Below are 144,179 nucleotides of genomic sequence, written 5' to 3' on the forward strand. Positions count from 1 at the left end.
TCCGCCGATGGCACTATTCGGCGGGGCGTTATTGCTTTTTTATCCGTTGCATTGTTTCCCGCTCTTAACGAGTGCCGCGGAGGCCCAATTACCAAGCGGGGCCATCGGGCCGTCCCTCCCCAACACATTGGAAAGCGCAGAGTGTTGTTATTGTTCATTAGGTTAGGGACACAACCACCGCCGCGGCTAATGAGAAACTGCAGCCGCCAAGAAGCCCTTGTGTACCAACAAGACCACAATTCAATTAATCACCGCGTATTCCCTAATAATGTCTTCAGAACGGAGGCTAATCACCCGACGCTCCCTCCGCTCCCACATCCCCCAAGTCCTCCTTTAAGGAAGCGTCGAGTCGGAGCGCTTTGTTGGTTGAGTGTTTATTTTTTACAACCTCGCTCCGATAAGGAAATGGTTTTGACTGTTGAAAAGTGTGTGTGTGTTTGTGTGAGTGTGTGTGTGTGTGTGTCTGTGTCTGTGTTTGTCTGTGTGTGTGTGTGTGTGTGTGTGTGTGTGTGTGTGTCTGTGTCTATGTTTGTCTGTGTGTGTGTGTGTGTGTGTGTGTCTGTGTCTGTGTTTGTCTGTGTGTGTGTGTGTGTGTGTGTGTGTGTGTGTGTGTGTGTGTGTGTGTGTGTGTGTGTGTGTGTGTGTGTGTGTGTGTGTGTGTGTGTGTTTGTCTGTGTGTGTGTGTGTGTGTGTGTGTGTGTGTGTGTGTGTGTGTGTGTGTGTGTGTGTGTGTGTGTGTGTGTGTGTGTGTGTGTGTGTGTGTGTGTGTGTGTGTGTGTGTGTGTGTGCTCGCTTGTGAGTGTGTGTGTGTGTGTGTGTGTGTTGGCCGTGGAAGGGAACTGGGAGAAGAGGGTTCTTGCCAACACTGCTGTTCAGGTCCACAGCCTTCTGGGTTGGATTCTCCCCCGGGGGCTGAATTCAGACACGGGGGGGCCGGGAGAAGCACATAGAGGGGTGCACCGTGTAGGACGGAGGGCCCATGCGGTGGTACTTATCCTTTATTCATTTCTATCTATTTTTTTATGGCTTTTGTTGTGGCCGTCGTTGTTTTCCGTGCCTCTGTAGGGTGGTGATTCTGTGAGAGAGAGAGAGAGAGAGAGAGCGAGAGAGAGAGAGAGAGAGAGAGAGAGAGAGAGAGTGAGAGAGAGAGAGCGAGAGAGAGAGTGAGAGAGAGAGAGAGAGAGAGAGAGAGAGAGAGAGTGAGAGTGCTGCGCGGAGATAGAGAGAGAGAGAGAGAGAGAGAGAGAGAGAGAGAGAGAGAGAGAGAGAGAGAGAGAGAGAGAGAGAATAACAGTTCTGCCATTTTCTCCACTACGTTGACACCGAGGAGCCATTTCCAGTTTACAGTCAGTGGAATAAACATCCCCCCCACCACCCTGAGTGTCCATGCTCTCCCCGCCTGTGCATGGAGCATTTCAGGTGGAAAACAGACTCCATATACCCCACCCCCCTTCTTCTTCCCCCAGTGGCACACTCTCTCACATCTTCCAGGCTAGTGGGCAGAAGCTCTACCCATCTCTAATTAGCGTACGGCTACCGAACGCAGCCGGGAGTAATCTCGCCGAGTGTGGAAACTTAGCGTCGCACATAGCATAGCAACGGGTGCTAGTGTACACACGAGACACACGCTCAAATGGTGCGGTGTTGTGGAGGGCGTGCGACACAGTCTCCCCGCTCCAGAGTAATTTATTCACTTACTCATTCGTCAAGGCACTTACTACCCCATCTGCTCAGTGTTGTCTTTCTCCGTTGCTTCATCCGAATTACCAGCTTGTTGTTTCAGTGTCAGTGTCCCCCTCTCTCTCTCTCTCACTCTCTCTCTATCTCTCTCTCTCTCTCTCTCTCTCTCTCTCTCTCTCTCTCTCTCTCTCTCTTTCTCTCTCTCTCTCTCTCTCTCTCTCTCTCTCTCTTTCTCTCTCTCTCTCTCTCTCTCTCTCTCTCTCTCTCTCTCTCTCTCTCTCTCTCTCTCTCTCGTCTCTACTTATCTTTCCCTCTCCTTCTGCTTTTTATTTTTGCCTCCCTCTTACTTCTTCCTCTCCTTTTCTCTCTATCCGTCTCTCTCTCTACTCCTCTCTCTTTCTCACACTCATTTCTTTCCCTCTTTCTCTCTCTGTCTCCTTCAATCTCCTTGTTATTTGTAGCATCTGCCTTTTAGTTTTGAAGTTGTCAATCATTTTTGTTTTCTTCCTCCTGGCACTCTGTGGACTATTTATTTCCTCTTCTTCTGTGTGCGAGTATATAAGAATATAATAAATACTTTTATTGGTTGGCTTTGTGGTCCGACCGGTTTTGGGACTGTTAAACCCATACAGCCACACACAAAGCCACTTTTGTGTGAACTTCAGTAGATAGCATAGATAAACAGGATTAAGATTATCTACCTCTTGATACATGAAGTAACATGTGTTCCCACACCCACACACACGCCCACACACACACACGCACGCATGCACGCACGCGTGCACAAATACACGCACACTTCAAAACACCCACACAGACACACACACACACACACAGACACACACAAACAAACGCACATGAACTCAGACCGTGACAGACTAACACACACACCGAACAAACACATGTGCTAAACACACATCAAAACACGCACGCGCACACACACACACACACACACACACACACACACACACACACACACACACACACACACACACACACACACACACACACACACACACACACACACACACACACACAAATACTTGAGGGCCTGATTGAATGAAACAGGGCTGGGGCAGGTATCATTTGAGGAATAAATGGAGAGACCATTAGCTCCATCCAGACAGCAGTGGTTTAGCACTGTCACCCAGCGGCCTGACAGAGCCACCGGGGGGGGGAAATGGACTAGCTCACCTTCACCATCCCTCATCCTGATGGCCGGTTTTTAGAGGAGAGGGTTGTGGTGGGGGGGGGGGGGGGGGGGGACAGAGAGAGAAAGCAGGGATGAAGGAGAGTGAAGGAGGGGGTTTGAGTTCGGGAGAGGGGGTTTGGCTGAAGCCAAGGCTACACCTGCATTCTCGCCTTCGTCCTTCTCTTCCTGTGTGATGGATGGAGCGTGTTTAAAGGGAGAGGGGAGGCGCTGAGGCGGCTAGTGTAGCGCCGGTGCGACTAAAAGGGAAAATGACCGAATGAAATGATCCATCACTAGGGAAAAGGAATTAGTCTGATTGAGAGAGGGAGAGAGAGGGGGGGGGGAGAGAGAGAGACAGAGAGAGAGAGTGAGAGTTAGAGGAACCAGGGATGGTTGGAGAGAGAGAGGGGTGGAGAGAGAGAGAGAGAGAGAGAGAGAGAGAGAGAGAGAGAGAGAGAGAGAGAGAGAGAGAGAGTGAGAGTTAGAGGAACCAGGGATGGTTTGAGAGAGAGAGAGAGAGGGGTGGAGAGAGAGAGAGAGAGAGAGAGAGAGAGAGTGAGAAAGAGAGAGAGAAGGGGGAGAGAGAGAGAGAGAGGGGGAACCAGGGAGGGGGGGGGATGGAGAGGGAGGGGCACAAAGAGAGACATAGGGAGCAACATAAGCTCGTCTGAGTAAAGGTGAGGATTTGTTTAAAAAGAAAAAAGAGAAGAAAGGGAATTAATGGCTGGATAACAGATGGAGAGTTTATCTTTTGTTTTTCTCTTAAAGAAAATGACAAATAACTAGGCCAAGCCCTGATAGGGCGAGGAGGTCCTCTGGCTTTGTTTTGCTTTCAGAACGCTCCCTCAAAGTGCCGTTTCTCTCCCCCTGCTGTCTGGGGGTGCTAAAGGGGGATTATACAGTGTGCCATGCAGACCAGGGGTTAAGATGAATGGGTGTCCTTTTGGATCCAAGATGGTCGTTATCCTTCCCACATGGTGCCTGCAGATAAAGCTGTTAAAACCGCTTTTTGATTCTCCCCCCGTCTGCAGTCTGTCTCATCGTTCTTTCTTTCCCCCCCCCCCCCCCCTCCCCCCCGCTCTGTTTATCCACGTCAACATGGGACTGCTTTAAAAGCCTGCCACTAGAACCCTCCATGAAACCTGTCAGACAGCACAGTGGGCTTGCCCCACGCGTGGCGTAACCCATCAATGGGGACAGTAGGAATCGAACGAAAACCCCCCCCTCTCACGCAGGAAGTGGATCTTCGTCGGATTGGCAAAGCGTGCGGCTTGCCAGAAATTTGAAATTATCCGTCGATAAAAAAATGTAATCCAAGAAAGACTGCGGTTCCCGGGTATTACCTCATCTAGTGGGGGGCGCAATCCGTCGCCACACAGTCACGTCAACGGACAAATACCCCGCTATTATTGTCCCCCTGGAGGAGCGAAACACAGCGATAAATGGGATTCCATCTGTTGCCTAGGCAGCAAATAACAGGGTCGCCAGCCCTTTCTCTCACATGGGTTCCTTAAATGGCCATCTCTGTCTCGCTCCCGCCTGCCCACCCTCCCCACCAATCCAAAGGATGGCGTGATCAACCCTGTCTGTCGTCGGTGATGGCCCACCGTGCACGGGGGGGCTGTGGGGGGGGGGGATGTGGGGGTCCCCTGGCCACGCCCGTACGTGGTACCCACTTCCTCCTCGGTAGCGGTTGCTTGTACGCCGCAGGAGAGAGAAACGTGTTGACGCTCCACTTCGCTGGGTTACTGTTACGTCGGCCCGTCTGCTGTCTGGCTGTGTGTTATTCACAGCAGATAATGGCGGTAATCGCCATTGTAATGTGGCCCTGGCTGGGTGTGTGTGTGTATCTCTGGTCAGTGGACAGGGGGGGGGGATATATGACTGACAGGCAGATCAAATGTCAAACTGCGAGGTCCACTTACTGGCACAGGAAAGCTGTTTTGTCCACTGTGCTAGTTTATGAGATTATTTTATCTATTCTGTAAGTGTGTGTGTGTGTGTGGGTGTGGGTGTGGGTGTGGATGTGTGTAGGTGTGTGCGTGTGTGTGTTTATGAGTATGTGGGTGTGTTTGTCTCTGTGTGGTTGTGGATGTGTATAGGTGTGTGAGTGTGTGTGTTTATGAGTAGGTGGGTGTGTTTGTGTCTGTGTGGATTTGTGTAGGATTGTGCGTGTGTTTGTTTATCAGTGTGTTTGGGCATGTGGGTGTGTATGTTTGTGCGTGTATGTGTGTGTGTGTGCGTTTTTATGAGTGGGTGTATGCTGTGTGTGCGTACACACGTGCGCGTCACTGCGCCCGTGTGTTCAAAGCGTGTACAGTGCTCTTTTAGAGAGCGCCTGGCGTGTCCTTGTGCGTGTCTGGGCGTGTGTTTACAATACGTGCGCGCACGAGGCTCATGCATCATTCAGTCTGCGCAGCCTCGCCTCTTGTACTCGACAACGGAGACAAGAGGCGGTCCACTCTGTAGTGTACTCGGCCTAAACCCTCGCCCCGTGCCCTACCCTGTCCTTTCTTCTCCCTCGCTCTTTGTTCCGCCCCTGTTTGCTTTAGCGCCGGATGGGAAACTGCTCTCGCCGGCTTCATCGATCGGAGCTCACACAGAGGCCGCGATGGTAGGCAGAGAGGGAGGGCATGTCGTCCGAACCCAGACGCCTATTAGCGGCCAGCTAGAGCTGTGTAATATTCACCCACGCTTAACCAGAAGCCGGGCCTTCACCTTCATCGATACCCTTGGATTATCACAGGGAAGAAATCAGAGGGAGAAATACTGTAATGCGTTGTGTTCAAAGGGGACGCGCCGCTGGGTCAATGCAGACTTATCCGGGCTGTTGTTGTTGTTGTTGTTGTTGTTGTTGTTGTTTACACCATTGACATGCCATCAATAGGCTGCGCTCTCCTGTGTATCGACGCCATGTCCCGGTAGTCTCTGCGTGTCCCTCTGTTTCCGATTGTCCCATTGTACAGGTTGCCTGGATACACAGATGCCTCAAAGATACCCCCCCCCCCCCCCCATCCCCCCTCCCCCATCGCTCCTCCCCACTCCCTTCATCCTTCAATCCCCCCCCCCCCCTCCTCCTGATCGCCTCACCTTTGACCTCCCCCCCAGCTCAGGATAGATTGACAACCATGCCACTCAGTTTCCAGAGACCCCCTCCGACCCCACCTCCTCCCCCAACAGCTAACCTCTCAGGTCACCAATTAGTCTGAACGCCAGTCATCCGTTCAACCGACAGATTCCCCCCCCTACCCGCCCCTCCCTACTTGTAGATGATACCTCACCGCAGGGTGGCCATATTGGGGCCGTCCATTCGTCTTCATCAGAGTGCTCTAGGGTCCCCAGAGGTGACCACACTTACCCCCCCCCCCATAACACAACCTCCATACACGGACGCCATCTTGTATCGTGTCTCGGGTCCTCCCATTCATACCGTCGCCTGGAGGTCGGCTGCCGGGGAAGCACCTGAGTAGACAGGTGGACAGGTAGAATGGCAGGCCCATTACGCCGCAACGCCATTGTTTTTCGTCAGCGCCGTAATGACGGCGGAGGCGTGGGGGGGGGGGGGGGGGGGGGGGGCAGGAAATGGAAGGGTTAGAATGCGGGGGGGAGAGGCTGCACTCGGTGGAGCGTACTGTACGAGCCCTGGCAGGGCTCCACTGACGCGGAACGGTGTGAAGCTAGCGTCTGAGCAAAAAGGCAGACAGGGGCTCATCTAATAGGCCTGTCAGTGCTTCTAGCCTCATTTTACTGTGTGTTTGTGGGTGTGAGTCGGGCAGTGTGTACAGTGTTTATGTGTCCACGCTTGTGTGCGCTTGAATATGATTTCTTTGCAAGTACATGTACGTGTGTGTGTGTTTGTGTGTGCGTTTGTGCGCGCGCATGTGTGTGCATACTTCAATCTAAGAGGGCCTGTTCTCTCATCACTCAAGTTGAATGGACGTCAGCCAGCAGTGAAATTACACCGTCTCCACCCTTAGTGGTGGACTGTCAGTGGAGAGACGGAGGCTGGGAGACCCCGAGAGTGGTGGGAGAGTGGGGTGGTCCCAGGGTACTTTCAGTGAACCCCCCCTCACATACACGCACATACACACACACACACACCGCAATGACACACCATTTTCAGGCAGTTATGGTTTGACACACACACTGACAATCTGTCAAAAGCACAATGACCTACACGTACACAGCACGTCTCTCTCTCTCTCTCTCTCTCTCTCTCTCTCTCTCTCTCTCTCTCTCTCTCTCTCTCTCTCTCTCTCTCTCTCTCTCTCTCTCTCTCTCTCTCTCTCTCTCTCTCTCTCTCTCTCTCTCTCTCTCTCTCTCTCTCTCTCTCTCTCTCTCTCTCTCTCTAGACCGAGCCAAACCATAGGAACGTACACTCAAATCCATACACAGACACTCGTTGAATCAGACCAGCCATATGGCTCAACCTACACATGGCTGTGTTTGGCAGACATTCAGAAGCAGGACTGCTTTGGATTCCAGTAAGTAAGCCTATCCATTTGATTGCCCGATGCAGAGGGGACAATGCCTCTTTATGGTTCAAGCCCAACCTGATTGTATTGCATTGTCAGTTCAAGGCGGGGCGCGTCCGCTGGGACCTGTGCTGCGATGTGTTGCCAGTTTGAATGTTCCTGTTGCTGTACATATTCCAGCAAACTGCTCCGAGTTCTGGGTAAGCGCTGCGGACCGCAGTCCGTGTGTGTATTTATGCTCTGGACCACGTACGATGAGAGCCATTGATCGAGGAGATGTGATTGCTCTATTGTGTGTATCAGTGCGTGTGTGTGTTTTCATTTAAGGCGGCCATAGGCTATATGAATCATCACAATTTGATCTTCAGATGATTATTATTGTGTGGTATTATAAAAGCACACCCATTCAGAACCCTTCTAGTCTGGTATGTCCGTGACCCCGATGTGAAATGCACACATATATAAATCTCTGAAAGGCTTTTAAAGAGAAAATCCAGCCTGAAGCTGACTTTGAGTGCTGTGTGCAGACATATTTGCAGAGAGACCGACAGGGATGCAGAAAGACAGACATAGGGGCATGCAGACGGACAAAAAGGTGTACACGCAGACTGACAGACTAACAGACAGGATCGCATGCAGACGGACAGACAGGGGTAGAGACAGAGGTGCATGCAGACGGACATCGAGACAGACAGGGGCTCAGGGAGACAGGCAGAGGGCTTTGGAGCAGCTGCTCTGTGTGTCTGGCTGCTCCTGCCGCTCCCCAAAGCATCTCTTTGTCTGACAGCTAAGTGGAGGGAGGTAACTCTCTCCCTATTTTATCGTGCTTTTTACCTCCCTGCACTCCTCCGTTTCCAGTTCTGTCCCCTTTCTCCACACACAAACAAGCACGCACACATACACACGTACAGAAAAACACACACACAGACAGAAACATACAAACATACAGAAACGCACACATACACACACACCCACACACACACATACACATACATGCAGAAACGCACACACACACACACACACACACACACACACACACACAAACACACACACACACACACACACACACACACGCACACATACACAAACACACCCATACACACACACACACACACACACACACACAGAGAAACACACACACACACACACACGTACAGAAACACACACAGACAAACACACATTAGAGGTCGCCAGCCAGCATCTCCCTGCGCTACACTTAAATGTTTAAAAGCCTTTTCTCCCGATGCCAGCTTTACTGTTTTGTTTACCTATTTATTATTCTAGCAGGGCCTGTGATTTATGTGGCCTGTTATAATATCACTCTTCCGTCTCTTCCTACCTTTCTTCATTCCCTCCCTTTCTGTCTGTCCTGCTCCTGTCTCTCTGTCTGTGTGTGTGTGTGTGTGTGTGTGTGTGTGTGTGTGTGTGTGTGTGTGTGTGTGTGTGTGTGTGTGTGTGTGTGTGTGTGTGTGTGTGTGTGTGTGTGTGTGTGTGTGTGTGTGTGTCGTTTTGCCTGCGGCCTTCTCCCCTTGATGAGTGCAAGTGCCCGGCCAGGCGTTTGCTAAAACGGTTTATATGAGGCAATAACAAACAGTGTAGCATTGATCTAGACAGTGAACGCAACACACACACACACACACACACACACACACACACACACACACACACACACACGCGCGCGGCAACACACTCACATCACGCACACCTAATAAAAGAGTGATTCCAAAACTTCCCCTCGTCTACGGTCGTGTTTATATGTGTTTATTTGCCCATCCCATAATTGGATTCCATAGGTTCAGATGTTAAGCCGCCCTGCGTGTATCCAGTGATGCCAACTCCTCCGGTGTGGATATGACCAGCTTCCTGCTCCTAGTGCTGGTCTGCTGTAGACGCCCTCTTGATTCAGGGCTGGTCATTTACCTCAGGGCCAGTAGGGTATAGAGGTGGTGGTGGAGGTGGTGGAGGGGGTGGAGGTGGTGGACAGGCTGTAGGTTGTGCTCATTAATAGCAGGGGTATGTGACAGAGAGAGAGAGAGAGAGAGGCCAGTCCTTTGGGCTCATCGATTGGCTGTCGTCAGGCTGCATACTGATGCGTGCGGACGGGCCTTAACGTGCCGCTGGTCCGGACAGGCAGAGGTGGAGGGTTGAGGAAGACTCTGTGCATACTCTCAGTGTAAGAGGCTCTGGATGAATGAGAAAATGACGACATGCAGATGGGGGGCTGGAGCAACGCACAGCAGCGGTCCCTACTGAGGGTGGTGGGTGGTGGGTGGTGGGTGGTGGGTGGTGGGTGGTGGGTGGTGGTGGTGGGAGAGGGTTAGTGGTTGTTCCTCCACCCTGGCTCTCCTCTTTCACCGCGTTCTCCAGAGTGGGGCCTGCAGGGAGCAAGAGCTCCATGTTGTGGCGTCTTCAGGTTTCATGAAGCCTTTGTGTCACTTTCCCTCCCGCGGGCCCCTGTGTGTGTGTGTGTGTGTGTGTGTGTGTGTGTGTGTGTGTGTGTGTGTGTGTGTGTGTGTGTGTGTGTGTGTGTGTGTGTGTGTGTGTGTGTGTGTGTGTGTGTGTGTGTGTGTGCGTGCGTGTATGTCAGTGCTGTTTGTCTTTAGCAAGTGTCTTTCTACCATGTACTGTTTCATTACACAGAGAGGTGTGTGTGTGTGTGTGTGTGTGTGTGTGTGTGTGTATGCATGTGTGTGTGAGTGTGGAAGGTCAGGCCTGATGAAGACTAATGGTTCATTTGGTTCCACTGAATCATTGTTGATGCTCAATGAGAACCGTCTTGACCCCGGAGACACGCGGCCGGGGGGCCCCCCTAACCCACGGGGGGTTAAAGGTCACCTTAAACAGTTTACAGAGCGAGGTCCAGCGTCTGACACGACCCCACCATGACCCGAGGGTCTGAGATAGGGTGTCGAGCCCAGAATGTACCCCCATCGGTCATTTGGAGGCGCTATCTTGACATCCCCGCACCCACTCGCATTTCAACATTACACATGCACTTACACACACACAAACACACACACACACACACCAATTTGACGACACACAAACACACACACACTCCTCAAGCCACACTCCCATGCTCACACATCTAAGCCCTTTGTTAGTGTCGAGAGTCTCGTTCTGCTAACTGATCCCTCCGTGAAACCCAACCGCGCCTCATTATTTAGTTTGAGTGTGTGTTGCTTTCTTGGGTGAAAACAATAGTGTTGGAGTGAAAGTGAACACCAAATCCTAACAAGAGAACTCTCACCTGGACAAGTGTTCACGGTTCACCATCCAGGTCAAAGTGCTCATGGTGCATAACAGCCAGACAATCAGTTTCCAGTATCGTGGTGGTGTGTGTGTTTGTGTGTGTGTGATGTGTTGGTGATGGTGGTGTGTGTGTTTGTATGTGTATGTGTGTGTGGTGTTGGGATGGTGGTCTGGTGTGTGTGTGGGTGTGCGTGTTTGATGCTGTATGTGTGTGTGGTGTATGTGTGTGGTGGTGTGTGTGTGTGTGTGTGGTCTACAGGTTATAGCTACCGTCTACATCCTCCCTCCCCCCCCCCCCCCCCCCCATGCCGCACAGCGGGCCCCTGGGTGCCCGTCCAGAGCCTCTCCTGCCAGGCCTCTCTCTGTCTCATCTCCGCTCTGCCAGCGACACTAATTACACCTCACATGGTAATGGATGAGCCCTCGTTAGTGGCTCTCGCTCGCCCCTTAAAGAGATGCACAAACATACATCAGACGGACCCTCGCCCCTCTGAGTCTGGGGCCGCGACGCCTTCAAAGGGCCCTGACTTCACAGAGGGTGAGGCTGGGGGCCTGATTAACTAATTACTCCGGCTGTTCCGCATGGTCAACCCCCCCAAACCCTCTCTCTCTCTCTCTCTCTCTCTCTCTCTCTCTCTCTCTCTCTCTCTCTCTCTCTCTCTCTCTCTCTCTCTCTCTCTCTCTCTCTCTCTCTCTCTCTCTCTTTGTCTGTCTCTGTCTCTCTGTCTCTCTCTTTTCCTCCATTACCCCTCCCCTCGCTCTGTCTCTCTGTCTGTCAGTCTCTCTCTCTCTCTCTCTCTCTCTCTCTCTCTCTCTCTCTCTCTCTCTCTCTCTCTCTCTCTCTCTCTCTCTCTCTCTCTCTCTCTCTCACCCTCTCTCTCTCCCTCTCCCCCTAAGCTGAAGAGCACAGGCTTGTCTTGACCCCCCCGGCAACAGGAACCAGCTTTAGTCTCGTTCGGAGGATCTTGTAGCCCCTGGGGCAGAGCAGCGTGGGCGTGTTGAATCTATAATTCAATAATCAAATGAGCTGCCCTTCCAGTTCGGTCTCTCCGTAAGCTGGCCGGCCAGTCCGATGATGAGGCAGAAAAGGGAGGCATGAGGGGGTCTGTGCTGGTGAGAAGGCGGCTTGTCTTCCACTCGGTACCGGGGATGAACGGAGACGGGTGCTCAGAGCGGTGTGAAGGAGAGAGACACACAAAGAACATACAGTCTCATTATAGTTCCTCAAAAATCACTCTTCACACCCCGGCATTAGACATGTCGTTAGAGCTTCTTCCGACCAAATAGGCCTAATTATGGCGGGGCTTCATTATTGAATTATCCCATCGTGAAGCATGTCATCGTTCTGTGCACCGCATTAGAAAAAGAAATGGATTTTTTCTTCTTCCATTAAACGGGATCAGAACAGAATCTCGAATTCAGCCGTGTTCACTCGGGTGTGTCATCACTTTCTCTGATGTAGGTTGCAATATGTTGGCGTGGGTGTGTGTGTGTGTGTGTGTGTGTGTTTGTGCGAGCATGCGTCTGTGCATTTGTCTGTGCAAGAACACAGGGATGTTTGAACGTTTGCGTGTATCTCAGAATGTGTGCGTGCATGTGTAGAGGCTCGTGTTCGTGTGTCTGTACGCGCGCGTTTGCCACAAAACACATGTGTCCCGACGGCGGAATCCAGCCACACCACCACCAAGATGGCTCTGCGTTGATTCTTTGTGACGACGACCTCGTCCTTCCAATAATAACGAGCTCGTTATGAGTTCAACACACTGTTTTCCTCCCCACCTGTTGAAAGCCCCTGGGCTGCCTGACGCGCACACACACACGCATTGCATCATTCTCTCCTCCGTCTTGCAAAGCCTCGGACACGAGAACAACATATTGACGGATGGCGCGCACACCTCGTTTGGCCTGTACGTGGCCACAGCCATCTCCATTGTCCCAGTGATTTAATTCAGCGGAATCCAATTAGATTTCATTATCATCAGCGTGAGTGGGGTGTGGTGGGGGGGTGTGGTGGGGGGGGGGGGGGGGGGGGGTATTTTAATGCGCCGGGGCTGGTACGTGGCGGGGGAGGTCGGAGTCGGCTCTTAACGGGGTGGTGTGCTTTACAGCGTACCTGTTTGCCCGCATCGATCGGGGGCCGCGAGGAATAATAATAAAATGGTAGCGGAGCAATGCCGGGGGGAAGGAAGGGGGCGGTGCCGGGGGGCTCGGTGGCTCGTTACTGAAGGAATGACGTATTGATCGCCGCTGACAGGGCGCTGCGATGCCGATCGATCCTGATGGGTGAGAGAGGAGCGCGTTAGGGGGGGGGGGGGGGGGGGGGCTCTCCCCTCCCTGTCGGCCCGGTCGCCACGACGCACGGGCCGCTGGGGTGGGGTGGGGGGAGGTGTGGACGCATGCATAATAAGACGAGGAAGAAGAGGAAGATGAAGGGGATTATTATTCACGCTAAGGTCAGATGGGAAACCAGCCTGTAAGAAAGCAGCAGGCCGGCGTGATGTGTCGTCAGGGAACAAAGCGGCCGGTCGAAGGCACAGGAACTCGTGATTATCCCGCGCCAACGGCTTTACCTCTGTTATTTTCCATCATGACCGCACGGTAGACGCACTTAGCGTCAAAACACAGAGTGCCCCTTCATCTCCGACCTGCTCCTTCCAGGCGTTTAACGCGGGTTCAAGCGAGGGGGGAAATGGTGCTCGTTGCTGCATAAAGAATAGGCCCGCAATTTCGGGCCGGAATTGACGTATTTTTAACACAGCCATGCTGGTGAACTACCGGTAATTACCTGAACGAGGGGGCAAAGGTGAACATAGTTGGATGAGCACACATTGGCAGGGTGGAGATGTTGATCGTTCGTTGTCGAGGGAGGGATGTGTTTCTGCAGGGGGAGCGTCCTGTCTCCTGTCCCAGAACCAGACACCGTGCCACTGTCCAGCTCGTCTTGACTCAAACGTCTCTACCCCCTCGAGTGCGCCCCGGGTCCAGCCTCTTGGCTGGGGATAATTGATAGCCGCTGTGTTAATTGAAGCCAGGGCCGTGAGTGGTGGCTATTAATGAAGGTACGTTGACAGTGAGGAAAGGACCCATGGGAGAGGGAGATAGAGAGAGAGATAGTGGGAGGGAGAGAGAGGGAGAGAGAGAGACCTGCGGCAGGAGGGCGAGGTTGGAGAGCCCCTGGCTGGAGTGGTGTGGAGTAGCAGCCATTACCATTGAAGGAGCCTTGTCACTTGAAATCCCCGTGTGTCAAGTCATTTTATACCACTCTCCTCTTTCTTCTCCGTTCACCTCCTTCTGTGGATCAGGTGTATGATGGCCATTTCTAGAGTGTGTGTGTGTGTGTGTGTGTGTGTACAGAAGGGAAAGTTTAACCACTTCAACTGCTCGGACATGAATGAGGGGAATAGTAATGAGCAGGGGGGTCAGGGGTGCGATGGCAAACAGGAGATTGGACCTGTGTGGCGGCGTGGCTCTGGAAGATGGATTGATCGCGGCACAGCGGCCACCTCCATTTGCATTTAGCCCATGTAATTGCCTGCATTATTAGCACGCGCGTTTACCATGTGTCGCCAGCCGTGAACTGATTATGGTAATCATCACGTGACATCTGAGAAAAGGGGAGAAAATAAAGAAATGAAAAAATCCTTTCAAGCTAAATGTTTGTGTTTATATCGTATTTTTAATGGACGCTGCGGAACCTGAGACCAGAGCTTCTGTTCCACCGTGTGGGAGAGCACGGTTCACCACTTCCTCCTCTTCCAATCGTCGTATTAATGGCTGTGGCAACGCAGGGTCATATTGATGTGAAACACACAATAATTACCTGTAGTGATCACTCCCCCCTGCACCTAATGTTAACTACTGGCTGCCCCACAGCTGCAGAACGGGGGGGAGTTGCATCTGTGGCATGACAGTCTCAAACTGACCTCTTTACCTCTTGTTTGCATATATATTCCCTCTCTCTCTCTCTCTCTCTCTCTCTCTCTCTCTCTCTCTCTCTCTCTCTCTCTCTCTCTCTCTCTCTCTCTCCCCCTGCCTGCCTATCTCGTCCACGCCTGTTGATTCATGGGGGAGGACAAGAGATTGATTGCCTCAAGCCCCTCGATCCAGGCCTGTAATGACAACAAGACTAACTCGAGTCTTCTCCCATCCTTCCTGTTTCGTCAAGCAGTCCAACGCCAAACAAAGTGCAGATCAGGGCGGGTTCAGAACGGGCCTTTTAGAGCCATGTGTGTTCTTCCAGGAGTGGGGACCAAGGGGGATTGGCCCCTCTGTTGAGAGGAACGCGGTACCCCGTAGCGCTCTGTGCGGCGGTCCCATGTGTGCCCATGGTCGGGTTATCTCTGTTCATCTGAAAACCTCTTGCAGTCCTCCACGCTGTATTGCACAAACACACATTCCAGTATGTTTTCTATTACTGCAGAGCTTCTTCTGTGGTTTTCACTCCATTCATTATTTGAGTCAAAAACATATGGAGGAGATAGACTCCCTCGTCCCTTTCTCTGGGTTTGTCCCCCTCTCTCTCTCTCTTTCTCTCTCGCTATCCCATGCTCTGCCCCCCTGCCCTTCCCTCTCCACCTCTTGTCTTGATGGCTCTTTAGTTTTTGACGGTTGCTGAGTGTGGTCATCTCCACAGCAGCACAGGAGTCAATAAAAAGCCAATGAGAAAGTCACTCTAAATGACGTTCGTTCTTCAATAATGCTAAATGCAAATGCAAATTGATTAGTGAACTCAATACCCATCAAATAATTGTCTCAAATCAATACACACACACACACACACACACACACACACACACACACACACACACACACACACACACACACACACACACACACACACACACACACACACACACACACACACACACAGACAAGGTACACACATGCACACTCCCATCACGTCTTCCGCCTCCTCATGCACACCGAACGCAGAGCACCATCTTCCAACCCAGTCAAATGTTGACAGCACCTTCAAGGCCTCATGGATGCATGAGGAAACGCTGCTCCTGACAGCCACAGAGAGGGGGGCTGGGTAGGGGGTTGGTGGGGGGGTCGGGGGTTGGTGGGAGGGGCAGAAGCAGTTTGCTGCCATGAACGCAGGTATCTGCCACTGCCACCACTTTCTCTCTTTCTGTCTCTCCATGTGTCTCTCTCTCTCTCTCTGTCTGTAAATATCTCTCTCTCTCTCTATCTCAACCTCTCTTTGTCTGTATCTCTCTCTCTCTTTCCCTCCATTTCTTTCTCGATGTGTCCTCTGGGAAGATGGAGGTGTTTGAAGATGTGGATGACACCCGTGTGGTGACACCGCCTGCCAGCACGTCTTGCCGCTCCCAGGCGTTTGAAGCAGACAGAGTGAGACAAAAAAAGCTATCTCTAGACTATACAAGCCACAAAGGTTGTGCCGGGAAACAGCCCATAATACAGGATTTTATTGGGTGACACATGGGCTCCGGCCATCCTAACTGGCCCCACTGAATGGCGATGGCTGCTAGCACGTATTCCCTAACGATATGGGATTCTAATGACGGGGTGAGGCCGTGATTGTAATGTGGCTGGGGCTTTGACGCACCGAATTGAGTTGTTTACCATTTTGAATTGGTTTCTGCCAGTGGAGCCGCAGAGTTGTGTTCATTTAGTTTGACTTGACCTCCGGTGGGGAGCGCATTAACCCTGCGCACACACGGCTGTGATGGCTTTCTGCATCCCTAAACAGTCTGGCTTGCTCGCGCAGCTGCCTGCAGAACTATGTGTAGCCAGTAGGGGGCAACCCTATTGGTGTGTGTGTGTGTGTGTGTGTGTGTGTGTGTGTGTGTGTGTGTGTGTGTGTGTGTGTGTGTGTGTGTGTGTGTGTGTGTGTGTGTGTGTGTGTGTGTGTGTGTGTGTGTGTGTGTGTGTGAGTGAGTGAGTGATTGGAGGCTGATCTGAAACTGATAATAAACCCCCATGGACTAATAAGGTTTTGCAGCAAGCGCAGGGACTCAATGCTGTTCCATTACCTGGGGGACATCATGTCTGGCTCGGTCTGCATTCAGACCGTTGATGTGAGGTGTGTGTAGGATCTACACTGCATTCGTGGGCATGTTTGCATTGTGTGTTTGCATTTAAATTCATATATGTTGGTGGATGAATATGTGCACATGCGGAGGTTGGTGATTGTGCTCATGTTGCTGTGTGTGTGTGTGTGTGCCCGTGTGTGCCTGAGTACCGGGGGATTCCGGGGGACCAGGCCGGGTGAAAAGGACAGGTGTCTCTGAGGTACGGCTAAATGTCCCCACTAGTACTGAGGTTCTCATAATAGCTCCCCGACGGCCGTCCTTGTCGTGAGGGGGCACCGCTCCAAATGTCAGTGCCTCAGAATGACCTTTCAGGGACCTGGAAGGAATCAAAGAAAGAAATTGTACCGTCTACCTTAAATGGCAAACAACACTCCACCTTTGATCCGATAACTGATGGCTAAGGCCATGTCAGCGGTTGTTATTATCGCCGTGATTTATTATTCGATTACTTTTATTAATCCCCTTTATTTGCTCATTGTTAGTCAGGTTTTTCGTTTTTGTGGCGGTCGCAGTAACTGCGGTTATCTCATGCTAAGCATGCCGTGCCGTCGGTATCTGAGTGCATTAAAAGGCCCTCGTGTCTACGACCACAGTGTGTGGACCAGTCATTATCCATTATCGGAGCGCTGGCTCTAATGGCCGCTGTGGCCGAGGTGCAGTTGTGGTAAACACTTCACTTTATCTTGTCCTCCGCGCCGACCACACAACACATGTAAAGCCAATCAACGTCACGAATACATCACTGAAACGATACACGCAAAGCTGATCACAGCCAAACACACACACACACACACACACACACACGTCTCTCTCCGCTATCTGCCTGACCCAGGGCTTGTGTGCGCGTCCCAGCTCATTGAATTATTAGCTAATTGTTATCAGAGCGGGTATTGATCGGGTGTGGCGCGGCGGTCGCGGGCGGGTCTATGTGTGGAGGGGTCTCGCTAACCAGATTGCAGCGCGGGGCTGATATGAAGTGACTGAGGAGAGATAAACAGGCCCCCTGCATGGGAGGATGAGATAGAGTATTTCTACATGCACGTGCGCTCCTCACACGCGCACACCCACACAAACACACACACACATGAAGATTCATACAGACACACGCACATGCGCACACATCAAAGCACATGCATGCACAAGGGCACACACACACAAACACATAAACTCCCATACAAACACATGCACTCCCACACGTACACACACACACACACACACACACACACACACACACACACACACACACACACACACACACACACACACACACACACACACACACACACATCCGTACTCACACATACACTGACGCACAAACAAACACACAAATCCACTCCCACACAAACACACACACACACATCCACACACATCCACACACATGCACTCCCAGACAAACACACACACACACATACACACACTTGCACCCACACACACCGGTGCCGTCTCTCCGCTGCAGACTCCCGTGCCCTGGAGAGGCTCTGGGCTCTGGGATCCGTGTGCCGCTGGACCGTGTGCTGCCTCCTCTTCCTCGTCCTTGCCCCGGCTATGTAGGTCACGGGTGCCCCGCAACCATATCTCCTGCACCCCAGATACAGAGTGCAGTCGATACCGCTGACAGAAGTCCAACTAGCCCTGGATTACAAGTTGCCTCATTAACTTTGTTCCTATGCCGAGACGGTTCACCTCACCGAGGAGGGAACATGTCCCCTGCCTCATGCAGGGATGGGCACATATAGGGGATACATTTGGGGTACGATTCAGTGTATGGTGCAGTGGAGCGCTGCTGTTCTCTCTGGGGTAGGGTGGATGGATTATGGTGCTGGTGTGTTGTGTGGTTCTGGAGTCTGGACCCCAAAACGTCTGCAGTCGTGGTGTAGAAACGAGTGTAACAACGAGGTATCAGCTAACCCCTAGCTGCTCCTTAATGACAAAAAATCCCCTGGAATCCCTGTGAGTCATTTGATAAAGGCTGCAGGTCGAGATGGTAGTAAACAGTAATGGCTCCCAGTGTGGACGAGAGGCGAGAGACACAGCCATTGTGAGGAATAAAAAAAAGAGCAGTAGAAGGGAGAGACAGCGTGGAGGCGAGAGGAGGAGGCAGGGGTGAGGGTGAGGATGGGGAGGGAGAGGGGGGAGGTAGACATAGCGCACGGATCCTGCACACAGCAGCCAGCAGTGTGTTTCAGATTGTTTCCCATTTGCATGATAATATGAACACAGTGTACGGCTGTGTGTTCAACACTCGACACGTAAACACACACACACACACGCACACACACACACACACACACACACACACACACACACACACACACACACACACACACACACACACACACACACACACACACACACACACACACACACACACACACACACACACACACACACAAGGCACACACAAAATGTACACAAAACATACCCACACACACGCAAAACATACACACACAAAAAACGTACACAAAACATTCCCACAAAAATCACTAACACAAAGATAAACACACGCACACACACACACTATGCAAACACATACCGACCACTGATCAGCACACCAGCATGCTAACACATTTTCAGCTCCAATGCAAACAACACCAATACACATACAGGCTCACAGAGACAACAAAACAAACAAGCACACACACACACACACACACACACACACGCACACACACACACACACACACACACACAAACACACACACACACACACACACACACACACACACACACACACACACACAGCACGGCTCCCTGAGGGGTTTCTACATATGGATCCAGAGGACCTGATTAGCAGGCTGGGGTGTCCAGGGGCTTGAGTCCCTGTCCTGTCAGGAGATGGTGCTCATTAAAGCAGACAGCGTTACATCATGTTTGCGTGCAGGTCGGTTTTCCGCTGTGCCTGCCCTGCCAGCCAGTGCATTACCGCAGAGGAACCAACGCGATTACCCGTGCTTTGATTCGATGAACATGAAATTGCAATCGGGGAACTGGCAGGCGTGTTTTTCCGGTGGATTCCATGGCCGTCGCGGAGCCCTCCCCTTTCATGGAGGACTGATGGCAGGAGTAACTGTGACGGCCGTCAAACGCTTTAGTCACGACAAAGTGAGGAAACGAAACGCTAAACAACGTGAAGTCACATGCAGTTGTCCTGACGACTATCTGCTTCAACCTTATGGAGGGAGATATCTGCTTGACAACAGCAAGCGCGTGTGCGTGTGTTTGTGTGTGTGTGTGTGTGTGTGTGCGTGTGTGTGCGTGCGTGCATGCGTGCGTGCGTGCGTGAGGGAGAACTACCTCTACAGACCTGAGCAGGAGAGTGAGAGAGTGAAGTAATCAGTTTATTACTGATGCTGTCTCTGCAATCCTCGGGCTGATGCTGTTCCATCAATTTCTGTTAAAGTGCACCTTTGAGCCCTCACTGAGTAGGTTGCGTGTTTATCTTTGTGTATATGTAAGTGAGTGTCTATATGTGTGCGTGTGTTTGTGAGTGTCTGTATTTGTGCTTGCGTCTGTCTGTGTGTGTGTGTGTGTGTGTTTGTGTGTGTGTGTGTGTGTGTGTGTGTGTGTGTGTGTGTGTGTGCGTGTGTGCGTCTGCATATGTGTGTGTGTCTGTTTGTGTGTCTGTGTGTACTCTTGTGTGCCTGTACGTGTGTTCTTGAGTATGTGATACATGAGGGCAGAGTGTTTGGTACTTAGATCTACCTAATGTAGCAGTGATTTGCTGAGCAGGCACTAGCAAATGCTTCAATTTATTCCCGAGCATTTAGGTGTTTTGTGCAGCATTCAAACACGCTCCGACACACATACATAACGTGTATTGCTCCCCCGTAAAAAGGATGTGGGGGGGGGGGCATTTTACTAGGTAGCATTTTATTTTTATACATGCATAATACTAAACATCCATTCCAGGGCTGGGCATGTCTCCATCTCTACGTTATATAATATGCACGCAAACGCTCTCAGAAGAATGAAAGGAGGAGAGAGAGAGGTCGGGAGAAAGACACGGGCCCACCCAGAGGCTGTAAAGGTCGTCTCTGCATCCAGTTTAATTTCTTTTCCCTCTCCGGCGACGGCTCAGATCTATAAAGTGATCCATAAATCCTTTTTTAATGTCCCAGCATATCGGCTGCCTGGGATTCAACACCCCTGCCTCCTCTCCTCCTCTCCTTCTTCTCCTCCTCTTCTACTCCTCTTCTCCTCTCCTCAGCCTTCTCCTCCTCTCCTCTTCCTCTGCTTCTTCCCTCCCTCCTCGTCCCCGTGCCACTGCTCAGCCACCATTCAGAACGGCATAGCATACCCTGACCCTCCATTCCCTCACAACAACATACCCTGACCCTCCATACCACCCACACCAGCACACCATGACCCTCCATTCAACCCACACCACCATACCCCGAGACACGATTCCTTCCACAGGTCAGACAAACCTCATAGTCCTCCCTGCAACCGATCACCGCGTTGCCAAAGACTGTGTAGTGGCTTTTAGTGTAGTGGCTTTTAACACCTAATCATAATGCCACACACAAACCTGTCGAAAGCATCCGCCACATGTAGTAAAATACACATGAATGTGTTTTAGTGACATCAAAAGTGGGAGTGTCCACCTCGATGTATAATGGATAGATAAGCAACATTGGCTACAGTTCACTGGGTAGGCTGGTCGACTGATCCGTCATGCATCTAGGTAGGACACGCCCACTTTTGATGGCACTAAAACACAGGAAAAGGCAGATTTTCAAACAGCTTGTAATGGCTAATCACACTCACACCTGGTGGCATGATATCAACCCTTCAAAGCTGGGTCACAGCACTGACCCCCCCCCCCCCACACACACACACACACACACACACACACACTTACAATTTTACACTCTTCTCACACGCACACACACACACACACACACACACACACACACACACACACACACACACACACACACACACACACACACACACACACACACACACACACACACACACACGGGCACAGTCTTCTGTGGTTATCCCTTTGTCTTCCGTCCATCCGTCCTTCTGTCCATCCGTCCTTCTGTCCATCCATCCTTCCATCCGTCCGTCCGTCCGTCCGTCCTTCCATCCGTCCGTCCATCCTTATGTCCGTCCGTCCATCCATCCATCCCCACCCTCCGTCGTCACGCCGACAGGCCCGCGCTGTGCAGCGCGAGGCGCGGCTACACACGCAGCTCATCAACCCCCGGCAGATAAAAGCTGCTCATCTCCAGCCGAGAGCTTAATTAAAACGGGGGGCCTCGCCGCAGACTGACACCTTTTACACGCTGCAAACGGCTGCCTGCCCGCCGTTACTGCCAATCCAATTATTCCCCCCCCCCCCCCCCCCCCATCCCATCCCAACCCATAAAGCAAGCCGAGGAGCAGCCCCTTCAAATAGGCTGGTGTTGAGGGAGGGGAGAGGGTTGGGGGGGGGGGGGGGGGGGGGGAAGCTATTAAAGATTATACAAAGATTTGGTGGAGACTCGACTTCCCAGAACAAGGACTGGGGAGATGGGGAGTTGGGGGTGGGAGGGGCGGCTGCTTCAATGCAAGACGGCCAAATAAACTGGTGAGAAACAAAATTTGAATTTATTTATTAGTGTCTTCCATTTTTGGTAGTTCACAGGGTATGTGTGAGTGTGTGTGTGTGTGTGTATGTGTGTGTGTGTGTGTGTGTGTGTGTGTGTGTGTGTGTGTGGGTGTGTGTGTGTGTGTGTGTGAGCAATGTGCTTTTTTGTTGACTTGTGGGGAGCTAGTCTTTGTGTGCATAAATACACCTGTGTGTGTGTGTCCTTGTGTGTGTGTGTGTATGCGTGTGTGCGCGCGCACGTGTGTGTCGGTCTCTCAGGGATGGCAATATGCTCTCAGGCTGGCCACAGTTCAGCTGCAGCATCCTGGGGATTATCTTCCCCAGCGGAAGGTCACATCCTCAATGTCATTAGGGCCGGGCGCGAACACACACACGCCACCACCGCACGAAACACTAGACCTGCTAGCTCTGTAGCTAGGCTAGGAATAGTGCAGTCAGAGACAGTTGGGCCACGCTTTAATACTGAATGTTATATGTTAACATATTTAAAACAGTGATACAAAAGAAATGTGTTCAGAATGGGAAGTGCACTGAACATATAACGTATTCAGTTAAATAACCTCATGTTTACACCAAGAGGAAACTAAAGTCGTTTTAATAGAGCATTTTCAACAATGCTTTTTAACTGATTAGCTTTCAGTCCACCGAACTATGGGGTCGAGTGCCGCATCAGTAACCAGTACTTTGTTTGGGAGTCCTGGAGGATCCCAGACTTTACGAGGGCCCGGCCTATTTAAGCCCACTTCCAAAGCAGAGGCCGCTGCTAATTCAAAGTGGCAAGCGTGCCTAAGCCTTCCCCAGCCAGGAGGCTCACAGTGACCGCTGCGCTCTAAATTTACATCCTGGCCCGGCAGGAAAGTTTTAAAACCCACGGGCAGCAGCAGCAGAAGCAGTGTAGTGTGGCCAACTTGTTTCTCCAGAGCTATTCCTGATAAGAATCAATACTCCCAGCGGTAGACAGGCAGGGCAAGAGCCGTCCTCTCAGCTGTGTCCTAACTGAAACCATGCGATACACTTCTCAACATGCCCACTCAGCCGTTCAGCTCTGGCCTTGGCAGCCATGCAGCCCATAATAATATAACTCACACACCGCCGCTCCAATGTCCCTTATCCCAGCCTGGATAGGATGGAGATGGTATCACAGAGAACAGTGTCTCAGGGGGGGGGGAAGACACTGCCTTCATGCTGTGCCTTCTCCTCTCCTCCTCTTCCTCCTGCTCCTCTTCCTCTCCTGTACTGTCCTCTCCTTCCCTTTTCTTTACTGTCCTCACTCCTCTCCCCTCCTGTTGTCTCCTCTCCTGTACTGTCCTCTCCTTCCCTTTTCTTTACTGTCCTCACTCCTCTCTCCTCTCTCCTCTCCTTTCTTCTTCTCCTCTCCATTCCCCTTTCCTCTCCTTCCCTCTCTTCCTTTCCCTTCCACTCTTCTCCTCTACCCTCCCCTCTCCTCTCCCCTCTTCTCCCTTCCTCCTCCTCCTCCTCCCCCCCCCCCCCCCCCCCCCCCCCCCCCTGCCTCTCCTCTCCACTGTCTATTTGTTACCCATCGGGCTGAGCGGATTCACCTGCTCAAATTGGACGCCTGGCTGCCTCTGTCTGGCTGGTGCAATTGGCAGGAAATCAATCCCACTCCAGTGGACATCACCCACCCACCAGCGCACCTTCCCTCCCCTCTCCCCTCTCCCCTCGCCCCTCTCCCCTCTCCACTCCTGCCCGGCTGTATGTGGAGGCTTGACTCAGGGCCGTGGTCCAACAGCAGTGGGCCGCTCTGTCTTATCGAGGCAGCCGCAGAGACCCGGGGACCCATTGTTCGCCAGTATCAGCGCCGCTGCAGTCTCAGCGGCAGCACGCCCCGCCCTACACCGCACTTCTGCCAAGTCACATGTACAGCACGCGCATGCTCACACACGGACAGTCCCATAAACACCTACAGTCACACCCGCACACAGTCACACACACGCATAGAGCCACACCCGCATAGCCACTCTTCGTTAACAGGCACACACACAAACACAGACATGTCCATAGTCTCCCACACGCATGTGTTCACACACACACACACGCACACACGTCCGCACATACAGTCACACACACTCTTCGTCAACACACACACACACACACACACACACACACACACACACACACAGACATGCATCCATACTCTCACACTTGCATGAACACACACACACACACACACACACACACACACACACACACACACACACACACACACACACACACACACACACACACACACACACACACACAAACTAGACATAAGAGTGAGAACTAGAGTGAGCCTAGGACCCCTTTGAAGCGGGAATGCGTGCGTACTTGTGGCGGTGGCTAATTGCTGCGCGGCGCGTAACAGGAGAGGATGAGGCCGAGGGCGCGCCGCGTCATTATTTATTATGCTAATGTCTTCGTTTTGAGACACAATTAAGTGATTAGAAAGCTGTCGCTCGCCCTGCTCCCTCTCTCACCCCCCTCCCCCCGCCTCGCCCTTCCTTGTCTTTCCTTTGCTTTGCACCGTATTACAGTAATGAAGCCATTACTTCTCCGAGTGAATTTTAATGAGTTTTTAACTAACATTTTAATGAGCTGTACATTAACATAAAGCATGGATTAGGCTAAATGAATCTTTGTGCGCCTACTTGTGTGTGTTTGTGCGTGTGTGTGTGTGTGTGTGTGTTTGCATGTGCGTGTGTGTCTATTACGCATGCCCGTGTTTGGGTGGGTGCGGAAGCATGTGTGTAATGACGAGTGGTTCATTAAGAGTTAATTATATTGTTTTACGGTGGCGACACCAACACGTTTCTCTTCCTGGCTCTTGGCCGGCATGAATCCCCTGCCATCCACTTCCTGTCATTACCTTGTGACCGGAAGGGGGGGGGGGGGACTCGTTAGGACCAATTAAGGTTTCGCTGTGTGAAATATGAAGGGGTCACGTGGTTTCAATCAGCGTATTTCTTTAAGAAGTAGAAGAATCGAGGTCATAACCACCAACCCCACACCACCACCACCACCCCCACCCCTAACCACCACCACCAACACCACCGCCTGTGTGATGGAATGTGGAGCATATGGCCCCAGTAGCTCTGCTCCGCCTAAGCCCCGCCCACCCCTGCTGCTCTGGCTAAGCCCCGCCCACCCCTGCTTCCCCTTAATCAACACCCTGCTGTTCTTCATCACCTCGAAAAGTTTGACCTTCAGCACACGCATCCCTCGCTCGGTACATACACCCCCTGCTCTCTCCAACCCCGCACACACACACACACACACACATAACCCACAAACATGCACACACGCAGATAATGTCTCCTTTATTTGAACTGGAGCGGATCCATTAAAGATGCACATATCATGATCTCACCAGCTGTGTCTTCTCCCCCCCCCCCGCTCACCGGCGCTATCGCCTAGCTCAGCACCGCCGCCCGGACCTCGTCTCCCCTTCCCTACCCCCACCTCACCCGCCCACCACTCTATACCCCACTTCCAGGTGTCTTATCGGCGGAGGTGACAGCGTCATTTGCAATCCCATGGCTCTGGATGTAGGGGGGAGATAGAGGGGGGGGAGGGAGGGGTGGAGGAGATGCTATCGTCACGGCTAGCATGGCCACGCTGTGCCGGTTTGCCGCGCATGATAGGACGTGCGTGTGCGCGACTTCCCTTTGCAGGAGCCGCCGGCCGAGCGAGCATCAGCATGTTGTAGAGAGAGAGAGAGAGAGAGAGAGGGAGAGAGAGAGAGAGAGAGAGGGAGAGAGGGAGAGAGGGAGAGAGAGAGAGCACTGATAAGGGGGCCTTGGGAGAGAGTGGGAGTTGCCTTGTGTTGGGACGGCACTGGATATCATGTGGGAAGTAGAGGTCATCAACCCGCAGGAGAGAGAGGTAGATCAAGATAGACCGAGAGAGAGAGATAGAAGAGAAAGAGAGGTAGATCAAGATAGACCGAGAGAGAAGAGAGAGAGAGGTAGAAGAGAGAGAGAGGTAGATCAAGATAGACAGAGAGGGGGAGAGACCGAGAGAGAAGAGAGAGAGATAGAAGAGAGTGAGGGAGTCTCTTATGACAGCAGGGGGGATGGAGAGAGAGAGACAGAGTCAGATAGGAGGGAGGGAGGGAGGGAGGGGGGAGGGAGGGAGGGAGGGAGGGAGAGAAAGAGGATGTCGGGAGGATATGGATGAGTTGTGCTAATGGTGCCGGCCTCTCCCTGGTCCTCAGTGGGCCCACAGCCCTGGGCACTGCCAGGCTGCCATATTGATACAGCTGTTCCCTCCGTCTGACCTTCGACCCTGGGCTGGGGGTTGGGGGAGTTGGGGAGGGAGGAGGTTATGGGGGGAACAGCGTGAACCTGTTGGCTGTCTGCATGGTCAGGTTGAAGGGCTAATTTCTGCATCTGGTTGGCAGACAGAGGTTATCCCGCTGTAGTGCCGGGAGAGGTTTATATCATTATTAATAATAATATTATCATAATATTGTGGATGTCTGCCGTCACAACGAGGGATTCAGCTCCAACCAGTCATTTGGACACTCAGTAATGCAATGGTGCGGGTGTATTTTTGGGGCTTAGTGCCTGCCTGACTGGCCTTGTGAGCTCAACCCTGATTGTTATTTACCTCAGAGTTTCGCAGTGAATATCACTCTGGCCTTGGCCGGCCAGAAAAGGATTTCCAAATATGACTCTATCCTTTCGGTGTTAAGAAAAAAGCCCGCGAATCAGAGGCATGATCATGTTCTCTTCACTCTGGCTGAATCCGGTTGGAAGTAAAGCAAAAAACGAGAAAAGTATCACTTTTTAACATCGTTATTCAGTCAGTGTCGGTCTTGGATGCCATACTTTCCTCGGAAGAAGCCATGCTTCCTTAAAGCCTTTTTCGTCGTGAACTGAAACTCCGCCAATCTACAGATGGAATCAGAAAATGAACTTGCGAGTTCTCAAGAGTCTTCCGCCAGCCTGACAGCCCAGAAGGTCATGGGTTTGGGGCCTGGGTCTGGTGGCACTTCCCCCCCGGAGACCAGCTCCCATCCGTTGTTTGCTAGCATTTGATATCCAGCGAGCCTAAACCGGGCTAAATAACGGCTCCATAAATACACGGAGGGGTGGATGGCTGGCTAATGCTCCTTCTGCCTGCAGCTACGGCAGTAATACAAGCCACCAATGGGAACAGCGCGGAGGTACTCGAGTCTTTCTTTTCTCATCCGCTGAAGGCGGGATTGGAAATGGTTACAATGTAATAATATCACGCTGTCAAATGAAGCAGGGAAAGCACTTGAAAGAATCACGAGCTCTTGGAAATCCGTGACTCTCCTGTAGAGAGAGTGGCTGTGTGTGTGTGTGTGTGTGTGTGCGTGTGTGTGTGTGTGTGTGTGTGTGTTTTTGTGCATGGTTTATTTTTTAATCAGAATGTGGATGGGAGGCAGTGGGGTCGCGTGGTGGGGTATGGCCGGGGGCTTTTAGCTGCTGTAATCTCTCTGGGACTGTCTGAGCTCGGGACCGCCACCATATATATATATATATATGTATGCTCAGGAAGGGGTCGTTTCACTGCAATAAAAATGCGAGGCAAAATGTAATAGCTACCAAACAAAGATGCGCACACACACATACACGCACACACAAACGCAAATACACATTTCCATCCATAAAGTTCCACATTTCCGGAATTACAAAAAGATACCCTGCAGCTTTGTATATCGCAAGAGCATTTAGTTCGGATATTCTCTGCTTGTGTTTGTGTGTGTGTGTGTTTGTGTTAGTGAATGCATGTGTGTGTCTGCAAGAACACTGCGAGTGTGTGTGCCACTGTGCCAGGAGTGTACAGAGTTATTGCTGTGTGTGTGTATTTTTCAAAATCCCACCCTGAAAAACAACTTGTTGTTTCAGCAGCCGGTAGTGATGGCGGTGTGAGAGGCGCCACCTTTTGCGCTCCTCAAAGCAAAAAACGCACTTATCTCGGCACGCAGCGAGCCACACGCCTCGGCCATCGAGGACCCCACTAATCTCGGCGACAGGCCGTGGCAGCCCCCCCTTACGGTGAATAATATCCTGGCCGGGCCGGGGAAAGGGCAACACCTCCAAGCTCCCATCCGGATATCTCTGCTCACCCCTGGTCCCGTCGCACAACGCTCCGCAGGCCAGACCTCGGAGAGTGTGCGTCCACTGGGGGGTTGACCGTGCTGACAAGTGCCCTGGGGAGGTGGGTTCCGTATGTCTGCGTGTGTCTCAGGTGAGACCACCGCACCAGGGACAAGGCAGACCCCTGCTACGCATAGCTGCTGGCGGTAGCCTCTCCGGAGACGCGTTCCAAATTTGGTTTGCAAAGCAGGGTGCTCTCCGTCTCCCGTGTGTCCCCCCCCCCCCAGGACTGGCTCCAGCTGCCGGGAGCCCGTGGAGGCTCCAGCTGTTGGGGCCCCTGGCAGCTCCAAAAGGGCCGCTACCCCTCTCCATCGCTCTCTCCTTAAGGTTGGCCGGGGGGTTTTACTGGATGCTAAACCAGCCAGCGCCGCCAATTAACCGTGCTCCGTAACTTCTGTTCCGGCTGCTTCTAAATGAACTCGCTCCTCCGGTGGAACTTGGACCAAATTTATTGACCAACTGTATTCATTACTCCGCATCACCAGTGCATATATTAACGTTAGCCCGGGCAGATTCCCTCAGTTAGCCCCTGGCTGACAGACGGGCGGATGCAGAAGCTTGCCACCAAGGGGGTGAAAGTGCTAAGTAAGTAAGGAAATAAATAAATAAAGCGTTCGGAAATAAATTATTCAAAAAGGGAATATGAATAAGCGTCAAGCCAGCGATGGAGAGTTTTGCCCGGCGGAGCTCCGCAGGATGCGAGCAGACGCCTTCTGCGGAGGAATATGAGAGCCATGAGGGTTTCAAGGGGATAGAAATGCAATTACCTCAAGTATGTCTACCAACAAGGCCTCATATGCCCGCAGGGACCGGGAGTCGGAGCCAAAGATCCCTCTCTTGCAGCCGATAGGCCGGCAAACTTTATCGACGAGTTTGTCGACCTATCGTCTGCGAGAGAGCTATAGCAGCAGGGATACAATGCTTTAAACCGCGTTGTGCTTTTTAACAGTCAAAAGAATCTAACTCTGTAAGGATTAGTTGAGATAATACAAATACTCTGCCTTTTCGTGATGTGGATTTGGATGTGGAATCTTTCTGAACTACTGCATCTGTCCGTTCAAATCAGTGGCTGGGACTAGCACAGTCAGTAGTCATCTCCTTCCTGAATTATCCCTGGGATTATTCATGTTTTATAATATCAATCAGATACACAAACACCCGGAAATGAATTGAATATATTGCATATCTTTATTGTATACAATATACTACAGCATAATCTTTATCGGATATGTACTATAACATAGTGCTTGTGCGTGCGTGATTTTGACCTAGTGTGCGACAACATCATAACACAATTACACCAAGAGGTTCCAGGACCGAAATGGCCCCACTAATGAGCGTTCCTCTTGTTTCATTTCCCATTTGAAAGGAAATTGTTTCAGACAATGGCCACAATCACTGATGATTTGAAAGGAGCAATTAAAGCCAGCGCTGCCGTGAAAACAACACTCTGCATAACATCCAAGCTGGCCCAGGGTTTGTGACGACAGCCGATTGTCGTTTTTGATGCAAATAAATAGCTTAGCGATGACTGCTGCTATGGTACTAGCTAAGAGGTTGCCAACGTCAGAGCTGACTAATTACCTTAGCTCGTTTGATTAGGGGGCAAACCCATCACGAGAGGGAGAGCGAGGGAGATGGAGAGAGAGATAATCAGCTCTTGTTTTGTTTCTCTCCTTTTCTCTCCCACATTTTCTCTCTCCATCCAACCTTTTGATCGCTCCCTCGCTCCCCTTCCATCCCTCTCTTCTCTCTTCTTCCCTCTCATATTCCCCCTTTCCCTCTCTCCATCCCTTTCTCTCCCTTTATTTTTCTATACCTCTCTTACACTGTATCTTTCTCTAGCTCACTCTCTCCCACTTTAGCTTTCATTTTCTCTCTCTCTCTCTCTCTCTCTCTCTCTCTCTCTCTCTCTCTCTCTCTCTCGCTCTCTCACCCCCCCCCACCCCCCTCCCATCTCTCTGTCTCCTCTCTCCCCCCTGCCCTTGCAAAGCTTTCATTTGGATGCGTGTCACACAGAGGTCCTCCTTGTATGTACTCCATGGCATCCCAAGATAATTGGGTTGAAAGCTTGTGCTCTCCTTCAGCACCATCCGCCCCAACCCACCTCTCCCCCACCCAACCCTTTCCCCTTTTCCCTTTTCCCTTTGCTGGAAATAAATAAATAAGTAGCAAGACAATAGCTGTGAAGCTTCATGGAGCAAGGGAGGGAGGGAAGGGGGGAGGGAGGGAGGATCGGAGGGACGGATAGACAAGAAGGAGAGAGAGAGAGGAAATGTGCCAAGAGAGAAGGAGAGAGAGGCTGTGTCAGAGAGCGATAGGGGGTGAGAGGGGAGACAGAGGGAAAACAAGAGAGAGGGAGGGAGAGATGAGAGAGAGACTGTGTGGTGGAGGGAGAGAAAGAGATCAGAGGGAGAGTGTGAGGCAGAGAGATGAGAGAGCGTCCAGGGAGAGAGGGAGGGAGGGAGGGTGGCTCTGTGCCTCAGAAAGAGGGAGAGACAGAGAGGGAGATGCATCCGAGCGCCGTACCAGGAATAAAGGGTGAGAGACTCCGCCCTAGAAAGAGGGAGAGGAAGAGAGAGAGATGCGTCTGAGAGAGGAGAGAGCGAGAGAGAAAAGGGACAGGAGAGCCAGGCAGAGAGGGAGAAGAACGAGACTGCGTCATGTAGAGAGAGAGGGGGAGAGAGAGAGGGGGAGAGAGAGAGGGGGAGAGAGAGAGGGGGATGAGAGGGAGCGAGAGATGAGAGCAGCCCTGAGCGCGGGGACCTGTTATCCCCTCTATAATCCAGAGACCCTCTCCATCTCTCCCCAGCACTGGGGTCCAATTTCCATACCGACCTGTAGTGGTGCCCTTAATATATCCCTCCTCAAACACAACGCCCCCCCCCCCCCCAACACACACACTCAGGCTTTTATCCAATCAGGGGACCTGCACACACTCCATGCCCTCTGCATGGATAGACACACTGTTGAGGCGGACAATACTTAAGTGTTTTTTATTTTACCCCCGGATTTGTTCTCCTGTTGTACTTGAGCTCTGTGTGAACCGGTGATCTGTGGCGGGTCCCCCTCCCTGTCGCTATGTTAACCCCTTATTGAGAGGTGAGGCGCATTTGAGTTGTGTTGCTGTACCGCACACGACCTGGTGTGCGGTACATGTTTTCCCACAATGCACCAGGCAGGAAGTGTTTGGTGGCACCATTTGTTGTTTGTGTACAGTGTGTGTCTGTTTGCGCCCTAGTGTGTATTTGTTCCTGACTGTTTACGTGCGCGTGTGTGTGTGTGTGCACATGTGGGTATACATGCACAGTGGCAGCAGCCCACTTTGATAATGAGCCGGTGGTGTGACTGTGGCTGCTGCACTGGGCAGGGTGTGTGTGTGTGTGTGTGTGTGGGTGTGTGTGTGTGGTAGGGGGGGGGGGGGGGGCTCTGACAAAGACCCTACCTGGGGAGGGGGGGCTGGTTAGATACAAGCCAGCAGTTGTTTGGAAGACCACCCACTGGCTTCTGCCCGTGTGTGTGTGTGTGTGTGTGTGTGTGTGTCTAGCCCTCACATGTGAGTGACACGTGGCTTGGGGGCATTCTGTCTGTTTGTTCTGCTCCCCTCCGTAGGGACCCCCATTAACTCCAATTAGTTCCTCCCCCCCCCCCCCTCATGCAGCACGCAGCCTGGGTGACGAACACACATCAGCCCTGCTCATTTACATACACTATCACACACAGTAGCGTTTTATTCAACTGCAGCCTCCAAACACTGAGAGGTCCATGCGTTGGGTCATCCAACATCTGGCAAAATGGCTGCCTACCCCCCCCCCACCCGCCGGTTCGGCGGGAGGTTCTAAGTATAAGGCCGCGGCTGGTGCTAATGTTAGGTCTGCGCTGTGCATTGAATGTCTGCGTCCTGCTTCCCTCTGCCAGTGCTGCGGGACGACTTCAGGCAGAACCCCACTGATGTGGTGGTGGCGGCGGGGGAGCCCGCCATCCTGGAGTGCGTGCCCCCCAGGGGCCACCCCGAGCCCACCACCTTCTGGAAGAAGGACAAAGTGCGCATCGACGACCGCGACGAGAGGATCACGGTGAGGGGCGGCCACCCGGCTTGCTTTTGTTTTGTAAACCCAAAGAATATTGGATTGAAGTTGATTAAAAATAGCCTATAAGAGAGAGGGATTTATTTTTAAATTTTAAATTTTTGATCATTATAAATGCATGCTTTTTTATTAATACATTTATTTGAATCTTTAACGTTACCTTCAGCCAAGGATATTTTACTCACTCAATCACCGGGAGGAGGATGTTTTTTCCTACTCTCCCCCCCCCCCCCCCCCCGGTTCTAGAAGATGCCTACCATGCAGACCAGCCGGCGTCTGAATGTGAAAGAGGTTGAGTTGAAGAGCAAGCGTCATGCTTTCCGTTGTTCATGCTTCCTCCGCAGATCCGGGGAGGGAAGCTGATGATCTCCAACACGAGGAAGAGCGACGCGGGGATGTACATCTGCGTGGGGAGCAACATGGTGGGAGAGAGAGACAGCGAGACGGCACAAGTCACCGTGTTTGGTGAGAACTAAAATAATCCATCCCTAGTAACCGCCCCCATTCTGTCAGTTGACCCTAGAGACAAGAACGAAAAAAAAAATACTATATTGTCCACATTGGCTCCACTTCTCCGTGGCCCACAAGGGTGTATAATTTTACCATTGGTTACCTCTAAGGTGTAGGATTTCAACCAGCAACCGCTTGCCGAGCGCCACGCCACATTAAACTAGACATCCCCCTGGCCAAGGCGTTCACGGTTGAATTCTAACTCTCTAAATTACATGATGGAGTAATGTAATGTTTCTTTTTCCTCTTCTCCCTTCTTTTATTCTTCTTCTTCTTTTTCTTCTTCTACTTCTTCTCCTTCTTCTTCATCTTCTGCTTCTTCTTCTCCTTCTCCTTTTACTCCTTCATCTTCTTCTTCATCTTCTTCTGCTCCTTCCTCTTTTTCTTCTTCTTCTTCTTCTTCTTCTTCTTCTTCTTCTTCCTCTTCTTCTTCTTTTTCTCATAATCCTTCTCCTTCTCCCTCTACTCCTTCTCCTTCTCCTCGGTTCAGAGCGGCCTACGTTCCTGCGTCGCCCCATCAACCAGGTCATCCTGGAGGATGAGACGGTGGACTTCCGGTGCCAGGTGCAGGGCGACCCCCAGCCCAACGTCCGCTGGCGCAAGGACGACGTGGACGTGCCCCGCGGGAGGTAGGCAGCTAACGCTAACCGCTAACGTGGTGGCGGGATTCCGTCTTTGGTGTCCTGATGTCTCTTGCGTCTTGTCTACATCGTGTCACCGGTCGCACTTTGCACTTTTACTCAATCATGTCACTGTTTTTGACTTGATTATGCAGTGCTTTGCTTCTTGAGGAATAGCGCTGTATATTGTATAGATGTTGTATTCTATCCTTCCTGGAGTATAACTACCTACGGGAGCAATGACAAAACAGCAGACATGTTGATTGATTGGTAGGGACGTAGGGAATAGCATCGGAAAACAATACATTATCTAGCTCTGAGGGCATCTATAGGAGGGAAGGAATGATATCTATATATATATATACAGGGGCAGGATGGTCTAGTGGTGTGGTGTTTGACTTGCTGTGTTCCATCCCCAATCGACACAGTCTTCCTGTAGGCATGCCTGACCCAGATGGGCTAAACCCTACCTGCCTATGAAAGACATGTCTAAAATAAATCCTTGTAGGTCACTCTGCATGGAAGTGTTCTGCTAAATGACTAAATAGTAGTAGTAAGTGATCAGTCTTTCGCTATTTCCTTCTTTTTTGTAGAGGACTTTCCGTACCAAGAGATTTTCTCTCAGTGAAGATGTGTCTGCTAGACAGTGAGGACTGCTTAAACTCTCCCTCTACTGCTGCGCCTCTTAATGTTTTAAAATGGAGATTTATGGGGGACAAAATGAGGCTTTCAAAGGTTGCTCTGTTTGAGAAGTCTACTCAGTCAGCGCTGTCATGGTACGCTCTCAGACAATATCCTTACCCTCTTGTCCTCGCCAAACCACCTCCATTATTCACCAGTTAATAATGTGTGTGTAGGAGGTGTGTGTGTGTGTGTGTGTGTGTGTCTGGTCCTCCTGAGGCCACAAAAAGTAGAATGTGTCCGGGCTGTAGGCCATCCTCTGCATCATAGTTCACAGCATACCATGTACGCACGGACACAAACACACACACACACACACACACACACACGCACGCACGCACGCACGCACGCACGCACGCACGCACGCACGCACGCACGCACGCACGCACGCACGCACGCACGCACGCACGCACGCACGCACGCACGCACGCACGCACGCACACACACACACACACACACACACACACACACACACACACACACACACACACACACACACACACACACACACACACACACACACACACACACACACACACACACACACACACATACACATACGGCAGACCAGGGATAACTAATTACGCCAGCTTCCACCTGGCCTTACTGCCATGGGGCCTCCGACGGCCCTATTAGACTGTTGACAGCCCCCACACCCAAACACACACACACACACACACACACACACACACACACACACACACACACACACACACACACACACACACACACACACACACACACACACACACACAAGCACACCCACACACTACACACTGTCTACACTCTAACCATTGGGAACCAAGCGGACCACTCACACATACACACTCACACACCCACCCACACACACGCACAAACAAACATACACACACACACGCGCACACACACAAATTGATATGCTCAAGGATGTACACAAACACACACCACTCACACACATACACACACACACCCACACCAGTGATGCACAAACACAGAGAAACACACGCACGCACACATAGATAAACACATACACAGACTTGAGAGTGTTACACACACAGAACACAGTATGTGAGGAAATTAATAAGTAGGGGGGATGTGCAAAATAATAAAAAACAAAGTGAGCTGAGGCGGGGCGGTTAGTTTACAGTGGAAGCTGACAGTGGGAGCTGACAGACAGCCAGTCAGACAGACAGACAGGGGAGCAGGCCGGGGTAGGAACACTGGAGTGAAGGGAGAGAACACAGGGAATAGCAGTCGACAGATACAGACATACAGGATGCTGCAAGCAATCAGAGATGAGGGGAACAGAGTGGATGGTTGAGGTGAGCGTAGGTACAAGGCGCAACGCGCGCAGGAGAGCTCCAGCCTTTCACAGCAGAGGATCATGGGAGATAATCCTTCCCGCCTGCAGACATTTAGCCTGTTTGTTCTTATTTACCATCACTGGCATCACACACCGCTAGACACAGTTACTGCTAGACAACAGTACTCCGAGCTCAAAGTGCTGTCTGTCTCTTTGGTATTAGTGTGAAAGCCATCTCCTGGGCATCCCGTTTGACATGAAGTTCACCAGAGGTTGCTGCTGGTGAATAAAATGAAACGATAAAAAAATCATTCTTAAAAACTTTATTAACAAGTAGAACAGATAGACATAAAGATAGGAATTGAAACCCTCCCGGAGAAGAGCTGCAGTCATCACAGCGACTCACATTAAAAAACACTCTAGTAATAATCAAATAAGATGCATTTAAATTTAAAAAAAATGCATTCAAAGTTAAAGAAAATGCATTAAAAGTTACGAAATAGATTAAAAGTTACAAAATGCATCAAAGTTAGCTGACATAATAGGTTTACCAAAGCCATGACCTAATAGAGTGTTGAATGGACTACTTGTACCAACCCTAACTATAGTTATCACGTAGCTACAGAGCAGGGCGGCCACTCTAACAGGGTGGCAGCTTACGTGACTTACTGACTCTGTTCGCATTAGCTCGTCTGGTTTGTGTTCTGCCTCAACGGTCGTCACGGCGACTCGCTGACCCCGGCGTCCACCGCCGCCTTGTCAGTGTCATCGCTGTCACATCAAAGCAGAAGGCTCTCTCTCTCTTCCCGCGTGCTGCACCTTTAGCCCTCGAACGCCCGCCAGATCTCTCCACATCAAACAGCAGCCGCGCCGATAGCACGCGCTGGCGTGGGTGTTCTCCTCCGGTCCGATTAGACCACCGCTGGGACGGTCGTTTGGCAGCGCCGCGCCAAACTAAACACATAAAAGCAGTTCTTATGTTTTTGGATTGGATGTTGGCTAAGGATATGAGCTTAGTGTGTGTACTAATTAACTGAGTTGTGGCAAATAGTTGTGCTTGTGTGGGTGGTTGTGTTTGAGTGTGCGCGTGTGCGCGTGTGTGCATGTGTCCGGGCCTTAGTATTTCCTCCCTTTGAAGTACAGTAGTTGTACTCCGTACTGGGAGTCAGCCCAAGCGATGCAGACGAAATCCAGCTGATTTTTTAAGGATCTTTATCACAGTGTTTATAATTAACATGGCCGTTGCCTCCTCCATTACAACTTATATTTGCAAACAATTTTTTCCCGCCCCCTTTGAGGCTGAAGCCGTTCGCCCCGAAACACTGCGGTATTATAATTCTGACATTTTCCGCCGTCTTCGCTGTGCGTCGAGGGCGAGCGTTTTCCCTCGCGTCACAGAGTGAATCATTTTTCCGGCGTGTTCCGTCCCAGTCGCTCCTCTGCTAATAAACACCTAGAGGAGTTTTCTCTGTGAGTGACAGGTTGGCTTGTATGAAACCAGGCCTCACACGCGGCGCGATGCGCGGCGTGTGCCGGCTGGCAGGAACCTGAGGAGTTTTAAACCCTGTTTCTCGCCCAACGTGGGGGGGGGGGCTGTGGTCTCCGGCGGGAGGCAGGGCTCTACCCACGGGGGGACATCATGTACCCGACCCCCTCCCCTAAACCAAAAGATCAAGCGATTTCTTGTGCCCTGGAGTCGGGGTCCGAAAGGCCCTGAAAGGTCATGCTGTCCTTATTACGAGGATCAGCGGACTGACCAAGACCCCCGCCGCGTTCCCTTTAGCCCTTGTTGTCTTTCTGCTCTGACTTGCACTTTGGTGTGTTGCCCCACTGTGTGTGTGTGTTTGAATGTGTGTGTGTGTGTGTGTGCGTGTCTTTTTGTGTATACTTACGCAAGTTTGTGCGTGTGTGTGTCCATGCTTACGTCTTTGTGTGTGTGTGTGTGTCTCTTTGTTCTGTCTGTGCGTGTGTGTGGATTTCGGGTTCATGCTTGCGTAAGTTTGTGTGTCCATGCTTATGTCTGTGTGTGTGTTTCCAAGCTTATGTCTGTGCTGTGTGTGTGTTTCGTTGTGTGTGTTTGTGTGTATGTTTTTGCTGACGTCCGTGGGTGCCGGATTTTGTGTGTGTGTGTGTGTGTGTGTGTGTGTATGTACGTGTATGTGCAGCCGTGCATGCTGTGCAACTTTCACACTGGGAGGAAGGGTAATCGAGCTGCAGCTGAGTAAACAGGTCTTTTAATGCTCTCTGAAGCCCTGTGCAGCCTCCTAGGAGAAACACACACACACACACACACACACACACACACACACACACACACACACACACACACACACACACACATACACACACAGACGCATGTACATATTGGGGGACACTCACAAACACACACACACACACACACACACACACACACACACACACACACACACACACACACACACACACACACACACACACACACACACACACACACACACACACACACACAAACACACACAGCCTGGCACATACTGTACAGTGTAGATGCCCTCTGTAACTTGGGGCATAGGAGGTAAAATAAAGAATCATTTAATATGCATTATCAACAACATAAATGCGAATTACCTGGACTGTGGAAGCAAAGCACGTCCTGATTAATCACCGGAGAACCACAGGAAAACTCATTAGCAATTCATGTACAGCCAAAGCTGTAGCTTATGTATATTTTAGTTGTTTTCTTTCCTGGAGAGGCTGAAAAACGTGGAGTATGTCTGGGCTTGTTTGGAGTCGTGGGTGAGTAGAAAGAATCCAGGTCAAGTGGTGTATTATTTATATGTTCACCTTGCAGAACGGGGGTTGAGCAGTCAGTCTGGGAGTACCAGCCACCAGCAGTCCCCTATACGAACAGGTCCCCCTATTGGTCCATAAATGCAAGAGAAAAGGGCTTGGCCAGTGTGCGTGTTTCTGCGTGCATATTTTTATCTCCTACTGCCAACCTGCTCTGTGTGTGGGCCAGAGCGCTCTCTCTCTCTCTCTCTCTCTCTCTCTCTCTCTCTCTCTCTCTCTCTCTCTCTCTCTCTCTCTCCTTCTTTGGTTTTCTTTTCATTTCATTATTGTTGTTCTGCCCACTTCTACCGTATCTGAGTCTCTGTGCTCTTGGAGGGCCTCTGGATGCAGGCCCTCTGTCTCAGAGGGGCCCATCTGTGTGTGTGTGTTTTACCAGCAAAATATGTGTGCACCCATGTTCTATACTGTTTTGAATACTGTACAACAGTCATTGGTCATATCATGGGTGTGTGTGTGTGTGTGTGTGTGTGTGTGGGGGGGGGGGGGGGATTTGTGTGTTCAGCGATATAGAGGTATATGTGTGTATATTACAGAGAGGTGTGTGTATGCGCGTCAGTTGGTCAAGCACCCTCTTAAAGCTAGCACGACGAGCACTGCTGCTGTTATGCTGACCGTCCAGTTTTCCCCCGTCCAGTGTGAACCTTCACCTCAAGCACTCAGCACTCAGCAGCTGGAATCTGGGGCTAGTCTCCGTGCCTTGTCTCCCCACTGAAGCTCTGCTGTAACGCAGTAGGACCGCTGGATCCAGGGGTCGCCGCCACTGCCCGCGGTGTGAGCGAGGGCGCCCACCGTGCCTGTTTTCGTTTTAAGCTATCGTGAATAACGCGGGTTGCGGACGCAGTGTTGTTGAACCTCGCTCGTCAGAGCGTGAAGAACACTCAGCGTGTCGTTCATTATGCATCACCAGCGTCCCCCCGCTGATCCTCACGGAGCCAGAGCGGAGCGTGGATCCTCCTAGCTAGCACGCTAACACTCCCCCTCGCGTGCGCGCCGCGTGCAAAGGAGCCGCGGTCTTTGTTCCTAGCACGGCCTCGCGGAAACGCACACAAAGAGGACCAGTACACCCTGCGAAAATATGCCTGCCGCGGTGAAGGAATCAATGTACACACAGGCAGGCGAGGACATGCAATAAGAAACACATTTATAGCCAACATTTAACACACGTATATAACGGATGAAAAAACATGAAAGCACACCCATACATTCACACGCGCACACACACACGCTCAGCACGCACACACACGCACACCCACGAAGGGGCCCAGATATCAGCACATCCAGTAAAAAAGTGTAAAGTTGCAGTTGTCTTATATTTCCTTCACCAGCAGAGCCGTGCCGTCTGCCCCAAACCACAAGGACTAACTTAAGACTCCACCGCTTCCACAGTTGCCATGGTTTCCTGGCGCACGGAGAAACGTTACTCAGTCAAATCAGGGGCAGCTACCATGCGCCAAACCCCCGAAGAAACCCGACCGCGGAGGGGTTGGAAACCGGACCAGAACCCCATCTTTGATCCGCGAGGAGATCCTGCACAGCAGCGCTGCCTCTGCCAGGGAGAATGATCTTGATCAATTATGTGGAAAGTGGGGTGGATAGACTTAGAGGAAAGCCTCTTAAAGCATTAAGGCCTAACCGAGAGAGAGACACACACTGGAACTGAGGATAAGGCCGCCCTGTGTATTTCCAAAATGACTTTCAAAGCTCAGCTCCACCCAGTCCACGTGAAGCCACGTTTAGATCGGGCAGGTGGGAGAGTGAGATGAGAACTGAAGGCTCTTTAGACAGAACAGATGTTCCGTCCACACGTCGGATCCGCCTTGGATCTTGACGGGTCCGAGGCGAGGCGGTTGCGCTGCGAACGCCAGATACCGGTTTAGACACGAGAACAAGGAACTGATTCAAGGCACTCTGGGTTCAGAAGACACACCTGCACCTGTAGACCGTGCCACGACCACTCCTGTATCCAGTGGGCGACGTAAGCTCACAACTGGCACACACACACTTAAAAGACACACTTATAACCACAGACCCCCACACACACACATAGGGAGACTCAGGTTACACCCGTGTCAAGATTAAGGTAGATACAATCTTAATGTGTAAGTGTAAACCGTCCCTGCTCTTGGAGGAATGTACACATAGACGGGACATACCAGGGAGCTACTTACCCAGAGTGCTCTGCCACTTGTCTCCAAGTGCCAGGATATTGGTTTATCTCAATGTACCATCTTATCATGACTGTATTCTAATGCTGGATCTGTGTGTGTGTGCATGTGTGCGTGCGTGTGTGTGTGTGAGTGCATGCCCGTGTGTTTCTGAGAGCGAATGTGTGTGTCTGCGCATGTGCGTGTGCGTGTGAGTGCTTGTGCGTGTGCATGCATGTGGGCGCGTGTGTACACACATGCTCTCGCACGTGCATGTTCCCCGGCAGCGATGGGGAACGGGAGGCCAGCAGGGTAGAGCCGGGCTCTCTCTCCGCAGCCCGTCCATATTACATGTGTAATTACCGTCCTCCCATAATGGAGACCAGAGGCAACGACAAGAAAAGAGCTACTGTTCCGCCAGCCTTTATTTATGCGTCCCTGGATGTGTGTGTGTGTGTGTGTATGTGTGTGTGTGTGTGTGTGTGTGTGTGTGTGTGTGTGTGTGTGTGTGTGTGTGTGTGTGTGTGTGTGTGTGTGTGTGTGTGAGGGCATGTGTGTAAGTGAATATGCGTGTTTGTGTGTTTGTTTGTGTGCCTGTGTGTGTGTGTGCGTGTGGATGTGTGTCTGACTGTGTGTGTGTGTGTGTGTGCGACTGTGAGTGTAAGTGCATGTGTGTTTGCGTGTGTTCCTCTGCTTGTGTCTGTGTGTTTGATTTTGTGTGTGTGTGTGTGTGCGTGCGCTTGAGCGCACGAGTGTGCTTGTGTGTGCGGCCACAACTTCAGTATTTTCCACTCCTTGTGTCACCCAAGCCCATTATAAATATGATGTTGATTACAGATTGATTGGGCTCGGGTTTCCTGCTAATAAGCTAGCGCTAACCTGGGCCCAGGTTCAGGTGCAGGGCTCTGGAACAATACACACCTTGTCCTGTGTGTGGGACGTGTGTGTGCTCTAACAGCTATACGGAAACGGCCATGCAGGTGTGTTTGTGTGTGTGTGTGTGTGTGTGTGTGTGTGTGTGTGTGTGTGTGTGTGTTTGTGTGTGTGTGTGTGTTTGTGTGTGTGTGTGTGTGGGAACCTGTCAAGACCTGTCAAGGCGTGTGACTTGTAGGTTCATGGAGCACACAGACCCCATTTTGGCTTTCCTTCCTGACTGTTGCCGGCACTCTCTCTTCATCATTAACTACCTCTGGCACTCTACCCCTCTCTCTACACCTGTACCTGCCTCTGTCACTCGACCACTCTCTCTCTAACTCTCTCTCTCTCTCCCTCTGCCTCTACAACACTTTACCACTCTGTTTACACCCTAACCTTCCTCTATCACTTTACCACTCTTTCACTCAAACTCACTCTTCCTCTACCTCACTCTACGTCTCTCTCTCTTTACACTCTCCCCTGTAACCTCACAAAACTCTCCCCTGTCAATCAAGTTGAGGTGTGTGTGTGTGTGTGTTTGTGTGTGTGTGTGTGTGTGTGTGTGTGTGTGTGTGTGTGTGTGTGTGTGTGTGTGTGTGTGTGTGTGTGTGTGTGTGTGTGTGCCTGTTTATATGTCCACAGATAAGTGTATGAGTGTGTGTAGGCTGGGTGCGGTAAAGTGTGTCTGAGCGACATCATTTCTGTGACATTATGTGTTTACTCCGTCAGACCGGGGCGCGGCTCCATCCCATTCTCAGCTCTCTCCTCCCCCCCCCCCCTTCACCTGAGCCCTACATCCCAGGGTCCACCTGCAGTCAACCTCAAATAATCATTAGAACGCTGCTCTAAGTACCAGTGTGGTGAGGAGAGGGCGAGCCGGCAGTCATAGCGCTGGAAAGTCCCCCCAGGAAAGCAGCCTTTCAATGGCTTCGCAAGAAATGTCATAACAGAGAAAGGTGTGTGTGTGGGGGGGGGGGGGGGGGGGGGGGATCACGGACGGCAGGCATCCCTGCCTCACCTGATGGGGTTGCAGTGGAGTCTGGTGTTCCCGTGTCACTATGGTTACTGTGCACTGCCTCATCCCACAGTGCACTGCCTCAGCAACAGTGATGCGCACGACTATTCAGGGTTTGGTTGATTAGCAGAGCCTTCGATCAAGCACCACTCAGTGGGGGCAGGCCCATTGGTTAAGGAGGTGGGAGGGAGGAGGCGGCCTGCTCAAGGCTGTCTGCTACTTGTACACTGTGTACCTTGGGAATCGAACCCAGTAGTTTTCATGTTGAAGTGGAGCCCCTATTCTTCCCTCATACTCGCGGACACTCACTCGAAAACTCTGACAACATGAATGCAGCCCCACTGTTTTGTGTCCGCAGAAATCTCGTTATCTGCGCTTTTGTAACGTACCACATAGTGACATTGATTATTGAATGAATGTTAAGCCAGTGTGTTGCAGTGAGGTGTATAATCCATACTGCTTTATTTATACACCTTGTAGCAGCTTGCGGGGGGGGGGGGGGGGGAGCCGGGGACACATCACTGACTCCCACCAACACGCCGCTACACACTAACACACTGTAGTGCCTTCTCTCCAAATACAACACAACAGCCCATGCCTCACAAATACATACAGACACATACACACACGCACACAAACACAAACACACACACACACACACTCACGGGCATACAAACTCAAATCACACACACACACACACACACACATACACACACACACACACATACAAACACATACACACAGACACACACACACACACAGAGAAACAGACACACACACACAAACTCACGGGTTTGAACACAGAGACAGATATACATACACACATACGCACATACTTAATATTTGCATACCGACAGATGCACATTGATGCACATACATACCCACATACACACACATACAACTTCAACACAATTGCAAGGGGGAAATGCAGTTTTTGCTAAAAACACACACACACACAGACACACACACAGACACACATACACACGTACTGTATGAATTCGCTGTAGTATCAGGTCTAGCTGAATGCTGATTCTTTTCCCCCTCTCTGCGTGTCATTGATGAATAATTGATTCTCCTTCCTTCCAATCTCCATTTGTTCAGCCCTGTTTACGTCCCCAGGAAGGGCTCCACTTCTTCAAGCCTCCTGCCAAATAGCTTAACAGACTTCCATGAAATACCGGCCTGCACACACATCCTTCATCAAGAAATCTCTCTGTTCCTCTTAACATGTTTCCTCAGCATCTGGTTCTCTTACAGGGGGGCAGGCTACAGGGACGTGGTTAGCGATACTAGCGGTTTGACTCTCGGCCAAAAAAAGTGGTGCTGGGTTCAAATCCCCACGATGTCTGCATCCCTTTGAGCAAAAATACCGGAACCCCTGCCAGCACCTAAACGAAACGACATGAATTTCCCTGAATTTGATCAAAGCTGCTTTGGATGAAACACAGAAGCAATTTAAAACACAGAGAAATAAATCCTAACTCCCGCTTTTTGTCGTTGTCAGGTATGAAATCAAGTATGACAAAGACGACTACGTCCTGCGAGTGAAGAAGGCGTCCACCACCGACGAGGGAACGTTCACCTGCGTGGCGGAGAACCGCGTGGGCAAGCTGGAGGCCTCGGCCACCCTCACCGTCAGAGGTACGTACGCACCGCTGCCGTCGCCACGGTAACCGCCTCACTTCCTATTCCCACCGCCACCGCCATAACCTCTGGTACACATACACAACGAAACCTCCAGAGAGATCCAAAGGCTTTAGTGCCTCACTCTCTCTCTGTCTCGGTCTCTCTCTCTCTCTCTCTCTCTCTCTCTCTCTCTCTCTCTCTCTCTCTCTCTCTCTCTCTCTATGTCTCCCTGTCTCTCCCTGTCTCATTCTGTCTCCCTCTCTCTGTCTGTCTCTGTCTCGCTCTCTCTCTCTCTCTCTCTCTCTCTCTCTCTCTCTCTCTCTCTCCCTCTCTCTCTCCTCCCCTGTTCTCCTCCTACACAAACAAACAGATACACGAAGGAGTCGACTCTCCCCCTCTCTCAGAGCCGCAGGGGGGGACGGGCTGGAGAGAGACACACGGACAGTCTATGAATCTGTTTAATTATTCACACTACGGAGTGCAGCGTAGACAGAAACCTCTACCCCCCCTCCAGCCTGCGCCCCCCTCCGCCCCACCCCCCGCGTAGCCTGGCGGTGCTCTGCGGCTACGCTAGCCTCCGAGCTAGCCACCCAGCCGCCCCGCTGACGGGGCCCATTTCACAGTTTACTGGTGCACACCGCTCACGGCCCCCGCGCCGCCGCCGCGGGTTCCCCGGGTTAATAAAAACACTCTGGCCGCCGTAATTCCGCCCTCGGAGCGCCTCTTCCCGGCTTCACGTCTCGGTCCTGCCGGACCAGGCCTTTTTATGTCTTTCCCTTTTTTTTTTTTAAGCTTTGATGTCGTATAGGCTCCCCGCAGGGAGGCAAGACGAGCTATATGCGACCGCTGCAGTTTTCAGCCCCTTTTGAACGTCGGGGGTTTATAGCTGAAGCTACTGCGATATTACATAGACATACAGAGAGACCTACGTATTGGTTATGGGTTGTGTGTCGTCGTCCCCTGACGTATGCAGCAGTTTTTACTTCTGGAAATGCATGTACAAATGTTTACATAAATGATACATCTTTCCACTCATTGTCTCTCTCTCTCTCTCTCTCTCTCTCTCTCTCTCTCTCTCTCTCTCTCTCTCTCTCTCTCCTGAATCCCTTTAACTCTGACTTGATGCCCCGCCCTCTTTTAATACATCAGCATCTTATGATAAACAAACACCATGTCTCACGCACACACAAACACACTCCCCGCACAACACCTGCAGCGTGTGATATTACATTACTACACACGGATGGGATCCAGTAGGTTGCGGTAACAGCTGCTCCAGGTACCTCCACCAGTGGTGATATATTTTACCACCTGGGGGCGCTAAAAACAGACACGCCAGGTCATCAATAAGATTGATCAAGGTTGCTAAACAAAATGGCCGCCTACTGGATCTCCTCTGTCATGTTTATGCTCTGCCGAAAGTGTGTGTCTCCTCAGACGCACACATGTCATTCATTCTGAATTTGAGTTCTTCTGTCTTACTTTATGTTCCGTTGCTCCTCTCATGATTTTTTCTTTTCTTATTTATCGTGTGTGTGTCCGTGCGTTATTTTTGTTTGTTTGTTTGTTTGTTTGTTTGTTTGTTTGTTTGTTTGTTTGTTTGTTTGTTTGTTTGTTTGTTTGTTTGTTTGTTTGTTTGTATGTGTGTTTCTGTGTATTTATCCACCCCTCCATTATTGTGTCTGCAGCTCGCCCCGTAGGTAAGTGTCCATCCTTCTGACTCCATGCTGCATGTGCTTCTAACACACCATCAAACCAACCCAACCGCCCCCCCCCACCCCATTCCCCTCCTCCCCTGCCCAACCAGCATCCCACTGCCTGAATACCAACTAACCAGCAGCATCAAACCTCATGGGTAGGTTAGTCCAACGACTAACCAACGCAGCCGTGTTAGAACAACATAGCTCCTTCACTCTGATCGTAGTCTCTCTCTCTCTCTCTCTTCCTCTCTCTCTCCCTCTCTCTTTCTCTTGTAGCCAAAAGCGAACCTCAAACCGCGTTTGAACTAACCCCCCCTGAGCCCCGCAGACGACATTCACAGGCTTGAAGCCGCAAAGCCTTTATCCTCTGTTTTCTCCTTAACGGCCCCCCTGCTGCGCTCGCCCCGCCACTCCTCTGTTGTTCCTTCTCGTTGCCGAGCGCCATGCGGAGGACTCGGGCCTCGGGAGGACCGGCGCTCTCTGATCCCCGGCCCTCGGACCGTCTGAGCCGCAGGGATGTAGCCGCCCGGTGCCTGGATGTGCTGTTCTTTAGTCGTAGCGTCTGTGAGGGCGGCGGCGGGCGGTGGCGGCGCCGTACGATCTGAAGTGTGTGTGTTGTTTGCGGGTGGATATCGTGTTCCGTGGCGTGGCGGCGGAGGGAATCGGTGTGTCTGGAGAAGGTTTTTCCAGGGCGGTGGGCAGGCGTGGAGCCCCCCCCCCCCACGTGAGGAGAGGGGGGAGGTGGGTGGGCGTGTGATGGAAGGGGCAGAGGTGGGTGTCTGGACGGGCTTGACTGGCAGGAAGGGGGCGGCTCCCGGCTCGGCGGCGGGACCCGCGGTGCCTCCTGCCTCCGTTGTCACCGACAACCGTCAACCGCACGGAAATGTGAGAGGATGACACTTTGAGCTCGCCTTGGGGAAAGGGACACACTCATCCCTGAGAGTTTGTAGGCACAACTCAAATGTAAACGCACACACACACACGCACACACACTCTCACACACACAAACATATGTGTTTGTATATTTTGTGTATATACACAAAAGAATGCCCACACAGACACACACAGTGTGTAGGTGTGTGTGTGTGTGTGTGTGTGTGTGTGTGTGTGTGTGAGCGTGTACTAGGACCCTGTCTCTCGGCAGAGCAGGGCCACCGCGGCTTCCTGCAGCCTGGAGGAGCAGCAGATGTGATTGGTCATGAATTAAATATGGGGGGGAAGGGGTTCTGATCATGTGTTTCCAAGGGGGGGTGGTGGTGAAAGGAGGAGCCCCTCACATGTCATTAAGGCCCTCTGAAGGAAGACGGCGAGCAGCTTGAGTCAGCCCTGAGCCAAGCTGAGGGACCGCCGCACGCGGAGCTCCCCTTGATCCGGCCCGCGCGTTTGATCCCTTTCCTTCCTGCGCGCGCGTGTGCGTCCGTGGGTGTGTGCATGGTTGCGTCCGTGTGTGTGGGTGCGCATGTGCCGGCGTGTGTGTATGTGTGTGAATGGCTCCCCTCTTCTTCTTGTTGTTCCACCAGATCCAGACCCCAGGCCCGCCTTGCCCCCCCCCACCCCCCCCTGTCTCCTCTGCTCAGATAGTTTCCACCATCGGAGGGATACATATATATTTATATATATACTGTATATACTCTCTGCGCTCGTACATTATGCAGGGGAGGAGGGCCGGCAGGGAGGCCGTTAAACAGGCCGCCGCGGTGCACCTCTGGTGGAGAAGGGTAAACAATGGTCCAGGCTAATCAAGTTGAAACAGGAAGGAGTGCTCCTCGGCTTTTAAGTAGGGCAGTCTAGAGCCGAGATGAGGTGCAATTATAACGGAGGTGTGGTGGAGGAGGGGTGGAGGTGTGGTGGAGGAGGTGCTGGAGGAGCGGGGCTAATCAGGAGGTGAAGTGCAACTCTTGAGATGAAATCAGAAGTAATGTTTTAATTGGACGACCGCTGTTTACGGTACTTGCTGTGAGGGTGGTGGTCTTGGTTGTGTGTGTAAGGGGGTGAGCGCGCTGGGGGTGATGTTGATGATGGGGGTGGGGGGGGGGATAGGGGCTGGGGGGGGGGGGGGGGGGGGGCATGAACATGGTTCAGAGAGAACAGCTGTCGTCTGACCATTATTTTCCTACATCTACCCCTTGCCTGACCCATTGTAGGGGTCACAGTACACACACACACACTCACACGACACATCATGCATCTCACACACGCACACACACACACACACACACACATACACACACACACAAACACACACACACACTTGTGCACTGGCCTGCTGTTTGAGGACCTGACGGTCACAGCTGCCATTGATGCGTAAGAGCTGGAGCAGGACAGTGTAACAGATAAAGGGAGGGTGTCAGGAATGGAGAAGGTGCAAGGCAAGTGGTAGAGACCAGGTTCTCAGGTGTTAACACACATAGACACACACACACCCAATCACACACACACACTGACACACACAGACACATACACACACACACGTATGTGTGTGTGAGTGTGTGTGTGTGTGAGTGTGTGTGATGTGTGATGTGTGGTGTGTGTGTGTGTGTGTGTGTGTGCATATGTGCACCTGCGTGCGCTTGCATGCATCTGTGTGTTTGTATGTGTGTGTGTGTGTGTTTGTGTGTGTGTGTGGGTGGCTGTGTGTGCGCTTGCATGCATCTGTGTTTGTGCTTGTGTGTGTGTGTGTGTGTGTGTGTGTGTGTGTGTGTGTGTGTGTGTGTGTGTGTGTGTGTGGCTGTGTGTGCGTGTGTGTGAGAGCGTGTGTGTCTTAATGCACACGTGGAATCGAGCCAGTGTGTATGTAGAGCAGAGCAGAGAGTCGAGGATGACGGGAGACTTTGCCAGAGTGTGATTTAGGAGCGTTGTATCCGAGCCCAGCAGTCTTGAGAGCAACTAGACACCACAGCTCGGCGAGGGCCAGAGAAGGGACGGCTGTAAATCTGTAGCCATCTGTAGCATTCCGGGCTCTGTGTGTCTTTGACAAATACACACTCCCGAAAAAAGGGATTACACGGGGAAACCCGCCAACTGGGGAGAGTTTGCCCCTCACTGGGACCAGCTGGTACGTCAAGAGCGAGGACTTAGAGAGGAATCCGACGAGGGGTGGAGAGAGAGAGAGAGAGAGAGCGAGCGAGCGCCACGTCGCCTCGCAACAATCCTCGGCTTGTTAGACTTCTTAGGAAGAATAACTTATTTTTTGCGTCGTAAACTTCTCTGGGGTTTTTCCGAGGCTAACGATTGTTATTGTTATCCTCCGCTAGTAATCGGGAAGGCATGCTGTCGGTTGCTCCGAGTGTTTCTGCGGATGGCCTTTTATTCCTGTTCTTCTCGGAAAGACCATTTGATCTCTTATCGTGGCAAACATAGCGTTTGTCATCACTGGGCCGCGCAGATTTAAGCTAACAACAACCGTCACAGAATAAACAAGTGCCTTGTAGTTATGTATTAACCCTGGCCGAGGGATCAGTATGTCTTCTTTCTGAAGTGGGCCAAGGTCGGGAATTATTTACTCTTGCTATTAACATAGCCTAGTTATCCACTGAAAAACATCAGAACGTGGGAAGGACGATAGCCTGTGCAGTCACACAGAGATTGCCTTTAAAGAGATGTTGTGTCAGGATTATAAAATGTAATTATAAAACGTTATAACTGAATGATATTCTCACACTAGGTGCTATTACCGGCCCCTGTATAAAAAGGTTGATTAATGACTATTTGCTTGATTGGAGAATCCTGGGGTGGGTGTTGCTGTTGGAAGTGGATACGTATGGAGGTGTCTGTTGCAGGGTGGTGGTGTGTAGGGAGTGAGGGAGCACATATTAAAGACTATCAACCAACGTCTCTATCGCCTTGCTCTGCCATTCCAACATGTCTGCCTCATTCCTGGATCACCAGGGTGAGGCGAAGTGGACATACCTCAGACCACAGAGGTCCTCCAAACAGGATAGTTGAGTGTTTCAAGAGAGGCTGTGTGTTTTGAAGGCTCACCTTTCTTTGTGAGGGTGAGGTTGTGTTTTTAAATTGCAGTCCGTTGCACGCTTCTCTCTCTTCTTCTCTCTCTCTCTCTCTCTCGCTCACACTCTCTGTCTCTCTTTCTCTCTCTCGCTCTTCCTGTCTCTCTTTCTCTCTCTCTTTCCCTTTCTCTTTCTCTCTCTCTCTCTCTCTCTCTCGCACGCTCTCTCTCTCTCTCGCTCACACTCTCTGCCTCTCTTTCTCTATCTCTCTCTCTCCTCTCTCTCGCTCTTCCTCTCTCTCTCCCTTTCTCTCTCTCTCTCTCTCTCTCTCTCTCTCTCTCTCTCTCTCTCTCTCTCTCTCTCTCTCTCTCCTTCCCTCTCCCTCTCTCTTTCCCTCACTCTCCATCCCACTTCATTCTGTGTCTCCTCCTTTATCCGAGACGCCTCGTCTGACCTTGTCTTTTAGTAAGAGCTATCCTTTGATGAAAAACGCCCAGCGCCTCAAAGACCAGCCCACGTTAAGCTCATTACGAGGCCCTACCCCAGGCTTGGCTTGCACCTCTGCATACATTAGATATCAAAGTCTCCTCCAACACATCCCTGTATCAGTGGGAGCTTTTTTTGTCTTGTGAACGCGCGAGACGTTGACCCGCCATTCATTCTAGCTTCCTCAGCCTCTCCTCAGAATGAATGGCCAAACACAACAAAAAAAAAAACACCCAGTTACCATGGCGACGGAAAGCCATGGGCAGTGTCCTTGGCGCTTGTGTTTTGTCTCGCTGCAGGCCGGGCGCGAAACACGATGGCCGTCGCTGCATGGAACCCATGCACGGCGTTTTCCGTGTTTCTGTGCGTCGGTTTCGGCGGTGCTTGTCGTTTCCTGAACGGAGAGCAAACCCTTGCAGCCTCCTCTCACCTTCTACCCCCTCAACCCCCTTCCCTGCCCTCCCCCCAGCCCTCTCCCACTCCCTCACGGTTAACTCGTAACCCCCGACCTCTGAGTCAAGACGTCGACACACTCACACGGGGGGGCCGGGCTTCCTCTAACAGTGGCGTCTCTAACCTTTGACCCCCTCCCTTCCTCCCCTCGCCCTCCAGCGGCCCCCCAGTTCGTGATCCGACCGAGGGACCAGATCGTGGCGCAGGGCCGCGTGGCCACCTTCCCCTGTGAGACCAAGGGGAACCCCCAGCCCGCCGTGTTCTGGCAGAAGGAGGGCAGCCAGGTGAGGCAAAACAAACACGCCTAACCGCGCTGCACTCAACCCCTCACGGGCAGGCGGTCGCAGCTTGTTGTGAGGACACCTGCTCCTCTGATGCCGTGGGGTATACACCGCCTCACTCATGTCCAGACCAGGGCCTGCTCAGTGGTGGTTCGCCAGGGCATGCCGAGGAACAGACACGCAATCGCACACGTACAAAGAATCGCACACGCAAAAACAAAAGCGCTAAAAAAACACTAAAAGAATCACACGCCCACGCAAGCACACACACACACACAAACATTACTACGCACGGAAATAATGACACACACAAGCACGCACGCACACGCACACAATCACTACAAAATTCTAAAATAATTACACCTATCTTAATCACAGGTAAGCTGTGAGTATCAAAGGGAGCCACTAAGCGACGGTGTGATGAGCTAGCCCGCCTCAGATCAGTTCCTCCCTGACCCGGCTGCTGATAAGAGCCATCCCGATCCCTGGCTTGGAGACGGGGGGAGGGGGGGGGGGGGGGGGGGGGGGGGGGGGGGTAACTCATTCAAATACCTGTGTGTCCTCACAGCGCAGCATAACAGCACCAATTAGGAGCCTGCAGGGGCTTGTAGATGGGCCAGAGATATGATTCAACACTGGCTAGGGTGCAGGCACACTCACACACACACACAAAAAGGATTGCTCAGACACTGGCACGCACACACACGTACACAACTACAGACATGCTCTTGCACACGCACATACAGGCATGGACACACACACACACACACACAGGCACCCACACAGAAACAAAGGCATGCACACACACAGAGGTTAACACGTACACAAACACAACCGAACACACAGGCAGCAATACATACTCACCCACACAAATGCACATACACTCACACACACACACATCGAGGCTCATGCGCACATCGGCAAGAATGCACAATAAGGCAAAAATGCGTATGCACGTACACACCTACACACACACAAACACACACACAACCAACGCACACGCATGCACTCCATGGCGACCCACAACTACAGCAGTACGCTTCACACTGGAGCGAGCAGACAAACAGGCCCCTGCAGGAAGTCCAAACATGGGCGTGTATTCATAGCACGACTCTGTCTTCTGACGGTGACCTAGTGTCCGTGTGACTCAGCAGCGCATGCTGTGAGCTCCTTCACAGCTCGCCCATGTCTTACTGCTGTGATTACGGAAGCAGGCTTCTCAATCGGACAAGTCTTACAAATAGTTTCCCCCCCAAACAGATGGGCTAGCCCACATCACTGTCAGCCACCGCCGTCCTCGCTCTCACCCACGCTGACTTAAATTAGATATGAAGGTATTTGTTAAAAGAACAAATTAAGGCCGTAATTGAGTACAGTAATTAGGCGAGAGAAGGGGGCCTTTTTGTCACACTTGAGCACAACGAAGCAGACATTTATCATGTGCGAGACATACATCGGGGCCTAATTAAAAAAACTCCATCACTTCGTGGTTAAAGTCATTAATGCGTAATTGAATCCCCTCTTCTTCGGAGGATAAAGCAGAAGGAGGAGATTGGAAGAGAAAGGGAGAGGTTGTGTGACGGGGGAAGCAGAGAATATGGGTGGAGGTTAGATGGGGTTCAATGTGATCCTCAGCCCTTGAACTAAATCCACTACCTACAGCTACATCAGATAGGACAGGACAAATAGAACGTCCACCCTTTATCGAGCAATTTGTGGAATCAAACTAGAATAAGCAAAGAAACAATAATGTGTGTGTGTGTGTCTGGGTGTGTGCATATGCGTGCGCATAGGCCTGCCTTAACCAACACGACGTTCTCCCTGCTGATCTGCGTGTTCTCCCTGCGTCTCCAGAACCTTCTGTTCCCCAACCAGCCCCAGCAGCCCAACAGCCGCTTCTCAGTGTCTCCGGGCGGAGCCCTGACCATCGGCTCGGTGCAGCGCTCCGACGCCGGCTACTACATCTGCCAGGCGCTCACCGTGGCGGGCAGCATCCTGGCCAAGGCTCAGCTGGAGGTGACCGACGGTAAGGGCGGCGGCACGCACACACACACACACACACACACACACACACACACACACACACACACACACACACACACACACACACACACACACACACACACACACACACACACACACACACACACACACACACACACACGCACAGAGGCACGCATGTAGGCACACACATACACACACACATGTACATACATACGTATGCAGGTGCACACACACACACACACACACACACACACACACACACACACACACACACACACACACACACACACACACACACACACACACACACACAAACACATAAACATGTGTGCAGCTACCAACATAAACACACGCAAACACACACACACACACACACACACACACACACACACACACACACACACACACACACACACACACACACACACACACACTCACAGGATGCAGGATAGTCTAAAGGTTTGCAGTTTGACTCCCAGCCAAGAGGTTGTGGGGTTAATACCTGTGGGCGAGAATCCTTGAGCAGGATGCCCTAATGACCTGCTCACCGCTGACCTCAACATTCATTTTTTTTCTAAATTCTCTGTAAGTCAATAGGGATGAAAGCATCTGCTAAATGACTTGGTAGTAAGCAGTACACACAGATGTGTGCGTGTTGCAAAACACATACACAGATTTGTGCAAGTGCCAATAGGGCCAAAAGAAAAAATGTGTTGATGTGTTCGATTTCGGGTTGGCTGTTTCGCTCCTGAAAAGGAAAAACATGTTTTCATCCTCCCATCTAACTATTTATTCTTTACTCTGCTTTTAATTTGATGATATTTAATTTTGCACACATTCCCTTATTTCTTTACCCTCGAGACTGTTAAATAGAATTTGGCCTTCAGCAGTCTTGCAAGTGTACTAAAAAAAGTGTTAGTTTTTCATGTGCTGGAATAAATTCTGCTTTTGTGCGAGGAACCGCTGTGTGTGGATTTGCCCTTGGCCTCTAGTTACTTTCTTGCATTAGTAAGTTCTTTTTAATTTTGTAAAAATGTTCTACATTTATTTTTTATTTCTGTGGAGAAACACTGCCCTTGAGTCACTCTGGGTTTAATGATCAGCACTCAACTGAGTATTTTCAAGTGTGTGTGTGTGTGTGTTTTTATAGGTGTGTGTGCATATGTTTGTGTGTGTGTGTCTGTGCATGTGCGTGTGTTTTGCTTTCACATCAGTTTGTGTGTGTGTGTGTGTGTGGCTATGTTTGCGTGTGTGCTAGAGAGAGAGAGGAGAAGAGGGGGGTGAGTGATTAAGTGAGTGCTTGACAACGGGCTTTTCGGCACGATGAATGATGAGGTCCTGCAAGGTGTGGAGACATCTAATCTGCCTGGCTGTTGGGGAGGGAAGATGGACGGACATCCAGGGCTCTCCTGAAGGACCCGCTACAGCCCTACAGATTAAACACCCCCCTTCCCCTGCCCCAACGCACAATCACTTTTTCTCCGTCTAAACCCACACTGTAATGATCCATCTGCAACATCGCACACAACGTCAACATTTGTTGTCGTTTGCCCTCGGGGTAGCCAACCAATCACCTGCAGCAACACGCCACAGTGCCTGTTCTGTTTACCTAAGCGTTGTTTAGGCTCAGGTGTAGCTCAGGGGGAAGGGGGGGGGGGGGGGGGGATACAAGAGTGGGAGTCGTGCATTCAAGGCCGAAAAGGAAGGGTTGGAGGGAGGGAGGGGGGGGGGAGGTCCCTGCCACACCTGCCGCAGTCATCAGGTGGATTTTGCTGAAAGCCTGCCGACTTCAAGGAGATCCCCTAATGAGAAATTCCTGACCCGTGGCGACCAAGGCCTCCTCCGAGAGCCTAGCCTCTCGACGACGACGTCGACCCATCACAACCATCGCCGTCCCCCCCACCCCACCCCGCCTTTAACCTCCACCGTCTCCCCTCAGACCCGCCCTCGAGATCGTCATCAGCCGTTTCCTCCCCGGATCAGCTTCCCAAAACATGGAATGCGTTGGTCGGAGCGCCGGGGAGAGAAGGAACACCCCGGAGTCATTAACGAATACCGATCCTCTGAGCGAAACGTGTGGGATTACTGCGGGCCGGAGCGCGGGCAGCGGCCTGAGCCCTGCCGGCGCGGTGTCTCCGTGAATCATTCAGGGGCGATAGCGGTGACAGTGGAAGCATCCCCCCCCCCCCCCCCCCCTACCCCTACCCACCCACCCCCCAGAGCGCTAATGGCCTGGGTTGAAATGTATTAGGGCTGGGGAAGAGGCCTGATGCAGGTGGTGAGGATACGTGCGGGGGGCTACAGCGAGGCCAGTCCAGTTTATTTATGCAGTCTTTAATCACAGCGGCTGTCTCCCATCACTTCAGAGCCCCCCCCCCCCCCCTTTTAAAGAGCGGAGAGGATGATGACGACCACGGTGGACCGCAAACCCGAGATAAATATGTAAACATTGACTTCGCTCACCTCGCAGGAGTACCGTGTTTATTATTTAGTTTAGTGGATGCTGGTTTTTCTCAAATTGGCCGAGCTTTTTATATTTTTCGTTATTAGAGTAGGACGGAAAACTCTGGGGAATTTTGCAAACCAAGCGAAGCGTCTCATCGTTAATTTCACACTTTCGGAGCGCACAACCTTTTCTTCATTAGGTGAACAGAGACAGAGAGGACGGCCAAAGGTGATACGAAGCGGTGTTATTCAAGTCTGTTGCGGTTACTTCCTGCCCTCGCCCCGTGATGTATCTGTGGGTGGACGTAGGGGAGAGAGCCGGCGTGTGGAAAGGTTACGGAGGTAGACTTGATAATTGGAACCAGCAAGGTCTTAAATCATGAATCCATAACTTCTAATGAATGTGGAAGCGGCTTTGATGCCAGGGTTTCTCCACATATTTCAGCGAAAGCTGAACTCTTCAAGAGGTGTCCTCTGACACGTGTACTATTTAATACAAGGGACCCTAAGGTGATTTATGAGGCCTTACAAAGGGATACATCCATCTAATATGGATCCAACAGTTCCGTATTAGTGTGCACATGAAGAAGCCAGTCTGGTTTCCTGGAACAGTGACTATTTCCTCTTCTGAAGTAAAAGGTCTCTCCTTTTTCAACCTGTTGAACTCAATTCGAACAAACAGCCTCATAAATGTCTGCTTTTAATTCATGTGATTCAATTTCTGGACTATACCTATTGTTTTAACATGCTCCCAGACACCAGCGGGCATAATGAAGAACTTATCTATTTCGTCTTTCAAATAAAGGTGTTTCTCAACGGGCGGCCCTCATGCATTGCTTTGTTTCATTCATGTAATTCCGCTACTACTGGGCTACACCTTTTGTTTCGACAGCCTACCACCCTGTGGAGCATAATGAAGTACTTACCCGCACCCACACTGGGTCAACGGACAGGAACCACGCGGCCACACCGTGCCGCAGCGGGGAGGGGGGTCTAAACATGGGTCTGTGTCCGTGTGTTGGTGGGGGTGGGGGGGGGTTGGGGGGGCTGTGTAGAGTCCCCTCGCCACATCAATAGCGGCTGGAAACTGTGTTCAGCTGTTTCTCCCCCAGCTTCCTGGAAGGCCAGCGCAAAGACATTGTATTGCGGTGTAATTACAGAGACCTGGGGATGAATCTAGTTCCGTGCCCACATCCGATACTTACGTGTTTGGTTTTGTTGTGGGGAGGTTATTTCACGTATTTTCTTTTTTTACTCCCTTATTACTCTTTAATCACGTTTTCTAACTTTGAACCATTTGAATTCCACTTTTTTTGTTTGTTTTTCCATCAAGGTCTTTCTTTGAACGTCAAAATAATTACAATCGTGCGCCAATATAAACTGACCTCAAACCCGGCACAATTAACTGTTATCCTTCAAACGTTAGTACTGTTATCTGTTGTTTTAATGTGTGCCATTTGCTGTTATCGTATCTTTTTGTTTTTGATATGTAAATCACTTTGTTGCGAAACACAGCTTCAAAAACTCTTCATAATTACAGTTTTCAGCGCGACGCTAAGCTAACGCGACCAACCGCCTCTTCCCCAGTTCTGACAGACAGGCCGCCGCCCATCATCCGTCAAGGGCCGTCCAATCAGACGCTGGGGGTGGACACCGTGGCCTTGCTGAAGTGCCAGGCGTCCGGAGACCCAATCCCGTCCATTAGCTGGCTGAAAGATGGAGTCAGTCTGCTGGGCAAGGACCCGCGCATGTCCCTGCAGGAGCTGGGCAGCCTCCAGATCAGGAGCGTCAAGGTGAGGCACCTGCTGTGGTGTTGAGCTCTAGATAACACCTTCCCTGTGAGTGCTACCTGTAATGATAGCTGAAGTATCGCGCCAGCCCCACTGCCTACCCACGGTGCGAGTGGTGCAGGCCTTTGTTTGCAGAACCCCTTTGACCTTGTTTTGCTGTGTTGAAGAAGGGCCCGCTCTGTACCGAGTTGGGAACGCTATGAGCGTCATTTGTGGTGTTATCCTTGTGTTGTACCTGTGACTTTAACGGGATGCAAATACATGCAAAAATGTAATAGGTTTAGCTAAAGAGCGGGTTGCGTTTAGCTAAAGAAGGGGTTTCGTTACCCAAATGCTTAATCATAGTTCTAGGTCAAACGGTGAAGCCGGCTTAAAGGAATTTGTAATCCAGAAATGTGCCAGGTTTTATAAAATACAGCGTTTGAACCAGGAATTATTACATCACGTGGATGGGTAAACGTGTCGTGTCCGGTGGGATCGATGCCTTCTCCGTGTTCCACTTTCCCGTCTCTTCCCCCAGCCACACCTACGGTTCTGACATCCTGTCCGTCAACACTCTTCCTGTCTGCTGTCACATGTGATCTCATCTCATCTGATGTTGTCTCTCGATGCAGCATGCACGTATGCACTCTGCGTATGCTGCCCTCGGCGTGCATTCTATAGCGGGCAGCGATTCAGCGTAGGAGCCCCTTAGTGGATTCGATTTGCCCAGCCGTGTGACTGAGACGGACAAGCAGAATCACATTGCCTTTAAAAGAGATGAATAGGCACTATTGATTTTGGGGTAAATTGTTTGATACTATCACTTAGTGGCGTGACAGCTCCTAAAAGGCTAGGCTGCGGCAGCTCTGGACGGGCTCCAGCTATAGGATGCACACGAACGTGGCATCACCGCACGCACACACACACACACACACAAACACACACGTGGCCGCACACGCACCCCCCATCAGGATGTATTAGATTTAAAAAGCTCATTTTTTTCTCCCTCGCCCCCCAATCCCCGCCCCCTCTCTCTCGCTGGAATATCCTTAATTTAAAAAAAAAATCCCGACCCCCAGCGTTTTTATTTAATAAAGACGCGACGGCGAGTCTCACACAGAAAATAACTAAACACGAAACCCCAACACACCGGCAAAGTTCCCTCGGAGGGACGGAGAGACAGGCCAGCTGTCAGCGGTCCAGGGGGCTCACACAGCCCCCCCCTCCCTAACTGAATTAGCCTCTCCTTTGTTGTGGTCGGCAGGACGGTGGGGAAATAAGGGAGAGAGGAGCGGTGGTACTGCCGCGGACGGGCGGCGAGGAGAAAATTGAATTAATTAGGAAATTAGCGTCAGCACTTTGGGCCACTCACCAGTGACATGCAATTTGGCCGACGCCAGATCGAGCCGCGAAGCCACACCGCATGGATTTATGATGACGGGAAGTGGATCATGGGGGGAGATCACTCCTACTCCATCTTCCTCCTTGCTTATTGCCTGCTTTTCTGCACGGCGAAGAGCAGGAATGAAAGCAAATGCTAATCTGGGACGGAGCAGTCATGGCAAGATTTCTGAGGATGGGAGATGGCAGGTGAATGTAAAAGTGGTAGGAGAGGGCTTACGCCTTGTTTCCCGTGTGGTTACAGAGATATTCCACTCAGAAGGGGAATTTGTTTGTGTATTTCGACAGAGGCCATTCTACACTGTGTTGATTTGAAACCATTACGGACCCTTTTTCTAATAGCACTGGTGTTCAGACCGGAGGTTTGTGCTTTTCTTCCCACCTTGAAAGGTTTACTAGTGCAGTGCTGGCTGAGTTTGTGTTTGCCCATAACGTGCTTATCGATCCCCACCTCCGGCGCTTTATATTTTGATATCCATGGCTGGCGAGGTGGCTACCAACGTGCTGACCATGTGTGTGTGTGTGTGTGATCTGTGACCCTCAGCTCTCTGACTCTGGGATCTACACCTGCGTGGCGGCCAGTTCCAGCGGCGAAACGTCGTGGAGCGCCTTCTTGGAAGTCAAAGGTACCGAATCGCCTTCCCCTCCCCCCCCTACCCCCCTTATGACCTTATCCCCTTCCCTAAATGTCTGGAATCGTTTCATCTCGGGAGGCTATTAATCGGCCAACGATTCCCATCACATTCTTTTATGAGCGGACGTGAATGTCACCGTGCCAACCCTTCACCCTCTTCCCCCCCCAACTGTCCCTCAGAGGCCGGCAGCCTGTTGGTGGTGAAGACCCGGGACGACATGGAGCTGCCCGGCCCCCCCTCCAAGCCCCAGGTCACGGACGTCACCAAGAACAGCGTGTCCCTGTCCTGGCAGCCCGGTCTGCCCGGCGCTTCGCCCGTCGCCTCCTTCGTCATCGAGGCCTTCAGGTCAGCTCCGCCCACCTTAAGCCTAACCAGTGTTACGCTTAACACTGGATATTTTTGTAGCAGAATTTCCCCTTTGGGGGGTAATAGTGTCATCTCGTCTTGTGGTATGTGGCGATGGAGATTGTACGCCGTATCGCCATTGTTAACGTCGCGGTCACATCGTCGTTGCAGCCAATCGGTGAGCAACAGCTGGCAGACGGTGGCGGACCACGTGAAGACCACCCAGTTCACGGTGAAGGGTCTCCGGCCCAACACCATCTACCTCTTCATGGTCCGAGCGGTCAACACCCAGGGCCTGAGCGACCCCAGCCCCATGTCGGAGCCTGTTCGGACCCAAGGTACCCCCCCCACCATAACACCCCCTTTAACATCGGCACCACAAATGTAGAAATGCCACACAACCATTACAGTGCTTGCGGAGTGATTCAGCTTCCAGTGTCATTTACATCGGAAACGTGTCTCAATGTCTGTTGGTTTATTGTTTAATGCTAGTGACGCTGTTTACCACTTGCGTGGCCCCTGATACACAACACAAGTGTAGAAAGTATAAACTTCTTGTTGCCCCCGTGCAATGAAGAGCGATTAGCCGGTATCTTTCTAACTTTACTTCACAGAGGTCAGGCCAGCCCTCTCCTCCACATGGCCCATTATGGCCACACTTAGGCCATTATGTAAAGTCGGAGTGTCTACTTTTGGAAGGACTAACAGTGTTAGAACAATCCCTGCTATGTTAATGACGATAACAGGAGAAAATGACCCAGGGCAGATTGGATTAAGGTGCCACAGACAGACTCCCGTCTCTGCATTACACTGATACGATAAGGCCGGCCGCTCCAGCGTTGAGCCACAGCCCTGCTGGGCTCTCGATTGGCCGGGACGAGCCAACGCTGTTACTGGTGGAGGCTATTGGAGTGTCTATTTAGAAAAGCAGAGAGTGAATCATCGTGGCGGCAATCAAGGTCATCCCAACTACATATGTGGTGGAGGTATAGAGCCAGGATGATTTTGTGGTTCTTTGACTCCCAGCAGATAGGTTGGAACACCGATGTTGGCAGTTAACCTGTAATCATCGCTCCATCTGCTTATTCATATTGTAAAAATTATTATTGGAAAATGAATGAATCTGTTTCCAATAACTTCCTTTTTAGCACACTTGCCACCACATTGCTTGTAGTTATTCCAAACCGAAATCTCAGTGTCGACTTATTCATTCATTCAGATCATACCTTGCTGGGAGATCGTTGCTACAGTAAACAGCTCCAATCTTTCCTCCCCAGCCCAGTGTCATGACCCTCTGTCTCCATCCCTACATTGCATCACGTAGATGGGCCTTTTATTTTTTTATTGGTCGTAACTGGAAACACATGGCCATGCAAAACGGCAAACGAGCTGGAAAATATGACCAGGCCATTCATTCATCATCTCTGCAGTCAATTTAAGGTTTGCGCTCAGACATGACTCATTGACACGGTCGTACGCATCTACGGTTACCGAAGACGTCACACACCAATCCCTGATCCGACCACTGTTCTCCCAGGGAGAAGAAGAACCAAGGGACATTTTCATGCGGAAGACAGATTGGGACTTTGTCAATTGAATTTGTAATAATCCCTGCAATGTTAAGCCTCTTAGATGAATTAATTGAAGTTGTCTGTTCTTCAGCGATGCTTTGGCTGTTGGACAGATTTTGTAATACACAAAGGCTTATTATATTAGAAATGTTGAACACAATGTTGTAAAACAGACTCCTCAACCAAACCGTATCTCTCTCTCTGTCTCTCTCGCTGTCTCTCTGTCTGTCTGTCTGTCTGTCTGTCTGTCTGTCTGTCTGTCTGTCTGTCTGTCTGTCTGTCTGTCTGTCTGTCTGTCTGTCTCTCTCTCTCCCCCTCCCTCCCTCCCTCCCTCCCTCTCTCTCTCTCTCTCTGTACCTTCTCCTCCTCGCCAGACATCAGCCCCCCGTCGCCGGGCGTGGACCACAGGCACGTGCAGAAGGAGCTTGGAGAGGTCATAGTTCGCCTGCACAACCCGGTGGTCATGAGCCCCACCACCATACAGGTTACCTGGACGGTGAGTACGCACAACGGTGTGTTGCACCTCACTTCCGAGCCTCCTCCATGAACGGACCTCCGTTTCTTGAGCTTCACAAACAGACGAACGTCTGTTTGTGAAGCTCAAGAAACGGAGGTCCGAACCGCCTCCATGAACGGACCTCAGTTTCTTGAGCTTCACAAACAGACGAACATCTGTGCTCGGAAGTGGGGTGCCAGGGATGACAGTCTACAGGGGGTTCACAGGACTGATTTCCATGCTAGGTCGGTTCCTTCTTCTTACCGTTAGGATCTCAGTGGCATGGTCGTTCTCGTGTCATGTGTTATTCAGGTCCGGGTTGATGGTTAAATTCTGTTTAGAAGTTTGAATATTAAGATTGAATATGAGGGAGTTTTGGTGGTAGGCTAGTGTGAGTCCGGCTCCAAATCGCGCCCTCTATGTGCCAAATGTGGTTTGTTTCCTCGGCTCCCAAGCAGATAAATCTCGATCCTCAAACAGTTGTGTGTAAAAACCAATGGATGACATCAGGGACACTACGGGCGTCTTTTTTACAGTCCTATTTTGTACGGCTTGAACCTGTAATTAAAAGTTTCACTCCGGTCTGTGAGGAACAGAGCACTCCAGTGGGCTGGGTTTGAAGAAGGAAGGAATATGGGAAATCCATGTATCCCCTCTCTGATATTCAGATTCCTAACTTTGTTCCTCCCTCGTCTTTGATTTAAACATCCCTGAGTCATAAAGTGGGATAGATGTGAATGTGTTTCTCTTTGAAGCTCGAGAGCAATTCCTCCAGGCTAGCATTTTCTCTTTTTTCCTTCTTCTTCTTCTTCTTCTTCTTCTTCTTCTTCTTCTTCTTCTTCTTCTTCTTCTTCTACTTCCTCTGCTCCTGCGGTAGGAAATTCCAAGTTATCCTCTTAAGAAGTGTGTTCTCGCTTTGAAACATTTTAATTGCAGACTCAAAAGTAAGTGAACATGAGACACTTGGTGGATGGCATAAACATCAAGATGTTTGTCGGGGAACATCAGGTGTCTTGTTCTGCTGCGCACCTCCTCGGGCGATTCCCAGTCGAGTTAAAAGCCTGGCAATATGTGGAGTTATGTGACTAGGAATACCTTTTAATCTCTTTTTATGTTTCCCTAAACCACAAAGTCCCTCTCTCCTCGAGACAGACGGTGGATGTTTAAAAGCGGTTGATTATTAACATTTATTTCCCCCCCATGAAAACCTCTTCATTGTAGTGTGTAAAGTTTTTCCGAGCGTTGATCGATACTAACCACGACCATCACGGCGATAACGACGTACGAAAACATCGACAGAGTAGCTTTGTCATGGAGTTGCTAGCCTTCAGCTGTTCCTTAGCAGCTCCCTATTGGTTGATTTGCGACGCAAATCAACCAATCGTAGGTGTTAAGAACGACCATTAGCAGGCAGAGACGGCTGTTTCCCCTTCTAAACCAACCACATTAGCCACATTTGTTGTATTTTCTCCCGGTGACTTGTTTATTGACCCCGGTAATGCGTCTCACCTAGGGGCTGCTGTCGGACTGCGTGCCAGCGAGCACTACTTTATGAGCGCCGTGTATAATCAGCATGAGAACGCACCGCCGTCCGTAATATATCAGGTTCCTAGCGCCGTAAACAGAGCGTCCGCCGCTCGATTCAGCATTTCTATTCCCCAAATCATTCTATTAATGAAAGTTACACAGCGAGCCGGGAAGTCGTTTGGCTGATTTACTCCGAGCCACACTGGCTAAAACACAGCTGGTTAATATCCCACTTGAAAGCTCTGCTCACTTTTCCTACTGTTAACAAGCCATTACAATGAGTAATGACCCTTCTCCCTCCTCACATAAATTCAACTCTCCCCTCCTACCCCACGGCACCCTGGACGCCATCTGGTTAAAAGGGTCCAACTTCTCTTAAGTTGAACCCGTTTGCAAAGTGATGGGAGCCTTCCAAGCACGGTCTCTTATCTACTCTGTGGAAGTGGTGCTCTTGTAGTTCTCAGGTATCTATCCCCCGTGGGTTCCCAAGGACCCACGTGTCACTGCTTTGATCTCGTCCCCGGCGTGTTGAGACTTGTTGTTTGTGTTTTGTCTCCGGTGCTGTTGTCAGCGCTGGGGGTTTATATACCACGAGAGACGGGTGTGTTAGCATGAGAGAAGCCGTGCAGATGGAAGATGTTTCATTTAAAGAATCGCGGACGGCTCCTCGGTAGCTCGATGTGTGAGGTAATGTCAGGGCGCTAATTGTGCGAGTGAGTGTCTTCGCTAACGATGAAAGCGCGCTAGAAGCAGTCGCAGTCGTTCCATTAGCATGATTCGATGCACACAGGGTAAACGCAGAGATTAACGTAGGATTGGGTAACAGTGTCCTCCTACAACCCCGAACCGTCAACTGAACCGGTTGCTGAACCGTCAACTCCTGCCGTAACAAAGTGTCCTCTTTGTGTGTTTGTTGAACTGATCCCAGGTGGACCGTCAGTCCCAGTTCATCCAGGGCTACAGAGTTATATACAGGCAGTCCTCGGGGCTGCCCTCACCGGGGCCTTGGCAGAGCCAGGACGTGAAGGTCCCATCGGAGCGCAGCATGGTGCTGGGGGCCCTGAAGAAGGGCATCGTCTACGAGATCAAGGTGCGGCCGTACTTCAACGAGTTCCAGGGCATGGACAGCGAGTCGCGGACGGCGCGCACCACAGAAGAAGGTGAGCGGGATGAGTGATGGACGATGTACGCCGCGGCGTCTGAAGCAATACAGAACTGAGAAGGGCTGTGGCTGAATCCGTGGGTCCTCCTACATCTGGAGTGATGGTTTGACACGGCAGCCCGCAGGTCACTTTCATTCTTCCTTCTGTCATGATCTAATGTTCCTCCTATTGACATTGAGGATAGTGAAGGCGTGTGTTTGTGTGTGTGTGTGTATGTGTGTGTGTGTGTGTGTGTCAAGAGGACAGCTGACCTTTTCACTGGGCTGTGTTTTGTTTATGATTGGTGGGGTTCTTGATCCACCCCAACCCCCCCCCCCCCCCTCCATGTTGCCACGGGCCTGTGCTGTGATTGGACGGAGTACTCACTCACTCCCCTAACTCCTGCGAGCAAACCGATCTGTCACTCGAACCAGACCCAGACGGAGACACACACGCATACAAACACACACACACAAAGACACACACACTCTCACACACAGACACACCCCACACACGCAAACCGATCTGTCGCCTGAACCTGACACAGACGTAGACACAGTCACAAACAGACACACACAAACGTGCCCCACAGTCACATACGCACACACTCACACCCAAAGTTACACACACTATATCCCAGGTGTGTCTTCGTTGGGCCCAGGGTTTGCCGTCAGATTGTTGAAGTAGGAAATGTCATTAACTTTTCTTCTATTGACGTTTCCGATTAAAACAAACACACAACTACACAGACAGCAATGCATTCGCCTGTCACGCTCCTGAATCAGTTCAAAACATGTTGACAACCCTGTTCTAAATGGAAACAAAGAAGGACAAGTCCGGGAGGGAAAGCCAAACAGTAGAAGTCTGGAGACGGGGGAAATAAAACGTACACAGAAAATGCAAACGTAGAGAGAAGCGTGTTCCTTATCCGGGGAACACGGCCCTGTGCTGTCCAAGGATTCCTGGGGTCTTCCTGTCGGAGACGCTACACATCCTGTGGAAGTGACAGCCCCATTAATTCCCTCTGCCTCAGAGCAACCGTATCTCCCCTGGCCAGGCGGAGAGAGCTGCTGCTGTACCACAGGCACCATCACATCCTAGCTGTCCCACTAACACGTACAGACACAGAGACACAAACACACACACACACACACACACACACACACACACACTCTGACATCCGGCCAACTACACAAAGACACACACACACACGCACACAGACACACACACCTGGACAACTCTACACACGTTACCTGGACACAGGAACCTACACACACTTACTCCGACAGACACACAAACAGACACCCAGACATGGGACCAGGCATGTACATACTCTCACACTATCACCCCTCCCCCCCACACGCACACGCATACACACACATATACACCAACAATCGAAGAAAACGACAAATAACGTTCTTGTTCTTAACCTTATTTTCTTTATCTTGGCTAATATTTGAATGCGTACACACATTCACACACACTCAGACACAATACATAGCCTACCCACTGCCCTCAGCCCCGCTGTAACCAGCTGCATGCCTCAGCCTCTCCCAGGGCCGCTCCGTCTCCGTCTCCATCCTGGTCCCCCAGAGGCCCCACTCGTTCTATTTCTGACCTGCTCCTGCGTCCGTGGCTGGGCGGGGCTGGTACTCTCGCTCTCTCTCTCTCGCTTTCTCTCTCTTCCTCTCTCTTTCTCTTTCTCTCTCTCTTTCTCTCTCCCTTTCTCTTTCTCTTTCTCTTTCTCTCTCCCTCATCCTCTCCATCGCTCTTCCTCTCCATCTCTCTCTCTCTCTCTCTCTCTCTCTCTCTCTCTCTCTCTCTCTCTCTCTCTCTCTCTCTCTCTCTCTCTCTCTCTGTCTCTCTCTCCTCCCGCTCCGGGCTCCACAGAGTCCCTGGGACCCAGGCAGTTCAGGACAAAGCCTAGATGGATAGCGCGCCGCGGCGGCGAGAAGTGATTAAAACTTAGGGGTGTCCATTAGCTAACGCCGTAAAAGCCGCGCAGAGCAGGTCCGTGTGGACTTCTGGTTGGGGGGGCTGGGGGGGGGGGGGGGTGTCGCTCCGGGCTCCCAAACAGCCCCTGTACACCCTCTCCCCTGCCCCCCATTACGGAGTCCCCTCTCCCCCATATCCCCTCCCTCCCTCCCTCCCTCTGGCCGGTTGGTGGAGGATGATGAAGGGACTGTGGTGCTGGCCACTGGGAGGATGTGAAGGAAGCCCATTTATGATGATCCACAACATGCATAACCTACATCTGTTTTGTGTGGTGGAACCCCCCTCCCCCTCCCCTGGTTAGGCTCCTCCCCCAGACCACTTAAGGGGCTGGTATTAGCATATTAGCACTGGGCTGTTAGCCTGTGCGACGTTAGCTTCCAGCACACCTCCCCCCCTCCCCCCCCCCCCCCGTGCACGTGCACGTGGGTGGAGCTAGGAGGTATAAGGGGGGGGTCATGCCCCCCAAACAGCTCTACATCACTCTGCTAATGGCTCTATTAGCGACGCACCCCCACCCACCCCACCCGCCCTGTAATGAGAGTATGTGTTGTTTAGCACCAATATGCACGGTGATAATCCAGCGCTTTAAATCAGCGCTGACATTACCTCTGAATGACATTGCTCTCTGATGGCCGTCGCGCCGGCATCGCCTCCCTCACAGCGTCACCTGGGATTCGTCGGGAGACCCTGGGTATCAAGATCCCCCCCCCCCCCCCCCACCCCCACCCCTCCAATGTCTCTCGAGATGCCCCCCCCCCCCCCCACCTCTCGGTGAATTGCTTCTAATCTGGCCGGGGTGGCGAGTTCATCCGCGGGCCCATCCATCTTGTCGCCATGCCAGGGTTCCTCCTGGCTCTCAGGGGGGGGTGGAGATGAGGGGGGGGGGGGGGGGGGGGGGGGGCAGTGTGGCCAATCGCGCTGAGGGATGAGCAGCGATTTAACCAGGGTGACACGTGCCATTTTGGACTGAGGCGAGGTGAGGCGGCGGCAGCCCGCCGGTGTAATTGAGCTGTCAGCAGCGGGGCTGCCGACGGCGTCCGGCACTGCCTCGCCACACGCCGCAGGAAATGAGAAAACATTATTTTGGGGTGGGGGGGGGGGGGGGGGAGAGGAAAATATATATAGAAAAAGGTTATTTCCAGTTTGACCCCCAGTTGCTGTTGTTTACTTAACCCGTCCTTACTCCCCCTCTTTTCGCCGCTGCTGGCGTCAGGGGGGGGGTGGGGGGGGGGGTAGTCGCCACGGTGAACAGCAAGGCCGTCGTTCGCGATTGGCTGCTTCCCCGCCGTCCTTCCTCAGCGGGCGTACCAGGCTTGTTCTCCAAGACAGACTCGGACCCTCCCCTTTCCTCCACCCTCGGCCCTGAACCTCTCCCCCAGATCCGATGCCTGCTGCGTTTTCGGAGCCGCGCGGGCCCATCGATCGTGGCCACTCGATATGTTTACCGGGCCTGTGTTTCCTCCTCCTCCTCTTCCTCCTCTCGAAGTGTACTGGTTATTTTTTCTCTTGTGTCTTTCTTTGCTCTGTCTGTGTTTCCTGTTCGTCGGTGACTCCGTGGATATCGGGCTTCATCCTATAAGCCCGCTGACCCACGCGTGCCACCCCGGCCGGGGCAGCGATCCGCGCTTAGCTTGACCGATTGAGCTTCTCTTCCAGCCCGTTCAGTTGTTGCTCTGGGGAAATCAATAGAAGTGCTCTCTCTCTCTCTCTCTCTCTCTCTCTCTCTCTCTCTCTCTCTCTCTCTCTCTCACTGTCTCTGTCTCTCTCTCTCACTGTCTCTGTCTCTCTCTCTCTCTCTCTCTCTCTCGCTCTCTCTCTCTCTCTCTCTCTCTCTCTCTCTCTCTCTCTCTCTCTCTCTCTCTCTCTCTCTCTCTCTCTCTCTGAGCTGGAGACAGAGGCTGGGGTATTAAATCTTAGTGAAATGGTACTTGGAGCAGCGGTCATAGTAGTACTAAGATCTGCCCCAGGGGCCTACTCATGTAAATCCCCCTCCAAATGACACATTCCTCCGGTCTTCATGAGACCTGGCTCCTCTAGGAAGGAACGTGTGCGTGTGTGTCTTGCTCGCTGGTTGTATTTGACGGTGTGTGTGCTCACCGTGAATCTGTAGTTTTATTTGGATGGAGTGTAGTGCTATGTGCTTGTGCATTATTTTGCCCACACTTACACAAAAGCACACAGACACACACACACACACACACACACACACACACACACACACACACACACACACACACACACACACACACACACACACACACACACACACACACTACATATTCTTGCAGTAATAACTTTGCAATCAAAATAGCTTTTTCTCTAGAAAATAAATCAATAAACATGTATTCAAATTCTAATGCTGTTGTTTGTGTGTGTGTCCAGCGCCCAGTGCCCCCCCCCAGCAGGTGACCGTCCTCACCGTGGGCAACCAGAACAGCACCTCCATCAGCATCTCCTGGGACCCCCCTGCGCCGGACCACCAGAACGGCATCATCCAGGAGTACAAGGTTCGCTGGTGCCACACCACACATGTACCACCAGGGGGGGGGGGCCTGTTCTGGGTCAGAACCTCAGTGGCCTCGGTCAAATCCTTTATCCCCACCTTAGAGTTTAGAGCTTAGACCTTAGACATTAGACCTTAGACGTAAGACTTTAAACCTTAGACTTATGACTTAAGACTTATTACTTTAAACCATAGACCATGGACTTTAGACATCAGACTTAATAATAATAATAGTAGTAATTGGACATAAGACCTGAGAGTCTTGAGGTCCCTAGACCTGAAATGAATATACATTTCTATAGGTTGGGTAATTAGTCCTGTGTCTATCTGATGGAGGTTTTTCTATCAACATTAATCCATTAATGTGACTGACGATCATGGACAATAGGCAATCAATACAATACAAAGGATTCCCTTTTTTAGGAACCTACTTTGCCTTGTTTTGGATTGGTTTACCAAAGCTTAAACACCTCATAGTAAAATTTGGGCATGAACTGCGCAATATTTTTAAGCGGTACTACATTGAGATGTGAAGATTGGTGAAAATGCTGAATGTCCATTCAAAATGTTTTTCAAATGTGGTCCCCTTAACTCAGAGGGCTTGATACAGACAGAGAGAAGCCAAATCAGCTGGAGGAATCCACATTAATTCAGTATGTGTCTAACAGTGACTCCTCATCCATGTCTTCCTCTTCCTCTCTCTCAGATCTGGTGCCTGGGCAACGAGACGCGCTTCCACGTCAACAAGACGGTGGACGCCGCCATCCGCTCGGTGGTGGTGGGGGGGCTGCAGGTGGGGGTGATGTACCGGGTGGAGGTGGCCGCCAGCACCAGCGCGGGTGTGGGGGTGAAGAGTGAGGCCCAGCCCATCGTCATAGGTGAGGTCAAAGGATTATCCCAACGTTTTTTTGTGTTTCATCATCGATTGCAAATGATTCTGAGAATGAAGAGCTGGTGCTGGGATAAAAAACGTTAATATCTGACCGTTGATGGATACACATATAACCGCTTTCACGTTTTTCCCTCGGAGGAATAGGACAGAAATGACTTAATGCATATTCTGCACACCTCGCTGTTGTGATATGTGGCCCTGGCCTGTGTGATGTATGTGCGTGTGAGAGGCAGATTGAGCTGATTTGACCCATAACTGATGGCCTGCCCTGGAGCATGTTCTTATTTCCCCAATGTCACTCACACAATCCATCCCCAGCAGCTAGGCTAAGCTTGCAGATGTATGAATGTGCGTGTGTGTGTGTGTGTGTGTGTGTGTGTGTGTGTGTGTTTGTCTCTGTGTGAGTGTGTGTGTGTGTTGGTCTCTGTGTGTGTGTGTGTGTGTGTGTGTGTGTGTGTGTGTGTGTGTGTGTGTGTGTGTGTGTGTGTGTTTGTCTCTGTGTGAGTGTGTGTGTGTGTTGGTCTCTGTGTGTGTGTATGTGTGTGTGCGTGAGTGTCCATGTCTGTGTCTGTGTGTGTGTTTGTGTGAAGGAGAGGAAGAAATAGTGTACAGGGGTTGACACTAACGGTTGCCCGCTTGCCCGGGGCAAGTAAAAAAATGTTTGGGCAAGTTGAGATTTTTTCTGGTTGCCCGAACGGGCAAGGGATTTTGGGTGATGTTAATATAAAAGCTATTTATTCAAATGTTTTTAGAAACTGCAGAACAACCTTTTGTTCCGCAAAACCACACAAAATAGAAGTATTTGCAATTGATCAGCGCGCTGTCTTCTCTTCTCTCGGAAAGCGAGTTAACAGACACGCATCGCTTCAGTGCGAATATAGCCCCTCCTTCTGTCACTCACTCGCAGTGCGGTCTCTGGAAGTGATTTGCTAAAGGTTAGCCAACACAGCTAGCATCTCAAGTGCAGCACCTCCGCGAACGGTTTAGGTAGAAGTTAAATGAGTAGTGATGGAGGATGGCAGTTGGAAGTACTTTGGATTGAGGCAAATTATCAAGGAAGTCAAGAACACGGTTTTGTGTTTCATAACTGTGCACATGCGCACAGCAATAGCGATCGTTTTCACGAAATTGGACCCTCACAAACTACTGTATAATAGTACTGAAAGCTCAGCCTCCACTTATTCCCAAACAGTCCAAACCATATCATTCTGTTACTAAAACTCCTCAAATAACAACTTAAGAAGAAACGTCCTCCTTTTCCTTTAACAACCAAAAATGAAGTATTACCCTTTGTGATTTTGTCTGCACAAAGTTGATTCTGATCGAATAAAACCACCATAAACAGGATTATTCCTATGTATCCTGGGCCAAATTTTGCAACTTAACATGGTGTTTCAATCAATGAATAAGAGGTTCTAGGAAATAGGGTAAATTGCCTTCAATCAGAAAACATATTCTTCAGCGCAATCTAGTGGCCATATATTTATTTGCGAGTGTTTGGCTTGGTGCATTCGATTGCCCTGAACTTTAAATAGAGGTGTCAGGTGTCAAAATTGTAAGATATCTACCTTATTTGTGTCTCATAGTAAGACAGCGCTCCCAACTGATAACGACCAACTGATACTGATAATTATTTCAGGTGGAAATGTTATCTTCCACTTATGCTGTGTTCCATGGCTTTATTCACTTTAACCAAGTATTATCCCCATTGAATATTTCACTTGCACAACAATCTTTCTTTTGGCCCAAAGATGACATTATCGCCCTTGCAGTTGTGGAGATATAATCTCTTTACTTTGGGTATGTTCTTTCCTGAAAAAAACTTTTCCCCTGATATCGAAAATGGTATAGAATATCGATCTTTTTCCAGGAATAGTGTTGAAGTTAGAAAATCCAGTATCGTGACTGACAACCCTACTAGAAACGCGATTGTGATTATTCAGTTCGAGCTACAAGAAACTTGAAAGTTAAAAAAGACATATCTTTGCTACTACCTCTGACATTCAGTTATGTACATTTGCATCAAATCATGCAGGTCTACATATAACTTGGCGATAGCTTTAATAGGTTGCAACTGTGGACTGAAATCACTTCATGCCACGATGTGACCGCTCGATAAATAAGTAAACAAAGAGAAGTTTGTTATTTTTTATGTGTATGTGTGGAAGCTAACATTCAGCTTCAGTCTGAGCTAGGATGATTTTTCTGAGCCCCCCCAAAACCAGGCCGGGTGCCTGGCAAAAAGAGGCCCGTTCACGATTCTGATTATAATTTGGGCAAGTGAACATTACATTCGGGCAAGTTGAACCTGACCTGTACTTGCCCGATGGGCAAGTGCTTTTGAAACCTTAGTGTCAACCCCTGGTGTATATTGTGTGTATGCCCCTGTGTGTGTATATTAGCTTGCATGTGCTCTAAATCATATCATCCGGCTGATGGAAACAGTATCTGCCCAGACTAGCTGAGCTCAGATCAGAGATCGATACTCTCTCTCATTCCACACGGTGTGTGTCAGTGTGTGTGTGTGTGTGTGTGCGTGTGTTAGCCGCCATGGAGTGAATTAGGTGTTGAGCTGAGCAAACAGTTTCCCCTCACCTGCTTTTAAGCTTTGTCTTGTTCAGTCTGCATTATTCACCCTCACACACCAGATATCTACCGATCTACCGTGGCTCCCACCCTCTACCCCCACCCGCCTGCTGTGTTAGTTTCTATCTCGATCCACACAGGGGAGTGAATCGTTTCCCAGTCCTCTACGGGGTCATCAGCTCCCCTGGAAGCCTCGGATCACGCGGCGCTCATCGCAGTCACTTCCTGTTGGGCCTCAAGACGTTCTCAGTGTAGTTTTACAGGAGTGTGTATAATGTGAGCTTCGGTTTGTCAACACGGTATCAATGAGGTAGTGGCTATATGCCGAGCTATATGTTGGCACTTCAGATTTAAAAGGCCTTGCTGTGATTGGTCGTAACAGAGAGGGCTACTGTCCACCATTATTTTGGACCCTCAGAGCGGACTGCCAAACGTCGTCATCATCATCATCATCACCACATCATCATCATCATCATCATCACTCAGTTCCAGTGTTTACTTCCCTTCCCCCTCTGTCGAAAAAACAACAAGAATTATTCCCACAAGGCTCAACTAATCGACTCGTCGAATTAAACACCGGCTTTCCACACACAGCTCTCACTCTCGCTTTCTGATTGGCTGCTCCAACCGTCACTCAACAAACGGCACCTCACTCTCTCTCTCTCTCTCTCTCCAGGGAAGGACTTCCGGGAAGTGATTTTGCTCGGGGGAAACCGGAACAACAGCATCACGGAGCAGATCACCGACGTGGTGAAGCAGCCCGCCTTCATCGCCGGGATCGGGGGGGCCTGCTGGGTCATCCTGATGGGATTCAGCATCTGGTTGTACTGGAGGAGGAAGAAGAGGAAGGGGCTCAGCAACTACGCAGGTAAGAGGGGGGGGGCTGGGATTCGCATCGACCAATCGCATTACGCTCAGTGTGTGTTGTCACGACCCTGGTGAGGCGAACGAGGGAGATGAGCGAGGTATCGTATATCGAAGTCGGAACGTATAGGAAAAGTAAACAGTGTTTAGAATGATTTTAATAACAGCAGCTGTGCATTAAGACTAATCGTTAGCTGTAGGCTCGTAATGGATTAGTCCATCCTTCTAATCATGGATTTCTTTATTTTGAACCCACAGGGAGGAAATAAATTGAGTTCCGCATTGAATATGAATAGAAGTGAATGGGAATGCATATGAATAGAGATGTAGCCGGATGTGAAGGGATTGAGTGGACTCACAAGGGCCCCCCCCCCCTCTCCTTTTGTTCCTATTTACCGTCAGCTGTTTGCTTTGTTTTCTTGAACAACTCCAAGGATTAAATCAGACCAGGTGTTGTCGAAACAAACACACACACACACACACTGGGCGAGGTAGAAACACAGGCTCACACACATACATACACACACCTGTGATTACTTTAGTATACTTTGATAAAAAGAAAAGAAAATCTCTATTTGTTCCTAAGACACGGGCTGTACAGGATGATTGTTCTGTTTATACCGAGATCAGCGCTGCTTCTTAAGTCACAAACATAGCTGTTCCTTCCCTTTGTTTCGCTCATTACCGCCATCTTGCTGATACGTTTAACGATGTTTCTAGCGGCGAAGTGAGGAGGCCTGAGGCCTGACAGCTCGAAAGGGAGCCAGATGCTGGCGCTGGAGTGCGACGCTTCAGGGGGGTTGGGGAGGCGGGGATTGTGACCGGTCCGCCCACAGTGTGTGTTCACATCCTGGGGGCAGTGGCGAGGGTAGTGAGTGGGAAGACCGGACGCTCTGGTCAGTGCCGCTTGTCAGTCTGGACCCGGGACAGACTGGTTTGTTGCTGGAGGAGCTCCAGCTCTCTGCCCACCCACACACACACACACACACACACACATGCACACACACCCTGACCTTGACCAGTCAATACCGGCAATGGTAATCGCCGGCAATCTGCCGGGTAACAATTCCATTACAACGTTGGTGGACGTCAAAGTGCAAATACATTCGGCGCTCCTCCAAAGCCCACCTTGTCTTTACATAATGCAGTCTGTTCCAATGTTACGGTAGCTTCGAGGGTGTGATTTCGGTTCCGTGTATGCGTCGGGATTTGCAGATGCTGAAGGGATGATTATGCTTTGTGTGTGTGTGCGTTCTGTTCCATGTGTTTATGTGTTTTTGTGTCGTCTCGCTGTGGCTGTCGCTTCAGTTGGCCGCTTCCCCCGTCGACTGTGCTGCACGCTGGAACACGGCACATTGGGTTCCTTTAGACCAACGGCTAACCCCCCCCCCCCCCCCCCTCCACACACCCACCCACCCACCTTGGGCATGGCCTGCTCTCCCACACCCCCACCCCCACCCCCACCCGCCGGTGTGCAGACCCCCCCCGCACCCCTACAGCACGGCTTGAAGCTCGGCTGGCTTTAACACTCGACTTCTCTGTCTTCTTGTTTTGCAGTTCAGTCCTTCACCTTCACCCCTGCAGGTACTGTTCATTTGTCCTGTTTTGTCGCCCTCCCCCAGTCCAGCACCCCCCCCCCCCCCCACCCCCACACTCCCTGCTATATGACAATATGTACGCTTGGTTGGTCAGGCTCATGGTCATGTCTAATGCAGAACCCAAAGCATCACGGGGAAATAGACCGTCTTAGCTACTACAGAATACGAAAAACCTCCACTCAGGGCATGATGTACTGTTCTGTTAGCCGTGACCATGGCCCTGTCAACTCTATCCCTGCCTAATCTCATGCCTTGTGTTGCGTGTTTGTGTGTGTGTGTGTGTGTGTGTGTGTGTGTGAGTGTGGCCATGTGTTCTGTGTGTCGTCTTTGTGCTTAGGTACCAAGTGGTGCAGCTCCCTTTTGCCATTTTCGCAATTTATTAGTTTTATCTTCTGCTTCTTCTTCTGCTAAAATGGTTTCCTAACTGTCATAATTGAAACGTTGTCCTTGGGTGTTGGTGGGGTTCAATATTCGTTCGATTTTCTCAATGTCATCCTCCCTACCAGCTTTTCCTCTTACTTTCCCTCCATTGATGGGTGTCTTGCGTAGTTTTGGACTTTTGATAATATGCTGTGTTGCATGGTTAAGTTAACCGTGATGGCAAATTACAAACATAGGTTAATTTACCAAACTTACGTGCATATCATTTTATTCATATACCAAAGTTACATACCAGTTTGGCGTAACCAACGGCCATTCAAACCCCTTTAACAAAGGCGGGGGACAATTTCAAAAAGATAGATCGCATTTCAAGATGGACGACTCAATTAAATGCAGAGTCATCGTTCCTCACCTGACATCAGCTCTACCTCCTCATTTCTGTTTTTTAGTGGAGAGACGCCATCACACACGATGGCGCGGTCTCCACTTAAAAAAACAGAGACCCACGGCGGCCCACAGCCTCTTGGCTGGGATTCACTCTTTGACCTCATGTCCTCGCACCATTCCTCGACACGTACCGCACGGGGCACGCTTCACCCGTCATCCATCCAGGGCCCACGGCAGCCTGCGGTCAAAACCTCCCCGACCCAGAATATACTCACCAAAGGACACCACCCAACACGGGCGGGTCCATAAAAAACATGATGAAGCGTCCCGGGTTAGAGTTAGAGTTCGCCAGGTGCCCCCCCCCCCTCCCTCTCTTCTTCTGGAAGAAGCCGGAGACGGGTGTCACCGCTGTTTTTTACGACCCAGCGGACGCGGGGCAAGGACGAATCGAGGGACGACGAGGGCGGGAGAGTGGGGAGGGGGAGGGGGAGGGATGGGAGGGGCTGTGAGGGGGTCTGATTACGGAGCCGGTACAGAGGGTGAAGTTCTGAGCGGCGTGCCAGGGAGAGATGAGGGCAAGGAGAATCTCTCCCTCTCCCTCCTCCCTCCTCCCTCCTCCCTCTCTCTCTCCCTCTCCCTCTCTCCATCTCCCTCTCTCCCTCTCCATCTCCCTCTCTCCCTCTCTCCCTCTCCCTCCCTCTCCCTCTCTCCCTCCTCTCCCTCTCTCCCTCTCCATCTCCCTCTCTCCCTCTCTCTCTCTGTCTAGTGGCTCCTGTCCCCATCGCCTGGCCAGGGTGATGTACTGAGAGCAGGAGTACCCCTCCCTCTCCTCTCCCTCCCCTCTCCCCCTAAAGCTGTCACCACAGCAGGTGTAAATCACCGCTCTGCCCAGGCAGGCGGCCAGCCGGGTGGGGGAGAAATGTGATGGAATTTTTATACCCGCCGATGATGTCCTCCTGGCCGTAATGCTTATTAAAGGGGATTAATCTGTATTCATATTGGAGCCAGTGCTTATCAGGGGGAGAGGGGTAGAAGTGTGGAGGTGGGGGAAGAGGGGGGGGAGGCATTGCCATGCGGACGACGTCATCGTCGCCGGGACATGAAAGACTTGCCGTGGCGGGCTCAGAAATGTGTCCGAGCACTGATAGGGACATCAGAGGCCCTGCCTGTCCTACACGCCCTGCCTTGCATCCTCTTGCGCTCTCTCTCACGCTTGCTCTCTCTCTCTCGCTCTCTCTCTCTCTCTCTCTCTCTCTCTCTCTCTCTCTCTCTCTCTCACGCTTGCTCTCTCTCTCTCTCTCTCTCTCTCTCTCTCTCTCTCTCTCTCTCTCTCTCTCTCGCTCTCTCTCTCTCTCTCTCTCAAGCTGTATCTCTCTCTCACTCTCTCTCAAGCTGTATCTCTCTCTCTCTCAAGCTGTATCTCTCTCATTCACGCTTGCTCTCTATCTCTCTCTAGCTGTATCTTAGTCTCTCCGTCTCTCTCTCTAGCTGTATCTCACTCAAGCTATCTCTCTCTCTCTCTCTCTCTCTCTCTCTCTCTCTCTCTCTCTCTCTCTCACTCTAGCTGTATTTCACTCTCTTAGTCTCTCTGTCTCTCTCTCTAGCTGTATCTCACTCTCTTAGTCTCTGTCGCTCTTTCTCTCTCTCTCTCTCTCTCTCTCTCTAGCTCTAGCTCTATCAGCCTTATCTCCCGCTCCCTCTCTCTTAAGCTGTATCTGGCTCTCTCCCTTGCGTGCACTCCCTCTCCCTCCCTCTTCGTCTATCCCTCAAATGGTTTCTCTCTCTTACTTCCTCGCTCTCTTTCTCACCCTCTCTTTATCTCTCTCCCTGGCCCTCTCTTTTTGATGGCTCCGTCTCTCTTCCTCCGTCGCTCACACTCTCTTCTCAGCTTTCCTGGACTCAGATGGAACAAAGAGAAACAGCTTTGTGGTCTGAAAAATAAAACCCAACAGGAATTCAGTCTTTAGCTGTTAGAGCTTTATTGTATTCAAATGGACAAACCGGCAGCGCTAGCATAGCGGGTTCCAGCGGATTATTATTCTAGGTCTGTTTATGTTTTGTAGTAATTAGAGCAGGGGTCACACAGGTGCACCACACAAATAAATAAACAAAAGTAAGAAGTTAAAATAAATGGGATTTAATTGACCACAATATTGAATTATTGAATACAATACAAATACGCATAAACAAATATATTGCATTATGTCTGACTAATAGTCTTGGTCGGTGACGCAAGTAGAGATGGGGGTGAGCAGCTCTGTCGCTGATCTCCAAGAGCTTCTGCTCCTCATTAAGCTCCCTGCGTCAGCCCTGGAAAGCCCCTCGTTCCCCCCCTGGCCTGTCCGGGCCGGTCGGGACCGGTTCGGGCCTGTCTCAGAACCAGCCTGACTGAGACACGAGGGGATGAATGCTCTTCTCTCCTTCCTCATCTCATCACACATCAACCATGCTCTCTCTCTCTCTCTCTCTCTCTCTCTCTCTCTCTCTCTCTCTCTCTCTCTCTCTCTCTCTCTCTCTCTCTCTCTCCCCCTCCCTCCCTCTCCTACCCCTCCATCTCTTTAGCATAAGGTTATTCCCCCAACTCTGATAATTGTTTTGTATTTCCTGTCAACCCTTGAAGTGTCTCCCTCTCACCTGCTCAGCACTCTGTGATGTCGGCCTGTCGCGGCGCTTGTTGAACAGAGCCTGAATGGATGGCTGGCAGGCGTCCCTGTGTGGCTGAGCCATAGGCTTTACTATGTGTTGACAAAGTGCAAGCCTTATTATCTATAGATCACTGTAATGGAATGGTACCCCCCCCCCCCCCACCCCCAAACCACCTTCTAGGGGCTACGGCTTCTAGGGGTGCAGGGTGCGGGGGTGTCCCGTGCCTTCTAGAGGGATCAGTAACTCAGCTGTCATGCCTGCAGAACGGGGGGTGGGGTGATGTGATGTTGCTGCTGCTGCTGGTGGTGGTGGTGGTGGTGGTGGTAGGGTTCAGCCTGATTAATGAGACCTGTGCCTTCTCTAATCATTTTTAGGCCGAGATTTAATCACAAATCTGATAATAACTCACCAGAGAGAGAGGAAAAAATAAAGATGAAATGAGTTTTTCCGCGGCGGCGGTTGTCCTTGATACGAGGAGCCGGCGAGCGTATGCAGAGTAAAGCAATCTGCGGGGTCCCGGACGCTGCCTCTCCGTCAGGGAGGGGGGGGACGGACATCTCCCTCTGTTAGTGCATCCATCAGGCATACGCCACCGCCACAGACGAGCCCTAGGAAGGACGGGCCGGGACAAGGGCAAACCGGCGGGCTACGGTGACGGCCTGTTGTGGTCGTCGTGTTCCTCGCTGTGGATACAAGCATGTGTTTCCGTTCTGGAGTTCTGTGGGGAGGATGCGAGGAGGGGGGGAAAAAACTGAAATGTAATGTTTCTGTCCTTTTTCTGTTTTTCTTCTTCTTCTTCTCTCCCCCCCCCCCCTCTCTCCCTCTCTCCCCTCTCTTACCTCCCCGACCACAGTGACATTCCAGAGAGTTGACGGAGGTCTCATGAGCAACGGAAGGTGAGGATCGCTGTTACTGTTTAACGCCGCAAAGCGTTCATGTTTATGTGTAGTCGTTTAGCCCACACTTTTACCAAAAGCATTGAGTTGTTTGAGGGCGTCAGGGTTGGATATTGGAGTTTGAACCAGGAACCTTTGGTCTGCTGGTCCAACACTATAAAACAACTATTAATATTCCAAGATATTCCAAGACTATATCCATGGATATATTCGACAAATATCACGTGCCGTATTGTTATTCTTGTTCGCTGTTCTTCTGATGTAATGCCAGCCAAGATTCACACATCGTGAACCACCACCGACACATTGATCAAGCCTGCATCTGGCAGACAACCCAGCGTCAGTCTCTCACGCCGGTAGACATCTGACGGATTGATTGTTTACCAATATCCGCTTGTGCAATTTCCGTGCAAACCTGTGCGCCAACACCAACAGACTTCTGCCGCACATCTTTGGCCACGCATCGATAAATGAACCCATAAATCTTCCCAAAGAGAATTAACAGAAACAATTTAAGCAGTGAGGGCTTTCATTTTGTCATTTATCTTCTCCCCGGCCGCGTGCTATTGGGTGTCCCAGCACCCCCAACCACACCAGCCCCCCTACACCACCTTCCAGAGTGATAAATGTTCTTGTCATCCGGTGTAGGCAGCTAGGATCTGAGCACATGTAATAATGTAAAAATAATTACCCAGGGGAGGGGAGTGTAGCGCTACCCCCGGTGTCCCCCCCCCCCCCCCCCCTACCACCCCCCCCGCCCCATTCCTTCTTACCATGTGTATTAATGTGAAGGGGGAGAGGGGCCACATCTCAATAACACCAGTTACTGGGGACTCTCCGGGCCGTCCCTGGGGGGCGGGGGGGGGAACCCAGGGACGCCTGCCTTCCTGTCACCTGCTTAACTCACCTGACAAAGGCAAAGCCTCCAGTTCTCCAACGGAAATAAACACACGCTACGGCTAATTATGGCTATCTGTGTCTCCTGAGATTTGCTGATGAAAAGCTGTTTTTTGATCAATATAGGAAGGTATCAGGTTAGCCTTAAGTTTTGTTTGTGGGGATTTCTTTTTTTTTCTGCCCGGTATTGTTTTCACTAGGGAACAAGATAGCCACTCATCAACAGTGGTAGTGTTGTAGCAGTGGTGTCTTTAGTCAAATGTTGCACACAAGTGCCTGCGATTTACCGCAGTCGTAGCATAGCTCTACTTACGTATCTTAAGTCAGCAGCAGGTGAAAGGAAAAAACTGCAAAAAACAAATGAGCGATCCATTTGAATAACAGGCGAAAAAAAAATAATACTAAAACACTATGGTGTTTATTTAATTTATTTATTTTGTTGGTTTTCTTCATCGAACCATTAAAAATATATTTCTTTAGTCAGTTACTCTGTTGTCACCCGGGCCCAGATGTTTTCCCGCTTGCCCATCTGTGCGCCGGTGACAGAAAGCGAGCGAGCAAACACATCACAGCAGAATGTGTTCATTCGTTATGTTGGATGTTTAGTGCATTAATTAGACAATAGCAAATGAAGCCGCGGCTGTTCCCGGCTCCTCATTGGCCCTCGCCAAATTGCTCCGACTGAACAATTACACATAATCGATCACGGGATAAATGATTCGTGGAAGATGAATAGGCCACAGATTGGGGGACCTGGGCACCTTGACTTTGGGGGCTCAATTGAAATTGATGAAAGACGCTGAAGCGGGGGTTCGTCAGTTGGGGTCTACCAATAGGGAGGTGTTGGAACTCGCTCAAAAGGAGGGATCAATATTTTAGGCAGAAGCCTCGTGGCTCCGCGGTGAAGGAATGTGTTTGCTGACTGCGGCGCGAATGGCCTCCGACAGGGCTGTTGCCATGGAGACCCCTGTGCTGGATGTAGCGTTCTGCGTGGCGGCATGTTGCATGTAAAAATCCAAAATGGGGATCTCCGTAACTACCGGGTGTTGTGTGTTTGCGTTTTTACAAACTGCCGGTACCGACCAATAGCAGGTTAGGGGATTACAAATAAATGCATTGATTTATTCAGTGGCTTTTCATTGATATCCCCCCCCAGTACCCCCCCCCCCCCCCAGTACCCCCAGTACCCCCCCCCACCGTCTGCTGGTGTTGGTTGTTTATGGTCAGCCGTTGGCGTCGTACCGCCTCCGACTGTATTTCAGATCCGCTATCTATCACCGCAAGATGCTCGCACAACTGACAGTAAATTGCTCCGAATCAGATTTTATTTGCCAAGGTTGCCATCCATCCCGAGCCCGGACAAGAATTACACACTGGTGGGAGGCGAGGATGGGGCGGGAGGGAGGGGAGGGGGAGGGTCTGGGTGGGGGTGTGGATGGTGTGGACGTTTCATTAGACGTACGACCCCAATGTCCACGCGGACCTGGTGCCCCACGCGTCTTCCGAGCGACGCCGGTCCTCCCTGTAATTATCCTCCTACGATAACAACCCCTGGTGTGATGAACACAAGGACGGCCCGGCCATTCAGGGTGTCAGAACCTCCCCCCCTGATGCCCCCCGCTCCCATGATGGAGGGAGCGAGCGTGGGAGAGAGAGAGGGGGCGAGGGAGAGAGAGAGGGGGCGAGGGAGAGAGAGAGGGAGAGGGGGAGAGAAAGAGAGAGAGAGGGAGAGGGGGAGAGAGAGAGGGAGAGGGGGAACGAGAGAGAGAGAGGGGGCGAGGGAGAGAGAGAGAGGGAGAGGGGGAGAGAGAGAGAGAGAGAGAGGGAGATGGGGAGAGAGAGAGGGTTAGGGGGAGAGAGAGAGGGAGAGGGGGAACGAGAGAGAGAGAGGGGGAAAGAGAGAGAGAGCGAGGGGGATGGGGAGAGAGAGAGAGAGGGAGAGGGGGAGAGAGAGAGGGAGAGGGGGAACGAGAGAGAGAGAGGGATGTGGAAAGGGAGAGAGAGAGAGACGGGGATGGGGAGAGAGAAAGAGAGTGAGGGGGGGAGAGAGACAGCCGTCTCCTCCCGCTGTAGACAGCATACTTCCAGGGCTGCAGCCAGAGCTTCAGTCAACAAGAGGGACCCACACCCCCTCTTCCCTCCATTATTTTCCTCCTTCTTTGTCAAGCGGCTGGAAACCGCAGTGTGACAGATGCCAGGCGTACGAGAGGGGCAGGGAGGGCGGGAGGGAGGGAAGGAGGGAGGGAGGAAGGAACAGGAGGAGTGTGGAGGACGACGAGGAGGAGATGGGTGGGTTTGGGGAATTGGGCGGGGGGATCAGGTTTGTGGAGAGATGAGCTTGGGGAAGGAAGAGAATAATGGGTGGAGGAACGTGGCAGGCAGCAGCGGCGGTAGAGGGAGAGGTGGAGGGGAGAGATGTATTACCCTATAAAAGTGCATGTGTCTGATGCCGAGCCATCAATTTGAACGACTCGCCTTCCCCCGAGGGCCTGTTTTGGCATTCAGCAACCCTCGGTGAGGGCTCTTAGCTTGTCAGGGCGGCAGTTCATTTGGACCCCCAACCCCCCCCCACCAACACCTCCAGCCCCATCCCCCCCCCCACACACACACACATCACAACCCCCTCGCTGTAGCAGCTCTGCTCATTAGAACCTGTGGCTCAGGGAGAGGCTGACTGCAGAGCACCCATTACCTGGCCCCATGTCCTGGGGGCTCAGCCCTTCCTCGTCCCCCCCTTCCCCCCCACCACCACCACCACCACCACCCGCGAGACACCTAGGCAGACACCCAGGAAGAGGAATATCCTCCAGGACTGACCCAGGATGCTAAGTGATGTGGTGTCTGTGTGTGTGTGTGTGTGTGTGTGTGTGTGTGTGTGTGTGTGTGTGTGTGTGTGTGTGTGTGTGTGTGTGTGTGTGTGTGTGTGTGTGTGTGTGTGTGTGTGTGTGAGAGACAGCGGGCTGGGCCATCCTGTTGGTTTACCTGTGTCCTGTTTGTCAGCATCCCCGTAGCAGCCCTGTTGTCCTTTGCGGTACGGGGTTAGATGGTAAACACACTAGTGGACACCCCTACTGCGGTAGACAACAGCAGACACTCCTCAATAGACTCCTCTTACTCCTCGAAACGTGGCCCTGAACTCCTCCTCTCTTCCCCGGCCCCGAGTAAAACAACAAACACAGCCATTTAACTTTTCCACATACGGCTTTCACCGCGGTCAGCAAACGACCCCCCCCCCCCCCCCCCCCCCCCCCCCCCCCCCCCCCCCTTGTTGCGAAGACTGCTCCTTGGCCTCTCCTCAGGCAGGGAGCCGGCTATCGTGCCAGCTTCCCCCCAGACAAAGGAGGCTAGCCCCCGTCTCTCCGGTTCTCATCCATGGCCCATCTGTGGCGCCCATGGTAACGAGCCTTTAGACGTGATTGTACAGTAAAGTGGCCCTAATGGTCTCCCTGCAGTCACCCATGACAGGTTAAAGTCTTAATGGACGCTTTTTATGGCTGCCCCCCCCCCCACACACACACACACACATCCTCCCTACCCCGTCCCTCCTTCCACTCCTCTATGGTCGTGCCCCCACCCACCCACGCCCCCGACGGAGGAGGAGCACAACACCTGTTAAATGGAGCCCTGCCGTCCCACAAGTGGCTGCAGGGATCAGGACGGAGAAGGGCGGCGAGGTCCTCTGACGTCCAATCAAATAAGATTTAGACCGTCTGGACGCCGCCGCACGCGGTGGATGGGAAAGCACAGCGCCAGTGCACCGGGTACCGCTAAATGAGGAGCTGTGTGGGAGTGTGCGATTGTGTGTGTGTGTGTGTGTGTGTGTGTGTGTGTGTGTGTGTGTGTGTGTGTGTGTGTGTGTGTGTGTGTGTGTGTGTGTGTGTGTGTGTGTGTGTGTGAGGAGGGGGGTGTTAGGGAGTCTGTCTGTGTGTGTGTGTGCAGAGTACACAACCGGAGGCATCCGTGGCTCTGCCTCACGTACTTTCCCAACACAATATGACAAAAACACAGCAGGGGGGGAGAGAGGAGACAAGCTGTTTGCCCGTAAGGAAAGCCAAGACTTTAGTTTTTTAGTCGCAGGAAGGAAAGTGTTTCCATACAGTATATTCGTCCTATGTCATCGCGTTTGTTATCGGTCACGCATTGCCAAGTCTTTTTCTATTCTTCTCCCTCACCCCCCCACCCCCAGCAACAGACTCACAAACATATACCCTTGCGTGCGCCGCAGACGAGGTGGTAGCATCCAAACAGATGTTTCGATTAGAGCTCCTTACGTCGGAACGCAGTTGATTGCCGTTGATGCGTTTGTTCGCCTCGCCTCTAGTGAAGGTGAAGTGACAGCTCTATCCCATCAGATCAGATAACACTTAATGAATCCCCCGAAGGGAAACTGGGGTGGTGCTGTGGTGGCCAAGAAAAGTTGACGAAAACAGTCCGATCTGTGGGAGATCCGTAGTTCTGTTTTGTTGTGGTGTTCAGCGGCCTTCAAACACCGGGTTCCTTTAGGTACGAGGATGCGGTGTACAAACATGACGAAACTGAACCAAATCCCAACGTGGCAGACATTACAACACAAAAGATAGTTTCAGAAATAAAATAGATGTAAAAAGTGGGACCACAACAGCGATTAAAGACAGATGAAGCTAACGACTGTATGACGCAATGTTTATTCCATGGCTCCCTTTCATGGTCAATGTTCTGCCCCCTCCCTCCCCCCCCAGCCGCCCGGGACTGCTCAACGCCAGCGACCCAGGGTACCCCTGGCTGGCCGACTCCTGGCCCGCCACCAGCCTGCCCGTCAACAGCGGCTCCGGGGGGCCCAACGACCTCAGCAACTTCGGCCGGGGAGGTGAGTGACCGCCGAGGGCCATCCATGTTTTCCGGATCGGGAACCAGAACCGGGATCTTCCTTTCCCCTCTTTTGTACAACGGCGTTTTGTGCATGTTCCTGTGACATGCCTTGTGATTTGTGTACCCGTGTACGCGTGTTTGAATATACATTTGTCTACGGCGTGAGAGGACGAGTCGAGCGTTACCGACGGTTACCCCCATCCCCCCCCACCAACCCCCACCCGTATGTCTTCGGGGCTGAGTAATGGGTGGGCATGGTGTCTTGTCACACACTGAAGAAGAGGAGAGGGAAGAGGCAGTGGTGGGTTTAATAGGTGGTGGGCGGGGCTGGGATGGAATGGAGGCAGAAGGGAGGGACAGTGGTGTGCATAGGGGGTGGGCGGGGCTAGTATCAAATAGGGGGGCGGGGGGGGGGGGGGGGGGGGGGGGGGGGGGGGGTTGAACATGGGGTTGGGTGGGGCTGGGGGGGAGGGCCATGGATGTGGGGTGTGTGTGTAGAGAGAGTAAAAGATGGTCCTGGTCAGCCAGTCGTGAAGGACAGGCGCAGCTTGACTGGCGCAGATGCGGACGCTTCCTCCACGGCTGTACATCATCTCCCCTTGGCTGGGCATGCAAACCACACCGCCGCGCACGGCAGGCCCGGAGCCGCCGCTTCCTTCCTGTACACACATACACACAAACGCGCACACACACACACACATGCACACACACGCGCAGAGTGGCGGTGTTATTGCCTCACGTGCATGGAGATGAGGATGGAAAGGAGAGGGAGAGAGAGAGAAAAAATGAAAGAGAGAGAAGGGTTTGAAACGCATGAATAAAACGGGATGGATTTTTCTTTAGCAGTGGGATGGAAATGTTAAGTGTTCAGGGATGAGCTGACCTGGAAGCTGCGTGTGTCGCAGACTGTTATTCTCTGGAGAATCCCTCGTGGGAGTCGCACATCCGTGACCTCTGGGTCATCCTGGCCGGATGCAGAGCTGCTAATTAGGTTTTTTGGGCTCTTATTCTATCCTGAGACCCGACCATGTGTGTTGATGTCTCGGATCTCCCTCTGTTCCCTGGTCACTCATTTAGAAGACACTTTTATCCAAACCCCAATTGAGTGAGGAGTTGGTGAATTCATACGCATGTTATTGTGGAGCAAGTCCATCCAACATTAAAACCACTGCACTTTTATTCTTTATTCTTATCTTCTTTGTACTTCTTACACACCATCTATTCTTCAGCCCCAAGCACACGGCCCTGTTGGTACAGACATGAAACAATAGTTTTGAAAGCGCGCGTCTGAAATAGACCTAGCAAATGATGGTTGACGAATGACAAACACAGCCCCGTTGCATATATACACAACGCTCTGCTCTGTTCAAACAACACAGTATATATTATTCGCTCGGCCCATGCTATAAGTAAGAACCAAAACACACGCTCAGTAGTCTTTGGCCCTCACACCTCTCCCTCCCCCTCCTCCTGACTCCTCAGACCTCCCCAACGGCCAGAGCGACAAATCGGGCACCATGCTTTCGGACGGAGCCATCTACAGCAGCATCGACTTCACCACCAAGGCCAACTACAACAGCCCCGGCCAGGCGTCCCAGGCCACGCCCTACGCCACCACCCAGATCCTCCACTCCAGCAGCATCCACGAGCTGGCGGTGGAGCTGCCCGAGGCCCAGTGGAAGGCCTCGCTCCAGGCCAAGCAGGAGATGGCCAACCTGGGCTACTCGCTGCCCGACAAGAACTCCTGCAACAACAGTAAGTCCCCCGGCGGTGCAGAGGGGAACATGAATGGATGGGTTGGATACCGGAGAGGTGGATGCATGTGTCTCCTGTTTGATTTGTTGAACCGTAGAGACTTGTAATATGGGATTTTCCGTCCTCTGGAAAACTACTCCTTCACAACCACGAACGCGACGGTGGGTTTCTGGGGGTACTTTGATGTACGTACGTCTGCTGGTACACAGCGGTGTTTATCGTTATTTTAACCCCCAAGTGAACGCTATGTTGGTTACCTTGCAGGGCTGAAAAAGACACGTATAAACAGCAAATGCAGCCTTTATTAACGCATTTTATGCTGCTCTATCCGCTCTTACCTTGAGGGGAAGCAGCGTTCGTGTTGGCTTCCAACGTAGTTCTCCCTCAGCTAAACTCGGAATACCTCTGGGCCTCTGCTGAATAAAGGAAATAATCCCATTTAATGAGGCTGGATTTGAAGATGGATGTTTTTTTAACCCCATGAAAAGATATAGTATTATAGTCTGGGTCTGCCTCGGTTTATATAATATCTATTTTTATGATCTCATCTTGCTACAGACCAAAACAGATTAATTCATTTTAACAGAGCCAGTCCAAAGCAAGAATTCTTTGAAACTGCTTCTCTAAATCAGACTTGCCTTGTTTTAAGCAGTTGGATTATATGCCATTAAATATGATTATATCTCTGACTAAGTAAAGCAATTAATTCAGTTCTTTGCCTTTTAAAAGATTAAAGACACTTTGCTCTTTGAATAATGTAATCTGTTTTATTTCGTCTACTTTGGACGATATCGCTAGTCCAAAAAATAAGATCAATGGATATATATCTAAGTAAACCTAAAAGTATATTTGATCGCAGAAAAAACCTGCTGCATGTCCGTTGCTCTAACTGCATGTCTGCATGTGCTTATGCTTACTGCCGGTCACCTGACGCCACTGTCATGTTTTTGCCCCCCTCCCCTCTCCCTTTAACCCTCCACTATAGCACTCCTTTTCATGCCCGACTACCGATTGGCAGATGGATTGTCAAATAGAATACCACACAACCAATCACAAGATTTCAGCACCACCAGCTCTCACAACAGCTCAGAGCGAAGTGGCAGCCTCTCAGGTGGGTCTTCTGACGCGGCGTGGATAAAAACTGGGGTCATCTCCGTGGCGACACCGCTTGGCTTCATCACTGATGTCTTAATGGCTTGATTGATCCCTTAATTGCATGTGCAAGCCACTCATCCTGTCAATGTTTAAGTCCACCCCCACCAATAATATGCTTTTGCTCACCTCAATCTCAAAATGCTTTGGGTCCGGATTAATTATATATTGTGGAACAGCAGGAATTTAGCCAATTATGCTGTTTTTGCCAATCTTGATGTGTTTGTGTGTATGTGTGTGTGTGTGTGTGTTAAGATGTTAAGCCATGATAGGTTACAATTAGATAATGGAGCTACAATCTGTGTGCAACAAAGGAAAAGTCTATTTGTTTTGCGTGGTCTGTTGAAGATATAAACACAGACTCTGATACTGGGTCCCGGCCAGGGCTGGAGGGTCTGGACCGGCCTTGTGGTTCTCTGCTGCTTAACAGAGCAGAGAGAGACAGAGAGAGAGAGAGTGACAGAAGGAGAGAGAAAGAGAGAGACAGAGAGAGAGTCAAGAGGGAGACAGAAGGAGAGCGAAAGAGAGAGAGCAAGACAGAGAAAGAGAGAGAGGGAAATAGAGAGAAAGGGAGAGAGAGACAAAGAGGGAGAGGGCAGGAGCGAGAGAGAAGGACAGATAGAGAGGGAGAAGGAGAGACGCAGAACGAGAAGGAAATGGAGAGAAGTGGAGAGAGGGAGAGCGAGGCCCAGCCGTCGCCACTAACACATCAGCCATCATAGACGCTTGGCTGGATAAAGGGGTGAAAAATACCTCCCCCTTTTCTTCTTCCCCCCTCTCCCACTAATGGCGGCCAGCCACACTCAAAGCCGTGTTCGGAGAATTACAATGTCATTCGTAGGACACGGAGGCAGATCTCCACCACCGCCCGCACCACCCTCCTCCGCTGTCCCCTGTAATCATGTTACATGCTCGGGGCCCTTAACGGGGCCCTCGCTCCTCCCTGAGCCCGGTACGCAGCCTGCTGGGTGCTCTGTGACAGGCCTGGACTGTGGGGCCTCCTCACAGGTTAATGAAGGCGCTTGACAGAGGTCAGCCCAAGACATACACATCATTAACGGCAGACTTCCTTCGTCCGCAGCGAGGCCCGCTGAAGTTTTCGCAAAACCAAAGTGCGGAGTCAAATCGGATGGATCGGCCCCCCTTATTATTTCACTTGGGTGGGAGGATTTCGGATGATTAGGCCATTGCCCCGCACTACCCACCTGTAGGTTAACGTTTGGATCCGCACCTCATTTGAAGACGCGAGCGCAGGCACACAACAGGAGCGTGGACTAGAAAGAGACTGCATTAATAAATATATGGGTGGATGCTAATAATAATGAATGAACGCTTCAAACGCTCTATTCTTTAGATGTCTTGTAGTCATATTCTGCAATGCATAGATTTTCGTCCTCCTTCTCTTCTTCTTCCTCGTCGTCTTCTTCTCCATATCTCGGTGTTCAACCGTGCAAATTATTCCCCTTTATTCAGGACAGCTTCCAGTAACAGAGACTTTGCACCAGCTGAGCTGTAATTTGCGCTTCATCTAAAAGTGAAGCGTTTGAAGTAGAAAGTTGGTGCTCCGACGGTGGTTCTTCTGCCTCCGAGGATAGGGAAGAAATAATGACTGTCAGGTCTGAAAGAGAGAGGGAGAGGTTGATAAAACCGAAGCAGAAATAGCTTCTTTCAAGGCAGCCATGATTTCCACTGGGGGATTTGTGGTGCTGTTTGTTAAAGCGATCTCAGAATGGCAGTGAGAGAGGGCGAGAGAGAGGGCGAGAGAGAGGGCGAGAGAGAGGGCGCCAGAGAGGTGGTAATCTGCATGTTCGCTATGGGGGCGTTCTCGTGGTGTTGCTGCGAGGCTGGCCTCCCCTATGCTCTGAGGTACGGTTAGGTCGGAGCTATGGTTGAGGTCCAGCAGGAAACCGAGACGGTGTAGTTCCTGTAAACCCGCAGCCGCAGCCTCTTCCACAATTGTAATTTGCGTTATCCAATCCAGTGATTTACTATCTCCTCCTTTATTTTAAAAAAGCGAGCTCAAGGGAACACCACTGGTCAGTGATCTGGACACCGATTGCTACTGCCGTTCAGTCCACTTGGCCCCGCTTCTGATTGGCTGCCGGCCCTCTTCTCCTTCGCTCTCCCTCCCCGATCGCTGCCTTTCATCCGTGAACGTCGGCGAAACCCAAGGAAAACAAAGCAGCCCTGCAGTTAAAGTCTGGGAGTGTCCCGACCTGAAATATAAATAACCCAAACTCCGGGCTCCGCATTTAGTATTAGCTCCTCTCAGAGCGGAGCCCCAGTTTTGTGGGCGGCGGAAGATGTGTATGGCCTGTCCAGCTGCCAGCCCCCACTGTCTGCTGCTTTTCTTTGTCCTGATTTCCTCTGAATTCTCCATATCTGGAGGGGGGCGAGGGAAGACGTTCAGCTCCATTCGTGCGTTTCCCTGAAGAGGCTCATTTACAATATTGATGGCCGGAGTTGTGTAGCGGTGGAGGCCGAGGTGGTGGGGTTGGAGGGGGGGGGGCAGTTGTGATTAAACAGTCACGTCAGCACGCCTTTTATTGGTAAAAGTCGAGCGGCGCCCCGAGGTGCGATTAGGAAACCCAATTACCTTCACACTAGACTTACACAGTGGAGCCTCCTGCCGCCAGCGGGCCCGCACATTTTCCCCTTATTACTCCTATTCTTTATCAATCTTGGCCTGACAAGTCTCTCTTCCGCCCCGCGCCCCCTCACACTTCCTCGGCCCTCGGTGGATCCCTAAGCGGCCGTCCCGCCGGTTGAGATGGGTCTCCTGTTCTGGACCGAGCTGACGCTGGTGTTTTAGGGGAAAGCGATACTTGTATACAAAGCTGTAGTAGTGTTTGCCTTAACATTCTGCGTTCACAATTCTACAACTCTACTATAATGTGTGTAGATTTTAATAAAGAAAAAGACTTAGTTATTATTGTCTGTTTCACATTTCCTGTCAGGGATAAATAGGTTGAATCCTATCTGAGAAGGAATCCATCTTTTTTATGTTCCGAGAGTTATGATTCAACGATTCATTGAGTCTCTCTGTAGCGTCACCAAGGCGTGGCTACGGCAGAACATTCCCAGCATGCATCAGCCCTTCACCCTGCTCACTCCGACACGGTAGTTCATCTCCAGCCGGGGCAGGCTGGACAGGGTTCACCAGATGACACCGTGTGACACACACACACCACATGCACGCTTCCTTTCCCTGGGATCAGCTTTTCTTTTTCCGCTGCTCTGGGAGACTGGGTTGATTACAGGCCTCTGGCAGTGGCAGGCTAACCAACAGATGACAGACAAAGAGATCTTTTTTTCGGTGACGGCGGCTGTGGGAATCTTCTGGATATAGATGTGAGGTGTTGCTTGGCAGAGCAGGGCCGTGTGGCTCGCCACGAAGGGATTCACAGATGCAAATTTTCCGACGCGCATTACCTCAGCGTACGCTAACGTACGCCGAGACATAGGTTGCGGGAAATAACATGGTCACCGACATTTACACGGGAAGCATAGCGTTTCTTGTGTTCGCCTTTTTACTTATAATTATGTGGACGATTTCATGCATTTGAAATATATTATAATCAGACACCTGCAGGCAGCCCGTCCTTATTTCTTTACACACATCAATGGCAGAAAATAAATCGCAAAGATGTAAACACGGAGTCAGCTGAAAATGAGTTATACAAAAGCGAATGCTAATATGAAACGGGAAGGGGAAGCAGCTATAATTCTTTGCCGCACACCTTGCTGCAGTGATGTGCTTTTCTTCTTTATGATGATGGTGAGATGCTTTTCCTTCATACTTAACACTGCCATTACTTAACTTAACACTTGGTCGCCTAGCGACCGGCCAACCGTAGCAGTTAAGCTGTGGTTCGCAATCACATTTCCATTGAAAGTTACACCTTCTCATCTCAACGTAATGACTGGTATTTGGATTTATTTCCAGGGAATCACCACATACACTCTTATATGCTTCTGTGAATTCAAGTCAAAACGCATGAAGAAAAAAGAACGGGCTTCACCCACACGCAGACTCGTATATAAACCCCCCTGTATTGACCGGGTCACATCGGCTGGCAGATTTATAGAGATGTAATGTGGCACAGTGAGGAGAAGCCGGTGTTGGAGGGCACACGGAGCAGTGGTGGGAATGGATGGCGCTGGAGGGTTCTGTGGTGTAATAACGGAAACGACGTTGGTAATAGACCCTCAGTGAATTCCATTAGGGGTCCGGGTTTATTATGACCGCCGCGTCGGACTGAGATATTTCATTGTGGAACCCCGAAGCCTTGCGTGAAAGGGGAAGGGGTGGGGTGCACTCACTGAGGGATGGGTGGAGCACAAAGGTCTGATTCCATCCCTCCACCCCTCCGAGTCCTTACACCCTTACACATAAAGGCGGTGTATCCAGTTTCTATGGAGATCTCAGGCTGCTCAGCCTTGTCAATCAATAGGAAGAGGCTTTAATCGGGTAGCCTTCAGACTGCTCGCCGACGTGCCGACAAGAAAGGCAGAGGCCATTCAAGTTTTGTGTACACGTGTGTGTTTTTTCATGTGTGCGTTGTTTGAAATCGTGTGTACAGAATTTCTAAACAGGGTTTTGCTCAAATGCAGTTTAAATTTATGTTCACTGCTTTACTCTGCGAGCGTGTGTGTGTGTGTGTGTGTGATGAATCGGCGTTGTTTAGAATTCCCATTTGTTTCTCCCAGATTGAAAACAGTGCGTGCATGCGCACTCACACACACACGCACACACACACACGGCACACTCACTCTGCGCACCAATTGATTTATTCTCAACGCGTGTTTTATGTCCTTTTTGAATTTCATTTTTTGGTTTATTAAACCCTCGTCTGGTCGTTTCTCCTCCGAAGGCGGGAAAGGAGGAGGCAAGAAGAAGAAAACCAAGCCGGGTTCCAAACCCACCAAAGCCAACGGCTCCAACTGGGCCAACGTCCCCCTGCCCCCGCCCCCCGTCCACCCTTTGCCGGGCACGGAGATGGACCACTACCCCAACGACCACCACGACGGGGGAGGGTGAGCCGGCAGCACGCACGCCCCAACACGCGGCTGGAGACAGCTCCAGAGACTGGCTCGCTCAGACGTCCTTCAGGGTAAACCTGAAGGAGCTGGGAGATTGGAAAACATGTTCATTGTTGCACATGTTGTTCTCCTCACAAGCAGCTGCTCCTGCGCACGCACACGCACGCACACGCGCACACGTACACACACGTATGCAAACACATACATACGCACGCATACACCTCTCTTAGACCAGTGTTAGGCATGAGAATATGAAAACAATTATACTGGTCAAGTGGCCCACTGGTTGAAAGGACAAATGGGATTTACTTCCATATTCCGATTGAAGAAAAATGGAGTGATAGATGCTTGCCTTCAGGGATATTTATGCGCATTAATATACATTAAACAGTATCAGCACCGTTCTCTTTAATACAATACAAAAGTACATCCATTTTGTTTTACAACACATATGTTGGAAAGATATGAGAGTATAAAACATTTCCTTAACCAAAGCATCAAACCTGCGGATAATCGCACAATCCCTTGATCTCGTCTAGGAGGGAGAAAAAACCCTGATGTGGAACCACCACAAATGGTTCAGTTTAAACCATTTACTGATTTCCACACATGAAAGACAATCTCCATAAGCTAGGAGAGACACAGTCGAGGTAAAGTCGAGGTGTGGGATTTTACTTCTTTCCCACACATTATGAACTTCAAGTTTACACAAAGCCAAAGCCTACAGTGTATTTGGTTCAGCATAGACAGAGAGAGTGTGTATGTAGATGCGCTGTCCTCTAGTGTCTACATCCAATACAGGAGTCTCATCCTTTTTAATAGGCTCTCTGGTAAATGAAGAGACCCGTGCACAGTAAATCTACGGCCACGCTTAATGGCGGCAGATTAAAACAGTTATGTCCTATGGAGTGTGCACTGACAAATTTCCTTAATGAATATTTTTTATGGCCAGTATTATTTCAGCATGTATAAGCACAGCCAGTGCAGGCTACGGCGGCTCCGTCGGCTCCGTTATTCCCTCCATGGATCCCCTCTGCTGAAAGTTATCAAGGTCGCAACGTGTCCGCCGTGTCTCCGAGAGATTCTTCGGCCGTGTATTCCAGTCTTCTCCCTTTGTGTTTCCCCGCCTCTCGTCTCTGTCCGCCCTACTGTCGCAGACATCGATGTTAGCCCTGGCCTTTAGTCTCCTGCTCTAGATCCACACTTGTACTCCGACGTGATGCATTATAAATTGATTCGACACGCTGAATAATGTAAAACACCGGTTTGTCTTGGGCGACCTCCCTGACTCCTTCCATTCGAAGACACGCGTCCATTTCCAACCACGCTATCGTCCTCGTCCCACACTGACCCTGTGTCCTCCCCCGCCGCCGCCCCCCCCAGGTACGAGAGCGACGGCTGGGGTCCCACCATGCCGGTGCAGACCTACCTCCACCAGGGCATGGAGGACGAGCTGGAGGAGGAGGAGGAACGGGTGCCCACCCCTCCGGTGCGGGGCGTGGCCTCGTCGCCGGCGGCCGTGTCCTTCGGCCAGCAGTCCACGGCCACGCTCACGCCCTCGCCCCGCGAGGAGATGCAGCCCATGCTGCAGGCCCACCTGGACGAGCTGACCCGGGCCTACCAGATGGACATGGCCAAGCAGGCGTGGTGAGTCCCCCTCTGAACGTGCTCGGACGCTGGGTCGGGGGGGTCGGATGGTGGCTTTGTATCCAACTGCAACCTCGACATCATAATGTGGTTATGATGCTTGACGTGTATGTTGTTTACGGAGTTTGTGCCGTTATGGAACGAGGAGAGAGACAGAAAGGTGGTTTGAGAGAGAGAAAGAGAATGACATGTAGCATCGGACTATAGATCCTTTATTGACTGTTTTCCTGGAATAGTTAAAAGTTTTGAACGGTAAAGAATGTCGTGCAAGTAATTGCAGTTCTAGTGTGTTTGACCGGTGCTCCTCATAGTCACTTTCTGACAGAAGTAACAGAATCGGTGGTCGTGATCATTACAGTGCGAGTACCAACATAGACCCCCGTACAGATGCAGTTTCCACCGTATGCTATTTATATAGGCTGCAGTCGCTACGGTTTATTATACTCCTCTCTCTCTCCCAACAATTCATCCATTCCCCTTTGGTATTCTCACACATGACACCTGTGCATTGAGGCGTTGTGCGCTGCAGATGTGCCCATTAATCATTTCATTTTAATAGGCCCGTGCAACCACTTAGTTTACTGCTTCTGTTTACTCCCCTGCACCCCTCCCTGCCTTGGAGCGACAGCGCTCGCTCCCCAGGCCGCCGACGTTGTTACACAGCCCCCCCCCCCCTCCCCCCGTATTGTCCCGCTCCTTCTCATGCAAGTCAGATTCAGGGCCGTGCTTCAGCCTGTTCGCACAGACAGAGGGAAGGAATGAGCGAGGGGCGTTCATTCGTAACAGTGCGGGGGCTGCAGAGAGGGGGGGGGGAGAGAGAGGTACGGGAGATGTCACGGTTCTCGGTAATGACTACGTTGGTTCTAAAGAAGCGTCTTCGACATCGGGGTAGAGGGGGGGGGGGGGGGGGGGGGCGGGGGGGGACCCGCCAGTAATTACGAGAGGAAGTCTCGCCGCAGACCACCGCCGTGTCACAAAAAACGACAAAAAAAACAACAACAAACGCGTGCGACGTCCCGGAGCCGGCCCCTCGGCTGACAGCGGCGTGGAGACCCGCGGGCGGGTGAGGGATCGGCGCGCGTCGACAGGCCTTGGAGGCGCGCCTTTTGTGTCTGCGGCGTACAGCTGCAATTAGCGGGTCATTATGTGTTAGCAGGCGAGCGGCAGGCGCGGGTGGAAATGCGTCGGAGCGCTCCGAATGTATTCAGAGGGCTGAATGCGGACGGGCGCTCTAAAATCTGCCTGACAGTTTCATATAAAGGTTTTTTTTTTTTTTTTTTCAAATGCCGTCTCGTCGAGATGTCATCTTTTTTTTCGGGTTTCTGCCTCTCGGCATATTTCACCGCACCGGTCGACGACGTCTCGCCGCTGCCAGCTCAACCCTGCCGAGAAAAATAACAAAAAAAAGTAACGTATTTTCCATCTTTGAATTTCTCGGCAGGCACATGCAGGGGGGCTCTCTGCCGCCCCCCCAGGCCCCGGCCCCCCCGGTGGGCTACGTCTCCAGCACCCTGGTGTCGGACCTGGAGACGGACCTGGCTGACGATGACGAGGAGGAAGAGGAGGAGGAGGAGGAAGAGGAGGAGGACGAGGGCTACGGGGTCAGGCATCACCGTGGCATCGAACACACGCCGGGCTCCAGCATGGACAACCTGGACAGCTCCGTCACAGGTGAGGCCCCAAGTACAACGCTAAGGACGTGACTCCGGCCCTGGTCACATCCCCCAACCCTGATTTAAATACCCCTCCAACCCTGATTTAAATATATTTTCAGTTGACTATTTAGTCCTTTAGAAGATGGTTTCATGCAAAGCAACTTAAAGTGAATTTAAAATGTCTTATTTTATTATTTATGTGCAGATTGGGCTAAAGCATCACTTTTACTGGTAGCAGAGATGCTTTAGCCCTCTGCTACCACAGGTGCCACAAGAACTGAACGAATTTTCCGTCTTAATTGTATTTTTCGGATCCACCCCATACTCCTCCAACCAACGTACCTCCGTCTGTTTAGTTTCTGTTGAAAATGGGAACAGTCTTTGCCTCCATTGTTAAGCCCTGCACACGATAAAAAGGCAAAAAAACTGTTCAAAGGCTTCGCACCAAACACACGGCCGCCCAGGACATGTTCTCTTGGAGGCCTGTCTTGTGCTAATTCGATAATTGGTGTGCTAATGTGGGTGAACATGCCTCCTAAATACGCCCCAATCGAGACTTCTAAGCATTTTGGTTGCAGACCTGGGGGGCGGGGGGGGGGGGATTTACAATTCTTCCTCCAGGAAAAGAGATAAGAAAGTCCCATGAATTTTAAGCAGAAGCGTGAGGGTGGAGGAGAATTAGGAGCACGGAGAGGCAGGGCGAGGGAGAGGGACTGTGATGTGAGTTGAAACACCCTGCCGAGGAACCGGCGACGCTCCTATCTCTCCCCGAGGACATTTTCAAATCCATTTCACGTACAGCATATTCCATTCCGGTCTGGGGGCAGGATTTCCATTTTTACAACTCACCGGAAGCTTTTTACCGCCGTCTGTCGGAGGGGACACGCCACAGACATGACTAGAATGGTAGACGGCTTCGGTCAGGCCCCTGATGTCCCCCGACCGAAGCCGGTGATGGCTGCCTTATAACACCACAGCAGTGCCCTCCACGGCCGGTCACTGAGAACCACCAGTCTAGGAGAGGAAGCGTTGGAACTGCTAGCAGAAGGCTAAGAACCGCGCGTTTCGGTGGGTGAAGCAGTGACAATAAACGCTCGTGTCCCGTTACACCGCGCTCCCACCAATCGCTGATACTGTAGGTATTTCCGTCTCGGACAGACGGAGGCGGTCGATGTCTGAAAATACTTTTTTCCTTTCCAAGCGATACGAGACGAGGAAAAGAGAGAGAGCAGAGAGAGAGAGAGAGAGAGAGAAGACAGCCAGACGACGGGAGTGGACCAGAGATAGGCTACAGCTGAGGAGAAAAGGGGAGGGAAGGGAAAGGGAATTAAAAGAAGAGGGGCAGAGCGTCTGACAGGCCTGTCGGCTGGCCCGTGGTGGCGGTGGTGGTGTCTGCTCCCCCTCCCTCCCTCCCCCCCCGGGGTGCAGCCTGCTGTGGGGCTGGGAGCTGGCGGTGACACCCTCGGCTCTGGCTGATATATTTGGAGGAATATATAAAGCAGCGACCAGGGGGCAGTAATCTGCCCCATCGCTCCCTGCACTGTATTACTCTGAACACAGCGCTATGTCTCCCTATCTGACTCCGCCCCTCGCTGGCCATCGCTCGACAGAGCAAGACGCGGCCCTCAGCACCGGGGTTAGGGGCGAGGGGGGAAGAGGAGGAATCGGAGGAGTTGGGAGAAGTGTTGGGAGATTTATGGCGGCCGCCATTTTACCAATGTTCGCCGAGAGGAGGAGGAGGAAAGGAGGGGGTTAGGAGGAGGTGGAGAAAGGGGCGGAGGTTAGGAGGAGGAGGAGGAGAAGGAGGAAGAGGAGAAGGGGGGGGAGGTGGGCGTAGTGGCATGTAGTGTAATCCCCTGCCAAGCGCCACTTGATACATTTTTCATTGTTTTAATAACATGGAAATAGGTCTGTTTTGTTAATGTTTCACCGAGGGCCGGTAAATCAAACATTTCCCCCCGGCGAGCGATCCGTGCCTCTGGGGGCCATTCGTCAGCCAGCCCGTCGTGTGCTGGGAGGCCCCCCGACGGCTCACTCCACGCTGGGAGATGATTAAAGACGCTCCCCAGCAGACACGTCTGAATCCTCCTGATCCGCTGGGTTTTTTCAGAGACGCACCGTGTCTTGCCTCCGCCACAAAGTCCTAGTGAGACCCGAGGTATTATCCACGCTTTAGTCTTCTGGAGATGCCAGGGGGGGGAGAGTGTCGGTATAGCCCGCAGCCTAGATGTTCCCGTCAGAGCTGACTGTTATGTCCACAGTTAGCTAAGAGCAAAAGGCTGTTCAGGGCTATTACCCGGCCATAAAAACGTAGCCAGGCTTTGCGGGGAGTGGGGGTCACGTATCTCGGCGGCGGGGCCGGTGGAGAGACGCCCACTCGTCAGGGAGAATGATTCCCCCGCTTAATGACATGCAGATGAGTGCGCTCCGCGCGGCGTAAATCACGTTTTAACGGCAGGAGGGACCCGGCGTGTGGGTTTTTTTTACGGCAGCCTCCCGTTTATTGGCCTCGCTCTATTAGTGCGTGGGGCGAGGCGAGGTGTGGGCGAGCGAGTTCTTCCTTTAGACGACATGGCTTGGCCCGTTGCTCAGGATCAAGACTCAGGGATAAGACTCAGGCCGCGCTGCACAGGCACAACGCTTACTTTGATACTATAGAGGAAACACGGCGAGATACCTGTTCGAATAAGCTCACGGTCTTGATTTTGTGCGCTCAGTTCGCTGGAATTTGGATTCCTGAGAATTGGAAGTGAAAAAAGTTTCCGGGCGGTCCTAGCGATTAGAAAATGGCGGTCGGCGCAACTCAAACGGTGGTCCTGTGATGTGATGTACTGAGGCCGTGGTCCCCGACTGAACCGGAGGAGCTGGAAACCTCCTGGCTGCTTTGGCTGGCGCCGCCTTTACTTCATTATCTACTCCGTTCTCTGTGGGCGGATTGGACCCGGGGGCGCCGCTGTCTCTACTGTCTCCACTGGTGTCCCCCAGGGGAAAGACTCTTGTGAGAGACGAAGAGTTTCAAAGTAACACAGCTTGGCTGAAGTTCACCAGGGCTGAAGGTGGTTACTGTGAAGAGGAGGCTTTTGGTTAGCGCCATGGCAACGGAGTATTCCCTGCTCAGTCAGTATAATATCCAATAATCCAGGGGGGATTCGGATTCAATAGAGACAGTTGAGGAGTTATCAAAAGGCTAACTGTTTGGAAGCTGAACCGAACCCTCTTTGGGCGTTCTTTCGCAAAACGTTGAGTCACCGCGTTGTTGTGTTGAGCGGCAGTAAGGGCAGATGGGGAGTTGTCATTTTGGATTCACCTTGATCGCCCGAGATTATAGACTGATATTTTGAGCTGTTCTTCAGAACTAGCCGGTCGTTTTTTCGATTTGCATCAGAAGGAGTAGCCGAAAAGACCTCACTCTTTTATTTCACATGCAATTTGGTTTCATTTGAATTTATTGAAGTTGAATATCTCTTTCATCCCCTTTTGGAGTCTCGCCCAAGGGTTTGGCCTGCCATTCATGTGTCCCTGCGCTATGTTATCGTTAAGCTATTATCCCCCATACTTCTACAATACCTTGATACATTTCCGTTGTTCCTTATGTGTGGTATATTTTTGTGTGTGTGTGTTTAATATTCATGAGAGTCTTTATCGCGCACATCCCTTTTAAGCATAGAAAAACAAAGTCACTCTTTGACATAGTCAGCCAAGCCATTCCTTCAGAAATCTGCCGCATAAGTCGTCCGTGTTCGGCGTCGCCTGCCAATGTGTTAACGTATTTTTATTGGCATGCGGATACATTGATGTGTTTAAACCGCTTGTTTGAGCCTTTGGAATGGGAACTGCTACCAAACGCATACAGCCTTCCCGATGAAAGCATGCTGTACATAAACGTACGGCACCAGAAGGAATATCTGCTGCCACGGGTCTGGAAAGCAATCACAGGAATCGTAGTAGAACGACAAAACCAGACAAATACGTTAAATGAAAAACAGGCAGAGCAATGTCTTGATTCCACTTCTCCACTACCCTGTTATTCTGTTACGCTGTGAAAATTAGACCCAAACAATTCAGTATTTCGACTGCGCCTTAAAATCCCCAGCTGAACACGGGGGTATTTCTGTTGCGCCCCAATCCTTGCGAGCCCACGCTGGTTCTTGCATTCTAATGAATATTTCCCCCCCCCCCCCGTCTTATTCGGCGTACCCTGCTTAGAGCGGGTGTTCTCGGGGTTCGGTCCGTGGCAGGGGACGAGAGAGGGGCACGGTTGGGTGTGTGTGGGTGTACCACCTGGTGTTTGATCCAGTGCTCAGTGTTAGCTAGCTGCTTTGTCTGAGTCACCCGAGGCTACTCTGTTGCTAGCTCACGCCGCACAGGTGTGTTCATTCTTCCTCATCAAAAGAGCAGCGAACTCTGCAGGCTCTGTGTGTGTGCGTGTGTGTGTGTGTGTGTGTGTGTGTGTGTGTGTGTGTGTGTGTGTGTGTGTGTGTGTGTGTGTGTGTGTGTGTGTGTGTGTGTGTGTGTGTGCCTGCGTGCGTGTGTGCATTGGGGCGTGTGCGCCTGTGTGCACACATACACCTGCATGCATGTATGAAGTGCACGTGTGCAGCAGATGAAAGAGGGCATGCCAGAACAGAGCAGAAAACTTTGTGAAAAAAACGGGGAACATTGGGTCTAAACCTGAAGGAAGAGCAGAGCCCTGGAGGGACATGAGGAGAAAACCATTAATGTCTGGGCCCCTTTGACTTAATCATTCTCACCATTAAAGGATTACAAGACACAAGACACAATGCAGAGAGCTGCAGAGCAGATGTTCAGCACCAGCATATCTTCTTCAGACCTCATTCTTTGAATTTGTCCTCTTTGTGTCTCATTCTATCCGGCAGCTTTGAACATGACATGGTTCCGAATAACGTTTGACGTATAGGTGCATAATACCCTCACACACGTACATCTATTTGCACACCTGCACACACACACACACACACATACACACACACACATACACATACACACTCGATCACACAAAAACACACATGCCAACACACACTCAACCAAACTCTTTTAACACAATGGTATATAATATCCATGCACACAGACACACACACACTCGATCACACAAATACACACACATGCAAACACACACAACCAAACTCTCAACCAAACACAATGGTGCATAATATCCGTGCACACCTACCTACCTAAGACCGGGACACACACACACGCACACACACCCTCCCACCCAGCCGGGCCCTGACGGCTGTGGCTGTTCCCCAGGGTCCATGGTGAACGGCTGGGGCTCAGCGTCGGAGGACGAGCGTAACTTCTCCAGCCACAGGTCCAGCTACGGCAGCTCCTCGGACGGCTCCATCTTCACCCAGTGCAGCTTCGCCCAGGCCCTGGTGGCGGCCGCCGACAAGGCCGGCTACCAGCTGGAGGGGACCAGCCTGAGCAAGAGAGGTGCGAGGCCCAAAACCTAGGACCCTCTCCCCCATGGAGGATGAAGACCTCGCTCTCTGCTCCTCTGATGGCTGCTCACTCCTCCACCTCTTCTCCTGCTTGCCTTTTGGCTGTGGGCCCCCTTCTCTCGCCCTGAGCGCAGTGCAAACCCCAACCCTCACCCAGACCGTGGTAGAGCTTCTGCTTCCATGGTGGATGAAGACCTCTGCCGCTCTGCTCTGATCGCTCCTTCTCTGTCGCTCTCTTTTTCTACTTCTTCTGGTCTTCATGGCTGATGGCACTTCTTCTGCTCAGCAGGGCGGTTGTGTTCTCGCTCGCTGCATGCCCGTGCTCCGGGTTGCGTCCAGTCCGAGGGGACGGACTGGAGGTTCTTGTCTGAGGGTTCTTAGGCTTCGCTCCCTTCCTCCTGGTTCTCAGCTCTCCGCTGCATCTCTCAACTGCTCTGCAATCTCTGGCTTTCTGTGGTGTTAAAGGAGCAGTGCTTTGGCTAAGACAAGACTCAACCTAGGATCTGTCTCTCAGGCTTTTTACACTGTATGCAGCTTTTGATGCCTTTGAGGCTTTCACCTTAATTTTTCCTGAATGGTGTTTTGTGGGTTTACTTATGAATTGCACTGTCCTTTTTCGGTCTATATGCTCTTTTGCTTTTGCTCCACTTTATCTGACACGTCGTCATCATTTCTATAAACCCAAGCCAGGCATCTTACGTGTGTGTGTGTGTGTGTGTGTGTGTGTGTGTCTCTCCCCTCTCTCTCTCTCTCTCTCTCTCTCTCTCTCTCTCTCTCTCTCTCTCTCTCTCCCTCTCCCTCTCCCTCTCTCTCTCTCTCTCTCTCTCTCTCTCTCTCTCTCTCTCTCTCTCTCTCTCTCTCTCTCTCTCTTTCTCTCTCGCTCTCTCTCTCTCTCTCCCCCTCCCTCTCTCTCCCTGAAGGTAAAGGCTTACCGTCTCACCGGCCGCGACCCAGCAGCCCCTTCTCGACAGACGGCAGCACGGTGGGAACACACAGCCTGGGGCACCAGAGGGCCGCACGCCCCACCCGGAAGCCCCGCGCCCAGGGCACGGCGCCCCACCGGAGGGACCCCGCTGCAGACGGTGAGCCCCCCCCCCCCCCCCCCCCCCCCCCCGGGACCCCCGTGATCGAATACCAACAACAACAGCTGCTTGTTGTATTCCAACTCTGTCACAGCGTTGAGAAAGGTTCACAATGCAGACTTTTTGAATGTAGGGTTTATGTTGGATTTCATTGACGCTGTTGTACTATGGTACGCAAGCTGTGCAGTACGAATGTAACTGTGAACGTAGAGTGTTTGTAGTAGAACAGCCACAAGGTGAATTGTCTGTGCAGCCGTGCACCAAGACAGATTCCTTGTGTGCTGAATTCCCAGTGTGTGAATTCCATGTGTGCTAAACTCCTAGTGTGTACATTCCCTGTGTGCGTACTCACTCGGCCGGTAGGCCCATTCTGACCCTGAAAGATAACTACGAGAGCGCACGGCAACAGAAGCCTCAAACAAAGGCCCTCCACTCGGGGGGGTTCGGCTGACACCGAGAGACTCGTACCTGTGTGTGACGTCTTCGCCAGCTTACCATCCGCCGTCCTTCTCTCCCCCTCCTTAGACCTACCTCCTCCGCCGGAGCCCCCTCCCTGCATCCCCCAGGGGCCCGGGCGGATCCAAGGGGCCCGTAGCGTGGGCAGCGTGGGCGCCCCCAGCGAGAGGAAGGCTTCGTCCCTGGAGCGCCAGCCCATGTCGGGCCCTCTGGCCGGGCCGGAGGAGCCGAAGGCCCGCTCCACCCTGGACCACCACCACCTCCACCACCGCCAGCCCAGCGACCGGCTGGGAGGCTCCATGGAGCGGGCGGAGGACGGGCGCAGGGGCCCGAAAACAGGTATGGAGGAGGGCGGTGGAGACCTGGTGCAGGGTGGAGGCAGAGCCTCTTCCTCAGAGGGGAAGTGTCTGGATCAACCCGTTCTTTGTTCCTCCTCGAGGTTCCTCAAACCTTGAGAAACATTGAAACCTTGAGTAGCAGGAGAAGAGGAAGAGGAGGACTCTCGGACTAGAACAAGGCCGTAGAAAGTCTTGTTATTCGATCTTTGTCTGAGAAAAGCCAGTCCTTGGAAAAAGGCGTAATATTTCACAACAACCTTTTTTTTTTCTTTTTTCCGAAGCTAAGGCAAAGAAGCTCATATGTTGCCAGCTTGGAGCCGTTCCCCGGCCAAGTTCTCACACTGGCTGAAGTGCTAAAAGCTGTTCATGTGGCCGGCACAAATGTGCTAACTTCTGCTAATAGCTTCAAAACAGAAAAATAAAACCAGACTTAATTTTTACTTTTCCTTATTAGACCGATCCCTTCCTCCCGTTCAAGTCCAAATGTCTGTATTCTATAGAACCAGACCGTGTGCGGCGTCGATACGGACGGGCTGTCAACAACACGACAGCCGCGTTGCCTCCGCCGGCTCCAAGTGTGTGTTTAGGACGTCTCACTCATCTCTCCAGTGAGGGGAGATAGCGGCCATGCTGAGCCCAGACTCTGCTCCCGTGAACAGATTGCACTGTCTGCCACTCGCTAGGGCTTCCAATGAACCCCGCCCCCACCAACCCCCACCTCCCTACAGCCAATAAAGAGCCCGCTCTGCTCCAAGGGAAACAGGAGGCCTGGGCGTCGGAGATACACACTCTTAATCGCCGAAGATTTCCCTTTCTTTCTTCCTTTCTTTCTTTCTCACACAAACAGCCACTCTGAAATCCAAATGCAAACCATGCGGTCCATCTGTGGGCACTTGTGTGTGTGTGTGTGTGTGTGTGTGTGTGTGTGTGTGTGTGTGTGTGTGTGTGTGTGTGTGTGTGTGCCACTTAGAAAGCCAGCCCCTTGGAGACACTGGGAGAGTGCATGCAAGCAGGACATGAAATACATGCACAGCTGAATACATGCATCTTTTTGTGTGTGTGTGTGTGTGTGTTTGAAAGCACGCGTGTGTGCGCGTGTGCCGCACATGTCTGCGTGTTTGTGCGTGTGTTCTTGTGTCTAAATGTGAGTTTGTGTGTGTGTGTGCGTGTGCGCGTGTGCATATCTTAGAACGAGTGTATGAGTGGGGCCCATGTGTTATGCATGTTAGCCAACACATACACAGAAAGACAGACGCCACCTGAGACAGACAGACAGCCGGGCAGGTGCATCATCAGCAGAAACACAACAACCAGTCAACTCCCTATGTGGTCCCCCCCCCCCCACCCAAACACCTCCATCAAGCCTGGTAACCTGCCGGTCCCCCCCTCCCCCTCCCCAGGCAGGAGGGTCTCCGTTGCAGTCATTAGCCTGGACCACATGGGGGCGCTGTGATGAGGACACACTGCTGGGGGTCAGAGCCCCCCCCCCCACCCAGAACCCATACTACTACCCTCTGTTGTCCCTCTACTCCCCCATCCCCCCGGGGGCTGGTGGGGGGGGCCCATGTGTGAGGCGCGGGGTCCTCTCGGTGGTGCCCTGGCAGTGCCTGTAGTCGTTGGCAGCGCCGCGATGCAGATGTCGGGTAGGACAGAGGGACAATGGAGGGTCGGCTGGTCGCCGGCCTTCACCGCGACACACCGACCACCGCCGTCTGAGCAGCAGCTAGGAGGCACAGAGGAGGGACACGCGGCGCCCCGTTCTACGGGTTAACGCCGTGGGGTCAACGCGCAGATCGTGTTCACATCGAATCAAAGAGGTTTCAGACACATGCCGTTAAAAGACACCTTCCTCGTTATGGCTTTGGTTCGCCCATTGGGGTTCAAGCACAGAGGCTTTTGGCTGCGAATCAGACACCCTTACCGGTTTGTTATCCGCCATAGCTGGGCATTGGGATTGAACCCAGGTCCTTTCAACCGAGTCAAACACCGTTAGCTGCCCCCCTCCTGCTTAATATGGTTCAGTTGTCGTCCAAACCTAATCACAGCGTGTACGTGTGTTTTTCCAGAGGAGGGGTGCCTGCCCTACAGTAAGCCGTGCTTCCCTTCCCCGGGGGGCCACAGTTCGTCGTCGGGCACGGCCTCGTCCAAGGGCTCCACGGGGCCGCGGAAGGGGGAGGGCCCCAGGCAGCCGCAGCAGTGGACGGCCACGGAGCACGCAGAGTTCCTGGGGGCCAACGGACAGGGCCAGTACTGTGGGGAGTTATGTGAGTGGTGCTCCTTTACTGACTGACTTGTCTGTCTGTCTGTCTGTCTGTCTGGCTGTCTGTCTGGCTGTCTGTCTGTCTGTCTGTCTGTCGGTATGTCTGTCTGTCTGTCTATATATCTGTCTTTCTTTCTATCTTTCTATATAGTACGGTCATCTAGCTATTTATCTATATATATATAGTTCCTATCCATCTATCTATATATATGTATCTATCTTGTATGTCTATCTATCAAGTATCTATATATTGTCTGTCTGTCTATCGTTCTGTCTGTATATGTTGATCTCTCTGACTCTCGCTGTATGTATGTGCAAATAGTCTGTAAGTCTGTACAAATAGACAGAAATAAATACAGATACACCTCCTTCTGTCTGTATTTATTTCAGTCAGTGTTATTGTTGCAATGTTTGGAACCAAACGTTGTGTTTGTATTTTGGTCCTTTTGGGTTGGTCTTTTGCCGTGTGCTGAATGTCTATTCCCTCCCGCTCTCCCCTTCCAGAGTGACCAGCCAGGAGGATGTTGTCATCAGAGGGAGAGAGAGAAAGAGACACCTCGTTAGAAGGTACCATGAACTTTGACCGCTCCTGTATCCTCTCACGGAGACGGACTGAGGCAGAGGGGAGGGCGCCAGGTCGCAGAACTGTAAATGCGATGTACAGACGCAGACATACTGTGCATCTCACTGTTTCTGTGCTTCGAGAAAATATTTTCCACCTTCTAACGTAATTGTAATTTTCTTTTTTGTTAAAAAAACAACAAACAAAAGGAGAAAAAATGTAAAACACAACCTCTATACGAGAAACGGTTAATTTGTTAAAGGAACTGCCCTCAGTGGAAAATAACTGAATTATGTTTCCTGTAAATACGTCCTTTTAATTGTCGTTGCATTGCTATGCAAGCCTATTTCAGTTTGAGTTTTTTATTTTCTATTTACAGGTGCAGTTGGGTTTTATCTGGTTATTTGTATTATATGTGAATTGCGTGGCGATTGTGCCATAAAAAATAATTGTTTTATAATAATCCATTGTTTGTTAATAGGTATCATTTGATTAATGACCATTACTATTGTTATAATTAATTAATTATTGTTTTTGCACTGCAATTCTTGGTGATAAGCACAAAAAACATAAAACTCCTGCTGACATGAAGAACCGGAGATGATATGTGAAGAGGAGTGTTCTGTACTGTAAAGTAAAGAGAGATGAGAATATATACTAATGTACAGAGATATATTAACGGCCCGGGCATTGCTCTTGGACAGCAACAGATGGAAAGCTCATGCCCAGAGTTTGGGCCGGTTGGCTTGTATTCAGCAGGTGTGGGCTTACTATAAGGTAGAGATCCTTAAAGGGGAGGTTCGTTGCTGATTTATTGTTTCTTTGTTTTTGATAGGCTGGAATTAAATGCACACGGAGGTTCACTGTATTGGGGTGATCTTGTGATTCTCGTTGATTATGTAATTCCTGCAAACCGAGAGAAGGGTTAAAATCTGAGGTATACAAGCAGTCTTCTAATGTTTTTTCTTCAGTCATTGTCTTGTCATTAACGCAGATTTGGGATGGGGGGTTATTGTGATTATTGTCTTTTTTTTCTAACCATGTTTTATTTAATTTTATTCTTTTCCCTCTCATGTGGAGGTTTCACCCTGGTTACTATACTATACGATTGTTGCTTGGCTCCTAACCTATACCTATCCTAACCTAAGGAGCAGCTGAAACTATGGGAGACTGAGAGGAGAAATATGAGATTACAAAATACATCTGTCCACGACACAACTGCAGTTGGCCTCAAGATGTCTGCCATTTGTTTTGTTTTGGTTGTTGTATGTAAGGGTACCTTAGAGATAATTCTGGAAGAAGTTCCGAAGGAGATAATTTATTGGTTTACATTGGTCCTGTTTTTTGTGGTTTTCATTTTGTGTTATTTCTTTCTCTCAATGTTCAACATTGTTTGCTATTTTGGAGCACTTAATTTGTTTTGGTTTGCAGTTATTTTTCTTAATTCCCTTACTTCGAGAAAAACATTCGGCATACATACCACCAGCCTGGTTGGGTGAACGTGCTGGTATTTTATCATTATTCGATTAAATCAGAAGACTGTGGTGCGGTACCTCAATTATACTATTAGCACGTAGCGGTTGGCCATCTATTCAGCGTCGGTCGACCCTCCGAACTGGAGAAGAGCGAAGGGCAAAGCGAACGAGGCGGGATAGCGTAGCTTTCTGCGGAGACGCCGATAGCTTCTGAAGCAGACAGGAGCGGTTGTTATGGAGATAAGCCTTGTGGTGGAGCCAGCAGGTCTCACTGCCTCGTCCTCTAAAGCCACAGACAGGAGCCCTCTACTTCCTGTCTCACCCCTTCTCCCCCCCCCCTCCCACTGTAAAACACCTCTCTGCCCCCCCCCCCCCCCCTCCCATTGCCACGTACGATGGATCTCACCCTCTTGTCCGCAATGTTCTAAAAACGATGTCCCTATTGTGTTTTTTTTTTTTAGTTTTTGTTTTGCATTTATTTTGTTAAAAAAATGCCTTTTATGGACTCAAACACACAAAATCGCTGCTTAAAGTAACATTTTTGGATGAGGAAAATGTCTTCTTTTGTCTTGAAGTGTTTTTGACGGTTGGAAGGACGAAGGTTGTCAATGTCGCTGTTGTACTGTTGGCTTCATCCCCGTCTCATCCCGTCACCAGCCAGAGTTCTGGACATGAGGTGCAAAGAGTATCTCAGGTTATTTTGCATTTTGGTGATGTTTGTATGTGTGTGTGTGTGTGTGTGTATGTATATACATATATATATATAAATATCTGTGTATATATCCATATGCCTCTCCTAACTTGGTCACGCCGTTTCAGTTCCATCGCTGAAAACAATCCCCAACTGTCGCGTCCTATACTGTTGTCCGCCATTTTGAATTTTGAATTTCTTTTTTTATTTTTTATTATTCCAACTATAACGTGCTGGACCATCCAACTTAAAAAACAAGATGTCAGTGACAGAACATACCAAATTAATATTGATATTTCCAGCGTCAAAGGCGTTTTTCGTGTCTCTTTAATACTCATGTTCTCTTTTTTTTTTCCTTTTCTTTTGGAATCACAGTGTTGTTGTTTTCGTATTTATTAAAAATGATAATAAAGGTATATTGTGAAATATGCATAAAGATTTGTGGACTATAAGATGTCTTCTTTTTTTTTGTTCCTTGTAAAGAGTGTAATGTGAGTAAAGAGTTGGGGGTCCTGAACGGTGGTCGGCTTGGCGACAGAAAGATTCCATGGTTTTCCAGAAGGTTCCGAGTCACTCTTTGTCATGCATGTTTACCACGCTGCTTCTCTCATGTCAAAACTTAACCGACTAAAAATCCTTTCCGGAACACAAGGAGCAAAAAAATCAAATAAACGCTCACCATTTTTGCTTGTCGAGACAACAGAAAAAAAAATGAAACTTTTATTTTGGCAAGGATGGAAAAGTACTTTGGCCTTTCCGCTCTCTCTCTCTCTCTCTCTCTCTCTCTCTCTCTCTCTCTCTCTCTCTCTCTCTCTCTCTCTCTCTCTCTCTCTCTCTCTCTCTCTCTCTCCCCCTCTCTCTGTTGTTCCTTTGTTCTCAATATTGTTGGTTCTTTGTAGCCTATCTGTGTGTCGCCTTTTTGCTATAAAAGTGGATTAAAAAAATAAGATAAAAAGTAAAGTTGTTGGGTGACGTCTTTCTGTACAGTGCAGGGACGAGTTGATGGCTCCCTGCTCCTATGCCATTTATACATACTGCTCTTTTCTTTCTGTAAAGAGAACAACTTTACTGTATTCACTTGCATGTCCTTGTCCAAGAGAAAACGTGGATTGAGAAAATAAACTTTTACAGTGTCATTCCTCATGTCCTGTAAGATAAAGTCATGTTCTTTCTTTTCTTGTACCTGGATCACTATCAAATAAAAAAATATTTTTGAAAAATTAAGAAACCGCCTAATACTCTGTGACTAAAGAATAGGTGTGACTAAAAAATCCCTACGGTGTTGAGTAAAATCAAATATTTTCTTAGGAGATTGAATTTTACCACAATCATCTCCAGTATTGGACGGATAGAGCTCTACCGCACAGCTTATTCAGTTATAATTCAGTGCTCATTGGATTAATAGATAACAAAGTGGAACACTCTGTAAACAGACTTAGCCTGGTCGAGATGTGTGTGTTTGTGTGTGACAACTGTAAACATGCGCGGGTGTATTTGTCAATGTGTGAAATAGTTCCTGACTCAACTGTGCTTTTTATGTCAAATCAATCCCTAGCTCTCTCCTTCTTCTGGAACACTGGCTTCAAACACAAACTATAATCTCCTGATCCCTTTGACAGGCAGCCTGCTTTCATGTGCTTTCACATGAAAGCTGCTGGAAAGTAAGTTAGAAGAAATTGTAAAAAATGAAAAATGCAGATTAAAAAACAAAACATTTTGGAACTGGATCAACAGCTTGTATAAATACATGGTTTTCATGTTGTTGGTTGAAAGCTTATTTTCCTAGCTTTTTTTCTTAGAATCCTAGCTTAGCTTTCATTAAATGTTATTTTTAATTTTTAAAGTGGGTATTTTGTCATGCCGTTTCGCATTATGTTACATTGGTAAACTATTTAAAAAGACTTTGTAACATAATTATCAGTGTTGCTGTTTGACATATCTAAGCTAAGCTTAACATATAACCTATCTATATAGGGAGACCCTGATAAATATACGGTAGTAAGCAATTAAGCCATGTTCAAATATTTGAATCGTTTTACTTAACTCCTTCACATGCTCTCTTTCTCATGAAATATATTCCAACAGTTGACATTATGTTGATTTCCTCTCATTCTTCTCTTTCTGCTTCTCACGGTCCGTTCCTCTTGTCTGCAATTTCCCTCCTTTTCTCCCTCACCTTGACTCCCTTCATCTGAAAAAAGTGAACAATGAAAGCTAAGAGAATAAAAGCCAGGGATGGGATCTGTTAAACCGTTCAACGACAGAAACCTGCGACCACGGTCTTTCTCCAACACTGGCAGACCTTCACAGTGATATAAGATGTGCTAAATTAGGGGTGGAGAAGAAAAAAAAAGTGGTTGGGCAAATCTTTGGCGTCCATATTTATGGCAGAGGTTCCGCCATCCGTCGTGACCCTTTAAACAAACCCATCCGGGGGGGGGGGGGGGCTTATTTTCACACCTATGCCTTTACTGAAGCCTGAGGGGTGGGGGGAGGGACATGCAGGAGTAATGGCTCCCTTCCGCTCTTTGCCAACTAAGCAACTTTCCCGCTCTTTTCCGTCCCCATCTTTTATTTCCCATCGTTTGCCAGCCAGCGTTGCTCCACCGCGCCCCATCCTTCACCTCCCTCCCCCTCTCCCCTCTCCTCCCTCCCCCACTTTGAAGTGATATGTGTTTTGCCGCGGTGGAATTGCTGTGTCTATTTATCAGTGTGATTGTTGCAGGAGTGTGTGTGTGTGTGTGTGTTTGTGGTTGTGTGCACATGTGTGTGACAAAGAATGAGGAGGGGATGGGAATGTTTAGCAAGGTGGCAGAAAAAAATAACATCCAGCTCAGCAAATACATATTACATTCACTTATCAGCCATCACTGTGTGTGTGTGTGTGTGTGTGTGTGTGTGTGTGTGTGTGTGTGTGTGTGTGTGTGTGTGTGTGTGTGTGTGTGTGTGTGTGTGTGTGTGTGTGTGTATACATATTTCTTAAAGTTTGCTTATAGTGCATCAGATGTTTGTCATGTCTGAGTGTACTTCTGTGTTTGCCTGTGGTATTACAGTGTGGATAAATAGGTTTGTGTGTGTAAGTGTGTGTGTTTCCCTTTTTATGCACATGCATCGTTTTCTTGTTATCTTTACAAGCATGGGACTCTTTAGCAGTATCTGTAGACACAGCATCTGCCCTAATGTGTGTGTGTGTGTTTGTGTTTGTGTGTAGGCAGCCAGATGTGTTGGTACAAGTGTGCACCTGTATACTGTATTAACTGTGTGTGTGTGTGTGTGTGTGTGTGTGTGTGTGTGTGTGTGTGTGTGTGTGTGTGTGTGTGTGTGTGTGTGTGTGTGTGTGTGTGTGTGTATGTGTGTGTGTGTTTGTCTAAGGGAGAATCGGGTTGTGTGTGTGTGCATGTGTCTGTGAGTGTGTGTGTGTTTGTGTGCGTGCATGCATGTATCTCCATGCACCTGTGTGCATTTGTGTGTGTGTGTATGTGTGTGTGTGTGTGTGTGTGTGTGTGTGTGTGTGTGTGTGTGTGTGTGTGTGTGTGTGTGTGTGTGTGTGTGTGTGTGTGTGTGTGTGCGTGTGATTGTGTGTGTGTGCGTGTGCGTGTGCTGCAGTATGTGTGTGTAAGGGGGCAGCAGGTAGTGTTAGTGTGGGGACTTCTATCCCCAGCCTTCCCTCCTCTGAGTGGACTAGTGACACCGAGGCGAGGTGAGAGGCCATCCTACCAGTATCACACCATTCATCACACATGTCAAACCAGCTGCTGGGAGCCCTGCACTGGAAATTACCATTTCATCTGTCTGTCCTCCCTCCTCTATCTGTTTATCTCTCCCCCCCTCTCTCTCTAATGTCCTTTCTACCTCGCTCTGTCTCTTGTTTATTCTCCATCATCACTGCTTGTTCCGTTCTTGCTCTGGCTATATCTCCCAGACTCTTTCTCTCATTCTCTTTCCCATGTGTCTCTCTCTCCACCTCAGCGTCTCTGTCACGCTCCACTTCAGTTCTCTCTCTCTCCCCCCTTTTTTCCTTTCCTCTCTCTCTCTCTCTCTCTCTCTCCCCCTCTCTCTCTCCCTCTCCCTCTCTCTCTCTCTCTCTCTCTCTCTCTCTCTTTTCTCCTCTCTCGCCCTCTCTCTTCTCCTCTCTCTCCCTCTCTCTCTCTCTCTCTCTCTCTCTCTCTCTCTCTCTCTCTCTCTCTCTCTCTCTCTCTATCTCTCTCCCCCTCTCTCTCTCCCACTCCCTCTCTCTCTCCCTCTCCCTCTCTCTCTCCCCCCCATAAATCTCGCACTCTCTGTCTGTCTCTCGCTCTCAACCCCTTTTTTCTCCCTCTCTCATTCCCACCATCTCTCTCCCTCTCTCTCCCGCAGTGTCTCTCGACCTAACTATTCTCTCTTTCCAACTCAGTGTATACCTCTCTCGCCCACTCTTTCTCTCTCTGCCATCACTGTGCATGTGATGGATGACTCTGGGAGCTGGGAGGATCTCCCTGTCAGCCGGGAGGACATCTCTGCGTTATTGTGCGGAGAACGCGAGAAAATCATCAGTAAAACTTTCCATAATATCGAGCCGAGAGTCGGGCGGCGAAGTGTTTCCGGGTGCCACTGAGTGTGGTGGCTGCCTGGGATCGATGGCTGGTAATGACGGCCCTGTAAACGATAATGATCATGTTAATGGTTTGTGCGTCGACAGATCCCATTTATCATGGGTCTCTGTGTGTGTGTGTTTGTGTTATTTGTGTGTGTGTGTTTATGTATGTGTCCACACGTGTGCATCTGTGCTTGTGTGTTTGTGTTTATGTGTGTCTGTGTGTTTGTGTGTGTGTGTTTGTGTGTGTGTTTGCGTGTGTGTGTGTTTGTGTTTCATTTGTGAGGATGTGTTTGTGTATGAGTCGACACGTGTGTGTGTGTGTGTGTGTATGCGTGTGTTTGACTTGTGTGTGTGTGTGTGTGTGTGTGTACACACACATAGCATAAAAAATCCACCCTTAACATTAAGTGGAAGAAAAATATGAAGGGCTCACATAATGATTTCCCCCCTCAGTGCCCAAGCTGGTAATTACTAACCAAGCATGATTGCAATCGTCCTTCAAATCTTTTATAGCTCTTTAATTGAAGCAAATTCATTTTCATACTTTTGTCTTGATTTTCCTTTTTCTTTGTTTCTGTGTCCTTTCAATCCCATCCTACCTCTTAATCTCTTTGTGATATTTGGCTGGATTGCCAGTCATTTTTGCAGACACGAATACTCAGAAGTAGAAGTTGTTGGCAATACTGCAAATGTATTTCCAGGAGCTTTTCCCCCTCCTATAGCAACATCTAAGTTAAGGTTAGTGCCAGGCACCAAAGCTACTGCCAAAACATGCTCATATGCCCACAGTCGCATGGTATTACCAGGATGGCCATCCAAAGCCCGTATAATTACAGGGACATCATTTAGAGAGTGAAGGGGTGAGTGAAAGAATAAGTGGCAGAGATGGAAGGGTAGAATAGTGTAATTGATGCATTGACTTAATATTTGTATTGCATGTTTCCGATTCCTGCCTTAAAAAGGAGAAACAACTTAGGCCTGCCATGGTAAAACAACTGCCATGTTCCCTCCATTTCCCTGCACTCACTCTGTGAGTGAAGTTCTTCACTCACAGAGGGGAGTGTGAGATTACACGTGCATTTCCACGCTAGAGCGCACAAACATGCCAGACACACACACGCACACAAACACACACAAAAACACACACACACACCTACACACACACTAAAGCAAAACAACACCAGTGGGTTACATTCCATGAAAACATTATTGGCGTACTCTTTTATTCTGTCAAATATTTAACACGTTAATAAAAATGTTCGCCATCTGTATGAGCCATATTCTTATTGTTACCAGCCTGCAGAGCCTTTACATAATGCATTTCAGCAGTGACTCTGCACCCTAAATATAGTATAACACATGTACGTAAATGTAAATAGCTAAATAGATAAATGGATGGATTGCTGGACAGTTGGACAGACACTCTCCTTACTCTCCTCTTTCTCAGTCTTTCTCCTTAACATGTTTATCCCTCTATAACTCTCTCTCTCTCTCTCTCTCTCTCTCTCTCTCTCTCTCTCTCTCTCTCTCTCTCTCTCTCTCTCTCTCTCTCTCTCTCTCTCTCTCTCTCTCTCTCTCTCTCTCTCTCTCTCTCTCTCTCTCTCTCTCTATCTATCTCTTTTTCTTGAGGAATGGATGAATTAACGGAGTAGAAGGAGGAGGTACGTTTGTGTGTGTGTGTGTGTGTGTGTGTGTGTGTGTGTGTGTGTGTGTGTGTGTGTGTGTGTGTGTGTGTGTGTGTGTGTGTGTGTGTGTGTGTGTGTGTGTGTGTGTTATGTGCAGTGGGTGGAGGGTTGGTGACGGTGGCAATTGTGCTGATGATTTGAGACATTGGTGATGGTGATGAAGAGGTGATGGTTATGTTGGTGATTGTGGTGGTGGTGATGTTGGTGATTGTGGTGGTAGTGTTGGTGATTGTGCTGATGGTGATTGTGGTGGTGGTGATGGTGATTGTGGTGATGTTGGTGATTGTGGTAGTGGTGATGTTGGTGATTGTGGTGGTAGTGATGTTGGTGATTGTGGTGGTAGTGATGTTGGTGATTGTGGTGATTGTGATTGTGGTGATGTTGATGGTGATTGTGGTGATGTTGGTGATTGTGGTGGTGGTGATGTTGGTGATTGTGGTGATTGTGGTGGTAGTGATGTTGGTGATTGTTGTGATGATGGTGATGTTTGTGATGGTGGTTTGGGACGTTGGCGATGGTGATGATGGAGGTGATTGTGATGATGATGGGGATGTTGGTTATTGTGCTTGCGGTAGCAGCACTATTGCCGGTGGGGTCGTAGTCACTGAGATAGTGTGGGAATGAACTCCAACTCTGCCGCGGTGAGGTTACACCGATCAGCCTAAGGTCCGCTCCCTCCTGGCCCTGGCTCCGTCCTCCTTCTCTTTGAACCACTGGCTTTCTTCTGCTATCGGGCCCAGGTTGCTCTGTGGGTTCACGCTTCTTCCCCTCATTGTTCTCTTGTCTTTGTTTAAAGCACTTGGAAGTGAGAGCATGTTGCCTGCCCTGGACCGAACGTACATTCAATTTTGCGTTTTTTCTTTTTCTTACTTTGGCAATCGCTGCGATATGTGGTTTGTAATGCAATTGTTAGAATGGTGACCAAGAAAGGGAATGTTTAAGATCAAGCATTATCCTTCACGACACACATAGGGAACACATTGGGAAAAGTCAAGGACAACACAGTCACATAGTTCCGAACAACAAGGTTGCACATCTTCATTGATTTGTACGGTAACGCGATTTTGCGCCCTATTTACATAAATATAAATATGTTTGAGTGTTCTGGTTGTGTGTGTGTGTGTGTGTGTGTCTGTGTGTGTGAGATCCTCTCAGCTCCGTTGGCTCAGGTCCCAGTCACGCTCCCTATAAAGTTATTTCAAAGGTTAATTAGCACCAGTGAGGGACATTCGTAGGGGTATCATGATTAGCCAATCAGATCGCTTGAAAAAAAAGTTACCAATCAGATCCGTCCCCAAAATACATTTGACCAATCATTGCTATAATCATCATCCATAGCTTGATTATTGTTTATTGACGATTGATTATTGATAATTGTCTATGTCTCAGTGGTGCAATGGAGGAGCTGTTGGATAATCCACTGGGGACCGTGGTTCAACTCCTGCTGATGTTTTTTCCCATTTGACCATAATGCAAGTTTTAAACGTAAAGCTATCAGGTCTATACTGTCATATATGATCCTCTGAATATATCTTTTACCAAACCTCCGTGGGGAAGCGGAGAGAGCTGTGAGCTAACACTCTATAGACCAGGGTTCAAGTCACTTTGAGGTACTCTGATGGAAGGCTCTTATTTCTATATCATGTGATTTGTAATGTCAGATATAACCTCCGAGATAGAAGGTGTCTTGATGGTGCAGAGGTATGGGCTGTGGGTTAACACTCTGTAGATACAGGTTTGAGTCGGTGTACATGCGGGCACCAAGAAGGTTGATCGAAATTTTCCTTTAAGAGAAATTTCAATCTATCATGTAAAACCTCAGAGAAATGTCATCAAGGCGTCCTGAAGGTGGTCGTGTCTGCACAAAAAATCTTTATTGTACAAAGCAACGTACGGCCGTGGTGTGTGTGTGTGTGTGTGTGTGTGTGTGTGTGTGTGTTTGTGTGTGTGTGTGTGTGTGTGTGTGTGTGTGTGTGTGTGTGTGTGTGTGTGTGTGTGTGTGTGTGTGTGTGTGTGTGTGTGTCTGTCTATCTCACATCTCAAAAGTACGTCATCCGAACACGCCATTCAGACGAGCTGTTCTTTGGAAAGGTTTTTACTGCTTCTTTTTTTTGCACTCACTCAGAAAGCGCCCTCCGTGGAGGGAATCAATGGCTCTGTTTCGTCAAAAGACATTCATCACGAGGGAAAAAGGAGAATGGCTTGAAAAGAAACATTCCATGAACTTACACGGCTACATCTGAAACACGGTTGACACAGCTGCGAGTGTGTGCTGCGCATGTGTTCGAGCGCTCGCCTTTGTGTCCAAAGCGCCGCCCGGGCACGTGATTGTACTGCAGTATGTTGTGAAAAATAACCCACGCCGAGTGCAACCTGTAGCGTTCAGGTTGAGGGTCACTGATTGTTGAAGATGCACAATGTGAACACGAGACAGCACAACGTCCCGGAGCCGCCCTGAGACACATTGTCTTGCGTCTTGATGAGCCAATCTCTTCATCGGGGGCCTAATCGTTCAGCGTGGGCCTGAGTGATCTGGTTAATGTAACCCCCCCACCCACCTGATTAATGATCCGTGTTAACGAACACAGAGGGTGAGGGTGGGAGGGGGGGGGTTGGGGCAGCCCCTAAATCCACTTCCCTAAAATGTTGTTAATTAATGGCTGCAGACTGCGGTATAATTCAGTAAATAGGGTCCAAAAGAGTGAAGACGTTTGAAATTAGACCGATCAATTAGTGTGATCAATTAGTCAATTAGTTTGATTTGGTGTGTGGCTCAGAGAGAACATAATGCTGAAGGCAGACCAGTAAGAAGTGGTTTTCACATTGGCAGATTGGTTGGTAGTCATTAACTATCTGTGCGTGGTGCATTCATTAACTGAATTAATTAATATTTACGAATCATTGAGTCTATATTGTGACCCCCTGTCTTGTTTCATGTTCTTTCCCTGTTTATCTACTCTGATAAGAGAGATAGTATTTTGTTATCGTACGCTGCTTGTTGTGAAAGATTTATTTGTCATTCTGTCATTGAAATAGAAAAAAAGAAGGAACATGCTCTGCCAAAGTCAAGCTCTTATTTCATCTTTTTTTTTGCAGGAAGTGAGTTGGAAAAATGAACAGTATCAGTGACATTCTAGCTCTTTCCTTTCCTCTCGCTCTGCCTCGTTCTCTTGATCTCTACTCTATCTTACACTTACGTAGACACAAACATCTGTATCTCTCTAACAAACACACACACACGCATGCGCGCGCACGCACGCACACACACACACACACACACACACACACACACACACTTCTCTCTGCCGCAGTGTAAGCTAGCGCATCACACCAGAATATTCTAGGTATGTGTGAGTGGATGTCAAAGTTTCAACAGCGATGCTTATCAACAGATGAACATCTCCATCGATGCCGTGATGGCTACGTAAGGTCATACGGTTGCTGTTTGTGTATCTGTGGGTATATCAATGTCTGTGTATCCGAAAAAACCAGCCCTTTGTAATCGCCCAGTCATGAACTGTCGTTGCCGTTCCCTCCCTGATCGTCATAGCGCCATGGTGCTGATGTTGCGACGCGGCACATCCTCGCCACGCACTAGCAGCCGCTTGCCCCGTATCTTCTGACAAGATGTTGATCCAGGCTGTTTACTTGGAGCACTCCTCCTATTACTTTGGTCAGCAGGAAGAGCAGACGGCAGCAGATGCCTGTGTAATTGTTTCTATCACAATGGCATCTGCTTTCGTCTCCGCCCTCGTATTTTTCAATATCTATTACCCTGCTTGACATTGGGTATCCAGACACAAAGTTGTTGAACAAACAGCGGAAAACTTTTGCCCACGTATTTTCTCTTAGACAGTCGGTACGTCGGATCGTGTTCGTATTTCCCCCCGGCTCACACAGGAAAAGAAAGGTAAAAGAAATGTAAAAAAGATGTAATAGTTAACTGTAACTGGGTGAAAATCTACCATCTGTCACTAACTCCTTGAAGTCTCTTGTAGAGGGAAGAATAAAAATACGGAAGCCATTTTTGCTCTGCGTGGCGCAGGCTAGGCTAGCTAGCGAGGCTATTTTATGTTCTGAGTGCAGGCCTGGGGTAGGAAGGAGGACAGCAGATGTTGGCCTCAGCCTTGGATCCGCTACAACAAAGCAGTGAAGAGAAAATGTCACCGCTGCATCGTCCCTGCAGTCCTGCTGCCGATGAATAATTGCTCTGCTTTGAATCCGCTAGATAGAGAGGGAGATAGAGAGAGAGAGAAGAAGGGAGCGAGACAGAGAAAGGAGCCTTGAAAGCACCTCTTTCGCTCCCTTTTTTCCCGAATGAAACAAAAATGAAAATATCACTGGGCTACGATAAGAGTGTGTTGCTGGAGAGGCTTTGACACGCAGAGGCAGTTTTTTGAAAAAAAAAAAAAAAGTTATTTTACACCATTTTTTCTTATCTTATTTGTTGGCGATACGAGCTCTTTGAAACGGAATGATTTGGCCCCTAAAGAGCAGCTGACTGTGTGTGCTCAGCAGATGAAAGAGGGGTGTCTGGGGGTTCATATCTGAGAGAGAGGGGTGGGGGTGCTGCTTGAGTTGGAGGTGGCGGACGGAGGGGGGTGTGGGCCTTGTAGTGGTAATGGAGGATGTAGCCGCGGGATTGGCTGTCGGCATCGAACACGCGGCCGCCATGTCTGGAAGGGAAGCGGGCTTTAGAAATGCGTGATCGTCGCCATTATGTTTGATAATTTCCGACGCCACAAAGTGCGCGTGGGACTCAAAGGCGCTCATGTAGCGGGGTCCCCCCCCCCCCCCCCCCTTCCCAATGATGCGTGTCACTGAAGCAGCAAATTAACAAGAGACGACGGAGGCATGTTTAAGGGCTCAGCGGAGAGCTGGGGAGGCTGGGGCGACGGCGGGGGGCGGGGGGGGGGGGGGGGGGGGGGAGTGATAAGGGTTGGGGTTGAGAGGGGGTAGATATGAAGGGAGAAGGAGAAAAAGTTGGCAGTTCCGCCCTCTTGATTGGTCGAGGAGCCGAGCTTTTGATGGTTCAGTCAGAGCTCTTGTTGTGGGAACTGGAGGTGCTTTGAGTGGGTGTCCACTACTTTCATTTTGATTCGCAATCAAGCTTTCAGTCCTTTATTTCCATTTAGAGTGTGCTAACTAAATGAACTAACCCTAACCTAAAAACAAATTGCAAAAGATACAAAAAGATTCCCAAAACCCAAAAGGCGTTGGAGTCAAGTCCAGCTTGTGTTGGATGTTTTTGAAACCTTAAGTCTGCGTGTGAATATAATGTCAGATATTACTTCTGGCCATTTCCCGTTCTCCACCTCTGCGGAGCAGAGAGGGGCGCTCTCTGTTATCGGCTCTAAAGTACCGAGGTTGGTCACTATGGATATAATAGTGCTTTTTCGTGTTTTCAATTTCTTGTCCATGTGTGAGGACTCAAGCCTGAGCCGACCGAGTGTTCCCCAACAGCTCTTCGATTGGTGCAGGTCTGTGTAACTGTGACTGCACCAAGACGCCGACTAGCAGTTGATCGGCGGTTATACTCGACTTTAAAATTCACATGATATCGAAATAAGAGGCTGCCATCAAAGTAAAGCAGCGGGATTAGAACACTGGTCTCTCGGGCGTTTGCCAACAGCTCTTTCCCCACTTCCCCACGGAGATTGGGAAATTGATAAGGTTGTATTATGACAGTACAATAGACATGATAGCGTTACGTTTCAAACGTACATTATGGTTTTAAACGTGACGGTCAAATTGAAACAAACATCAGCAGGAATTGAACCCTGGTCTCCAGAGGGTTATCTTAACAGTGCTTGCCATGACTTCACCACTGAGACAGGGACAGCGAACAGAGGTTACACATGACATTACAACTCACATCCCATTACTAAGTTTCAAAATGATTTAGGTTTCATGGGACACCAACCCTGATCTCAACAACGGAAAACGGGAAACCTTCTAAGAGAGACATGATGTTGTCGGAAGATAAACTTGACATTACAAATCACGTGACATGGAAACAAGAAGTTCCCACAGAGACAAGCCTCCCCGGACCTCGAAACCAGGTCGCCACAGGGGAAAAACCAACAGCAAGAGTGCCTGCATGAAATTACTATTCGCATTGCATAGTAGTAAGGGGACTTGAACTGGGAGTGGTAACCAACAAAGAGACACTATCCGCTGAACGCCTGCCTTGATCTGTTTAGAAGTTATACTTGGCATTAAAATTCACGTTAGATAGTTCTTCTTCCAAAAACTCATCAGTACGTTTGGTTTCCAAGGGACACACACACAGACACACAGACACACAGACACACACGCACACACACAGAACAGTGGAAAAATTCAGCATCTAATTATTAGAAAATGCAGCAGTAAAATCCCTTGAAAATCAGGTAACTAGGGACATGGTGAAGTTTGTAGATAACAATTTGATCATATTTTTTTTATAGCTATCTATATAGCAACACATGTGAATTGGGGATTACCCTAACGTCTAATTCATAAAAATTCCAGACTAAAAAACTATCACAGCAAATGTACCCAGGGACATGTTCAATAAGAATTTGGAAAACGAATCAAACACTTCAAAAGGTACAAATTACTATCCATAGGAACAAGTGTGAGGAGTGCTGAGAAATCACACTTACTCGAGCTAGGGGTCTCCACCATTATAATACGACCACTCTAGAATGATCACTCTTCTTTGTTAGCCAGAAATGGCAGATTTCTTGTAAATGTCTAAAAACACTTTGAACCAAACCGAGCTGATTTAAACTGAAAAACAGTGATTGAGGGGTTTGCTTACCCTTAAAACACTTGCCCTCTCATCTTGGTGACCTGATCTGGTTGCTTTTGGATTTGCGCCCCCACCAATCGTCTTCCTCGTAACCCATTGACCTGAGAGTGGGAAACCACCTCCCAGAAGTGGACATCATACCCCACTCGGAATTCAACCATGCACCAAGGAAGGAGGACCTATCCTCCTTTATCCTGCCACAATTTATATCATGGATAAAAGGAAGTAGGAACGTTGTATAGGCCTTCATTAATTGGTAGAGCTGGCCTGGCATGAACACTGGGATCAAGGTCTCAATGGTATTACCCACAATTTTTTTTTCCAAAAGGAACCAAAAATAGGCTGCCCAGCACCGGGGGAGATTTCTTGTAAAAGAACGGTGTAATCTATATTTTTGGCGGTTGACTTGGCACTTTATTTTACAGCCCTTAAATAGGAATTCCAATTAGATTTTGCGTGGAAACAGTTAAGCGTGGAAAAATCCATTGGATTTTATTTGCATTATTTATCTATTTATTTCCTCTTTAGTGAAGCCAGGAATATCGTTATATATTCGGGGCTGTCCCCCTCCTCATCTTAACAGTTATACCCCGCCTTTTGTACTGCAGACTGCCTCGGGGATGCTTACTGGAACCTGTTAATACATTTGATGATCAATGTTACACGTATGTACGTATGTAATAAAGCGCTTAAAGAATAAAAAATGCATACAAAAATATGCAGCCACAGCATTGTTCTAATCGCCTTGCAAATATCGCCTCAGAGGAATAAGAAAATCACATCATGCTTGGATCCAATTTTGCTCCGCTCACCAAAGGCTTTCATGGTCCACTTCCCATCTAACACAGAAAGCACAGATTATCCTCTGAATGTCGGGGTGCTGCACACTCTAATTATAAAAACAAATTGGAAAAACATAACTTCAGACAAAAAAGGTGGCATGTAATTTGTCCCACCCCCTCAGAGCGAGAAAAAAAAAAAAAGACAAATAATTTAAACAAATATATCGTGACTCTGTGTCGTAACAAATGGCCCTTGATGAAAGCGTGTTCATAGTGTTGGAGCGTGGCTAGCATGTTCTGTGTTATGACAAAAAGAGGCAACACGTGTGAAACTAATTGAAAAGATATGTGATTAATCTCACTAGCCGTAGCATTGAAGTTCAATAAATACCCGCTTGATAGAAAATTAAGAGTGAGAGAACATGATCTTTGGACAGTGTACCACTCCACTAGTGTCCGCTAGGCCTATTGGACTAGGCATAAGGCAATTGTTTTTCATGGGGGGCGGGGTGTAATGTGAACCCATCACATCCAGGAGGTCCGTGGAGGTCCTTAACACTGAGTTGGGATTGGCCCTTACAGGTTTTGTGATCTGCCTCCCCAAGTGAATCCACTCAATTAACTGAACCGACCTCAGCCAAAGGAGTCCAGGGACGAAGCTTCATGGATGAAGATGCAGCCCCCCCTCTGCCTACCCTCTAACCGCTTCGGGCCCCAGGTAAAACGAGGGTCTCAGTGAGTCTCAGAGAGCCTCGGGGGTGGAAGGAGGACCGGGGGGAGTCCACACCACACCACTCCGCACCCGGAGACGAATGCATCCTGCCAGTGTTTCAATTGGCTGTCAAGAAAAACATTGCGCCGGAAAGTGGCGATCGCTGGGAAGTTAGAGGGGAGTGATGAAGGGATGAAGAGGGGAGGAGATAGCGAGGTAGGTCAGGGGAGTAGAGGGCGGCAGGGGGTACACACGATGGGGGATGGGCAGTGGTAAAGGCTCCCACCAAAATGACTGGAAATTGAGCAAGGAGGGTAAAAAAATAAAATAAAAATACAGAAATTCAACTAGAGGGACGAGAATTGATGTCCCTGCCAGGATATGAGGGGGGGGCGGCAGAAGCTGGACAGCCAATGAAGATGAATAGGACGGTCACTTCCCATTAGGGTGTGTGTGTGGGGGGAGTTGGGGGGGTGGGGGGGGGCTATGGGGATGCTGGATGGATGCCAGGCAGAGATAGTATACACAGGATATTCGCTGTCAACAAATCAAATCCAATATCTTATATTATCCCCCAACATTTTAACCTCCTTGCTGTAATTGTATGCATTTTTTTTTATTGCGAAGCCATGAAATGTTATGTTTAGACCATTGTCAAGATCCTCCACATTGTATCAGTGATATTTAAATGCTTAAGGATAAATTACTTGGTGTCAAAACCCCAAAACACTAATACATAAGGAAGTATGACAGAAGTGCAGAAAACAGAAGCAATATAAAGGATAACATCTCACAATAACATCTCTACAATTTGACATTTGAATCTCCATTTTTAATGCAGGACTTTCTGTTGAGACGGATGTTTAACATCTCAGCAACTGTTCATGGTGTCAGTGTGGTAAAATAATTTGGGGGGTGGGGGTGGGGATCCTGCAGATATCCGGTGCATAGGAAGGAGGGCAGAGAGTTGGCGTCTGTCTGGGCGCAGGATGGATGAGAGGAGGAAATGAATGGGACACGTCACGCGACATGACAAGAGACGCCAGAACAACCGGCAGAAGACAGCAGCGACCAGCCTTCCACGCCCTGGCAGAGGCCCCCCCCCCCCCCCCCTTTCAAGCCACCAATTAGGGGTAACTTTTCCCTCATGTGCCAAAGGTATCACCCACTCCTGGTAGAAGATAAATCGCCGTCCCTGTAATTGTTTGAACCTGTTAACCTAGAGGCAGGAAGTGATCACAAGGTATTGAGAGCTCGCGCTTTTGGCCTCTGTATCGCAGAGCCGCTCCGGATATATTGACACGCGGCGGCGGTAATGGCCTACCGGAGGGGGCTGGCTTCACACGGAGTAATGATGACCCATGCCCGCCCGCAAGCCACTGCTCCTCCAGCTCCCCGCTCTCATCGATGCAATTACTGCACTGAGGCGTGGCTCGCATGAACGCCGCTGCCAGGGGAAGAAGAAAGTGACTGGCCGTCGCCTGCTGTCTCTCGCCACCAAAGAGGACAGCAAAGAAGACGCATTTCAGGAGACATTAGGGCGCGCAACCCGCGCCACAGCCGGGGTCTGAAGTGAGCAGCTCATTGTCTAATGTGTGCGATTGGAAATTGATAAAAGGGGGAAAAAGGGGGGTAGGTTCTTGCAAGTGCAGGTTGCAGTAAGGCGCAAATTAATTATTGTTGATGCTTAGTAACGCTGAATAGCCATGCGCGTCTCGAGCCCCCACCGGTGAAAAATGAGATGCCAAAAGAGGTAATTTCCTCCTTCTCTCAAGCTGGTGTGTAATTGTGTGTGGTGCAGAGAAGAGGGGCGATTGCCAGGAGAGGGTATGGGGAAGCCATCTCCCCTCCCCTGTTCCTTCTGACAAAGACTTTAATTTACCCTAATTATACAGATGGATTGAAATATACAGCAAGGCAGGGAATCACTCCAATTATGCAGAGTTGATTAAAACTTGGACACCGTACAGTAGGCACTGTACGGTGTCCAAATTTAGGGTTGGACTCCCGGCGTGCTCCAGCTGAGATAGCCTTACCATGGTGCTGGGAACCAATTTCGGGGGTCCAACCATTTAGTGTGCCTTCAGTTCGGATCTGAACTACAGATAGCCTACAATAGCTTGCGTCCGCCATGAGCTAATATCTTATAGTCGGGATATGAACAACAGATAGAAAGCCTATATTAAGCTTCTTCCATTAGCGGCCTATGTATATGGAGTCAAGAGCTTGACTAAAATAATTAGATCTCGGATACAGAGAGCCTACATTAAGCCCACTACTAACTATCTATTTTAAGTGAAGATCTAAAGAAAGCCTACAATAAGCTAGTATCACCAACTAGCTATATATGTTTTGTTAAAATCTCGATGAAATACAGATAGCCTACACCAAATCCACCACTAGTAAGGTTTTTGCATGGCGAGGAGCAACTGATTGGAGGGAATGTTTTTTTTGCCATTGCAGAAGAATATTGAAATGCTCTCCATGGACATATTCTGCCGCAGCACAAAAGCAATATACAGCTCACCGGTCTAGTGCCTACGGAAGCATTCTTCTACTCTCGGCAGAAGACAACTTCCTGGTGTAAAAATCTCATAGTTTTTCCCTAATGAAGACGGATCAATGCTATTCATTTACTGACAGCCGCACACAGCGCACGGGACAAAGCCCATTTCCTGTGCTATGTCGTTGCATACAGCCATGGCATTTATGCGGTAGGAATATATATAAGGGTGCGCGCAAAGACCGTGGCTACTGAAGGGAAACTGGGATGAAGACAAAGGGGAGAAGAAAAGGGGGGGGGGGGGGGGGAGCGGGAAAATGGGAGAATAATAAAAACAGAAACAGACAAAGACGGAGCATGTTAGTGAGAGGAAAAGAGAGACGCAGAGTGAGAGATGAGAGTTAGAGATCACCAATAGGGAGGGAGAGAGTGAAAAGGGCAAGACATTTGTCACCCTGCTCTGCAGGACCTTAGGAAGAAAGAAAAAAAAAACAATATCATTAATCTCCTGACATTTCAATATTGTATTAACCTTTCTAGTGGAATTCCTGGATCTCATTAGTCTTTTTTGAGAGGTAGGAAAATAATAATCGATAGAACACGGCGTGGACATGGTCTATGAATACACAGCAGTCCAATAACACACACACATCTGCCGGCCATTGTTATGGTGTTCACCCTGCCCTGGGCGATTACCCCCCTTATCTACATCACCTTAACCGCTCCACATCAATGCACCGCGAGCAGGGGGAAGGAAACGGAAATAAATAAATGGTGGAAAACGGTAGATTACCGTCAGATGGAATAATTAGCGTTGCAATTCATATCAAAGAAGAGCAACAGCTGCCTGGTAAAATTAAAGCGAAAACATGGCAGCATAAGCAGAGCTTACATATAGTTATATATATATATATATATATATATATATATATATATATATATATATATATATATATAATATATACATTTAAGCTCTTCTTATGTTGCCACGTTTGCTCTAAATAATCATAAAATCATAAAAAAATAACTATATATATATATATATGTATATATATGTGGGAGGGAGGGAAAAACGCCCCAAGGCCACACAAAGTGCAATGAGCCTTCATCTCATCTCCCATGTAGTCAGTCACCAGCCTGTCAACCGAGGGGTTGGAGGAAGAGAGAGAGATAAATTGGGAGTGTGGGAGGAAGAGAGAGGGATAAATTGGGAGTGTGGGAGAAAGAGAGAGAGATACATGGATAGTGGGAGACATGCCTGTGCCATGGCCCCTCCTCTTCTTTTTTTTCTCTTCCTCTTCTAACCAAAAACAACCCCCCCCCCCCCCCCCCCCCCCCCCAACACCTCAGAACACCCACGTTCCATTCAGCCACGCCTGAATACCCGCGCCCCCAACCCCCCCCCTCCCATCAAAACCACCACCCCTCCCTGGGTCATTTGACTAAGAAAACACACTCATCTAGTCCTATTATGTGTCCTGAACATGAAGTGCTGCCGGGCTTTTGTCCGTGGGCACATTTTAGCGCTAGCGTCAAGGCTATGGTAAGCGTGTTGGGGCTGTGCTGCTAGGAAAACATGCTGCTCTCAATGGCCTGATTGTGTGTTTACATTCAAGCATTCCTGACCTTGGCGAAGACAGGGACTCAAAGGGCTGTTTCTATGCTGTCAATTAGAACTGCTTTACACCACCCACCTAGCTCCCTGGCCAAGCTGAAAAGCATATATATTATCTAGTCAGACTGATGTTTTTAACTGGATTCTGTCAACGGATTCTGGTAAGCTTCACACCATTTCACTCCCTTTAGGTTTTTTTATAGCCAGGTTTATTTAGCACAGTTTACTTCTCAGATAATCGTTATGTTTTTACGGAGCAGTAAAAATCAAACTGTGAGCCTGTTAGCTTCCCTGAGCTATCATCGCTGACTTAATGGCATATCTATCTAAAAATACAAAGAAATATACATCACATGGTGACAAGTTTACCTTCTAGTCTGGATAAATAGGCCTACTTCTCATAACCAATAGCCCTAAACTAAACAGAAGGAGTTTCAATGACGATGAGTCATGATGGTGAAGAGGGAGAGTGATGTCACCGAAGAGGGCAAAGAAAATGCTGAGGAGTGGAAGAATACAGTTGATGATGAGACTATGTGGTTTTTCACTGGCCCGGGTTAATTGTGCAGACCCCATCAGCACTAAATAAGCATAGCTGGAAAGGAGTGGCTACATGACAAATAGATATACAAATCACCCTGTACTACCTCCTGGTGTAGGGTTTGGCCAGACTCCACACTCCGTCCCTGTGTCCCCACGTGATGAGGGAGACTTTGCAGTCGACGGTTTTCTTTCAAAATCCCTTAAACTCTAAATTCATTTTCTAGAAGCTGTGATGGGGGGGGAGACACAGTATGAAGTGTTTAGCATTGATTAAACACGAGTTTTGCGACGAGGCGTGTTTTTGTGATGGGTTGCTTTCGGAAGATCATTAAAAATCCTTAATGAGTTTTGATTGATTGTCTGAAGAGTTGGCGTTCTGACCCGCAGCTGCGGCGTGAATGGCGTTGGAGAGGTTTTGAGAAGGCGCCTCAACAGGGTGCACCTGTGGCGATAGCATGCTAAGCGCTAGCTTCCTGGCGGCTGGGAGGTAGCGATGCCGGGATCATCTTGTTAGACAGCGCACAGCTGTTCAGTTAATTGCCGCCTAGTTTGGGAAGGAGGTTAATGAAGCAGTTTTTGGGGATCAGAACCGAGAGAATGTCTGAATTTTCACAAAAGAAATTAGTTTGTTGCTGCTGGGAATAGTGAGAAATCAACAGCAGTTTAGCTGTATTTATTCTGGAAACTCAGACCGGACAAGGGGAAGGCAAAGGACTTTGGATCAATTGAGATTTACATGGAAAGGTTTCTTTTGCCAAACAACATACTGTATTGGTTTTGGCAAATTTGTACGTGCATCAAAGGACTCAATAAACTATTTTCATAACCCGCTTTCTATCATTTGATTGGATTTTTGATAGTTTTCATGGCCATTTCCAAGAAAGATTATTTATTTTTCATATTCATAGACGGCATTTACAGGAAATGGCAGCTCTTTCCTAGCTCAAATGGTATTGTTTTTCCGAATGAAATCCCTAATCTCTTATATACCTCTTCAGTTCCTAAGTCCATATTTATAACCAGAATCAAAAGTTATTGCAGCTAGATTGCATTCGAGGCCTCATCCTTACAGAGGAACATTAAATCTTATGAGCCAGCCGCACATTTGAAAGCACAATTCGTACAGCCAAGGGAGTTTGAAACCCTCAAAGTGCCAGTGCACAAACTGAAGTGCAATAAACCAAAACATTTTTGAATAACCTCCTTGAATTTAACGGTGATGAAAAAATCTCAAGGAAACTATTTGCCAATGTAGGGCCAGCTTTGTCTTCTGTCGCCAGAGAGACATGCAATTACAAATGGTTAACCCGAGTGGGTGATTCAGCCTGGCTTCAGAAGCCATTATTAATATGCTTTGACGGATACAAATCGCCTCCACTTCCTGGTCTCACAGCCCCGATGAATTGTGTTTCAGGCCCATGAGGGATATCGTTCTCCAAAGGTTATCTAATATTAATGTTTAGAAAAAGTAAAATAGCCTTCCAATGAATAACAATGAACCGAAGTCAACTACATGTTTAACTTCCCTTACTTCTAAAATATGCATGTTGTAAAACCAAAAGGAATAGAAAAATATGTCATACAAATATAGGCCTATATATTTTTTGTAAATGACTATAATTAACAAGGGCTGTTAAAATAATAAAAACCTAACTTGTGAATTTGTTCAGTTTTTATGAAGTCCTTCAAAATCCACTGCTGTATGTTTTCTGTGATATGCTCTGGGTTCCTAATGTGCTGAAAACAGCACTTCCAGTGTTGGCACGGTTACCTAGCCAGAACAAATGAGCTTCGGGCTCTGGAACTCCCATGAGCCAATAGAATTGGTGAAAGGTTTTTCCCTCAATAAAAATATTTCTGCTTTTGATTTAATTTAGAATGGAAACAATATATATATACCTCTGTAACTAACATACACAAAAATTTGCAAGCTAACACACACACACACACACACACACACACGCACACACACGCACACACACACAAACACACACACACATCCCTCTCCTTGGGCACTGGTGGTCAGACAGGTAGCACAACTGTCGGAACCAGAGTGAGCCAAAGACCATGGCTCTACCTCCACCACCTGAATATCTCTGGAATTTAAGGAGTCCCCCTCCCACACCAGCACCCCCACCAGCACCCCCCGGGCTGGAGCAACCGTCCAACATACCTTAATCACCTGCATCTCATTGTGAGGCCTTGGACACACCTCTGCTCATTAAGGTGATGGATGGAGTCATAAGGGCGAAGCTCCCTTTCCTGCCTCTTCCAAACGTGTTGCTGGTCAGGGAGGTGCTTATTAGAGTGGAACTGGGGGTGGGGGGGGGCTGTGGAGAGGAGTGGGAAGTCGAGAGTTCAAATATGTTTTAATATTTCACCATACAGGGCAAGAGGCAAAGCACAAAAGCCCCGTCTCTGCCTTGCTTGATTGAGCCATTATTTATGATACGGCACAGATTTTGAAGATTTGATCAATAAAGAGTCTGTATTAACCCGCCCACACGTTTTAAAATGAAAGCCCAAAAACGGTGGTAATGAGGATTTAAGCTTCGATAACAAGTCTATTGTAGAATATTCCATCGATTTTTCTCCAGTCCTAATTGCTATTATTGTTTAGCTTTAGCTTAGCTCAAAAGGGACCATCATTGAATTTAGATATGGGTCGTTAAGGAGCATGCATGGGTTAGGCCTCTTCCTAAAGGATGCCTAGAGGTATAGGACTTAGGACATTGGCGTTTGGATCCTTTAAGCCAGAACCTTTTGACCCCTGGTCAACCCTAGTCACTACACTGTATGGACACAACACAATGAGCCCCAGTGGAGCCAAATTTACATCATCTGAAGGCCACACCACCAAGCCTTCTAGAGTCATGCAATTGGGGGCTGGTGTATCCCCCCTCCCCCCCCACACGCCCTTTCCCCTCCCCCTCCTTGTGATGAATCTCCCCTGGACCCCTGGTGGGAGGGAAGGGGGGGGGTGTAGGGTCTCCTAAGGTCTGAGGAACCATGGGAGTACAGAAGTGATTAGCTTGTGAAAACACCACTTGTTCCGTTCCGTCCCCCACCGGGGGAGGGGGTCAGAGGGGGGGGAGCTCAGAAGGGAGTACCGCCATGCCTCCTCCTCTCTGTCAGCCCATGTTTGAATAAGTCAAGACAAGAGACTGGCTGACATTAAAGACTCCCACAGGCCGGGTTATTGCTCTGCGAAAGAACAAGCAAGGAGGAGGGTTAGACGCAATAAGGCAGAACAAATGCACTGGAGTCCCCAATTAGGATGCTTTCCACCCACCCCCGACTTCCCCCCCCGGCCCCCCCCCCCCCATGTCTAGTGCACGTTCTTTTCTTTGCTTTCCGTGACTCTTCGTCATCTGTTGATTTCACAGCCATTCTGTTGTCTCGCCCGGCGCAGGCTGTCTGGTCTAGCGATTACAGGTAGAAGGCGATGAAGGGAGAGGTAAGACGTGCAGGGCCGTACAGCACTCACACGGGCTCCGACGGAACGTCCTCCGGGCCCCCCCCCCCCAAATTGGCAGTGGGCGAGCCCTGCCAAATTGGGTATAATCCCTTCATCAATGGTTTTAGCGGCTCCTGCCGGCTCGCTCCCAAACGCTTTATTGAATGACACGCTATGCTGATACCGTGAATAATGGGGGGCACTAATGGAATTGGCATTGTGTCATATATTTAAATAGCTGGTGTAGAGGAGGTGAGAGGTTTTTTTTTAGAGAGTGAGCCAGGGAGACAGGGATATTGATAGGTTTATCCTTGACGGGGGTGCAAGGATGCTGGTCGGCTGGTGGCCTTGGTTTGCTGCTGGGGCTCAAATGGATTCCACATTAAAATGCAGCTGATGCCGGGGCAACAGGTTTTATTAAATAACACTGGGAACTTTAAGAGGAGGTGTCAAATGTCTTTTTTATATTTTTGTATTAGCGATATTGGATTTGTGCATGGATCTTGACCCTAATTGATGGTTGACATTAACGGATTCGTACTGCAGACATTTTACAATTCAAGCATTTAGTCGACAAAAGACAAAAATGAACGGAACATGTCTAGTTTGAACTTTTTTATTCATCTTTTTTTTTAAATTCATTTTGCTTTTTTTCCTTTACGAAACAAATGTTTGCAGATGTCCTATGAATAAACAACAGCACCCTTCCTCCCGGCAGAACGATGTTCCACCGCCGTCCTCTTCCCCAGAAAAGAGACCCTCCTTGTCCAATCATAACCTCTCCAGATTCCCAAAGTGACTCCATTCAATATTTGTTTTTTTTTTCACCGGTATGTGGCAATTTTTTAAGTGCATTAGTAGACAACATAACCATTTGGATTAATGTGCAATAGCTGGAATTACGGTCAATGCGAAAAGAGATATATTTACATTGCAGCTATGAATCACATTACATGTCTCTCCCATCACTTAGCGAGCTGGCGGCAGACCTGGAGAGGGAACCGATTTGCGATACAAGGAGTCTCCCTTCTAAAACAGCCAAAGTAAAAAACACTATTACCTGACCTATGTCGTCGTAATCATCATCATCATCACCACCATCATCATCATTATCATCATCACCATCGAGATTAACTAGACTCTTTTGTCGTACCTGTTTTCCTCCAGTAAGACAAAAAGGTTAATAGATAGAATGGTTTAAAATAAAGTTTAGTGATTGTGCTTTTAAAACCAAAGTAAAAAACGAAAAAACGAAACACTGACGACGACACGGAACAAACAGTGCATTACAAAACAAACGAAACAAACAAAAAATTAAAACAACAAAAATCCCAAAGTGGTACTTTCTTGGGGGGGGGGGGGGGGGGCAGCTAAATAATAAAACAATTTACAACATGGATGGAAACGATAAAATAATTATATTTACTGGCATAATAAAATTATAATCCACAAAATAAAACAAGGAAGACAAATTTTTCTGGTACCACATTGGGAACAAACAGGGACATCATGTATACATGTATATTTACAAGACGGTCCACCCCTCTCGGATCGCAGCTATAAAATTACAGTAACGTCTGACTGTATGGGTTCTGCAAAGTTCTGGTCAAAGGCGCACAATATCACTCCATATTGCATCGGAATAAAACATAAATATCCTACTGCGTATTTTGCTTTGAGTGCTCCTTTCGCTCCTCCTCAGACAATTCTCTTTTCCCGCTTCTCTTTTCTGTTTTCTCAAAATGGACACCGAAAGTTAGAAAACAACTTTTTTTTCTTCTCAGTCCCTCCTCCCTCCCTCTTCCCAACCACCACCGATGTTAAGAAACACTATCGTTGTACAGAATGGTTTCGGGCAAAAACAAATATTTATGAAATACTGGAGATATTTAAAATTGTCAAACTGAGAAAAAAAACAAAAACTAGCGCTCCTCTCTTAAAAAGAAAAAAATCAGGATTTGATCTTCCGGTCCATTCTTCAGCTCTCCACCATCTAGAGGAAGAAACACACAAACAGACAGAAAATCATTATGGGGGCCCAACATCCAGCATCCATCACCCAGTGTCCATCTAAAGCTGGGCAGACACTGTGCGATCTTGGCCCATTTTGAGCCGATTTTTTCGCCTGTGCGACTATTTTTGGGATCGGGAGGAGTTTCGGCTTAATCGCGTGTCGTGCATCGTGTAGTATACACGGGGTAACGAGACACCTCACGACCAACTACCGATCAGCAATTGTATTCTCGCAAGAAAAAATCAAAGCTGTTTGAAACTCTGATCGCCCCTCGTGATGGTATCACATCCCATCAGAGCATTGGGCCGTATAGCGCGCGAACATGAATCGTGGGCTGCAAACTTTTTAACCCTGCGAATTAGTCGTACAGTTTGAGCTGGAGCTGAGTCAAACGATTGAAAACATCGTATCACAGTGTCTGCCTAGCTTAAAAGGGTCGGCTCTGTGTGAAGAACACCAACGTCACCTCCAGGCCGTCCTCTCCTGGCTGGAAGGCCCCTGCGGTGCTGAGGGCCATATCTGCGGGGTTCCTACGGCCCACCGGCCCTGCCTCTCCTCTCCGCCGGCCCCCGGAGCCCCGGGAGGACATGGAGCTGGAGGAGCTGGGGTCCCGTGGGCTGTTCACTGTGGTGGGGAACTGGGGTCGGCTGTAGGGCAGGATGTCCTCTGAACCTGTGGGACAGCAGCATGGGAGGGGGTAAACACATGGTCAGGATGGCAGAGGGGGTATATTCAAGGTCAGATGGGGGGCGGGGGGTATACACACAGTGAGGTGGGGGCAACAACAACAACAACAACAACAACAATAAACCAAAGAAACCTAAAGAAGTAAGTTAATGGAAATCCATGTCATTATTGCGCTGGATAAGGGCTGGGGTCATCTTTCTCTAGAAGCCTGATAGGTCGGGTTAGTTAGACTTTGGCATCCTAGGATGGTTACTGAAGGATTGTGTAAAATCCTGCCAGGTCTGATAAACACGTTTCCCCCCTGTTGATATTGCCTTTTGTTTCCCACCTATGAGACTGAATTCAGTGTATAGAAATAGACCAGTTCGTCCTCTGCGTCGTACCGGGGTACTGGCGCGTCTTGCTGCTCTCGTGTTTGTGGCCCTTCCCGCCGGTTTTCTGCCTTTCCTGGGCCTCGCGGCGTTCCGAGGAGCTGGTCCTGGGGTCCTGGTCCCTGGGGGGGCGGTAGCCCGTGGGGCCCCCTCTCTTGTTGTCTCGGCCGTCGCCCGACTTGGGGGGCATCACCCCCCGGCCCTCCATGGCCGCTTTGGAGGGGTGTGTGGGGGACTTGAGGACTGCTGGGGGTGGGATCGGGGGTGGGGGCAGGTCTGGAGGGAGGAACACAGGTGGAAGGGCCAGGTTAGCTACAGATGTGCGTTACAGAGACGTTGAGAAGCATTTTAATTGGAAGCGACCTACAAGTGAACCCACACAACCCACACAATCGAACAATCAAATGGTATGTCGAAAAATTCTAAGTTAGGCAAACGAGTTTCTTAAGAATAACCAGACAGTTTTGTGTCCGGTATGTCGCCTGGAGACCGAGTGTGTGCAGAGCTACCACCGAGGGTTTTATTTACTAAAAGAAAGGAACAATACTGATGGGATAGTACTAATATTAATACCAGGCAGGGAATTCCCGAAAGAATTAGAAGACGAATTAAAGCCAGGCCCCAAGAGCAAAACACTAAGTCTGGTGCACGTAGATGTGTATAAAGTTTCACCCTGTTGCATCACACCTGCCAGGTGATGCATAAACACAGCTGGAGCCCTGCTTGGTGGGCTCATGAGCGTGGCGAACGACCCCTCGGGAGAGACAACACAAGTAAACACAGCATGTGACGCCACAGAGCTGGAATCCTCTGATTTCATGAGCGTTACAGGAGATCGAAGGTGACAGAGGGGGTAGAAAGGGGAGAGACAGAGAGACAGAGAGTGTACTAGTGTGAGAGAGAGAGACCCACACAGAAAAACACACAGAGAGCAAAGAGAAAGGGTTAGAGAGATATGAATAGAGAGATTAAGAGAGGGAAAGAGAGGGAAAGAATGGAATAGAGAGAGAGAGCTTTGACCAGAGAGAGAGTGTGAGGGAGATATAGAGACAGATATAAAAAGAGGGAGAGGATAAGAGGGAGAGTATAAGGAAGAGAAATGGGAGAAAGAGACAAAGAGAGACAGGGAGATATGAAAAGAGAGAGACGGAGACAAAGAGAGAAAGACACAGAGACAGAGATAGAGAGAAAGACAAAGAGAAAGAGAGAGACAAAGGGGGAGAAAGACAGAAACAGAGACAGAGAGAGAGACACACAGACACAGAGAGAGAGACCCAGAGACAGAGAGAGAAAGAGAGGCACAGCGAGACAACAAGCAAGGGTGGTTGGGAGTGTGACGGTCAGCAGCTGTGGAGCATCTCTGCTCCACTTCCCCCCGCATCGATGAATCAATCCCTGCTGTCCTTGAGCCATTATTCATACGAGTGCCTTCGCCTCACACCCCTACAGCCCCACACAAACCCAGAGAGAGAGAGAGAGAGAGAGAGAGAGAGAGAGAGAGAGAGAGAGAGAGAGAGAGAGAGAGAGAGAGAGAGAGAGAGAGAGAGAGAGAGAAGCCTGAACTCTCTCCCTAGCCCAACGCCTAGCGATCGATGTCCCTCTCATCCCTTAAACAGGTGAGGGGGGGGCGGGGCTTGGAAGATGACTTTGTCAGGAAGATGGCCACCACCGTAATCCACACAGGATTACACACAGGAGTTCATAAGCGCGAGCGGGGGCCGCTCCACCGTCGGACTGCGTCTTCCCTTCTTTACGTTCCTGAGACAGCGACAAGGAACCCGGGTTAAATCACACAGCGTATTGACGCGCTGAGCTCGGCTTTAATAACACACACACACACACACACACACACACACACACACACACACACACACACACACACACACACACACACACACACACACACACACACACACTATACCCCCTGCCCCGTCTCCTCCACTCCTGCAGAATGCTAATCCAAACAGGTCAATATCATAAGGCTCCCTCTCTCCTCTCCCCTCCTCTCCCTCCCTCCCTCTTTCCCCCCTCTATCTCCCGAGCCTGCCGTGTGTCCTGCCTGGGCTGCTGCAGCCAGATCAATGCTCCTGTCTGGGAGATATGGCTCACTGTAGGGCGCACGGGAAGATGAAGCACACACATTTATGAAGAAGAGAGACGGCCTCTAGGTCTCACGAACACGCACGCACGCACGCACGCGCATACACACACACACACACACATGCAAGAACCCCTTAATGCACACGTACATAGATCCTTAAAAGTACACCAACAGTCATGTGATGTGATTAGTATATATATATACCCCCAAAAAAGCAGTCAGAGGCATTAGGGCTTCATATTATAGACCATCATAGGGTTTATCCAGGGGTATTTTCTCATCCACTGAGCAAACACGACAAAATTAGGTCAGAACCGGGGTGAGGTTGGAACTGAACTGTGTGTGTGTGTGTGTGTGTGTGTGTGTGTGTGTGTGTGTGTGTGTGTGTGTGTGTGTGTGTGTGTGTGTGTGTGTGTGTGTGTGTGTGTGTGTGTGTGTGTGTGTGTGTGTGTGTGTGTGTGTGGGGTAAGGATGAGGTGGGGGGGATGGATCACTCGGGCCCTTTGCTTTTTGTGCTGCTCTTAACGGCGGGTCTTTATGTGTATTTATTGGCTCGCTGGCTGCACGCTGGTCCCACTCCCACTGGCCTCCACTCAGGGAAGACCTCCGGAGCCACCAGCAACCACCACCAGCTTTGGCTGGTCTGGGAGTGAGTGTGTGTGTCTCTCTGTCTGTCCGTGTGTGTGTGTGTGTGTGTGTGTGTGTGTGTGTGTGTGTCTCTGTGTGTGTGTGTGTGTGTGTGTGTGTGTGTGTGTGTGTGTGTGTGTGTGTGTGTGTGTGTGTGTGTGTGTGTGTGTGTGTGTGTGTGTGTGTGTGTGTGTGTGTGTGTGTGTGGAGACGCATAAATAGTAAGAGATGGAATCTATAATCATACAATCCAATCTATGGCCACTTCATGCTCTCTCCAGTCACTGCAGTGCACTACCAATTCATTATTTAACTCGGCCGGCCAGATCATTCGCCTTAAAGCCCTTCCTGCTTAAAGCCCTTCCTACACACACAGGCACCCGATGGGTGCCTGTGTGTGTGTGCGTGGGTGGGTGTGCGTGCAAGCGTGTGTGGGGGTGAGGTAGAGGGTAAGGGAAGAGGAGAGAGGAGGGGAGAGGAGGAGGGGAGGAAGTGGAAGGCAATAACCTCCAAATGAAAAACAATCCATTCAGATCAAATGCAATCAAGGGAAGGAGTGATGGACAGACTGAGGGACAGAGCTGTAGTATATGGAGAGAGAGGCATAGGGAGAGAGAGGGATACATAAAGAAAGAGAGAGGAATTGAAGGATAGCCGTAGAAGGAGGGCATGGAGAGAGAGAGAGAGAGAGAGAGAGAGAGAGAGAGAGAGAGAGAGAGAGAGAGAGAGAGAGAGAGAGAGAGAGAGAGAGAGAGGGACTAGGGTGTAGAGAGGTGGGGGGGAGCGAGTTGGGAGAGAGGGATGAAGAGATAAGATTGGGAAAAAGAGGTATGGGGATTGAGAGAGGGAGGTACGGAGAGGTACGGAGAAAGAGAGAGAGAGAGGGGGGGAAAGAGGAGAGAGGGAGCGATAAAGAGAGACAGAGAAAGTGCAAGAGAGAGAGATGGAGAGATGAAATCAAAGGGAGGGGCAGATGGATAGAGAGTAAGCCAGGCTTGGAGGATCATCACAGAAGGACGGTGGAGGACAGTGTGTGTTTGTGTGTGTGTGTGTGTGTGTGTGTGTGTGTCTGTGTGTGTGTAAGGATTTCTCTTCAGTGATATAGCTTGTCTGGCTCCCAGTGAGCTGGATATTAAATCTCCCTGTCAAGGGCCTCCAACACACAAGGACACCTGACACTGGGAGTAGAGCATGGCAGGGGGTAGCACACACTGGAGAGAGCAGGGGCGTGTGTGTGTGTGTGTGTGTGTGTGTTCGTCTTTGTGTGTGACGTGAAGATTTGTGTCGAGATGGTGAATGCCGGCGGGCGTATATTGTCTAAGTGCATCCCTCACACAATTCCAACGAACACAACTGACTCTGCACTCGTTCAGCAAAAACGATATGAGATCGAGAGAGGAGAAGCCCTGTTCCTCTCCATCTGTCTCCTGCACACCGCCCCGTCCCCCCCGGCTCATGCGGAGGGGCACCCCCCTCAATAACAGACACAGCACCTGGATCCATTTCATTAGCAGGTGGGGAGCCGTGAGACACTGAGGTGTCACCACCCTCTGGGACTCCGCCTCCAACCCTGCTAAGACTCCGCCTCCAACCCCCCTAGCCTGCCTCACCCAGCCAACCCGGCTCCCTCCTGTTCTCTGTGGCCCCACCCCTCCAGATCACCAGCAGCAATCCGTGCATTTATCCGTCACATAAACACACACACACACACGAAAAACACACATACAGTTGGATGGGTTCGCACAGGCACACATGCACTGAAACACACACACACACACACACACACACACACACACACACACACACACACACACACACACACACACACACACACACACATAAATTAAGATGCTCACACACACACACACACACATATACACACACTCACACACCCACACACGCAGGTTTGACTATTGAAACCACTGGATCTTATCATGCTATCTGGGCTCCTAGCAGGATGCAGCTAACTCGCTAATGTAGCCATGAGATCCTCTTTCAGATTATCATCAGAGCAATGTAACAGAATACCATTCCACAAAGGGCTGATAACGTAAGCTGTATAGTCCATTAAACTGTCTGTCTGCACAGCAGACAACGTGTAGCATGATAGGTACACAGAAGAAAAGATACAAGATTATTATTTATTTTTAAATGGTAGCATTTCTAAAGGGTTAATGCACAGAAATGTCCCTGGTGCAAATAATATTGCATCTTAAACCTAGCTAAAACACCAAGAAAAAAGTTCTGGTAACATATCAATGTAAATAAACAGATAGGTTGCTTTTTTGGTTTGTTGGCGTTGGTGGTGGGAAAAGTTTGTAGTTATTTATTTCTTTATATTACTCAATCAATGGTAGACGTTGCCTCACAGCAATACTCCCTCAATGATTAGCTCACCGTGGGTGAAGATTGCATCTCCATTTCAACACCCAAACACAGAATCAGACAGCAGACAGTTACTCGGTAGTAAAACACAAGTACAGAGACTACAGCTGCCATTTCAAAAGGTGTCGGCACTAAACCGCACTTTTTGATGCGGCTGTCAAAACGATCCCCCGTTCCTTTTCTTCACACTCCACAATATCACATGCAGACAGAAATCGTAAATCCATCAACCTCATTGCAGAGAAAAGCGGTTCAAAGTTTGACAAGGTTTTGCCGACCTTTCCGTTCCGTTTCCGACGAAAACATTCCCCCCCTCGCTCCGAAACCTGTTTGTCATAACCGTACTATAATTTCCGTCACTTTCACAACCTTTGTGTCTCTTTAGTACACAACGGTGTCTGTAAAAGTAAATGACAACTGTTGCAGAGGGGGAGAAAGTGAGGTAGCAGTACGGTAATGACATGTCTACCTTCATTATAGACCTCACGCCGCTGGATGCCTGGGTGGGCCGATTGGTGTTGTTGCGGCTGCTGCTGCTGCTGCTGCTGCTGCTGCTGCTGCTGCTGCTGCTGCTGTGGCTGCTTCTGTTTCTTGGGCCGTCTTTGCACCACGGCTGTGCTCATGTTGCTGTCGGTAGACACTGGGCTTCCCGGACGGTGGCCCAGCGACGCCATTTGGTATTTTCTCGCTGTAAGAAACGACCCCCTAAGAGTTAAAGGTCAACTATGTAAACTTTTCACATTAGTAAACTCTAGCTTGAGTGGTAGCTACGGTTATAGATGCATCATTTTCCGACGCCAGTTACGATCTTTTTTCCGTGGGTGGGCAAAAGTGGACCAGAAAAAAATAAACACATGGAGAAAAACTCTGTGGATGTGTTGAATGGTAAAAGGACTGCAATTATCCAGCACTTTTCTAATCAGTGGCTCCTCAAAGCGCTTTACAATATTGCCTAACATTCAACCATTCAAGCACACAATCACACTCCGACGGCGCAGTCAGCAATGCAAGGCGACAGCCAGCTCGTCGGGAGCATTCAGGGTGAGGAGTCTCACTCAGGAACACCTCGACTAGGAGGAGCCAGGGATCAAACTAGCAACCGTCCGTATACCAGCCAACCCGCTCTACCTCCTGAGCCACAAGTGTGAGAAACTTTGCAGTTCAAAGTCGAAAAAGCTTCAGTCAACAAAAATCACAGTTCAGGGTTTAAGAATCAAGATGAGTCTAGTTAGTCTTTCTTTATGTAGAAGTTGCATTTGCTTATGAAGAGATGATGATTAAAGATTAGACTTTCTTCCCAAGTTTTTTTGTCAAAATCTGCATTGACACCCCCACCGCTGTAAGATGAAAAGGGGGGAATAACCAGATTGATAGCCTTCGGAAACCCTTAGGCTGGGGATTTCCAGACAGACAGTGGAGGAAGAGTTAGGAATGCTTTATAGGGGACACTCCAAGAGGGGTAGCCTTCTGAGATGTACTTGATCACTTTGAACCGCCTTGTCGAAGGAATATCCATTCTCCTCATTGACTTAAAACGCTAAAAGGCTTTGACTTTGGACACGTTCCTGCTGGACCCAGCGAACCCCTTAGGAACCTCCCCATGTGTTAAACCACCAGCTCCCCCTCCCTCCTGCGGCCCTTACCGGAGGCCCCTACGGCCAGCTCCTGTCCGTGTGCGTTGGGGTACTTGGGGGCCTTGCCGCCGCCGCCGTACTCGGCCGCCGCCGCCACGGCCTGGGCGAAGTCTGCGTCGGTGAAGAAGGATCCGTCCGAGGAGCTGACGGCGCTGGAGCGACCCGACGAGACGTTGTCCTCTTCGGACGCCGAGCCCCAGCCGTTGATCATGGAGCCCGTGACGGAGCTCTCCAGGTCGCCCACGCTGGAGGCCGGCGTCTGCTGCTGCTCGAGGCCCCGCAGCAGGAGCCTCCTCTGGGGCCGGTGGCCGCGGTGCCCGTGGGGGTGCGGGTGGGTGTGGTGGAGGTGCTGCTGCTGCTGCTGCTGCTGTTGGTGGAGGTGCTGATGGGGGAGGTGGTGCCCCCCCTTGGCCATCTCGGCGTCCGTGTCCTCCTCCTCCTCCTCCCCGTCCATCATCTCCTCGTCGTCCTCTTCCTCCAGCATCTCATCCTCCTCATCCTCCTCCTCCACGCCGTCTGGGTGGGGGCCCAGAGGGCTGGTGATGTAGCTGTAGGTGTGGGACGGAGACAGGGGCCGGGGCAGGGGGCTCACAGCGTGGCGTCTGGGAACACAGTACGGAGCACAGCGTCAGATTCATCGAACTCATAACTCACACCGGGATGACCTCATATACCGTTACGACCACCATGAACATTAACGGCGCCATTTTAACAATTGGATCGCAAAATGTTAATTGCCAGGGGCAGGAGAGTGTGGTGGTGAAGGCTGTTTGAATCCCAGCCAAACGGCAGCGCCCTCGATGCCCACTGTCTGCAGAATAACCCGGAAGAACCCCTTGAGCAAGAAGAACCTAAAGTTCACCGTAGCTTTTGGATAAAAGCTTCCACCAAATGGTAAAGGCGAATTGAATGCGCCTTCCTTGTTTTGCTTTTTGTTACTATGACTTGACTTTACTCAAGTAAAGTCAAGTCATCAAAACAAGTTTTCTCTGTATGTGTGATTTTTAATGATACAATTCTGTTTTTATTTTTTTGGTGGACAAGCAGTCAAGCAGTCTGCACACACACACACTAAGCCACACACACACACACGCGCACACACACACACACACACACACACACACACCTGCGGTCGTGGAGGTCGGCGAGGTCGTGCAGCATGGGCTGCATCTCCTCCTGGGGGGAGGGGGTGAGCGTGGCGGTGGACTGGTGGCTGTAGGACACGGCGGCGGGCGAGGACGCGGCCCCCCGCACGGGCGGGGTGGGCCCGCGCTCCATCTCCTCCATCTCCTCCTCCTCCTCCTCCTCCAGCTCGTCGGGCTGCAGGTACATGCGGGACGGGGGCATGGGGCACTGCATGTGGGGGTCGTAGCTGTCAGGGGGACGGGGGGGACGGGGGGGCGCGCACACATACCCAGACATGAACGCACGCACACACACACAGATACACGCACAGACAAATGCACGCACAGATACACCAACAGAGACAGACAGACAGACAGACAGACAGACAGACAGACAGACAGACAGACAGACAGACAGACAGACAGACAGACAGACAGACAGACAGACAGACAGACGCAGGCAGGCACATGCACACATAAAAAAAAAGAAATAAACAGACCACACACACACACACACACACACACACACACACACACACACACACACACACACACACACACACACACACACACACACACACACACACACACACACATACGTCTCGTTAGCTTCAGCTGCTGGTGTTTTTGTGATGCGCCGCTAGAACCAGGGCTGTAAATATTCATGGTGTCCGTCTGTCAAGGCTTGACGTGTAGGTTACATCCATGCATCAAACAGCCCTCAGGCTACACATTCGCAATTACTAAAGTAGCACCGACAGAGCGAGAGAGAGAGGGAGATCCGATTCCTAATAAATAAAAGAAATTGTCGTCTGGATTTTTTGTGTGTGTGTGTGTGTGTGTGTTTGTCTGTGTGTAGGTATGTTGTCTATCTGTATGTGTGTGCGTGTGTATGCGTTTGTGTTTGTCTATTTGTGTGTGTGTGTGTGTGTGTATGTGTTTGTGTTTGTCTGTGTGTGTGTGTATGTGTGTGTCTGTGTTGGTCTGTCAATCGGTCTGTGTATGCGTGTGTGTGTGCAAGTGTATGCTTATGTATGGGGCGAAATGAAAAAAAGATACACATGTGTGTGTGTGTGTGTGTGTGTGTATGTGTATGTGTATGTGTGTGTGTGTGTGTGTGTGTGTGTGTGTGTGTGTGTGTGTGTGTGTGTGTGTCCAAGCCCACCTGTCCTCCATGGAGAGGGAGTACTCCTCTGTGCTGCGGCAGGGGGGTGGGTTGGCTGGGGGAGGGGGCAGCATGTCAGCCCAGTTCATTGTGCTCTGTTTGGGGAGTTTGGGGGTGCGGCCTCCCTTCTTCTGACCCTGGCTCCCTGCTCCATCATGGGGGAGAGAGATGGAGAGAAAACCATTGCAGTCACAGAACAACCCACGAATCAACCATCAGCACACACTCAAAAACACACAAACACACAGACAGACAAACTCACAGAAAAACTCACACACCGCACGCACATACACACACACACACAGGGAGATAGACGAACCTACACACACACACACACACACGCCCACACTCTTCTATATTCTCTTTTTTTCTTACGCAACCGATCCATAATTCATGCCCACAAAACAGCTTCAAAATAAATACAGAAAGGTAGAAATTGAGAGAAATAGGATTAACAAGTCTGGAGCAAAAAGGTTGTCTGGAACAACACGCGGAGTGGCCCCTGCTTGTGAGTGCACATGCCTCTCGCGGCGGAAGCTAATGGGACAGAATTACTCTCTAGGAGGACATTTCTCCACAGTAATGCCCCCATGCGTTGTGAGAGAAGGTAAGGGTGGAAAAAAGAGAGAGCCTATTAGCAACAAAGCATTGGAATTGCAAACCAATGAGCTGTGAGGTGTGGCAAGCACCAAAGGCTACCCTTTTTAATGACTTGAACTTCAAATGCAATATGAGAATGGATCCTGTGCATTAAGGTGGCAGCGTTGCATGCCGCCCGCGACGTCCAATCATTCGTCTTAGCCCCGAAAACAGACGCTTAGGCTTTGTTCGCACTAAGCTTCTTCTTTATGCGAGAATGTACGTGTTAGCTAGCTAATGGCTGCCGCAAACAGATAACAAAAGATTTAGGGGAAGGGGTAGTAGACTCGTCGACAAGCAGCGACAGTAAAACACCCGGTGTAACAACAACAAAACACAACAACAATTTAGGCTAACATTTGAAAACATGACAAATCCCTTTGTTTCTTGTGCTTTAAATA

General features: G+C 50.0%; 2 protein-coding genes across 2 annotated transcripts in view; one reads left to right on the forward strand and one right to left on the reverse strand.

Moving 5' to 3' along the window:
- The first annotated feature begins 28,142 nt into the window (after positions 1-28,142).
- Positions 28,143-108,018, forward strand: robo2 (roundabout, axon guidance receptor, homolog 2 (Drosophila)). Its single transcript, XM_056610423.1, has 32 exons — positions 28,143-28,150; positions 28,381-28,443; positions 28,610-28,662; positions 32,301-32,458; positions 32,815-32,935; positions 33,471-33,609; positions 43,968-44,104; positions 45,778-45,789; positions 50,835-50,959; positions 52,811-52,982; positions 56,993-57,198; positions 59,123-59,204; positions 59,393-59,558; positions 59,730-59,896; positions 61,504-61,625; positions 64,081-64,312; positions 68,672-68,796; positions 69,499-69,670; positions 72,947-73,138; positions 74,692-74,718; positions 79,000-79,042; positions 84,658-84,785; positions 86,270-86,542; positions 87,528-87,653; positions 92,569-92,731; positions 94,121-94,384; positions 95,826-96,055; positions 101,308-101,490; positions 102,419-102,580; positions 103,106-103,375; positions 105,441-105,638; positions 106,139-108,018. Coding segments are annotated over exons 1-32 (4,521 nt in total). The 3' UTR covers positions 106,141-108,018.
- A 23,623-nt stretch (positions 108,019-131,641) lies between these two features.
- Positions 131,642-144,179, reverse strand: part of robo1 (roundabout, axon guidance receptor, homolog 1 (Drosophila)) — a 164,731-nt gene continuing 152,193 nt past the window's right edge. Inside the window, exons 24-30 of the mRNA XM_056610764.1 lie at positions 143,140-143,284; positions 141,977-142,222; positions 140,860-141,452; positions 139,686-139,904; positions 134,116-134,379; positions 133,512-133,717; positions 131,642-133,024 (exon numbers count right to left, since the gene is read on the reverse strand). Of these exons, the coding sequence (XP_056466739.1) occupies positions 133,010-133,024; positions 133,512-133,717; positions 134,116-134,379; positions 139,686-139,904; positions 140,860-141,452; positions 141,977-142,222; positions 143,140-143,284 (1,688 nt within the window). The 3' untranslated portion in view covers positions 131,642-133,009. The remainder of the gene's footprint in view (positions 133,025-133,511; positions 133,718-134,115; positions 134,380-139,685; positions 139,905-140,859; positions 141,453-141,976; positions 142,223-143,139; positions 143,285-144,179) is intronic.

This window comes from Gadus chalcogrammus, chromosome 16, assembly GCF_026213295.1.
Source record: "Gadus chalcogrammus isolate NIFS_2021 chromosome 16, NIFS_Gcha_1.0, whole genome shotgun sequence".
Taxonomy (NCBI): domain Eukaryota; kingdom Metazoa; phylum Chordata; class Actinopteri; order Gadiformes; family Gadidae; genus Gadus; species Gadus chalcogrammus.

Coding starts and splice junctions, on each gene's coding strand:
- robo2 (XM_056610423.1), top strand. Junction 33,610..43,967: donor GTGGACGTGCCCCGCGGGAG/GTAGGCAGCTAA, acceptor TGTCGTTGTCAG/GTATGAAATCAAGTATGACA. Junction 64,313..68,671: donor GGCGCGCACCACAGAAGAAG/GTGAGCGGGATG, acceptor GTGTGTGTCCAG/CGCCCAGTGCCCCCCCCCAG.